This window comes from Salmo salar, chromosome 12 (assembly GCF_965601325.2).
Source record: "Salmo salar chromosome 12, fSalSal1, whole genome shotgun sequence".
In the NCBI taxonomy this organism is placed as follows: domain Eukaryota; kingdom Metazoa; phylum Chordata; class Actinopteri; order Salmoniformes; family Salmonidae; genus Salmo; species Salmo salar.
The window spans coordinates 26,644,677-26,776,039 of NC_138302.1; the positions used below are offsets into that span (position 1 = coordinate 26,644,677).

The following is a 131,363-nucleotide window of genomic DNA, read 5'->3' on the forward strand; positions in this document are numbered from 1 at the left end:
AATTTTCTGTAGAATTGAGGTCAGGGCTTTGTGATGGCCACTCCAATACCTTGACTTTGTTGTCCTTAAGCCATTTTGCCACAACTTTGGAAGTATGCTTGGGGTCATTGTCCATTTGGAAGACCCATTTGCGACCAAGCTTTAACTTCCTTACTGATGTCTTGAGATATTGCTTCAATATATCCCCATAATTTTCCTCCCTCATGATGCCATCTATTTTGTGAAGTGCACCCATCCCTCCTGCAGAAAAGCACCCCCACAACATGATGCTGCCACTGTGGATATAGATACTTTTGTTCCCATTTCCTCCAGCATCTTCACAAGGTCCTTTGCTGTTGTTCTGGGATTGATTTGTACTTTTTGCACCAAAGTACGTTCATCTCTAAGGGACAGAACGCGTCTCCTCCCTGAGCGGTATGATGACTGCGTTGTCCCATGGTGTTTATACTTGCGTACTATTGTTTGTACAGATGAACGTGGTACCTTCAGGAGTTTGGAAATTGCTCCCAAGGATGAACCAGACTTGTGGAGGTCTACAATCTTTTTTCTGAGGTCTTGGCTGATTTATTTTGATTTTCCCATGATGTCAAGCAAAGAGGCACTGAGGTTGAAGGTAGGCCTTGAAATACATCCACAGGTACAGGTGCAGGTTGACTCAAATGATGCCAATTAGCCTATCAGAAACTTCTAAAGCCATGACATACTTTTCTGGACTTTTCCAAGCTGTTTAAAGGAACAGTCAACTTAGTGTATGTAAACTTCTGACACATTGGAATTGTGATACAGTGAATTATTTGTCTGTAAACAATTGTTGGAAAAATGACTTGTGTCATGCACAAAGTAGATGTCCTAACCGACTTGCCAAAACTATAGTTTGTTAACAAGAAATGTGTGGAGTGGTTGAAAAACGAGTTTTAATGACTCCAACCTAAGTGTATGATTTCTACTATCAAACATGAGGCAGGGAGGATGGTCTCAGATTCAGAGGGAGTGGCAGTGGAACTGTACAGACGGGGCGGCTTCACGTTTTTGGACCATGGGCAGTAGGAGATGGTGAAGTTGAACCTGGTAAATAACAAGGCCCAACCAGCTTTCCTTGGGTTGAGGCGCTTGGCAGTGTGGAGGTATTCTAAATTCTTATGGTCCGTCCATACCAAAAATGGATGTTCCGCCCCTTCCAGCCAGTGCCTCCACTCCTCCAGAGCCATCTTAACCACTAGGAGTTCCCAGTTCCCAACGTCATAGTTCCTTTCCACAGGGTTGAGACAATGGGACATGAAGGCACAGGGATGAAGTTTATTGTCGGATCGCTGGGAAAGGACAGCCCCTACTCCCACGTCGGAAGCGTCAACCACAACCACAAACTGACGAGTCGGGCCCTGATGGATGAGGATGGGGGCAGTAGTGAATTGCTGCTTTAGATCCCCAAAAGCCTTGTCCACTGCTGGCGACCATGTGGACGGTACCTAGGGAGAGGTGAGTCCGGAGAGGGGAGCTGCCAGGTTGCTGTAGTCCCGAACGAAACGGCAGTAGAAATGAGCAAACCCCAGAAACCATTGTAGCTGCACCCTGGACGTGGGCTGGGGCCAATCCACCACCGCTCTCACCTTTTCCGGATCCATCTAAACATTCCATTCAGCGATGATGTATCCCAGAAAGGAGATAGTGGAGCGGTGGAATTCACACTTCTTAGCTTTTACAAACAACTGATTTTCCAGGAGGCACTAAAGGGCCTGTCGAACATGGAGAATGTGTTCCTGGGCAGAAGGAGAGAAAACCAGGATGTCGTTGAGGTAGACAAATGCCATTCAACAAGTCCCGGAGCACATCAATGACCAGGACCTGGAACACAACGGGCACGTTGGTGAGCCCAAACAGCATGACCAGGTATTCATAGTCAGTGTCCACTGGCAGTTTTGAAAGCCGTCTTCCACGCGTCTCCTTCACGTATCCGCACCAGGTGATGGGCATTCTGATGGTCCAGTTTTTGAAAAGATGGTAGCCTCCTGGAGAGGTTGGAAAGCCGAGTAGAGGAGTGGTAGAGGGTACCAATTTTTGATCGTAATGCCATTGAGGCCCCGGTAATCAATACATGGATGCAGGGTCTTGTCCTTCTTCCCCACAAAGAAGAATCCTGCGCCAGCAGGAGAGGCAGAAGGACGAACGCTCCCAACGTCCAGAGAGTCCTCGGTGTACTCCTCCATGGCCTTGGTCTCAGGACCAGACAGCAAATATAGCCATCCTCGAGGCAGTGTGGTGCCCGGGAGGAGGTCAATAGCACAATCGTAAGGACGATGTGGGGGTAGGGAGGTAGCACGAGCCTTGCTGAAAACCTCCAGGAGGTCATGGTACTCTGCGGGAATGGCCATACTAAACCCTGGAGGCAGACATTTCCGAGGAAGAGGCAATGTGAATGGCAGAACGGGCACCAACCCAGGATTGAGCCCGTGGTCAAGTCAATATTGGGGTTGTGCTTCTGGAGCCAAGAAAATCCCAAAACAATAGGGATGTGGGGAGACTCACTGAGGTAAAGCTGTATTGACTCACTGTGGTTTCCAGATACCCGCATATTAATGGGAACTGTGCTGTGCATGACTCTTCCAATGGAGCGACCGTCCAGTGCCCTGGCATCCATGGGAACGGAGAGGAGTTGAGTAGGGATACTTAGTTCTGATACCAGGGTAGCGTCCATGAAACTCTCATCTGCCCCAGAGTCAATGAGCACTTGGAGAGACTTAGACTGGTCTCCCCACAGAAAGATCACATAAAAAGGAGTTTGGGTAATGGGAATTAGAGAGTTCCCAGTCAGGCACACCAGTGTTCTTGTACCTATTAAGGATTCAGGTCTCTTCACTGGACAGGTGACTATGTAATGCCCTACAGCACCACAATACAGACAACTATTGGAGCTTAGCCTGCGTGAACGTTCCCTAGGCAATAATCTAGCTCTTCCCAGTTGCATAGGTTCCGGTGTATCTGACTCACCCGTCGTCGATGATGCTCGAGGGAGCTCGGGTGGCCTCGGATCCTCTCGGAAAAAAGCCTTCGGGGACTTCCAGATTCCTTCGGGGGTGAGCGAGCCGCAGCGGATTGACAAGTGTGACCTAGGCCAGTCCTCCTCTCCCTCCTGCGTTCCCGTAGACGTCCATCAATCCTAATGGTGAGGGCAATCAGGGAATCGAGGTCCACCGGTAACTCCCAAGCAGCTAGCTCATCTTTTATCACCTCTGATCATCCGTGAAGGAAGGTATCGAATAGGGACTCTGGATTCCAGGCACTTTCGGCGGCCAACATGCAAAAGTCTACAGTCCACACTACGTGAGTCTTGACGTAGTTCAAGTAGTTTTCGGGCCACCTCTCTCCCGGATACCGGAGAATCTAAAACCTTCCTCACCTCTGCCGTGAAGTCTTCCAGAGCACGACAAATAGCGGATTGTTGCTCCCAAACTTCCCTAGCCCAGGAGAGCGCCCTTCCCGACATCTTCGACCGATCCGAAGGGAACGAAGACGGCTGCAGCTCAAAAATAAGGGAGCACTGAGAAAGAACCCCGGCAGGTTCCAGGATCCCCAGAATATTGCTCCGGAGGAGGTCAGCGGGGTTCTCAGGGAGCCGGGGTAGGCTGTACAAACTCACCACTCACAGGGAAAAGGTTTCTGAGTGGTTGGGGGTTCTCAGAGGTGGTAGTCTGCCTATAAACTAACTCCCTGATTTGCTCCGTAATAGCCTTAAACCCCTGGTCGTGGCGTTCCGTCAGGGAACAAAGCCCTTCCAAAAGGTCTAGCAGTAGCTCCTCATGCCTCCCAATGGTGGCTCCCTGCAGGGAGACAGTGTGGCGGAGCTGGTTCAATTCCGCTGAATCTGTAATGGCCAGTTCGTACTATAAGGGCACAGGGCGAGACCCAGATGCAGACACGGGAGACAGATGGTTCGAGTCTCAGATATTTATTGTAATATAAGGGGCAGGCAAGAGAATGGTCATGGACAGGCAAAAGATCATAACAAGGTCAGAGTGGCAGGCAGACTCGAGGTCAGGGTAGGCAGTATGGTCAGGCAGGCGGGTTCAGAGTCAAGGCAGGCAAGGGTCAAAACTAACAAAAGAGAGATAAGAAAAAGCAGGAGCACGGAAAAACACGCTGGTTGACTTGACAAGACAAGACGAACTGGCAACAGACAAACAGGGGACACCGGAAATAAATACCCAGGGACTAAAGGGGAAAACGGGTGACACCTGGAGGTGGGTGGAGGTAATCACAAAGACAGGTGAAACAGAACTTGAACTTGAACTAAATCAATGGATGATATAAAACATGACTGGTGTTTTATAAAGGTATATTCAGATGGATCTTATGTTTGTTTAACCATAAGCTCCACTCTATCGCAGTACTAGTCTGGCATTTCTCTATGGCTAGTGGAGAGGCAGACAGCCCCAGCTCACCTCCTCCAGGTCGATAAGTAAACGACAAGCAGAGTTTGAGGATTACGAGGGGATAGCGGAGGGGTCAGTAGCTGTGTTCTGGTTCTGATTAGCTCTCCTACCTGATTAAATGACCATTCTGGAGAAAAAAAAGGACAAATAAAATTGGATGAACGGAGGGAGGGAGGGAGGGGGAAAGAAGAGAGAGAGGCCATTTGTTTTCTCAGCTGGGTCTGGTTCTAGTGGACCTGGATCTCAAGCAGCCCTCTGGCCTGGGTTCACACATACACACACACAAGCACACACAGCTTTATGAAAATAGCTTTCGTCGAGGGGGTAGGCCCGAAAGAGTCAAAAGATTGGGTCTGCTCACTCAACCCCTCTCCCCCCTCTCTCTCACTCCTCCTCAACCCCTCTCCCCCCTCTCTCTCACTCCTCCTCAACCCCTCTCCCCCCTCTCTTTCACTCCTCTACTCCTCACTCCCCCTATCCTCCTCTCTCCCCTTCTCCTCCTCTCTCCCTTATTCTCTCTCTCTCCCACCTTCCCTCCTTCCCCTACTTCTCTCTCTCTCTCCCTCTCCCTCTCCTGCAGCCAGTAGGCCCCAGGGCTGGCCTTCTCCTCTCAGTCCTGTCTGGCCCTGTCAGGGTAACCTGATCGCGGCGGCTTCTGACACAATCCAGACCGCCCGTAGCCCCTGCCCAACACTTTCACCGCCAGAGCCAGACAGTTAAACAACCAGATTACTACCACATGTTCCAAGCCCAGCCACAACCCTCCACCCTCCACCCACAGCCTCTGGCCCAGGCCAAAGACCCCCAGAGCAGAACAGAGCATGCAGAGCAGAGCAGTGCCGGGGCAGGGTTACAGAGCAGAGCAGTGCCGGGGCAGGGTTACAGAGCAGAGCAGTGCCGGGGCAGGGTTACAGAGCAGAGTGGTGCCGGGGCAGGGTTACAGAGCAGAGCAGTGCCGGGGCAGGGTTACAGAGCAGAGCAGTGCCGGGGCAGGGTTACAGAGCAGAGTGGTGCCGGGGCAGGGTTACAGAGCAGAGCGGTGCCGGGGCAGGGTTACAGAGCAGAGTGGTGCCGGGGCAGGGTTACAGAGCAGAGCAGTGCCAGGACAGGGTTACAGAGCAGAACGGTGCCAGGACAGGGTTACAGAGCAGAGTGGTGCCAGGACAGGGTTACAGAGCAGAGTGGTGCCCGGGCAGGGTTACAGAGCAGAGTGCTGCCAGGACAGGGTTACAGAGCAGAGCGGTGCCAGGACAGGGTTACAGAGCAGAGCGGTGCCAGGACAGGGTTACAGAGCAGAGTGGTGCCAGGACAGGGTTACAGAGCAGAGTGGTGCCAGGACAGGGTTACAGAGCAGAACGGTGCCAGGACAGGGTTACAGAGCAGAGTGGTGCCTGGGCAGAGTTACAGAGCAGAGTGGTGCCGGGGCAGACTTTGCACTCTGTTTTCCACTTGATTTCTCTCCCTCTCTCTCTCTCTTTCTCTCTTTCCTTCTCTCTCTAAGCTGGCAGAGAAGAAAGGGAGCAGGCAGGGTTACAGAGCGAAATAACCCAGACCTCTCTCTCTCTTCTTTTCTCTCTCTCTCTTCTTCTCTCTCTCCTCAGCTAGAAGAGTGGGAGGGAGTGGGTTACAACACCTTGGCTCATCTGAGTGGGAAAAGGCCAAGGTTAGAGAGATACAGACATATATGGAGCTACATGACCCAGACCGCTCTCTCTCCCTTTGTTTCTCTCTCTCTCAGCTGGGAGAGGAAGGAGCAGGGAAAGGAGGAAGGGAAGGAAGGGGGAGGAGGACGGAGGTTAGGGCAGTGTAGATCAACAGCTGCCATCTAGTGTTTACCTTGGTCACGTTCAGTGGGAAGATTCTGTATTATTGCCAGCACCTGTAATCACTTAACCCATGGTTGATGCTTTATTCTAAGTGTGTTCATTTAGATTTCATGCTGTCTTGGTCATCTTGGTATGATCTTCTGACAATTACCTGTCAGCCTCTGACTCTACACCTGCTGAGTGTCTCCTCCCTCCATGCTTTTACACACACCACACACACACACACACACACACACACACACACACACACACACACACACACACACACACACACACACACACACACACACACACACACACACACACACACACACACACACACACACACACACACCACACACATACATACACACATGGGTCAGTGCATCGGTTTATTCATTACACACACCAACCAAGACAATCCCTGTTGCAATTCCACTACTTAGTGCTCTGTGCTCTAGCATAATGAAACAGCTGGTAACACCACAGCACAGAGCATTACAACACATTGGGCCATTTACGGACAATAAGATGTGTTCCTATCATATATTATACATAATAGGAATATAATGGCCCATAATGAGTCTGGATGGGTGCCTCGTTCCGACAAGGTAATGGGGAGGGAGAGAGAGAGACGGGGGGAGATAGAGAGGAGGGGAAAGAGAGAGAGAAAAGGGGAAGAGAGAGAGAGGGGGAGAAAAGGGGGAAGAGATGGAGAGCGAAAGCGAGGGAGAGAGAGAGAGAACCCACTGACCAGATTATGGTCCTCTAATAGGACTGAAGCCTGGGGCTAAATTGAAATGTAAAACCAGGAGCAAAACCCAAATTCATCCCTTATCTGTGTGGCGGCTAGCTGCCCCTGTGTGCTGAGATTGGGGGCGTGGAGTTTACTGAACTATAATTTGTTTTGTTCCAGAGGCATGCCCAGACGAGCTCCCAATGAGGACTATGGCGACTCGTGTTTAGAATGTGATGCATGAGAATGAACTCAAAGCTCTTCAGACCAACGCTCAATGTATGAGGAAGAAAGGTCTCTCTGAAATGCTTTGAATTCGTATTTAGAATGTGATGAATGACAATGAATCCAAAGCTTTCTCTGAATTACCGTGCAAATTCCATTAGGGACCCTATTTCTAAATCAAAGTCAGTGTCCAATAGATGGCATAAAAATATTGAAAGCCACAACAGAAAAATATGAAAATGTTCCGATCTACTGGCTTGTTAGTCAGTTCCTTCCATGTCCACCTGCTGAGGTTAGACATACTGTAGTGATAGGGACTTTGATGACCACATGTTCTACGGTTGTCACCAACACCGCAATCTAATGTTATGGCTCATGTTATGTGGTCACTAGCACCAGATGCCAGTCCAACACACACACACACACACACACACACACACACACACACAAACAGACCCACATCCACCTGCTCTTATCACGGTTTCCCTGGTGATCACTCCTCTTCCTCCCACTCTCTCCCCGTCTCCTCCTCCTTCTTTAACCCGCTCTCCTCCTATTGCCCACCTCTCCTCCCTGGCCCTGCCTGACCGTTCGTTATCCTAGTCAAGTCCTGCAGCTGAACAAGCTAGCTGTTCTCCATTGGGCCTTTGCTGTGCTCTCCTGCCTCATTTGCATATGCGTCAGTTAATTAGTGTGGGGGCGCAGGTGCGTGGTGATAATTATTATTAAACATGACAGTCACCTGTGACCGCGCTGCCCCCCTCTCTCTCTCCCTCCATTTTTACAGCCAAGATACACTAACGCCATGTGATGTCATATCCTGGCCATTATAAGGATCTTTGAAGCTATCATTGACACTGTTGTTTTCGTCTGACAGTTGCATTTATTTTACAGTATATTATTCTTAACAAGTCTACCACAGAGAGTAACGCCTGGTTAATTAATGCCAAGAGCAGACATCTCAGTCCAGCCTAAAAGGAAGACAGCGGATTAGGGTGAAGTCGCCCCTCTACACTGATCTTGGGTCAGTTCTGTATTTCCCTCCCTAATGGTTCAGGATAGAATTTGGGGAGAGCAAACTGATCCTAGCTCTGTACCTAGGAGCAACTTCCGGTTACAGTAACTGTATGTCTGTCTACCTATCAGGACTGTCAGACGGTCATAATAAGCAGCTTGGTATTGGTATTTATTAAGATCCCCATTAGCTGTTGGGAAAGCAGCAGCTACTCCTCCTGGGGTCCACACAGAACATGAAACATGACATAATACAGAACAAGTACAGGACAGCGCTATACACATTTAGAAATGGCACACGTAGCCTACACGGTCCAGTTGCTCTTGGCTTCACTATCAGATTCCGATCCGCAGGGTCGACCAGAAGCATCTTTCAGCACTGACAACTCCATTAAGGAAGTAGAAGAGAGGAGGGGGTGAGAGTCTGCTGGCTGCAATGTTAGCCCTGACTACTGGTTACTGGCAGTCACCCACACACCACACACACACACTGTACTGGTACCTGGCAGTCACCCACCACAGCAGTGAACCATGCTCCATTGGTTCACTGCCAAACATAGACTTAGGCTGCCCTCTGCTGGTCATAACCTCAAATGAACAGATGTCATTTATCAAGCAATCTCGGGAAACACAGAACTAAAATCTGTCCACGAGGGATTATTGAGATGGTAGCCTTTTATCAAATAAAAGTCAAGTCCTACAGTGTATAAAGGTTTGTTTCATAGGATGCTAAGTAAGGCAATGCAATCTAACAAACTATTACTATTTTCCACATGCTCAACATTTCAGGCCTAATTCCAGTAGCCTACTTAAAACATTGTCACTACACCCATAACAGACCACATGATGTGACAGTGATCCTTCGGTCCAACACATGCAGTAGCCTCCAGCATAAAGAAATAAAGAACACTTGTGTTTACTGCAACCATCACGAGTTAGCAGCATCTGGATATATCAAAACAACTGGATCATATTCATGGGACATTGACCAGTAGCCTACAACAGGTGTTCTCAACCAGGGGTACAGGACCCCTGGCGGTACTTGAGAAGACTCGAGACCATAGGCTTCGTGGTCAAATGCACATGAGGGGGTACCTGAGGGGTATTCTGGGGCAGAGCCTAATTAAATTGGTGGTACAGTAACCGAAAAAGGTTGGGAACCACTGGACTACAGATTACATCTCAACGTCATACGCAAGAAGATGCGCTCATTGCGCCGTTGTTGCCATTGCGTAGCATTAATGGATGGACTGCTTTGCCTTTGGCTTGTTGGCTTGTGTTGTACATCAGCGCAGCGCCACCTCCAGGCGAAGGAAGAGAAGCGCTCGAGAACCAGGGCTGGGCAGGCAGCAGGCTCCCCTCACTGTATGTCACCGCACCGTGCATCAAAAGATTTACTGGATACAAAACGGATGCTGAATACTCCGTACCTGACAAAGGGTGAGTGAGATGCATGTTTTATTCCTCCGCCGTATCTGACCACACCCAGACAATGCATTTGCCCGCGACCTGCCTTAAAGAAAAAAAGGCCCGCAAAATGAAAATTCTAGGTTATTTGTGGCCGAGGGTACAAGGCTATGTCGTCCATAACGGTACAGCCCAGACAGCACATCAAATTGGCGACCTAAACAACACGTGATGGGTTATTTTTGTAAACCTTTCAAATGAACCTGTATGTGTAATTCGGTGTCACGCGTTGCCCTAAATGGCACTCGTAATACCACATATGTAAGCTATCGATTATGATAAAGATATCATATAAGCTTTCAACCGCAAAAGGTTACCGACCAGACTGAAAAACAGCAGCATCAGTTGCCATACATCAATAGAGTGTTTAGTACATCCAAAACAGCCTATGTTAATAAAACAAATAATGATTATTGAACACATGGTAAACGTAATAATAAGGTCGCTAACGCAGGGTTGGTTGTTTTTTATGCTCAGGCAGAGCCATCTACAGTAGCTTCCAGAGAGAAATGATGAGCTGTCATTTATCATATAGCTCTGTAATTGAGAGGAGGGAGAACGAGAGAGAGACGGCAACGAAACCAATGCAAAAACGTCGGGCACAATTGCGAGACCGAGGCCGCATATAGGGTTAACCAATCCAATTCCACAATGGGGAATCAGGACTGTCTGGTCGCATTCACATATGAACCATCTACACTCATTCGGGGCCTAGATATGACAAGGTGCCTGATTAGATTAAATCTCGCTAAATTACTTTTTCACTGATGGGGCATCGTGAGTCAGCATGGCCTACCAGTAGCATACCCCTTCAAGCATTGCCTATGGAGGCCTGTGTCACTGCAAACTGAATGGTAGGCTAGCTAGGCCATATAGTCTTAGTGTGTTTTTATGTAGGCTACTGTAGGCCTATATATATAGCAATTATGACCAAAAAATGAGCACCAGATGGTATGTTTCTTCTGAGCGGAAACGAGATGACTCTGTCAGTGTGTGGGTGTGTCCATCTCTCCCTCTCTCTCTCTCGCTGTCTACCTGCTGGGGTCTCTGTGCCTGTCCTGAGTCATACTCATGTTATACAGTATCTTCATGTCTTTCAGGTTGTCTGTCTGGTCTATCTAAGCCATCTGATCAACTATCCAACAGTTATCGTCGTTGTTTAGATCCTGTATGGTAGCCTGTATCACAGCCTGCTGTAACACAATATATCCATCATCACTGAATGGCCACTCTCAGTTCAGTGACATTGGTTCAGTGAGACTTTGGTTTGGTGACCCGGCAACACTCAGTAATTACATTTGGCCGTTAAGCAGGATGTCAAACTGTCAGTGACGTATTATCTCATTTCTTCTGGAATGGTTGCAATGTAGTCTGTTCTAAGGCCTTATTGTTAGCAACAAGGTCCAGTCATACCAGCAGGTCAGTGTGCTGGGCATTTAGTTTAAAAGAAACCTCTTTGCTGAGTTTAGGTGTGACAAAATTGTTAACTTTATCCCTGTTTGTTTTTAGGTTCTTATCCATTCTCTTCATTCGACTTCGTCGAAAATAGTTAGAATGTTGTGACAATAATACATTATAACAGGCCTACATGTCATTGGTAGAGAGATTTTTATTTACAGACAAAAATCACAAAGCTCTTTACATTGTGAGCAACCATATAAAATGTTTTAATAAAAAAGGTAATGATTGTGTTCCCTCCATTTACAGTTGGCTGTTATGACTGGTTGTTCTAACTAACTGATACTGACCGTGGGCTCTATTCAATCTGTATTGCTGAAGTGTTACAGATTGTGTGATCGAAATTTAAAGGTAATTTCCCATTGAGCCGAGATTTGTAGCGGTTACCGTGAATGCAGTCTCCGCTAACGCGGGGATCATTACCTTTAAATTGAATTCACACTGTACCGTTGAACTTCTGCCATACTAATTGAATGGAGCCCCTTGTCTTCTTACACAGGGTGTCATAGGGGTTAAAGGTGAGCAGGTGTGGCAGTGGGCGTGGCAGAGATGAGTGTCTCTTCCTGGTTCCTGGTGAGTGGCGGGGGCATGAGGCACCGCCTCCCCTGGGAGATGATCTTTGTTGGTCGAGACGACTGTGAACTCATGTTACAGGTAAATCATATTTAGTATTGTAGCGAGTCTAGAACGGAACTCCAACCCAGGTACTTGAGAATGTCAGTCCAACACTGTAGCTGTTATGCCTAAACTGTACTACCACTGCTAATGAACCTGAAGACGTGCGGTAGCTCCCAGAGCTGATCTCTAGGCTTTAGTCTTGTCAAGAGACCTGGGTTCGAATCTAGTGGGTCACACTGCTGCAGGTGACTGTTGGACCGAATGTAATCTATGTAATCTGGATTATAAAGAGATTAGCAGGATTATATTGATTGACTGGATTATTGTGTCTTTAGTCCCGCAGTGTGGACAAACAGCATGCCGTTATCAACTATGAGCCATCCACGGACGAACATAAAGTCAAGGACCTGGGAAGCCTGAATGGGGTAAGTAAGATTTTAATAAATATGATTATGAAATTATTCATGTGCTTCATAAACTGTTCTAAACTGCTAATAATGATATTCCTTTCCTTCCAGACATTTGTGAATGATGTCAGAATACAGGAGCAGGTGTATATCACTTTGAAAATTGACGACAAGTTGAGGTTTGGATATGATATCCTGTCATGGTGCCATTTTGTCTTTGAAGCTTAGACTACAGTAGGTAATTGAAATTTCATCAATACATAATGAATGAGAGCGACAAAAGAAGGACTTCAAGACCAGAGTACGGGTATATAAAACAGTAAAATAATAACTCTTAATATACTGTCTGAAAAATCATCTAACCTTTCAAACGTACTGCTGTGACTAATGCATAATAGATTAGCATATCTGTTTCTTGACTGTACGTCGCTCTGAATAAGAATGTATGCCGTTAAATGACTAAAATGTTAAATATCTGTGCTATCTCCTGTAAAGAGCTAAGCCTGTGCTGTACAATCACCTTTCCTTAACCTGTCTCACATACCAACCTGTTCACTGTGGTGCGAGGAGAGCTCCATGTCCCCGAGGAAGCACTAAAGGTTGGTTGGACAGTAGGCTAAGGAAATAGCTAGTTCTCTTTCTGTGTTTCTTATCATCCTATCTCCTCGCCTTTTTCTCAACCATATTGGAGGAGAGGTTCCAAGGTCCCTCCCCTCTGACTTTCTTCTCTAATCCATTTTGAGAAGGAGGCGAGGAGCGAGGAGGCGAGGAGCGAGGATGCGAGAACTCGAGTAAATATGAATTGAGAAAGAGCCCAATAAAATATGCTCACAAAGTATTGTGAAAGAAAAGCTCTGTGAAATTTCTTTTTCTACTACGTTGGTTGATGCGTGTTTAATGGAGATTATGTTCAGTCAAGAATGGCGGCGGTTTCTGCTGCACGTAGCAAAACCTCACTGCTTTGTTCGAAAGACAAAAACATACTTTATGTGGAACTTGGTGATACATTGTTCAGTTAGGTCTGTCTGAATCCTAACTTGAGTTCTACATGCATAAATTACTCAGACTTTGCGTGAATCATGAACTGATGCCAATTGAGATTTGCACAACAACAAAAAATTCTATGCTCATAACCAAGACCATGACTACTGTATAATTTCACTGATGCAAGGATAGATTGTCCCATGTATGTTAGTGCAAACATAGAAGAGCTCCTTATTAAACCGACCCTTATAATCATACCTCTAACTGTGTGAGCTCATCTTCTCTCTGTGTTGTCCTGTGTCCTCGTCTATCAGCATGAGAAGTTTAATAGTCAGCTCCTACTGCAGACGGTAAAGCCTCCAGAAGCTGTTCCGGTACCATCCAGACCTGCAGTAGAGGTCAAGGCTGCAGCCCAGGGTGGTTCCGAGGGTGGCTCCGACGGGGCGGCGGCAGTGGGTAGTAAACCCCCTGAGACCAGCAGAGAGGGGGCCGGGGATGACAAGCTGACAGGTGAGAGGGTCTGCACTCTGCATGGACCTTGGAGGGTGACACAGGTGACAGGATTAGGTTAAGAGAGATGACAGGATTTTGGCGATGCCATACACCCACACAGTCTGTGCTGTGACAACCGTGTGTCCTGTATTTTTAGTTTCCTATGCTAGGCTGTCACCTAAATGTGATTCTAAAGTGCTCTGACTTGGAGACAACTTTGGAGGTCAAACTGTTCTGCCACAATATGTCTTTTGGGGACTTGTGTGGGTACAAAGTGCTAGTTCGAGTTTGCAGAGGTCATTGTTTGTTTCTCAGGGGACATTGCGGTAGACCAATGGTTCCCAACCTTTTTATAGTCCCGTACCCCTTCAAACATTCAATCTTCAGCTGCGTACCCCCTCTAGCACCAGGGTCAGAAACACTCTCAAATGTTATTTTTTGCCATCATTGTAAGCCTGCCACACACACACTATACGATACATTTATTAAACATAAGAATGAGTGTGAGTTTTTGTCAGAAATGGAAAGTGACAAAGAGCTGTTATAGGACCAGGGTACAAATAATAATATAATAATAATCAATAATTTTGCTCTTTATTTAACCATCTTACATATAAAATCTTATTTGTTCATAGAAAATTGTGAATAATTCACCACAGGTTAATGAGAAGGGTGTACTTTTTTTTATTTTACCTTTATTTAACTAGGCAAGTCAGTTAAGAACAAATTCTTATTTTCAATGACGGCCTAGGAACAGTGGGTTAACTGCCTTGTTCAGGGGCAGAACGACAGATATGTACCTTATCAGCTCGGGGATTCGATCTTGCAACCTTTCGGTTGCTTTAACGCTCTAACCACTAGGCTACGCTGCCGCCCCAGTGGCACTTGAACGGATGCACACGGATGCACATAACTCTACAATGTTGGGTTGTACTGGAGAGAGTCTCAGTCTTAAATCATTTTCCACACACCGTCTGTGCCTGTATTTAGTTTTAATGCTAGTGAGGGCCGAGAATCCATTCTCACATAGGTATGTGGTTGCAAATGTCATCAGTGTCTTAACATTGCGATTTGCCAAGGTAGGATACTCTGAGCGCAGCCCAATCCAGAAATCTGGCATTGGCTTCTGATTTAAATTAAATGTTCACTTGTTGCAATTTTGATGAGGCTCTCTTGTTCAGATATCGGTAAGTGGACTGGAGGCAGGGCATGAAAAGGATAACGAATCCAGTTGTTTGTGTCATCCGTTTCAGGAAAGTATCTGCGTAATTCACTCAGGTGCTTTGCCATATCACATTTGCCATTGTCCGTAAACTTGAGTTCATTTGCACACAAAAAAATCATACAATGATGGAAAGACCTGTGTGTTGTCCTTGCTAATGCAGACAGAGAAGAGCTCCAACTTCTTAATCATGGCCTCACTTTTGTCCCACACATTGATTATAGTTGCGGAGAGTCCCTGTAATCCTAGATTCAGATCATTCAGGCGAGAAAAAAACATCACCCAGACAGGCCAGTCGTGTGAGAAACTCATCATCATGCTAGTGGTCAGACGTGAAAATTGTGGTCAGTAAAGAAAACTTAAGCTCGTCTCTCAATTTAAAAAAAACGTGTCAATACTTTGCCCCTTGATAACAAGCGTACTTCTGTATGTTGTAAAAGCGTTACATGATCGCTGCCCATATCATTGCATAGTGCAGAAAATACACGAGAGTTCAGGGGCCTTATTATAGCAAAGTTAACCATTTTCACTGTAGTGTCCAAAACGTATTTCAAGCTGTCAGGCATTCCCTTGGCAGCAAGAGCCTCTCGATGGATGCTGCAGTGTACCCAAGTGGCGTCGGGAGTAACTGTTTGCACGCTTCGTTACCACTCCACTATGTCTCCCTGTCATGGCTTTTGCGCCATCATTTCAGATACCAACACATCTTGACCACCAAAATTCATTTGATGTCACAAAGCTGTGCAGTACTTAAAAAAATATCCTCTCCTGTTGTCCTGGTTTCCAGTGGTTTGCAGAAGAGGATATTTTCCTTAATTGACCCCCCATAAACGTAACGGACATATACCAGGAGCTGTGCCAAGCCCGCCTCGTCTGTTGACTCATCCAGCTGTAACGCATATAATTCACTGGCATGTATGCGAAGCAGTAATTGTTTCAAAACATCTCGTGCCATGTCAGTGATGCATCGTGAAATAGTGTTGTTTGATGAAGGCATTGTCTGTATAGTTTTTTTGCCTTTTCCCCCAGCATTGTCCCTGCCATATCTGCGGCAGCAGGAATAATTAAGTCCTCCACAATAGTATGGGACTTGCCTGTCCTAGCCACTCGGTAGCTCACCATATAAGATGCTTCTAATCCCTTCTTATTAATGGTATCTGTGGCTTTTATACAAGTCTTACTACTCAAAAGTTGTCTTAATTCTCGCTCAAAAATCTCCTGTAGCTTATTTTTCAAATTGGCATGTTTTGTTTCTAAATCTCTGCGCAAGAGTGAAGGTTTCATCGAGTTGTGAGATAGTACTTTTGCACATATAACACACTGTGGCTGAGGAAAGGCACTACTCCCATTATAAATGAACCGCAAATCAATGTAGTTCTCATCATATTTGCACCTCTTCGATGGTCCACCGTCCCTGTCTGTTGTTCGGTGCTTTCCCGGGTAAGGGGGCAGTAGCTCTTTGGCTGCATCAGATTCACAACTGTCAGTGTCCATGCTAGCTGGGATAACAACAAATGTATAATAACTGATGCTAGCATTGGATGTGCTCGTGGAAGCAGAACAACTTGTGTCGTCGACAGGTGCAGGTGTAGTACTGCTAGTAGTAGCAGTACAACCAGTAGAGCTGGTGTGTGTCTTTATGGACGCGGGCCTAACATTTTTTAACCATTCATCAATTTCCGAGCAAACGGAATGAGCAGCAGCTATGTTTGGCTACATACGGACCGTTAGTGGAATTCCCGCGAGAGAGTAACGTTTAATGTGATTGGATGTTAATTATTTGACTAGGCTACCTGTATTTGACATTGTGTTGTTATTTCGCTGAATGCTATTTTTGGCAGTGAAACGAGGCTACTCAGGTCAAGAAAAAAAAACTCACCCAAATGTATAGCCCTGTAATTTATACAAAATATAAATGGACTGTTTGAAAATGTGAATAATATATATTTTTTATAAAATATATATATATTTTTTTAATGTATATAAATCACATTTTTATTTGGCGTACCCCTGACATCAATGCGCGTGTGAATGGCTGCGGTAGACAAACTAGGAGGTTAAACTTGTTCTGTCACAATAGTCTTTTGGAGAACTGTGAGGAAACACAATATCAGTTCAAAACAAAATCCTTGTCTTTCTTACTGACCTTGTGGATGGTGTCGTATCTTTCCCAGGGGACATTGCAGTACTAAAAAGGGGCACCCCTCTGTACGGCCAGCCTTCCTGGTGGGGGGACGGGGACGCAGACGATGAGAACTCTGGGAAGCAGGATGGGACGACAACTGACAGGAAGCAGGAGAGATCTGAGTCAGGTAGATGCTGTCTAGCCTGGAATACAGACTAAAGTTAGCTGTGTTTCACTTTGTCTGTCTGTCTGTCTGTCTGTCTGTCTGTCTGTCCTGTCTGTCTGTCTGTCTGTCTGTCTGTCTGCCTGTTTATACATCAATAACCCTACCAGATAACATTAGACTTTTGCCTTTCTGGTAGCATATGACAGCAATTGAATCTCAAAGTCTAAGTCATTGTATTACGCCATCTTGATATCTGCTTGAAACGACAGATGGTAAAGACCCCAAGGAGACAACAGCCGAGGTCCAGGAGAATGGCCTGCACACCACAAGCCAGGAGCCCAGTTACTTCGAGATCCCCTCCTATACCAACGAACCCCCCTCCCAAGACACGGAAGGCGCCACCGCCGCTAACCCCGCCTCCGGCCCTGAAGCCGTCCCCCAGGGCCATGCCTCCTTCACCATCGAGTTTGACCTGCAGGCGTCCAATAAGGTGACGGTTAAGGACCGGGTGGTGAAGGTGGCGCCGGAGGTGAGGCCACGGCCCCCAAAGAAGGGCGCGGGAGAGGAGCTGAGCGCCCTGCAAACGGCCATGGTGGCGGCGGAGGTGAAAGTAGCTGATTGGCTGGCCCAGAACGAGATCCCATTGGCCCGTACGGAGTCAGTTGACAGAGTGGTGGAGGACGACGGGGAGAGCGTGAAGAGCGATGTGCCGGTTCAGCTGAAGAGTCTTAAAGGTAAGACCAACCAACCAATCACCATAAGAATAGAATTGAGATTTTTCCATCAGCAAGTCCTCTTGCCATTTCATTACATAGCACTACACAGTTATTAAACTATGAGACAGTTTCCTAAACACAGATTAAGATTAGTCCTTGATTTGAAAGCATGCTCAATGGATAATCTCCATCGAAAGCGCTTCATAGTTTAGGACTATGCTTAATCGGTGTCTGGGAAACCAACCCAATAGGTTCACAGGATTATAACTGCACACACCAAACGTCCAACCCCCTTCTCTCTCGTTTCAGGTAGTAAACACGAGGACGGTACCCAGAGCGACTCAGAGAATGCAGCCGCGCTGGGAGAGCAACGCCGGGCTGCCCTCGAGGACCACTCCAGGGGGCTGTGGGGCGGCCGACTTGAGGGGTCAGGGGTCAAGATACGAGAGGGGCGCGCCAACGTCCCAGAGGGACTCTTTGCCGAGGAAGATAGCCCAGCCCGACGACACAGATCTTCAGCTTCCAAAATGGCACCCATCGGAGGAGAGTTAAGAGAGAGAGAGAGGACCAAGGATTCAGTTCCTTACCACCGCGACCAACACCAACCAATAGGACTTGGGGGAGGGTATCAGAATCGCCATGGAGACGACTATAGCGACCGTGGTACCTATACCATAGAGATAGAGAACGAAGATAACCAAGAGGAGGAGGCCAGGAGAATGATTGACAAGGTGGGGATGGTCAATAGGACTTTAATGAGTTTAAACTGTCATTTGAATCCTGTTTCATCTGAATAACTATTTTACACATTCATGAGTCCCATAATTGGTGTCTTTTTGTCAAGGGCATGGCCTCGTATTTACTGCAAGTGGTACTGTGCAAGTGCACTAAGCCCACATTATGTTGACCTCTTGATTGAATGTTTGGTTGAATGTTTATTGAAGTCCATGTTCTGGTCCAGGTATTTGGTGTGGAGGACTACCAGGCTCTGTCCAGGGTGGGGGGCTATCCTGACATCCAGAGAGAGAGACTGACTACTCAGAGACCAGGCTCAGGAGACAGAGGCAAGCCTGGACGTATCGATCCAGAGGTAACAGCATTTCTGTCTGTCTACACAGAGACTCTCCATTGCAGAGGAGTGAAGGAGTTCAACTCTAAGCCAGACACTACTGTAGATTTGCTATATTTATACTCCAAGATTAAGACAGACTTCACACGTAACGAAAGCTTTCCGTTTGATGCCATTCCTTGTGGAAAGAATATGATTTTTTTATAAAGAAAAGAAACATGCTCTCAAAAGTGTGGTTTTGTTTGAAGTAGTCCTAAGCATTTTACCTGTAAATAATAGATGTGTACATGCCACTGTGACACTCTGACTAGTAGAATGTGTCCTTGTCTTCCCTGCGCTCTAGTCTCTCCCCTTTATGTTGGGGACTGGGTGTTGTTCAATTTCAGTTTCTCCCCTGTTTGTCCTTCAGTCTCTCCCAGAGGAGCTGGTTGTGGGTGGTCCCAGGTGGGTCTCCCAATGGGCTACTCTGGCAGCCAGCCACATCAGGACTGACCCTGAGGGCTCTGGAGCTGAGTCCCATGTCCACTACCACATTGAGGACAGAGGTACTACTGCTGGGTTTAGACTTGTTCTGAAATTGAAGTGCTTTGCTGTTTTTCAGTTGTTTTTAATCTATTAGTCATACCACTTATTTCAGTATAATGTCAAAAATAACTAGAATAAAGAAAAGAGTGTTGGGTATTTATATTGCCAATATATGAGAGTTAGTTAGACACAGTAGATATTATAGTGTAGAAATGATTATGATTTTTTATACCCTGTCTCTCTATAGCTGAGATCAGTGAGTCCAGTCACTCTGCCTCCATGGCCTCCTCCAGCTATACAGAGCGCAAGAGGAGAACCCTGCCCCAGCTCCCCTCCACCGAGGAGGCAACCCCAGGGGGGAGGAGATCCCCTGGTCCAGCTCACCGCCCCTCCGATGTGGGGGAGAAACAGGACACTGAGCTCCAGGAGAAGGAGAACCAGGAGATGGGGAGAGTAGGGAGGACCAAGCCTGGTGGTGGAGGTGGTGGGGGTAGCCAGGCTGGTAGTGTGGGTGGAAGCACCAGAGGAAGTCCGAAAAAAGGCTCTCCAGTGAAGAACCAAGATGCGGGAAGCCGGAGAGAAACTGTGTTGGCGAAACTGCCTCCTCGGCCAGTGAGTAGTGGGGGGAAGAGACTGGAGGAGGCACGAAGGAGGAAGAAGGAGATGGAGGAGAAGGCTAAAGAAAGTGAGAGTGTTGCGAAGCCGCTTCTTAGACAAGAGAGCTTTACGGTGGAGAGACCCAGCACCAACGTCCCCCAGGAGCTCATCCCACGGATTGACACGCAAACTGGGGCACGAATACTGACAAAGGAGGGCAAGGTGGATAGTACCACCCAGCAGAAGGACTCCGAGGCGGTGGCTGCGTTTCTGGAGACAACGGTATCAGACCTGGGTGAACCAATTAGCCAGTCCATCGAGGGGTCTTTGTCGCCCGAGTCGGATGTGGACACCACCAGCACCGTTAGCCAGGCAGCGGGCGTCGGAGGGCGGAAGGTGGACCACCAGAAGAGACGTACCCTAGCGGCCCAGCAGAAAGAGAGGGAGAAGACGGTGCTGTGTTCCTCCACCAAGGGGCCTACCAGAGCCAGAGATACCCAGGATAGGAAACCCAAATCCAGACCGTCTGGAGGACAAGGGACCCGCCAAGCTGGTCGTGCCTGGACCTCCCTGGACCTAACGGATGACGATGTCAACTCCAACTCCCTCCTCTCCGACTCCCAACCCTCCATACAGGAGGTTAGCTCCCACAGTTCCCACGCCAGAACCCAGGCCGGAAGCACCAGAGTGGAGGCTAGCACCAAGGCTAGCCGGGCTAAAAACACACAGGCATCCAGCACCACCACAAACACCCTCAGTAAACCTACCACCACCTTGCCCAAGGTGCGGCCCACCCGGGCCTCGATACTCAGACGTGCCCGTTTGGGGGACTCCTCCGATACCGAACCCGCCGACATGGACCGGATGTCCGTAGCCTCCGAGGCTAGCACCGCTAGCTCCAGGTCCGCGGCTCCTGGACCAGGGATCCGGAGAGGCCTGTCCCGCATTGAGGCCCTGGCCCAGCCCAGGAAGCCCAGGATGGGATCTCCGTCTGCCCAGAGTGACTCAGAGGCCACTGGGGGCCGTAGCCGGGGGATAGGGGCTCGTAGCATTGCTACTGACTACGCCGTCCGACAGGGACTCAGAGGAGTCAGCAACATGGGAGGGATAATACCCAGGGCCAGGGCTAACAGCGCCTCCAAACTACCTGACAAGTCTAAGGGCTACATCACCTCCACGGGTAACATACTGTACTATCTGATACAGAAGTAGTGTTTCTGAGTGACTGTTTTCTAGTAACTTATCCACCGCAATGATTGATTTTGTATCATGTTTGTGCTATAGTCTTTTTGTAGGTTCTCTCATTATTGAGCATCTTTACGTACATTTACATGTAAACTCAGCAAAAAAAATGATGTCCTCTCACTGTCAACTGCGTTTATTTTCAGCAAACTTAGCATGTGTAAATATTTGTGTGAACATAACAAGATTCAACAACTGAGACATAAACTGAACAAGTTCCACAAACATGTGACTAACAGAAATTGAATAATGTGTCCCTGAACAAAGGGGTCAAAATCAAAAGTAACAGTCAGTATTTGGTGTGGCCAACAGCTGCATTAAGTACTGCAGTGCATTAACTCCAGGGTGCTGAAAAAGGGACGTTTCTCTTTTTACTGAGTTTATGAGTAAAATCTCTTCTATGGACAGTTGTGTGTATCCAGTAGTGGTAAAGCCCTCAATCACTACTGCTGCTACTGACAAAACATCTTCTCTTGACTCCAGCTGGTGGCCGGTGGCGCCGGATGCCCATGGACTACGCCTCCACCTCTGAGGACGAGTTCGGCTCCAACCGCCACCCGTCCAAGCACGGCGGTCCCGCCCGGCAGTTTGCGTCGCCGCGGCTGACCCAGCTGGGTGGCTCCGCCCCTGCCACGCCCAGTCCGGGGGGCATAGCGGCTCTGAGGCAGCAGTCAGCAGGCAGAGAACAGGAGGAGTACATGAAGGACTGGACCACTCACAGTGAAGAGATCGCCAGGTATGGAGGAGCAGTCTGTACTGTACATTTAGAAAGATAATGTAGGGTCAATTCTATAGGGGAGCAATCTCACTAGGCCTATACAATATAATAGGGTTAATTCAATAGAGGAGCAAATTACTTTGAGAACCAGTATAACCTCAAATGTATCCATTTTGCAATATTCATTAATTTCTTTTATGCACTATATACACCATAATACACAATATAAGTAAAATCAAGGTTATTTAACTGATTCATTCCCTGTATGTTGACAGGATCAGTCAGGACCTAGCCAAAGACCTGGCCATGCTGGCCAGGGAGATCCATGACGTGGCCGGAGAGATCGACTCAGTCAGCCCAGCCGCTAGTGCTGCCACTGACCCAGGAGCCATGGTACTACACATCCCACGATGCAATAATCACACTTTATGTAGCTGTTGACATCAGTCATGATTTCCCCAAAAGTCTGAGCTACATGTACATATCAGGGCCCATATTCATAAAGCGTCTCAGAGTAGGAGTGCTGATCTAGGAATATGATCAAAATTCTAAAAACTGAGCCTAGATCAGTACTCCTATCAGAAGCTACATAAATACGGGCCCTGAAGCCTGCTCCTTGTGAATATTGTGGATTTACAGTACCAGTCAAAAGTTTGGACACACCTACTCATTCCAGGGCTTTTCTTTATTTGGACTATTTTCTACATTGTAGAATAATAGTGAAGACATCAAAACTATAAAATAACACATATGGAATCATATAATAACCAAAAAATTGTTAAACAAATCAAAATATATTTTAGATTTTAGATTCTTCAAAGTAGCCACCCTTTGTCTTGATGACAGCTTTGCACACGCTTGGCATTCTCTCAACCAGCTTCACCTAGAGTTTCACCTAGAGTTCCACCATATGCTGAGCACTTGTTGGCTGCTTTTCCTTCACTCTGTGGTCCAACTCATCCCAAACCATCTCAACTGGATTGACATCAGGTGATTGTGGAGGCATTGGTAATCTGATGCAGCACTGCATCACTCTCCTTCTTGGTCAAATAGCACTTTTCCAGCCTGGAGGTGTGTTGGGTCATTGTCCTGTTGAAAAACCAATGATAATCCCACTAAGTGCAAACCAGATGGGATGGCATATCGCTGCAGAATGCTGTGGTAGCCATGCTGGTTAAGTGTTCCTTGAATTCTAAATAAATAACAGACAGTGTCACCAGCAAAGCACCCCCACACCTCCTCCTCCATGCTTCACGGTGGGAACTACACACGCGGAGATCATCCGTTAACCTATTCTGCGTCTCACAAAGACACGGCGGTTGGAACCAAAAATCTCAAATTTGGACACAGACCAAAGGACAGATTTCCACCGGTCTAATGTCCATTGCTCGTGTTTCTTGGCCCAAGCAAGTCTCTTATTATTGGTGTCCTTTAGTGGTGGTTTCTTTGTAACAATTCGACCATGAAGGCCAGATTCACACGGTCTCCTCTGAACAGTTGATGTTGAGATGTGTCTGTTACTTGAACTCTGTGATACATTTATTTGGGCTGCAATCTGAGGTGCAGTTAACTCTAATGAACTCATCCTCTGCAGCAGAGGTAACTTTGGGTCTTTATTTCCTGTGGCGGTCCTCATGAGAGCCAGTTTCATCATAGCGCTTGATGGTTTTTGCAACTGCACTTGAAGAAACTTTCAAAGTTCTTGAAATGTTCCACATTGACTGACCTTCATGTCTTAAAATAATGATGGACTGTGGTTTCTCTTTGCTTATTTGAGCTGTTCTTGCCATAATATGGACTTGGTCTTTTGCCAAATAGGGCTATCTTCTGCATACCACCCCTACCATGTCACAACACAACTGATTGGCTCAAACACATTTAGAAGGAAAGAAATTCCACAAATGAACAAGGCACACCTGTTAATTGAAATGCATTCCAGGTTAATACCTCATGAAGCTGGTTGAGAGAATGCCAAGCGTGTGTAATGAACACGATGGGAGACAGAGAGCTCAGTACAGGCAGGGAAAAGGCTAGTAACATCGTCTGGGAGATCAGGCAATAGGTTGATAACAGGAAATCCGATAGGCTAAAGTACAGGCAGGGAATAGGCATCGTTAGTGAGCCAGGAAGAAACTATCATACACAGGATGCTTAAATTACAGGAAAGCCAGAGCTCCGACTAGAAGTGTGTCACAAAACAAACAATACCTCACAATGATGGGGTGCAAAGAACTGAACTAAATAGTGTTTGATAATGACATACAGGTGTGTGAACAGGTGATCATAATTCAGGTGATTGGGATCTGGAGAGTGAGCTGCGTTCAGGGGATCTATGTGTTTGAGAGTGTGAGCTGGAAAGTGGGCTGGAAAATGAGCCGCGTTCAGGGGATCTAGGTGTTTGAAAGTGTGGGCTGGAAAATGAGCCGCGTTCAGGGGATCTATGTGTTTGAGAGTGTGAGCTGGAAAGTGGGCTGGAAAACGAGCCGCGTTCAGGGGATCCAGGTGTTTGAAAGTGTGAGCTGGAAAGTGGGCTGGAAAATGAGCCGCGTTCAGGGGATCTATGTGTTTGAGAGTGTGAACTGGAAAGTGAGCTGGAAAATGAGCCACGTTCAGGGGATCTACATGTTTGAGAGTGTAAGTTGGAAGCAGACGTTACAGAGTGTGCAAAGCTGTTATCAAGGCAAAGAGTGGCTACTTTGAAGAATCTCAAATATCAAATATATTTCTATTTGTTTAACACTTTTTTGGTTACTACATGATTCCATAGGTGTTGTTTCATAGTTTTGATGTCTTCACTATTCATCTACAATGTAGAAAAGAGTCAAAATAAAGAAAAACCTTGGAATGAGTAGATGTGTCCAAACTTTTGACTGGTACTGTATATATCAGAAAATAAATTACATTGTATTGGGTGCTTTGCCCAGTTGGAGGAGCGAGTTTTTGACGATGGCTTGGATCTGGAGAGCGGCCCGTCAACAGAGAGCATTCTGGGTAATAACGTCCGCCCCGTGGAGCTCCGGCCACGCAACTCTAACAGACAGGGTCCCCGCGCCATTCGCCGCCAGACCTGGAACAGAGAGGACGTGAGTTGTTGCCGCTTGGAAGCCAAACTAAAAATAATAATAATTGAAAGTATTTGATTGTACTCTGGTTTAGCCTGGTTTCTAGTCTATTTCAGCTTGTCTTTATCCAATGTGTGTTTATAATGACAATGGCAACATTACCAGTTTGAGATAAAGAAGTTTGAAAAACAGTCGTTAGAGAGAGAGACAAAACACAGCCCATAAACCAAAAGGACTTGATGTCAGGGTGAATTGACCCTATCCCATCAGAAACCTACTGTATTATTGATGAAACAGTGTGTAACCTCAAAAGTTATTAATAAACCAATTAGGCACATTGGAGCAGTCTTGATATAACAATTTGAACTTAAATGCAATGGTTCATTGGATCAGTCTAAAACGTTGCACATACACTGCTACCATCTAGTGGCCAAAATCTAAATTGCGCCTGGGCTGGAATAGTACATTATGGCCTTTCTCTTGAATTTCAAAGATGATGGTACAAAAAAATGGTTGTTTTTTTCTTTGTATTTTCTTTTACCAGATCTAATGTGTTATAATCTCCTGCATTAATTTCACATTTCCACAAACTTCAAAGTGTTTCCTTTCAAATGGTATCAAGAATATGCATATCCTTGCTTCAATGCCTGAGCTACAGGCAGTTAGATTTGGGTATGTCATTTTAGGCGACAATTGAAAAAAGGGGTCCGGTCCTTAATAACACATTTATTACTTTATTAATGATGGATGATGCTGGTTTCTGGGAGATTTGGGCAAAAATAAGCTATTGTATATCTAATATCCTCATGGTTTTGTGACTGCATATAGCCTTGGTATCCCTGCCTGTCCTAGTTATTATGCTATTTTAGGTGTTTACTGAAGCACCTCTTACATAAGACCTCCTCTTTTCCTTGTTGTTTCCCCACAGGCGGTGTTGGACAGTTTACTATTAGCATCTGTGACCCAGCTCTCTGCACGGATACGCCATTCTGTGGACAAAACAGCAGGCAAAATCAGGTAGGCATCACCTTTCATCACGATTCATTCAAAGAAAAGGAATGTGAAATAATGAATTCCCTGATTTTGATGATGAAGTGTTAGGAGTGCTTTATGAGTTGCAAGAAAACCCAAGCAGTGTGATATAATAGGCTAGCGTTTGACTTTGAAGTCATTATATTCTGAATACATGCAGCTACATGCTGTGCTTTGAACTGGATCAAATCCGGATAACGACAAGGAAGAATCAGTAGTGTTGTATAAGATATGATGGCTTGTATCCTATAAAATACTGTATCCTAATTTGCGTATTATGAATGGCACTTCATAAAGGTTAAGATGACAACTTGAAACATCCATCCTCACTTTTGAAACATCAGAAACCACTTCCATGTCCCCCCCTCAACCCATTTCACACTAATTAAATCACTCAACGTGATCATATAACAGATTTTTTTTTTTTCTTACATTTCTTTTTGAAAACTTCTCCAGGATATTATTCAAAGATAAGGACCGGAAATGGGACGAGATTGAGAATAAACTCCAAGCCGAGCATGACTCTCTACTCCTCCAGACTTCCAGCACGGTAAGGTGCCAGACCCGTACTGTCCTGACCTCACACCTTGCCTCTTGCTGTACCACCCAGCTGCTGGGATAAATGACTGCAGAGGGCAGGTGGACCTAGTTTCATGTTCAGGTTTCAAGTTGTATTAGTCGTAGGTACGGGATACAGTATACACCGTCCAACCAAATGTGTACTGGCAGGTTCCTTCTGCACAATGCAACCACAATAAAACTTAATAAAAGATAATAATAGAAACATCAAGTTAATGGTTCCGTAGAATAGAATAAACATGTATAATACAGGAAGCCACAATTTATAGTCCAATATTTACACGTGTTTTGGGGGAATGGGGGTTGGGGGACAAGTGTTTAAATTGCGCAGTATTTAGAAATAATAATAACATTCTGGTAGCGACAGTTGTGATGTGTGTGTAGCATGAATGTATATGTGTCTGTGTAGGTGTGTGAATGTCAGGGAGTGCACGTATGCTAAGGTAAGGAGAATCAGAGCAGGTGGTCAGTCCAGTTCAAGTGTTCAGCAGTCTGATGGCTTGTAGATAGAAACTGTCTCTGAGCCTGTTGGTATCAGAACTCATGCTCCAATAACGTCTGCCCAACGGTAAGAGAGTGAACAGCTCGTGGCTGGGGTGTGTGGGGTCCTTGATGATGCTGCGGGCCTTCCTCAGGCACCGTTTCAAGTAGATGTCCTGGATGGGTGGGAGCACGGTCCCAGTGATGTACTGGGCCATCTTCACCACCCGCTGGAGGGCCTTGCGGTCATAGACGGAGCAATTCCCGTACCAGGCCGTGATGCAACCGGTCAGGACGCTCTCGATGGTGCAAGAGAAGTGCCTGGTAAAAATCGAAACACAAACCAGAGAGTGCTTATTTGGGGTGATGATGCAACAAAGCTTTGGGACGGTAAATAATTGATGACTTCTACCACCATCTGGGTAGCTCGGAGTAGTTTTAAAGGCCATCATTGGCTGATGGTGCTGTTGCATTAATCATGTTTGTTAAGCCTGACAAACACCCAGATGTAGTAGGACGATCTAAACAGAAGGTGGTAAGGGGGTGAGGTAAGGACGTGTTTCTCAAACCTGCCCCCCGGTCTGCACAGTCACATTTGTTTAATTGAGACGTGAGTTGGCATGAATTTCTAAATCAAGATAATAAGTCACTTCCTCTCAATTCTGGAAGTATAAGTTATGATGTTTCTTGATTGTAATAAAGTATTTTGATATCCACTTTAATTGATGAGGTTTGACTCCCCCCCTCCCTCTCTCTTTTCTCTCCCCCTCTCTCTCTCTCTCTCCCTCCCTCCCTCCCTCTGTCTCTCTCCCTCCCTCCCTCCCTCTGTCTCTCTCTCTCCCTCCCTCTGTCTTTCTCTCTATCTCCCTCTGTCTCTCTCTCTCTCTCCCCCTCTCTCTCTCTCTCTCCCTTCCTCTGTCTTTCTCTCTCTCTCCCTCCCTCTCTTGCCTCTCTCTCACTCTCTCACTCCCTATCTTTCTCTCTCTCTGAGAGTATAACATAACATTCGACAACAGTATCAAACATCACATCAGAATCAAGTGCCACTTGGGTGAATGGAGATAATATGTCCGTCCTGGGATTTGAACCGACAACCTTTCAGTCCCACCTCCCTATGTCAGCTATCCCTCCTCACTGTCCTCCCGTATTAAAAAGTGTCTCAGAGTAGGAGTGCTGATCTAGGATCAGGTCCCTCATGTTTATGTCATTTTATTTATCCTATATCAGAACTTCCATTCAAGCTGGAGGAGAGGAGCAGTTTGATTAGTCAAAGGACTTGACTTATAGTCTGTTGTCGTGGGTGGTCCAAAAAATACTGCCTTGCTCAGGAACAAGGTTGTAAATTCAGACTGAACACAGTGGCTGGCCTTAGGCTACCTCTCAGTGATGTGTCTGTTCACTAGAGTCCAAATGGAGGGGATGATTATGCCACGTTTTAATTGCTTCAACTTTTCCCAGTAGAAAGGAGGAAGGTAACAAGGGTCAATCTGATGTTGTTGTTGTATAAGGAAGGTAACAGGTGAGGACGTCGATGTCTTATTGTGAACGGTATCCCTTCTTCAATTCCCTAAACAATTTCTGTGTTTTTTGTTGTTGACCTTTTTGTTTGTTGTGTGGTTGTTTACCAGGAGATCACCACCATCCTCCAGGATCTGAAGAGAGTGGAGAGACAGTTACTAGGTATGAGTCCTGAGACAGTCATACATGATTTGATTTCAGCTGTATATAGTACAAGTCATAGAGATATACAGTTAGCATCTGCATAGAGCATCTATATTCATACGTATTTCATCATATCAATCATCACATTTTTATATAAATAAATCTTCCATTCTCTGATTGGTTGTTTGCTTGCTTGATTGACTGATTGACAGACCTCCTCTTTGACTGACTGATTGACAGACCTTCTCCTCTTTGATTGACTGATTGACAGACCTCTTTGACTGACTGATTGACAGACCTTCTCCTCTTTGACTGACTGATTGACAGACCTCCTCTTTGACTGACTGATTGTCAGACCTTCTCCTCTTTGACTGACTGATTGACAGACCTCCTCTTTGACTGACTGATTGACAGACCTTCTCCTCTTTGATTGACTGATTGACAGACCTCTTTGACTGACTGATTGACAGACCTTCTCCTCTTTGACTGACTGATTGACAGACCTCCTCTTTGACTGACTGATTGTCAGACCTTCTCCTCTTTGACTGACTGATTGACAGACCTCCTCTTTGACTGACTGATTGACAGACCTTCTCCTCTTTGATTGACTGATTGACAGACCTCTTTGACTGACTGATTGACAGACCTTCTCCTCTTTGACTGACTGATTGACAGACCTCCTCTTTGACTGACTGATTGTCAGACCTTCTCCTCTTTGACTGACTGATTGTCAGACCTTCTCCTCTTTGACTGACTGATTGTCAGACCTTCTCCTCTTTGACTGACTGATTGACAGACCACCTCTTTCATTGACTTAGACCTTCTCCTCTTTGACTGACTGATTGACAGACCTTCTCCTCTTTGACTGACTGATTGACAGACCTTTTCCTCTTTGACTGACTGATTGACAGACCACCTCTTTCATTGACTTAGACCTTCTCCTCTTTGACTGACTGATTGACAGACCTTCTCCTCTTTGACTGACTGATTGACAGACCTTCTCCTCTTTGACTGACTGATTGACAGACCACCTCTTTCATTGACTTAGACCTTCTCCTTCTCCTCTTTGCTCCACAGTGATTGATGTTATGGTGGATCCGGACGGCACCCTGGATGCCCTGACCAGCCTGGGACTGACCAGCCCTCTGACCGACCTGCAGAGGGTCAGTCCTGGGGCAGCGGGGCCCTCCGCTGCGGGTCACCCCCCTGGAGAAGGCCCTTCTAGCAACACCCTGTCGACTCCCAGCGGTGGACCCTCCTCGGGGGCTTCAGGCACCTCTACCCAGGTGGCAGAGAGAGACCTGGGACTCCATATGAATAATAATCTGCCCTCTAGTGGTGGAGAACAGAACTGTGTGGTTCATAAATGAGGAGGATGCTGGATCTAGAACACACTACTAAAGTACAACTACCTAAACACGTGCTTGGAGGGGCCCTGATTGAGGCTCACTACTAGGGAGGATGGTAAAAGACTTGGAGAGATGGGATTCCCACTGGGCACAGACGTCAATTCAATGTCTATTCCACATTGGTTCAACGTAATTTCATTGAAATGACGTGGAAACTATGTTGACTCAACTAGTCCACGCCCAGTGGGTTGATATTTCCTTCAATGTCTGGACAAACCTCCTGAACATCAGACCTGACCAAAAGAGAAGTAAATAAACACTTTTTAATCTTTGTCTATGACATACCAATCCATTTGTTCATATGAATTGGAGCCAACAGTGAGCTTGTTCTGTAGCTATAACATGTGTATAGAAAGGTTGTGAAAGGATTATGCACTGTCAATACAATCTATGTACCAGTACATGTCCTACAGTCCGTTATCAATACTACTATATCAATATTCTTGGACACGTTTGAAAAGTATCAAGAGTTATTTTGCGTTATGGTCTGCTAACGGCACCTGTTGCTGGTTGATTGATGACTTTTCAGAAGACTTTTGATATGATTCTGTTTGTGTTCGACAGTGTTGCCGATTGTGTAACACCGTGTAACTTTAAACGCTAAAAACAAATGGTTCTATATAGTGGCAAATAAGGGTTCTTTGGCTTTGGTTCTTTAACCATATTCATAAGGTTCTAAATGGAACGTGTATGGTGATATGAAGAACCTTTTCCATTAAAAAAAGGTTATATATAGAGCCAAAAAGGGTTCCGCTGTGGTTCCAACCCTTTTGGGGGCTATATAGAACCCTTTTTATGGAGAATGGTTCTGTAAAGAACCTTATCAATCTCAAAGGTTTTTTAAATCAGATTTAATAGACATATTATATTGTTACAATTCCATAGGTTTTATTATTGTTGAATCAGGTGTGCTAGCTCTGGAACAGCTGGGGGTTCCTGAGGAGAGAATTACGTAGTCAACTGCTCTCAATTGACACAAGGCCGTAAGTGAGTTTGTCACTGGCTTATTGTATCGCATGTAACAGTATAACCCAACAGATTAGACTAACTGACATTACCCTCTCACTCACGGTTGGACAAAAAGAGCTGTTAGCAAACCACTCCCCAAAATATTCAAATGAGCCGCCGTAACTACATTTTAATTATCGCTAAAAGCAAAGAACCATTGAAGGGCTCAAAGGGTTATTTGGGTCAGTATGGTTCCACATAGAATCATCACCCTTCCCAAAGAACCCTTGAGGAACCCTATTTTCTTAGTGTATAGGCTACTATTTACAAGCGATGAAGTCACTGCTTTGACTGATAAGCTTGCATTTGACTGATGAGCTTGCATTTGACTGATAAGCTTGCATTTGACTGATGAGCTTGCATTTGACTGATGAGCTTGCATTTGACTGTTGCCTGATCGACTGTCTGCTTTGTGGTTCCAACCCTTTTGGGGGCTATATAGAACCCAAATTACAACAAAAACTAAATGGAAACCATGGTTCAACATTGGAGAATAGAATTCAGTGTCTTTCTGAAAATATTTTTCAGAATATCCTGCCATTATGCATAGCATAGCATAGCTCAGCAAATATTGTGAATATGAACATATAGCATACTGTATCTGTTAGCTGACTTGTAGCACTTGCAGCTTGGTGCGCTTGTTCTAATATTACGATTTTTCCACTAAAGAGAGACCAATATTATTCTTTATTTATTCAGATAAAAAGACATAGGGTATGTACAGTGTTATGTATCCATTTAAATGTGTATAATAGGATTATATTATTATAATTCTCCCATCCATGCCTTTCCTTGTGGAGTGATACAGTATGTCTTAAGAATGATGCATCAAAGATAGCTGTACTGTATGTTACTAATAACTAACTACTGTAGGCTAGGTGGTAAAGTAGCTTCCTGAAAAATGTGTTCCCGAAAGTAGTCCCCATATCAAGTGTGTTACGTCACAAAGTGCCCATTGTCAAAACCATGAGAGTGTTGATGAAAGTATAAGATGGAAATAGCTTGGGTTGCCTCATGTCTGGCATGACAATTGCGTAAGGAGTTGGAAAGAGTGCAGAAGCAGACTGGCACGCAGGCTAGGAGATGTAGCTAAGCTAACATTTGTTGATTTGCACATGTTAAAGCTGAGGTGATTCACCACAGAGTGGTGGTGTTAGTAAGGATATCTGTCGATAGTAAGGATACGTAACATCTGTTGACCAAAACAGGTCTGGGTGTACTCCTTGTGGATGCTGGGTTTCATTGGAACTTGTTTTGATTGAGAACTGGTTTTTATTATCCATTATGATTGAGTCCACAGTAGGCTGGTGAGGGGAGGACGGCTCATAATAATGACTGGAATGAAGTGAATGGAATGGTATCAAACACAAGGAAACCATGTGTTTGACATGTCAATACCATTCCATTCCAGCCATTACTATGAGCCCGTCCTCCCCAATTAAAGCACCACCAGCCAGCTGTGATTGAGTCATGGAACTCACACTAGTGTTCTGGTTAACGTACTCGAAGAACAGATCTGAGTAAAAGCCAGCATAGAAAGGGAAAGTCGGTGACCAGGATCATGTTCAGTCAGGAGAAAACCTTTTGAAATGGAGTTAAGCGGGTAGGTAACCACTCATTTTCATTATCCGTTGCGAAACATTTTGCTACAGTGTACCCTACTGAACATGACCAAGTGCTGAGAGAAAACATGAAATGTACCGGGAAATTAAATGGAGCCAGGAAGTAAAATGGACCAGGAAGTAGCTCTATATACCCCATAGAGCAAGATAGAGGACACAACATTGTATCTGTCCCTTCATGGCATCTGAGAGCATACAGCACCATTGAGGCCATCTCCATTTTGAAGTGGTTACTTTTCTTATTCTACTACTATGAGTTGGTAAACAAACTGAAAGGGTGCACACTGCCACCTGGAGTGTGTTATTTGAACAGGTATAAATCCAAGGTTTATGATTTACTGCCACCTGCAGTTATGGAATATTTGTTCACAAGTGTAATTCATTGGCTGATCCCTCCTGATGAGCTGGTTTGAATTATGTGATAATTTCTTAACCCATAAGAAGTCCCACCCAGTTCTACTTAAAAATGGTGAAAGTCCTCAATGGTGCTGCCCATGCTAAAATGGCTTTTAGGCACTAGAGTCCTCTATCTACCTCTATGATATACCCATACTGTATCTGGATGTCCTGCCTCATACCAATGTTTACACATGAATGTAACCTGATCGTAAATGTTGATGTTTCTCAGCCAAAACAGCTTGATTATTAATAAAGAAAATAGCATTTTGTGGCTCATTAGTAAGGTCTTTATTGTCTTTATGTCATTTCAAACCTTTTACATGTTTCTGCTTGTATATTTTGTACGGATAGGTTTTCTAATTGTCATGATTTATTTGTTATCTTTGTAAGATAATGGTTACCTGATTTTTGTTTGTCTACTTTTGACTGATTTTAATAAACTGCATGACTATCATTGACAGTTTTTTTTCATGTGAATTTCATATCCAGATACCCATGCTGTATATATTTCTAAACACATGTTGGGACAATAACTGTAAATTCTATGAAATATTTTAGTCAGTCGGCTGCTACTGTAAAGATTCCCTGGCTGCAGTATGTTAACCCTCCCTGCTTTTCTCCCTCAGCGCCACACTCAACCCTACCCCATTGTCCGACCTCTTTCAGTCACTATTAAAACGCAACATACAGGACACACAGAGCATAGAAATAGAATTATTAGAATGGACCGTCCCATTCAAGTCAAAACCATTTCCATTCTGTAATTCTATTTCTATGGCTCAGAAGGGCCGTCTTCAGTGCTCTGTTAATTACTGTGTCTTAAGATATTCTGCTCCACTTGTTTAATCCCACTGCAGTGTAAAAAGCCGTTCCCCTTTGTCATACTGGGCTACTGATGCTGCTGCTGCACAGCATGTGCTTTTGGAGCTCTAATTCTACTGGGAGAATCTTGGGTTTTCAGAATTAAGTTGAGGCTTGTTACTGAACTGTGGTTTTGAATGTCTTGGGGTTTTACATGGAAATGAAAGATTAAGTGTGCGCTGGCCTCGTTGTCCTTTTGTCTGGGTAGGATATTATTCTGTACTGTTTCAAGTTTCAAGTTTTAATGTCACGTGCACAAGTGCAGTGAAATGTCTTTCTTGCAAGCTCCAAATCCAACAATGCAGTAATCGATGTCAATGTAGCACTAAAAATAACATAAGATAGAACAAAAACACACAAGACATATAAATAAGAAGAACACAAGAAAGTAAGAAGCTATATACAGGGTCAGTTCCAGTACCATATTTACAATGTGCAGGGATACTGGAGCGATAGAGGTAGATATGTATAAATCAGTATAAATGTGTGTGTATGTTATGAGTGTGTAGACTCAGTATAAATGTGTGTGTATGTTATGAGTGTGTAGAGTCAGTATAAATGTGTGTGTATGTTATGAGTGTGTAGAGTCAGTATAAATGTGTGTGTATGTTATGAGTGTGTAGAGTCAGTATAAATGTGTGTGTATGTTATGAGTGTGTAGGGTCAGTATAAATGTGTGTGTATGTTATCAGTGTGTAGAGTCAGTATAAATGTGTGTGTATGTTATGAGTGTGTAGAGTCAGTATAAATGTGTGTGTATGTTATGAGTGTGTAGAGTCAGTATAAATGTGTGTGTATGTTATGAGTGTGTAGGGTCAGTATAAATGTGTGTGTATGTTATGGGTGTGTAGGGTCAGTATAAATGTGTGTGTATGTTATGAGTGTGTAGGGTCAGTATAAATGTGTGTGAATGTTATGGGTAAGGGTCAGTATAAATGTGTGTGAATGTTATGGGTTAGGGTCAGTATAAATGTGTGTGAATGTTATGGGTTAGGGTCAGTATAAATGTGTGTGTATGTTATGAGTGTGTAGAGTCAGTATAAATGTGTGTGAATGTTATGAGTGTGTAGGGTCAGTATAAATGTGTGTGAATGTTATGGGTTAGGGTTAGGGTTGGAGTGTCAGCGTGCATAGAGAGACTGGACTAGTTTTTGATTCGTTTTGACAAATGTGATGACTTGGGGACCTAGGCAGTACCTCAATACTTCTACATAGCTGACGGATATTGGTTTATATAAAGTATAACGTTCAAATTGGTTTTCTATGATATTACTGGCCCTTTATGCTGCATTCTGTTTGTTACTGATACACACTTCTCACAGTAGAATACTGTATCAAAGTCTTTGGTTCATCTTACATAACATGGATATCAAAAAGTTCAGCTGTCAGTGACGATGACTTGGCACTTTGTATCCTCACATTGACTTGGCTAAGACGTACGACACCAAACAAGCTTGTGTGTGCAATAGGGCGTTTATATTTACATAGTCTATACTTTCCATCAATGAACTATTATTGCTTGTGGTCGACTGATGAAGGTTTGAGGAGGACAAAAAAAAGAAACAAAAGTACTGTGTCAGCAAATCTGCCTGTGCAGACCTGGCTGTAGGGGATACGGAGGAATTAGTATGCTGTTCACTAAACACTGGAGGAAAAGTAAGGGCATAAATATTGCAATTTGCATCCTGGAGTGGAGAGATGGAGGCTTGTGAGTAAGTACATTTTGACAGGCTTTATAGGAACTACTGCCATAGGAGAATTCACCTATTAAGAATCAGGTTAGCTGTGCAGTATTGATGCAATGATGGCTGCATAATTTAAGTAATGAAACTAGAACAATCACTGCAAAATCCATTCCGGTGGCGGGAAGGTTCTCTAGCCGTGACATAAATCGTTCAAGGGCCACTGAACACTTTCCTTTCGCTTTGCTTCAGTATTTACACAACCTCCATTCATTCAAGACTTACAGTATATGGCTATATCGGCACTGTGAAACGATATAATGACCTAAAAGGCGTACTGTATATACCAATGAAATGCCGTTGGAGGCAGAGGCAATATCACAGCAGTCTATATGTAGTCGAGGCAGTGTCAAATCAATACTTTATTCTAACCCACTAGTGTCCCACTCTGGTGCAGTACAATACAGTGATATACTCTGACATGTGCAGTAGGTTAGGCTACAGACACCACTGGACTAACAGAGATAAACATACTATAGCTTTATCATCTGATAAATAGATTTCCTCACTGATGTAAGAACCTCTGTTTTAATTTGAATGGAGTGCCCACACACACACCACACACACACACACACACACACACACACACACACACACACACACACACACACACACACACACACACACACACACACACACACACACACACACGCACGCACGCACGCACACACACACACGCTCAGCCTCACTCACTCAATGCCTTTAAGTGGGTCTGGCACTCTCCCACTTCACTCTGCTGCAGCACTCCCTGTTGAGCCCCACCTCCCACGAGGAACCAGCCCACCCACTGCCCATACGCACGCCAGACAGTTAGACAGCCAGTCAGAGAAGAGAACCTCAGTGGGTTTGAAGAGCTATAGACAGTCACCCACTTACAGATCCACGGTGGTTTAGAAGGGCTTGGCTCACTCATTGACTAGCTATAGACTGACAGTGATATAGTCTAGAGGAGGGAAGAGGCCAGAAGAGAAAAAGAGGACCTTTTAAGTGATTGTTTGTGTGTGTGTGTGTGTGTGTGTGTGTGTGTGTGTGTGTGTGTGTGTGTGTGTGTGTGTGTGTGTGTGTGTGTGTGTGTGTGTGTGTGTGTGTGTGTGTGTGTGTGTGTGTGTGTGTGTGTGTGTGCATCATGGCATCAGGAGGCCATGGGATGAGGGGTAGAGGGGAACCCCTCCACGCACCCCACCTCTCTGACATCTACGCCAACAGTGCTATCCAGCAACAGGACTATTCTGCAACCATCTGGCTCCGCAGCAAAGAGAAGCTGGAACATGTGAGTACCCTGAATGCACACTTAAACACACCTTATACACACTGGGGGAAGTTGTTGGGGAGATTCCAGAAGAATGTCGTACAGTAGTATAAGTAGGGGATAAGAGGCTGAAGACAGGTTTGGCTGGGGTACTGGCTGAGAATGATTTGAGGGACAGTTGACTTCGATCTCTTGTCTAACCCAAGGATTCAATCCACTCAACTTGGATGAAATGTAATTGATTTGGGACAGGCTATCCACAGGGAATACATTCACATTAATGTAAGCTGATTGAAATATTCATGCAGGAACCAGTTTGCCAAGTACCATGACTATCAAAGAAATGGGGCCTAGGTTAGCTGTCCTCAAGTCAAAATGTGACACTATACAAAATTGTAATCTTTATTTATAAATGCCATGCAATGGAGCATTATAACAGCCTTCCCTCTCCAACCTAAACTCAAGTGTTCCACTACAGCATATACTGTATCGCGTGTGGGAGGATGGCAGGATCTCTAGAATAGGACATCCACCATCAATATTCAAAATATTAGCATTTCGCTACACTCGCATTAACATCTGCTAACCATGTGTATGTGACCAATACGATTTGATTTGAGGATAAGGAGGAAGCTACTGTAAAAAATAAAATAAATAAGATTCAATAAAGTTGTTGGTGAGTTTGATGGGTCTATAGAAAAGCATTAAGAACTACTTGAGAGAGGATAGGATTAGGGATTAGAATATGAAATGGTATAACAGAGAGAAAGACTCTAAGCTACCATCGCCCATTCTCAGCCCATTCATTTGGCATGCCTGGAGCTAGCCACGGGAGGATTGCAGCCGAGGAAATGTGCTTCGCAGCCTCCAATGAGAATTGATTACTTCCACTGTCCGCCTCACACACACTCAATGCCTGCTTTAAATAGTGCCGATCAAGCTCCAAACTTTTTTAACTTCTTCTCTCTTCTAATTTTAAATGCCTGCTGCCAAAACTCAAACTAACTTAAGTGTTGGGTTTCTGCTTGGGTTTCTATTTCTACATTAGTGTTTAAGTTAAGGGAGTCATGTGTTTTCACCTTACGTTAGGGTTACACAGACTTAGGCTAAACTCCTCTGCCATAGGCTAGAGACTTCCTCTCCCTCTAAGTGTGCCCTCTTGGAGGCAGTGAGCTTTTTAGCTGAAATTGAGTGTAAATATTTAATGGTTGGGTGTGGTACGGGACTGGGAGATCTGCCTGCTTTAAGTATACTGAGTATAGCAGACACCTGCCTTGACATCTCATGTCTGAAGGGAAGCGAGAGATGTGCCACAATAGTAACTGTTATGTACTTGACCTGGGTTCAAATAATGTATAAACTTTTTTTTATAATTTCAGTGTTTGCTTGAGCCTGCTTGCAGTGCCAGATGGGAAGGATTTACATTTTTAGGACTATTTTATTAGTTCAATTTAAGCTAGGCAAGCTCAACCAGACACAGGTCAAGTATTTGAAATGATTTGAAATAGTATTTGAACCCAGTTCTGGTGAGTAGAGACCTGCCCTGAAATCTCATGTCGGAACAGGGAGACATGCTACTCTAGTACTGTTATGTACAGTCTGTCCTCAGAAGCCCTGAGGTCTGTCTGCTACACTACACACTCTATTGTTCCTTTATGCAGCCCAGACCCAACTCAACCCCACACACTAATCCATTGGGCTGGTGTATGGATCACGCAGTGCTGCATTACAATAAATTGATTATTGGGAAAGCCGAGCAGCTACAGCGTAAGATAGAGTCTCCAGCTATAGACAGAGACTTTGTGGACCAGCAGCTTCTACAGATGTAGGATCTACATTTGAGCCAGTTTGCTACAGCAGGAAAATAATCCTCCAGCAACAGGAAATGTGAATTATTATGTTGATGTTTTGTAGGGGTTGATACATTTTTCTTTAGGGGATGTCTGACATTTTAAAGTGTAAATTACAAACTTTAGAAGCCTTTTTAAACCTTGAATACATTACAAGTTAGCCTTTTTTGCTGCCCCGTAAAATTCTCAACAACAAAAGAGTGATCAAATTAAGATCCTGCATCTGTAATTCATCTATATTTTCAACCCACTTTAACTTCCTGCCAGTATTAAAACTTTTGGTCATTCTTCACCGTCAGCTCACTCCAGCTCCACTGTCTGCTCTCTAACTCTCTCTCTCACTCTCTCTCTCACGCTCTCTCTCACTCTCTCTCTCTCTCACTCTCTCTCTCTCTCTCTTTCTCTCTCTCTCTCTCGTGGGCACGGCGCCAGTCTCCCATGGCACTGGTGCCCGACGGCCCACTCAGCACATCACAGACATTGACCCTCACCATGAAACCATGCTGACATGCGGACAGACAAACACCTATTTCCTGTTCCTGTTTTGGAACGTGTGAATGAGTCATGGTATTATGTGTGAAGGTGAAAAACTGTGTACCTGTGTCACCTCTATCACGAGTACCTGGATCATCTTCACGACGGTGCCTGTACAAGTGAGTAAAGAGAATATATTATAGCATTCTGATGACACATGAGGGGCAGAATAGAGATGTAGGAAATTCAATTGTATTCCCTGTTGTCAAAAATGCACATTCCATCAATGACCTGTGATCCCTCCATCCTCATTCAAAACTGACCATATAGTACAAGACCCCTACAGACGTAGGATCTTCATTTGATCACTCTTTTGTGGCTGCCAATTTTTAGGACTATTGTATAAGTTCCATTTAGCTAGGCAAGCTCAATCAGACACAGGTCAAGTATTTGAAATACTTAAACTCAAGTGTTCCACTACAGCATATACTGTATCGCGTGTGGGAGGATGGCAGGATCTCTAGAATAGGACATCCACCATCAATATTCAATATATTACCATTAGACTGTAAGCTAGCATCGTCCATTCTCAGCACATTCATTTGGCATGCCTGGAGCTAGCCACCGGAGGATTGCAGCCGAGGAAATGTGCTTCGCAGCCTCCAATGAGAATTGATTACTTTCACTGTCCAGCTCACACACACTCAATGCCTGCTTTAAATAGTGTTGCTCGAGCTCCAAACTTTGTTTTAACTTCTCTCTTTTAAGCAAAAAAAAAGTGAAATGCCAAACTTAAGGGTTTATTTTCTTGCTGTAGCAAACTGGCTCAAATTAAGATCCTACATCTGTATCTTCCCCTCCACAGAGAAATCACACTCCCACACACTGTAACCACTGTAACAAAACAGACATGTCTCTCTGTGGTTGAGTGGAGCTCCACTGTATACAGTATGAGACCTCTGCAATAGTAGCATCTTGTACAGCTGAGGTAGTCTTAATCAGTCTCTAGTGTGGGTGCGCTGGGCCATAGACAGCGCATAGAAGATAATGAAGTCCCTATTGGAGAATTACAGTCTGAACAGGCTGCTCTGAGCCAGTGCAATGAATCAGCACTGGAATTGGATTGAAAAGGTTTGGCACGGGCCCTCAGATTCTCAAAATGTTCTACAGCTGCACCACTGAGAGCATCTTGACTGGCTGCAGCAACGCTTGGTAGAGCAACTGCACGGTATCTGACAGAGGGTTGTGCGTACGGCCCAGTACTTCACTGGGGCCGAACTCCCTACCATCCAGGACCTCTATACCAGGCGGTGTCAGAGGAAGGTCCTAAAAATTGTCAAACACTGCAGCCACCCAAGTCATAGACTCTCTCGTCTACTGCACCACAACGAGTAACAAAGCGCCAAGTCTGTGACCAAAAAATATCTGAACAGCTTCAACCCTCAAGCCATAAGGCTGCTGAACAGCTAGTCAACTGGCTACCCGGACTATTTACATTGATCCCCTTTACTATTTATTTCCTAATTGTTTTGCACTGACTCCCTTGACTGGCTATATGCACACTCACTAGACTCTACCAACACACTCACATATACTACACTGACACTCACTCTCACACTCATTCACTCATTCACACACTCACTCACTCACTCACTCACTCACTCACTCACTCACTCACTCACTCACTCACTCACTCACTCACTCACTCACTCACTCACTCACTCACTCACTCACTCACTCACTCACTCACTCACTCACTCACTCACTCACACACACACACACACACACACACACACACACACACACACACACACACACACACTAACACATAGACACACAACACACGCTGCTGGTACTCTGTTTACAGTTTTTCTCAATTGCTAAAACACTAAAACCCATTGGCTGAACAAAGTTCTCAGTTGCCTGGACTCATTTAGCTAATTATGCAGTCTGTTGTCAATACCTTAAACCATTTCACATGGTAAAACACAATTTGCAGATCTCACTTAGACTTTTCAGCAAAACTCTAAACACATTCTCATTCTCAAAACACATTCTGCACTCTAATGCACATGTCATCCATACTGGTAAACACAAGTGGCAACAATCAAATACAAATAGAGAACACATGTCATTGATTGAACACAACCACTCAAAATTGATATAACCTGTTTCAAATGATGCGACACAACCAATATAAGCCAATTCAGAGAGCAAACAGGTTGTTGAAGGTGGGAAGGAGAAAGTCTGAGAATGGATAGAAGAAACAATGTGAGAGGACGAGGACAAGTGCGTATGCGAGGTGGGCGACGAGGAGGAAGAGGAGGAGGGCAAGAAACAGGAAGAGGAGGACGAAGAGGAAGAGGAAGACAAAGAGTGGAAATATCTGATGAAATTCGGGCAACAGTTATAGACCATGTTCTTGTCCATGGACTGACAATGAGGGAAGCAGGACTTAGAGTGCAACCCAATTTCAGCCGATTTTCTGTGTCCACCATAGTAAGGACACTCAGAGAAGAGAACAGGGACAGTATACTACTGTAGTTTTGTAATTGCAAATTTACTGTACTACACTATATGCAGCTGTTTCAATAGACATTTGTAAAGTTAATCACTGTATGTATTGTACTGCATGAATATGTTTTGTAACTGCACAACTAATTTTTGTAGAATTGCAAGGCTGCTACATGCAGGTGGAAGGACAGCTATATTCACTCGGGAGCAAGAGGCCATTATAGTTGGCATGGTCCTTCAAGATAATGCAATACGACTCAGAGGAATCCAGGAACGAGTGATACAAGACAACACACACTTCCAGGGAATCGACAGTGTGAGCATTTCCACAATTGACCGTGTCCTCCATCGTAACAGGATGCGAATGAAACAAGTATACAGAGTACCTTTTGAGCGCAACTCACCAAGGGTGAAAGAACTGTGAGCTCAGTATGTGCAAGTAAGTGTACATTCAGAAACATTTACTGTAATCCAGATTGTCTACAGTACTAACACATACTATGTGAATGACATTACTCTTCAGTACATACAATGTATGTGAATCAGAAGTGCATACAGTAGGCCTAATTGTACTCTACAGTATAGCACTGTCTCTGTACGACTTACAAAATCCTACATACAGTATATTGTATTTCTACACAGACAATATTTGACTTGGAATCCTTGGACAGACCCCATGAGATAATCTTTGTCGATGAAGCAGGCTTCAATCTAACAAAGAGGAGAAGGAGAGGCCGAAACATGATTGGACAGCGGGCCATTGTTGAAGTCCCTGGTCAACGAGGTGGCAATGTCACAATCTGTGCTGCTATCAGCAACCATGGTGTTCTACATCACCATGTTACACTCGGGCCATATAACACCCAGCACCTTCTAAGATTTATTGCCAATCTAAGAGATATTTTATTTGAGCAGCAGGTTCAAGAGCAGCAGGGTCAAGAGCTAAATGAGAATCCCATTCCCACCTATGTGATAGTGTGGATCAATGTCAGTTTCCATCGAGCTGCTCAGGTAAGGGAATGGTTTAACATCAATGGGCAGTTTATGAACTTGTACCTCCCTCCATACTCGCCTTTCCTGAATCCGATTGAGGAGTTTTTCTCCTCTTGGAGATGGAAAGTGTATGATAGACAACCCTACACCAGAGTAAATCTGCTGCAAGCCATGGATTTAGCCTGTGGTGATATAGGTGAGGAATCATGTCAGGGCTGGATACGGCACACAAGAGGCTTCTTCCCCCGTTGCCTCAGGAGGGACAATATTGCTTGTGATGTCGACGAAGTGCTCTGGCCTGACCCAGCCCAAAGACAAGAAGAAGCACATTGATCACATGTTTACTCCTTTGATTTTTGTCCCTTTTAGTATTGTATACTGTAGTACAGTGCATTGTAGGCTGTATACTGTACAATGGACAAATTGTATGGACCTGAACATTGTGCTTTCCATTTATTAACAGTACTGACTGCTCAATAGATTTTGACTGGTTGCAGGTTCATATGAACAAAGAACAAGAATTACAGTATCACAGAGACAAAGGACAAGTTTGTGAGATGCAGGGTACAGTACTGTAAAAATAGGGGTACAAGGAGGAGGAAGAATAAAAAACAAAATTGCAAAGAGCAAAGCAGAGTAGTAATTTCTGATCAATTTTGAGCTACTATGATAGAACATGTTTTCGTTCATCAAAAGACAATGAAGGAAAAATATGAATATTTTTTTGTATTAAAAATGTACTTCTCCCTGAGAACTGTATGTTTTGAACAATGTGTTTTCTATTTTTCGGTGTATTGTTAACTGACTGCTTGAGAGTGTATACCATTTTGATCACTTTGTTTATGATTTGAGAGCAGTGTTTGATTTTGAACACAGGTAAAACTGTTTTGAGGCGAATGTTTCATTTTGCGAGAGGAGTCAGAGGTTATGTAAATAGTGCTTGAAAATGAGGTTTTGTGTTTAATGTTTTCAGGAAATGAAGCAAGGTTTCAGAAATTGTGTTTTAGCAATTGAGAAAAACTGTAATATGTTTCCTGATGTTACCTCAATCACCTCCACTACCTCGTACCACTGTACATAGACTTGGTACCGGTACTCCTTGTATATAGCCTCGTTATTGTTTTTATTGGGCTACTATTTCCTTTCTTATTTAGCAAATATTTGTCTTGCTTTTTAACTCCGCACTGTTGGGAATGGGCTCGTAAATTAGCATTTTACCGCAAAGTCTACACCAGTGTCCAATGCCATTCGAGTTGCAATGTGATAGCTCAGTGGAGGGGCCATCTCCAGGGTTTCAACAGGAGTTTTCCTGACTATATGACCTGAGTGTTTTTGATCAAATAAAAAAAAAACGTTGAGAAACCCACTGACCTAAATATGGTTTGAGAAAACACACAGACATGTTAAAGTGTGACCTCCCGCCAATAACACTATGGTGGGGGTTTCTGGGCATCGACTGTATCTAGAAACGTGTGTGTGTGTTCCAGCGTGTGCACCCACCTTTGGCAACATTCTTCCTTTCGGGACACGACTCAACCCTTCCTGTCTACACCGTCCTGCTCTCTCTCGCTGCATCCTTCTCTCTCTCTTTCTCTCTCTCTCGCTCTCTCTTTCTCCTCCAGTCAGAGGGTGACACCCAGAGGGCACCTCTCTCTCTGTCATAGAGCCCAGTGGGGTTCCTCATCACATTATCCCTCCAGCATGCTCTAGTAGAGTATGAGCAACCAACACATATCCTGTAACTTCCATTATACACACTTCATTGACAGTAGAGTAGAAGCAACATTTCCTCACATTGTATTGAAACATGAGTCAAGCGCTGTTCTCATATTCTATGTCGTTGACGATGTAGCCTGGATTCCAGGCCTCCTCTTGTACCTTCCTTTAACTGAGACTATTGAGGATGCAGCTGTTTATACTGCAGGCTGGGTTAGTGTATATGAACATCCTTAAAGTGGGTGGTATAGAGTATCAGTCTGACAAGCTTCTCCACTTTATGGATGAGATCTCAGATGCTTAGCAGAGATAGATGGGTCAAGTTGGGGAGATGAGAAAGAAGGATTCCTCAGACTCCCAAGGTTGTTTGAGGTAAATTGACTTGAACTAAACTTTTCCACTCCCCACCAGCTCTCTCTCTCTCTCTCCCTATGGGCTCCAACCCCCTATGCCGAGTTAGATTCAGCAGTAGCCTCCTGCAGTAGGTAACATATGCTCTTCAGTCTTCGCTAGTGTTAAACCATGCCAAGTTTCCCTGTGAATAAAAAAAGAGACATTAGAGGTGAAGAGAAAGATGAACGTGGTTTAGTTTCATGCATGCTTGATTCTCCCTCACTTCCTCACTGCGGTTTTGAATGCGCATTTGTGCACTGCAGAGTGCAAGAGTGTTTTATCTTCCTCTGTAGACTGTAGACTAGAGCAGAAAGGGGACTGGGCTGGTGGAGAGATGTTGTGGATGTTGATGGCCTTAAGCGCAGTGATTGAATTTCAATTATTATGACACAGGAAATTGAAATGTAGGGCGTAGAAAACAAACATACTATTATGACATCATTTGAAGATTTATAATTGGCTTGATGCATAGTATTATAAGATATGCTATGTGTGTGTGTGTGTGTGTGTGTGTGTGTGTGTGTGTGTGTGTGTGTGTGTGTGTGTGTGTGTGTGTGTGTGTGCGTGTGTGTGTGTGTGTGTGTGTGTGTGTGTGTGTGTGTGTGTGTGTGTGTGTGCGTGTGTGCTCTTAGTACACTGCGTGTGTGTCCTTAGTACACTGTATGTATAATGTATTTGTGTACACTGTATACCTATATCCATCACATGATTATGTTGGGTGGATGGAGGTGCAGTTGAATCAATACCATAAACATTCTGTTAGTTCTGCAGCTACTTTAGTGTCTGCCCTATACTCAGTGGGTATGTTTCTTTAGTTTCTGCCCTATACCCAGTGGGTATGTTTCTTTAGTTTCTGCCCTATACCCAGTGGGTATGTTTCTTTAGTTTCTGCCCTATACCCAGTGGGTATGTTTCTTTAGTTTCTACCCTATACCCAGTGGGTATGTTTCTTTAGTTTCTGCCCTATACCCAGTGGCTATGTTTCTTTAGTTTCTGCCCTATACTCAGTGGGTATGTTTCTTTAGTTTCTGCCCTATACTCAGTGGGTATGTTTCTTTAGTTTCTGCCCTATACCCAGTGGCTATGTTTCTTTAGTTTCTGCCCTATACCCAGTGGCTATGTTTCTTTAGTTTCTGCCCTATACCCAGTGGGTATGTTTCTTTAGTTTCTGCCCTATACCCAGTGGGTATGTTTCTTTAGTTTCTGCCCTATACCCAGTGGCTATGTTTCTTTAGTTTCTGCCCTATACCCAGTGGCTATGTTTCTTTAGTTTCTGCCCTATACCCAGTGGGTATGTTTCTTTAGTTTCTGCCCTATACCCAGTGGGTATGTTTCTTTAGTTTCTGCCCTATACCCAGTGGGTATGTTTCTTTAGTTTCTGCCCTATACCCAGTGGCTATGTTTCTTTAGTTTCTGCCCTATACCCAGTGGGTATGTTTCTTTAGTTTCTGCCCTATACCCAGTGGCTATGTTTCTTTAGTTTCTGCCCTATACCCAGTGGGTATGTTTCTTTAGTTTCTGCCCTATACCCAGTGGGTATGTTTGGGGATTTCATTCTAGTCCCTAGCAAGGTCCATTTGTTTTCTGCCGGTTGAGTTTTGCTTCACAGGGCAGGTAGGAAGGAAGGAAGGAAGGAAGGAAGGAAGGAAGGAAGGAAGGAAGGAAGGAAGGAAGGAAGGAAGGAAGGAAGGAAGGAAGGAAGGAAGGAAGGAAGGAAGGAAGGAAGGAAGGAAGGGAGAGGAGCGGGTTGGAAGGAAGAAGAGGGGAGGGAGGGAGGGAGGGAGGGAGGGAGGGAGGGAGGGAGGGAGGGAGGGAGGGAGGGAGGGAGGGAGGGAGGGAGGGAGGGAGGGAGGGAGGGAGGGAGGGAGGGAGGGAGGGAGGGAGGGAGGGAGGGAGGGAGGGAGGGAGGGATGAGGCTCAGCTTGGAGAGCGCTTTCACATTGGATGTTTGGACTGAAGGGGTGGGCATAGTCCTGTTCCTACTCTACCTCTCCCTCTGCCTCTGTCAGTGTGGAGGGGAGTAGAGAGAGCACACACACACATCCAAACACATACATCCCAACACACACACATCCCAACACACACACTTTCACACTATCACCGTGGACAGAGTATAAGAGCACACAAAGGAAGAGCCAGAGAGGAAGTGGAGAGACCATGTCAGGGCATACCAGGACAGACCTCGGACTACACCACGCATCACATACACCGTCGGGACCAGAGCAACAGCATTATGAGGACAAGGGGACACTGTGAGGACAGGGTCATGGTTATGGTTTACGAGGACACGGTCATGGTTTACTAGGTCACTGAGACTGGAGAATGTCTAATGTGATTAACCGTTAGTTGACCGTTAGTTGACCAGGTGTGTGAAGTTTAAAGGACTCATGGCAGCACCAACTACACAGCCACAGGAGCCTATGAAGGTGAGTTCGAGATTTACCAATGATGTATTCATTCATCATCTGCCTTTTTTATTCTTTAGAATGATTTGTGTATGTTCTTATTCAATATATTATACAGAAGTGGGTGTTAATGTCCTTACAGAACATTCTGGCTCATTTCGGTTGCGTAACTTTTCTCGCTGAGATTTTAATACTTGATCATAATGAGATTTGATTGGTTGATTATAATATCCAGAAGAGTAGGCTTTAGTTGTAATTAGTTGCATACAGATACAATTGGTCAAAGAGATTAGTGTTTTTTAAATTATATAATTAAATAACATTTTGCTGTGGAATTAAAAATGATACCAGAAAATGTCTTTCTGGGTTAATGCCGGGATAGTTTCTGTGAAATCTTTTCATTTATCTGACAGGTCTGGCTTGTATTAATTGCGGATGAATTTCCCGATGGGTATTAACACCAGCGAAACGTGGCGAGGTCCTTGACTCGGCTAAATTAATTGAAGGGAAGAGCGGTTCCCTCGTTCCCTTGGCGCGACAGACGAGTAGAAAGTGCATCCGGGCTGTTTCTCCTTCTTTCCGCATGAGCGCTTGAGACAGACAGGGCGGAGAGTAGATGATGGCCCGGGTTTGAAATTGACTTGACAATATTTTTCTATGTGGACTGGCCATTCTCAACATGTTATATCTGAGGAGTGACACTGTTTGTTTCACTAGCTGTCAAAAGTGTTATTGTTTTTTTCTGACTTTGACAAGTTTTTGTTTTGCTTCACTGGCAAAAGTTTCATAGGTTGGGAATGATGGTACATTTCTGACTGCTTGAAGTTTTAAAAAGCTGCTGGAAAAAGGGAGAAATTTGCACTACTCCTTCACCCAAAAGGCACTAAACAAGCTGACAAGGGGCCAGAAAGGGATGGTGATGAAAATACTAAATCTAGCTGTCAGAAGTTTTATTGGTTGTAATGGTGGCAATTTCTTGACTGCATAGAATCTTAAAAAGCTACAGTTGTGGAAGAAGGGTTCAGGGCAAAGCTCCCTCACCCAAAGACAGTAGACAAGCTGGCAGGGGCCAAGGCAGGATGTTGATTAAAATACACAAATGAGAGAAAAAAGAGAGAAAGAGAATACATAATGTGATGCTAACAGCCACACACAGCGCAACACTGATACAGGCGTCGTCAACAGTGGTGCCAAAGGGCCAAACAACCGAGAGAATGAGATTGCAGGAGTGTCTAGCTAAGCAAAACAGAACTGCCGGCCGCACTTTTAAATGAAGAATAAAATGGGGACTTCTTGAGGATACCTGTCAGAAGAGAGATCTGTATTCTGACCATTGACCACATTGCTTGGCCCTCAATTAAAGCTACATACATCAAACCCACTAGGAGAAGGAAGAAGAAAAATGTTATCTTTACTATCCCTCAAGGGGATGTGTCTTCAAGACACAATACTGTTGTATAAAATAGATACTTACACTCAGGGGCGCAACTTTCACTGGGGCATGTCCCCCCCAACATTGTGAATTTGCATTTTTGCCCTCCCAGTTTTATCATTGGAATGTGATACAAAATGAGGCAACGGCGTGCTTTAGGACCATGCGGATGCCTCCGAGTGATCGCGTAGGCTGTTTAGAGTGTTTATCTGACTGGGTAAAAAAAATGATATACTAAAAAAATTATAATAATGATGTCCCCCCATTTCTGAAACCGAAGTTGCGCCCCTTATACTATTAAACATGTAATTTACATCTACTACACATAGTGTTACAATACATACATTGCACTAAGTAAGGATTGTAAACAGACAAAAAAAAGACCCCAAAAAGTAGTACACGGTCTCAATACAGCAAAGTAGCCGGTTTAAGGTTTAACAAAATCCTTTCAGCTCTGATGCGCCTGAACAAAGCAGGCGGGCATAGGGCAGCTGTAGAAAAGCCCTACACAACTAAGCCCCTGTTCTTTTACTTCAATAGAACAGTGTTTTCCTTCTTTCTTTCCTTTAAACATAGTTTTACTGTGAATCAAATTTGCCTTCAGTTTGGTTTGGAAGTGTAAGGTTCTGTATTTATTTTCTTAGTCAACCTTGTGTTCTGTTTTGTTGTATTCTTGAACGTAGCCCTGTTTCTTTGTGTTCTTGAACGTAGCCCTGTTTCTTTGTGTTCTGGAACGTAGCCCTGTCTTTCATTTTTGTTCATTGATTTCACCTGTGTTCGTTTCTCACCTGGTCTCATCAGCTCCTTATTTAGTTCAGTTCATTCTGTTTGTGCCTTTGTGAGGTATTGTTTGTTTTGACTCTACTAAGCCTATTCCTAGCTCATTTGTGAGAACCAGTTATAGCCTTCAGTCCTAGTTTTGTTTCTCCTGCCTGTTTGCCTACCTGTGTATGACCATTGCCTGCCTTTGGCCACGATTCCTGCCTTCTACGACGGTGAAATAAACACCTGCTGCGCTCTGGGTGTGAATCTACACCTTTTTCTCCCTGCGTATGCATTACAGGAAGACTGTTCCACTTCACTTGTCCCCTCAGCGTCTTCTTAGCATAAAGTAGGATTTGAGAGAAATTGGCCGTGTGTGTGTGTTGGTCCCCAGGGAAAATGAATCCATGGCCCATACGCATATTTCATCAATGACGTGATCCCTCCATCCTCATTCAAAACTGACCATATAGTACAAGACCCCTACAGACGTAGGATCTTAATTTGATCACTCTTTCTGGCTGAGAATTTTTAGGACAATTGTATTAGTTCAATTTAGCTAGGCAAGCTCAATCATACATAGGTTAAGTATTTGAAATGATTTCAACTCATAAGGAACCAATTTGCCAAGTGTCGTGACTATCAAAGAGATGGGGCTTAGTTCAGCTGCCCTCAAGTCAAAATGTGACACTATATGAAATTGTAATACTTTGTTTTCAAATGCCATGGCAATGGAACATTATAACAGCCTTCCCTCTCCAACCTAAACTCAAGTGTTCCACTACAGCATATACTGTATCGTGTGTGGGAGGATGGCAGGATCTCTAGAATAGGACATCCACCATCAATATTCAATATATTACCATTAGACTGTAAGCTAGCATCGTCCATTCTCAGCACATTCATTTGGTATGCCTGGAGCTAGCCACCGGAGGATTGCAGCCGAGGAAATGTGCTTCGCAGCCTCCAATGAGAATTGATTACTTCCACTGTCCAGCTCACACACACTCAATGCCTTCTTTAAATATGGACCATACCTTCCTTTGTCACATCTGATGTCTGCACTACACAGTCCAATGACGTTCTATTTGGGTTATTGATTCGCAAAATCCTGACTGCTGATCAATTGTATTGATGATTGACATACAAATCTAATGGAGGATGATTTTCTTGTTGTGTAACACCTGAGACCTGATGGACTTGTCAATAGTTAATCTAGTCAGTTTTGCTTCTTGGCTGAGATTCCATTAGTCCTGATCAGGAAAAGAAGAGATTGAGGTGCATTTAATAAATCCATTGAGGTTCCTTTCAAAAACGGTTCGTTGTCAGTTTTGCTCCCTTGGCTGCATTACTATTAGTCATAATCTGGGATGTAAACAAATTACAAGGGGACAGATTGAGATTTAGGTTGCGGTGCATTCAATATCTCCATTGAGGTTCCTTTTAATTACACTCAGGAAACGTTACAACTGATTACTGGGTTGATGTGGATCATGTTCTTTAGGGCATACGTTTTAAATTATTTTATTTTAAGTATTTGTGGTACCTATTGGATCACTCCAGGGTCGTATTCATTCGGGCACACCATATCTAAGTATTTTGCAACAGAAAACAAACATTACCCTTTCTCAGGCTGTCCGTCTATGTTTCAGTCTGTTTGCTGCCTAATGAACACAACCCTGATTTGATGTGTTTCTCTTTGTCTTTCAGTCCCAACAGAAGTCCACTTTAGTCATCCATATTTCATTCCATTTTCTTCGGTTTGGTGTCTAATGAACACAATCATGATGTGTGTTCCTCCCTGTCTTCCAGTCTCAGCAGAAGTGCATAGCCATCTTTGCTCTGCTGTGCTGCTTCGCTGTGCTGGTGGCTCTCACCTTCTCCGCTGTAGACGTCTGGGGGGAGGACGAGGACGGACTCACAGAAGAGAACTGTAACAGACACTGTCGGTAAGAGGTACAGGAACTATAATCAAGGAACCCAGAACCAAATACTTGCGCTAGCTAAATGAAAGTCATTACAAAGGTCCAAAACAGTCTGCAGGGCTACCTATCCGAAACAAGTAAAGCTACATGCCTACAACATTGTCATAATTGACAGGAGTCAAAATCTTCCAAGGCCCTAAGATGCTATCATAAACATAGGCCATAGATGTCTGCATCATCGATTTCAGAGATCTGAAATGATGTATATGATTTTTATGATTAAAACTGTATGCTTTCTCATCAGCATTGTCCTTGTGGAGAACATTCCGGAGGACCTCCCCCTTTCCGTAGATGGTACAACCCACGTGCCCCTCTCCACAGGCCTCAACAGCCTATTGGACCAGGCCAAGCACTCAGTGGAGGTGGTATCTCCGGTCTGGAACCTCAACTCATGGGACCAAGAGACATGGCCCAACTCTGGCAAACAGGTATCATGTAACAAGAATGCCACTTCTACTTCTTCATCTTCTTCTACTTCTTCTTCTTCATCATCATATATCGCAAACTATAAAACTATGGACCGTTCTACAAATGTTCTACTTTGGCAAAGTGCTATTCCGTTATATCAGCAGTGCGCCCAGCAGCAGAAATTGATACTAAGCCACACATAACCTGCAACAGTCTTTGGATAAGGACATTCACAGAGCAAAGGGAACAATAACAGTCATACTGTACATATCCTTTTATGTCTCAGGGCCAGCTTCTGTTCCAGAGACTGCTCAACCTCAAGACTCGGGAGGTTAAATTGAAGATTGCCAGCAGTCTCACAGACTCTGCTGAACTGCAGAAACTAACAGAGCATGGTAAGTGACACTTCATTCATATCACTCCACATAATATACAAAAACAGCAATGTATTATTCATTGATGGCCTATAGTACTGTGTGTGCCCAATTATGCATACAGATGTAAGATCTTAATTGAATAACTATTTTGTTCTTGAGAATTTTCCTGCTCAGCAGAAATGCAAACTTGTAGTGTATTTGAGTTTTTAAAAGGCTTCTAAAATGGATCATTTCCACATTGAAAATTCAGACTTGATTTGCCCTAATAAAAAATATATCAACCCCAACAAAAATATCCATTAATTATAACCCACATAATAATTCAAATTTCCTCTTGCTACAGGATTATTTTCCTGCTGTAGCAAATTTACTCAAATTTAGACCCTACATCTGTAGGCTACAGTGTCTCATAGTTATCTTAAGGAAAGCAGATACAGCACTTTATGTAACATTTTGTCATACGCGTGGTATACTGTCTGATATACCAACGCTGTCAGCCAATCAGCATTTAGGGCTCGAACCACCCAGTTTATACAACATTTTATATAACATCCATCACAGTATGAGCTCCACTCTCACTCCTTGAGCTCTCCGGCAAACTTGAGTCCACAAGGTCAAACAACATGAATGTGCAAATGGATCCAACTTAACTGCTTCCTTGTCAAATTGGGCTGCCTCCTGCCTCCAAGGCTGCCTGTACGTCTTTCTGTCAGCCACAGGCCACATTGGCAGGCTTCCCTTTCTTCTCGAATGTGTCCGTGATTTAAGGAGCCAATAGAAACAGGGCCTAAATGTTTGTCTGGAGGTTGTGTCCTTCTGCAAGGCACTTTACTGCTCCCTTCTAAACTGCTCCTGGGGTTCTACACTGAGGCCGTCCCTGTGCTTCCAGTCCCTTGGAGTTGGGCTGGTTAAGCAAAAAGACCCATATCTGTTCTCTCCAAGAAAATGGACAATAAAGTATTCTTCTTCCCTGACTTCATTTTCCCCCTGCAGGTGCCGATGTTCGCTTTGTGAATATGTCAGCTCTGACCGGAGGCGGACTGCACTCCAATTTCTGGGTTGTTGATAGGAAGCATGTGTTCATTGGCAGTGCCAGCATGGACTGGAGATCACTGTCCAAGGTACCAGTTCTAGACTAGGGTTTCCCAAAATCGGTCCTGGGTCCCCCCTGGGTGCATGTTTTGTTTTTTGCCCTAGCACTACACAGCTGATTCAAATAACCAACTCATCATCACCCTTTGATTATTTGAATCAGCTGTGTGGTGTTAGGGCAAATACCAAAAGGTACACCCAGGGAGGGCCCCAGGACCGAGTTTAGGAAACCCTGATCTAGTCCATTAGTGATTAGAGAAGTGATTACCTGCACTTTCATGCCCTAATGCCAGCTGGTGGTAGAACTCCCATTGAATATAATTAACATATTGGCCAATGAGGTGTCAACACACACACACACACACACACACACACACACACACACACACACACACACACACACACACACACACACACACACACACACACACACACACACACACACACACACACTGCAAGACAACAGAAATCTACACACTCTAGCAGAAATGTCAGCAGAGAACAGAAATATCTCAAGGTACTGTAATGCAATAATGAGCTGTCAGCAGTCTTTGTCAGCTGAAATAAACAGGTATAAGGTCCACAAACACAATACACTGAAACAAACAATGTTTTCATCAGACAAGTATTCATTTATAGTGCATATAGCTAGTCTGTTTGAGGAGTCTCTCAGCCGTCCAGTCAACACACTCATTCTCTCTTTAATAAGCAGACAGTTAACCACGTTGCCTCCTCCTCCCTCCGTCTCTTCCCTGCATCTCTCCACAGAGGAAGGAGTTGGGGGTGATGGTTTATAACTGCAGCTGTCTGGCTATAGACCTCCATAGGGTCTTCTCCTTTTACTGGCAGCTCCAGTACAGAGACTACATCCCTTCTATCTGGTCCAAGAGAGTCACGGCCCTCTACGGCAAGGACAGCCCTGTAACGCTGTACCTCAATGATACAGAGGTTACCGCTTATGTATCGGTGAGGATTCGTTGTTATGTACTATGTATTACATAGAGCAGATCAGTGGAGGCTGGTGGAGGGAGGAATCGTTGTTATGTACTATGTATTACATAGAGCAGATCAGTGGAGGCTGGTGGAGGGAGGAATCGGAGGACGGGCTGCGTTCCATTTCTTCCATCCCAGGCATTACAATGAGCCTGTCCTCCGATGTATACTGACACCAGCCACCACTGGTCTACAAACCATAACATTGTCTTGCTATAGGAGTTTTGGAGTTATGTTTCTACACTCTTGTTGAAATGGAGTAGAATAATCATAACAAACCCTAACCCTAACTAACCCTAACTAACCCTAACTTACACTAACGCTAACCCTAACTAACCCTAACCAACCCTAACCAATCCCAATTTACCCTAACCATAACTAATCCTAATTTACCCTAACCCTAACCAACCCTAACTATCCCTAACCCTAACTAACCTTAAATAACCCTAACTAACCCTAACCCTAACTAACCCTAACTAGCCCTAACCCTAGCTAACCCTAACTAACCCTACCCCTAAGCAGTTTTACCAGACATCTTATTACTTGACCATGGAGCTGATATTTACAAAATGTTCTTGTACCCTAGAATGTTCTGAACAGCTTTACAAAACATTATGACACCCATAACAGATTGCTTTATCAATTATTAATCCGACGCCCATCCGGGTGATTAATCATGTAAATGCTACGCAGAGAAACAAATAAAACGTCTCCGTTCGACGCGTCAGCGTCTAATTTGACAGTAATGAATCTCTCCATCCCCCTAGGGATGATATGTTGATCAGCTACAGAGAACACATTCATCATCATAACAGGAAGTAATGATGGTATGGCGTCCTACTGTGATGCTGCTGTTGGAAAATCTTGCCCTCCTCCTCTGCCTCCGCTCCCCTCAGTTCACTTCTGACAATGACGCATGTTGGAGTTATGTCCATCCTCGTTTCGCCCCCGCTACTTCCTCCCCCCCCAACATCTCAGACTTTATTAAATATTGAGACTGCTTAAAATTGGAAAATAACCTTTGTTTTGAAAGTGTGAAATAGAAGGCAGTAATAAAGTGAAGCTATGAAACGCTGAAGCTCTACTTATTGAAATAGTTGACCGTCTTTAATATAACCTGCAATCAAAACAAGTCAGATTCAATCATTTGAATGTGTGTTCTCATCTTAATTATGATTCCTTTCTTGGTTCCTTCCTTCCCTCCTCAGACCTCTCCTGACCTCTTCTGTCCTAAGGATCGGGCCAAGGACATAGATGTCATACAGCATGTGATGCAGGATGCCAAGTTGTTCATCTACATCTCTGTCACAGACTACCTTCCACTACTCATCAAAACGTCTGGAGGGTCTTTAGTTTCAAGGTGATGCTTCCCAATATCCGATAACGAGCCTATTCATCTTTTCACAATGTGCTCATTATAGTCGGACCAATGACATAATATATGTCATACAAGCTGTAGCTATACTTTCAGTAATCTGCAATCTGAGTGCAACCATAGTTTGCATCCGTGCCTTGATTTATGAATTTGAGAGCCCAAACCCTCAGCTTTTTAGCAAACCAAGTGGCAGGGGTGCCATTGGCTGAAACACAAATGAAGGATTGTGGCTAAAATTGTTAGCTAAAAGTGTTCTTGTCAGACCCTGTGGTACTCTGCTGTGCATCTCATTTCCTGTAACTTTGTGACCCTTCCATCGACACAGATACTGGTCTCCTATCGATGAGATGATACGTGAGGCTGTGGTCCTGAGAGGGGTCAAAGTTCGTATGCTCATTAGTTTCTGGAAGCAGACCCACCCGCTCACCTTTAACTTCATTATGTCCCTCAAGTCACTGTGCATGGAGCTGGCCAACTGCTCCCTCGAAGTGGTGAGTGAATGAAAAGAAAGACTGTGAAATGCATATTAAAGAGATGTACTGTATATTACACTCCAAAATACCATGTACTGTAGCTGGTTTTACACAATCAGTGGTGTGGGCGATTTCATCTCGACATTAGACTACTTTTGAGGTCTAAAAACATTGATCTTGGACTGTAATATTTATTTCAGAATATAGTGGCTGAGGAATTCAGATCTATGACGGCTCATTGAGTTTTAAAGCAACTTGAAGCCGTGCAGTGCCCTAGCATTGCCTCTATTGCGGTGGATATCAATTTGGTTTTATGACTTTAATCTTCTATTCCTGCAGAAGTTTTTTAGCCGGAGGGAGCAGATGGCTAATAGTCAACCAGGAATCAACCACAATAAGTACATGGTGACCGACAGTGCTGTGTACATAGGTCAGTGATCCAGATGTCACTGGGAATCTACTGTATCATTGATTATACAATTATTTATATGGAGAAGACATACAATATGTATTATCCTTTACTCTTAACCCCCCCCCCCCCCCACACACACACACACACACACACACACACACACACACACACACACACACACACACACACACATTTTGGAGAGGAGCAAAGAGTCTGCTACAATTCAGCACTCCCTAGAGCTAGTTTGGAATGCAGTACCTTGCTCAGGGCACAATGGTATGATATCTGATATCTGATATCTGATGTACGCTGCCTCTATTTCCTAAGGTAATCACGACTGGGTGGGGAGTGAGTTTGCCTATAACGCTGGGACCGGACTCGTCATCAAACCAACACACACTCTCAAGGAGAGGGGCGCCACAATCCTAGAGCAGGTGAAGGCTGTATTCGAGAGAGACTGGCATTCGCGCTACGCTAAAACCCTACAGGCCAGTAATAGGACTCCGGAGGGTAGCAAATACAGGAACCTCCACAACAACCAGAGGTCAAGAGTCTGACGGATAACAAGGAGGGCAAAGAGACCTGGAATGAGTCTAACGACCCCTATTAATAAGCTATCAGCACAACTTTCCCTTTAACTTGTCATGAAACAAAGGTGTATTCACTAGGAACTAAACGGACGCAAACAGGCCGAAAGGGGGTGGGACCGAGTTAAAATTGTACAATATGAAAATCTCGTTTTGCTGCGGTTTGCTGTGGTGTGTACTAATGAAGACACCCCATGTTTGATGACAGCCAAATATGGATTATGCTGAAGATGCACAAATCTGGTTATGTGGACCATTATATGCATTATTATACGCATGAGCGGCATGGAGGTTGAACATAAAAGACTATTCTAATGGTGTCATTTTTTCAGGACCTCTACATTTACACACACTGAAGTATATATGCATTTTGTATTGTTTGATTATGCATTCAGTTTGACAAGAATACCTCAGCAGTTTAACCTTTTATAATAATCTATATAACCACAAAAAAAATCATAGTAAACATAAAATGCTTTGCCTTAATTATATTTCACATGCTTACATGGAGACGACCTCTGTAGACTTATTGTCATATAAACAAATTACAATATAACTGGTAGGATGTTACCTGTGTGCAATTGCATGGCATGCCTTTTGGGGGAACTGCCAAAATGCCCCCCCCCCCCCCCCCCCCCCCCCCCCCCACACACACACACACACACACACGCTCAAGGACGAGAGGATAATTTGACCTAGAACAGAAGAATATCCTTATACAAAAGCCAGTAGGCCTATGTAAGTAGGAATGATTCATTAAAATACATGGAATGTCGACTATATTTATGATATATTTATGATACATTTTCGCCTTGTTGATCTATAATATAATGCGAACTTATTTTATACTTGAGTGTAATAAAAACGATACCTCATCCTTATTTCCTCTGTTCTGAAACAATTCCAACCGGAAGTAGCAGAAAAACAAAGGATATAATGGCCACCACTTCGGCCTAGTAACGAGGAAAAGTGTAGGAAAATGAGTCATGGGGCTTACTTTTCCCATCAGGGCTGTTATAGAACGAAGGGAGGATATTATTGATTTAAAAAGGCAATATTTACTTTGGCATTTTTACATAAATAGGTTATGAGGCTATGAGAAAATGTTGCAAATTGCCTACTATTTACACATTTTGCCATGAGGCTGAGAGAGAATTTAGCAGTTTTAAAGATAATTTCCTGCAATTCTACAGATTTTGCTATCATACGCTATCTGGGGGTCGGGGCCCAGGGCACGTGCCTTGCGTTCGGGGCCGGACACCACATGAAGCAACGTCAGGAGTGTGGTAGTACTTATTTTGAACACATGATGGTGCTATAGTATTATATTGGATATGAAATGGCTCTGGGTGGTCACTATGTAAATTGATTTCAATGAGAGATGAGAATTACTTTTTCATGTTCAGTTAGTTATATGTTCACCGCAAAGTTTGATATCAACCTTTTAAGTAAGTTTTATTATAGACTATTCATGTTGAAATTACAGCCTAGGCTTACTCGTGTTGTAAATTGCTATAAACATATAATTGGGCCTATCGTTTGATAGTTTTTTGGGGGGGGATTTGGATTGCAGTTTATGTATCCCCTCAATTTGCGCTATACCATGTTTTGCTCTTTTTCTGTCCAAATTGTATTTTGTTATTAGGGAATAGCCTTTATGTAGCCTATGGTGGTGATATGGAATGGGAAACTTGCTTTCCATTCCTGCTTCTTCTAGTGAAGTGTTGCGTGGCTTCAGCATTATCCCTGTGTTTGTGATGAAAAAGGACCTGCCCCCTCCCAGCGATGAGGAGAGGAGGGATAGAGAGGGTGGGGTGGGTGGGTACCGTTGTCATGGCAACAGATCACGGTCAAAGATATTTTTGATAGCTCTATTGGCACTTTTTGCTCCTGCGGATTAGCACTAACTCGGGATTATTTGATATGGGTGGTGGCATCAGGGATGTGCGATGGTTTGACTGTGGTTAGTGTGTTATCAGTCTCGTTTTGTCATGACAAAGATACGGACCGGTGCAAAGATACAATGTATTCAGAGTGAGAGATCATTGTAACTTTTTTGCACTTAGCGTAGGTAGCTAATTTCCCGGCACTGCGTCACTCGTAGGTTGAGTGACGGAACGTCAAATTGTAGCTAGTGGATTCTGATACGCGCGTGCATGTGTTTTTGTACGGGAAAGAGAGTGAGGAGTGGGGAGAAAGAGGGACGTAACGTTAGGTGTGTGCCACCTGACTGCCTGCAGATGCCTTTGCAGCACCAGGGAATGGACCTTCCAAGGGATGTACATTTGCGGGGGAAATGCCAATGGAATTTTTTTTGAACAATGCGTGTCCACGGCTACATATCGACATATTTTCAAAACAAATGATGTAGCATGTTAGTTTGTGTACTAGCGACAAAAGTGCGCACAGGACTATAATGCAGTCTCACTGCGGCTGCAGCAGGGAGCTACTTGAATTCTCAAATAGTTTTACTAAAGCGACGGGATCCCTGCCGACCACAAGAAATGCTGCAGGCTTTTCCACAATGACAGTGGCTGTGTCCTGCGTTTCATTCACATCTAGGGATAGGACGAATGTTTGAATAAAGAGTGTTCTGTGTTTATCAAGCAAACGATCTCTCTTTTAACGTCTACAGAAGTCATCATCAAATCCAAAATGTTTTGCTGATAAAGGATCGATCAGTCATCAAGGACATCGATCAAGATGGAAAGCGAGGTTTTTCTCCCCCATCTAGAGCAATTTATGCTCAGCCCGCTTGTCATTTGGGTAAGTACCCTTCTACATGTTAATGATGTAGCTATGATAAATGTCCTTGGCGTTGATTTTCCTATTAATAAACAAATAATAATGTTTTTATTTTTGGTTTTGTTTAGGTGAAGACATTTGGTCAAAACGATGGGAACATGACATTGGATTATTCCGAGTTACTGGATGGGGTAGTTTTGAACAAGATCATGATTCAAATGTAAGTTCTGTCTGTTTTTGTTTTGTTTAGTTGCACATTTTGCCCTATGCACTGCAGCCAATAAGGAAGTTGGCTCTATGCCGGCCTGGTGTAGCCGAATCCAAGTTAATGAGCAGCACTGTCCAGATAAAACAGTTAGTGTAGCTGGAATTTGACACATTTTGACCCAGTAGCCCATGTCAATGATTGGCTCATCAACCGCTTCTGCTCATCTGACAGCAAGGTACAATGTTGCTCATAATGTTGCTGTGATCATCCATGCTAATAACGAGAGAAGTTACATAATTATAGGCTATTTAACTTGGTTGTATTTTGACTATAATCTGAGTGCCAGTCTCTCTGCTATCATGCTAACTCCTTGTCAGTCCTTGTCATGTTTGGTGTGACAATGACATCAGTGGAGATAGGAAGAGCACAAACAGATCTGGGACCAGGCTATTTTGACTCCATTTTGACTCCATTTGGGCATGCTATAATTAGAGTGAGTTCTGCTGCCAACTTCATGCAAAAAAAATGTATGTACAAAGTGATATAACACTTAACCTGTTTGTACTCCAGTCCTCTCAGAATTTAGCCGCATTTTGGGAATGCTATTTTTAGAGCTCTGAGTTGTGCTGGGTTGGTTAGGGTCATTCTGCCTGACATTTTGTGTTTTCAGAATGAAGTTGTGTTCTTGTTTGTTTCTGCGTGTAGGCTAGTGGATACAGCTGTTACTAGTACAGCACAGAGCTGCTGAAGTTCTTGTTGACTGCACAACAGTGTGTGCTTTGTCACTCACTCGCTCTGAAGGAGCTCTTTGTCGTCTATCTGTCTCAGTCAAGAATATGTACTGTAACGTTTCTAATTGGTTTCCAGAAAAGGTCGAGCCTGAGTCCCAGATCACTCTGTGCAGTCTTTCCAGCTCCATTGCTGATGTGACAATGGCAGCGACGAAGTTGACAAGACATTACAAAACAGATCTGGGACACAATAGTTTTTTGTGTTAAGTCCATAGCCATCAAAGTCTTAAAGGAAATCTTCAAGAGCTTATTGAGTAGCTTATTGTTGGGGTACCTTATGGCTGGGAGAATTATCATCATCACCCACCTAATCATCACAAACTGATGACCCCTCTGATAGACAGTCATTAGTGTGGCTGGGGGTTTGTTAGACCCAGGCTGTCCAATGAAAAGGCACTATAACCCCATAGAACAACTTGTATTATGGGTAGACATAGCCTAGTTCTGAACCTGAGGTACCTGACTTTTTGGGTGTATAATATCAATATCTAGGACTAATGTAAGTTATGTTTGAAGGGACCCAAATAACTAGAGGTTTAAAAAAAAATATATATATATATATCCTGTCTTCTGGGGATAAGAGCGTCTGTCACAGTCTGGCTAAAAAAACAATACACCCCCCCCCCCCCCCCCCCCCCACACACACACACACACACACACACACACATTCACACACACACACACACACACAATGCTGGGGCCCGCCGGTGGGTTAGGTTTAGGATAATCCCTTGGATTGCATGGAGACCCTCTGGATTAGGGGCTTGTTGATAGTGTTTAGTTTTATGTGGAGAGCGAGACAGATGGCAGGGAGGGAGACAGTAGTGGCTCAGAGACCTACAGGAGACTGTGGGGTCATCCTCATTAGGGCTCACAGTAGTGAAACATTTTGCAATGGGAATCGAACATTTGTGTTTCTTATTGGACCAGTTCAGGTAGTCCCTCCCTGTTTTGAAATGTTTGCTTCCGTTTGCTGCCTAATGAATACAACCATGGACAGATACCAGGGTACATCCTATCTGTTACAGGAGGCTGAGGCCAAATAGGTTTAGGTCACTGTGCCAGTCAGATTGCCAGTCGATAGGGAAATTGAAATGGCTGGGAAGGGAGTGGATGAGTGAAGGGAGGACTCTTTTAGGTTCTTGAGTGGAGTGTTGCTAGCCTGGTCCCAGATCTGTTTGTGCTGGCTTCCCAACTCGCACGTGTCAAGGACCATAGGAGTTAGAAAGACAGAGCAAACAGATCTGGGACCATTTTAGAGTGGAGCAGGCTGATACTGTGTCTAGAGAGCAGCTACCATTTGGCTGTGAATTCATCATGCCATGAGCCTGACAGAGGGAATGAAGTAATGGGGCAGAAAAAGAGGGGAAAACAGAGAGAGAGACAGAGAGCTAGAAGCAGGTTTGATGGGAGTTAAAGCCAAGTTTAGCCAGATGTACTATATCTTTATAGCACCTGGCTTACCACATAACTCACCACCTCTTTGGCTGTAGAAATAGCATTTTTATGTAATGTCATTTCATTTCCTTCAGAAATCACAGAAGTAACACTTTACCATCTTTGTGGCTGTAGCTGAAATACTTTGTTGTAATTAAGTTGCTATAACGTTATTATAACGTTTTCATTCTCCTCAGAAATCCCAAAGCGACTCTTCAGAGCGTCAACAAGGTGAACAACGACCCCAGTCAGAGGATTCTGAACCTGACCGTTCTCATCCGTCAAATCAAAACCTATTACCTAGTGAGTTACAGTAATGGATGTTCTCTCTTAGCGAAGTTTCCACCATTAAACTTTCCTCCCTTTTATACTGTATGGAACATTTGAGGTTGAAAGATTGGCAAGTCAAACCACATTCATTCTAGGGAAGGGACACGCACACACGCACACACACACACACACACACACACACACACACACACACACACACACACACACACACACACACACACACACACACACACACACACACACACACACACACACACACACCACACACACACACACACAGTCTAAAGAAATGCATGATGCGAAGGGTTTATACCCTCTAAGTGATTAGAGCAGCTCTCTACACATCTGGCCCACGGCCTGATCTGGTCGGCCACCAGGCCACCCACCAGACTGTCAGCCAGGCTCTTCTTAAGACGACTGCCCTAAATATCACCACATCCACCATGTAAACATCTGTGCAATCAGTGTGTGTCGCTAGGCAGGCTACAGCAGTGCCTGTGCCAGACCTACAAGGCTTTGGAATGACCCATATGGGTGGGATCACGACAGAGAACGAGAGAGTCCCTCTCAGTCACGACTGTCTAATGCTGCGGTTTGGATGAAAGCAATTGTAGTAATTAAAAACAGAGCAATTATACAGACATAAGATCAGTAGGGATTGGGAAATAGAGAATTAAGGTTTTCTTCCGGTGGGTTAGAAAATATAGTACAGTGTGAATGTGTGATAGCCGAGACATACGTTTATATTGTTACATTTCCACTATGGAGATCATTTTGAAACAGAATGTATTTAGCTAGTTTGTTTGTATGAAACACAATTATACTAGTATCTGTATTTATTTACAGGCATGCATTTGTACAAACCCTCCTCATACAGCACACATAGCTGTATCATTACAGTATATCCTCTAGAAAAATACATGAAGACTGATAGTCTTTTGAAATGATATTGTCGTAGTTTATATATAAAGGGTCTGTGGTGTGTTTACCACGGTTTAGTACCAGTTCAATCTCATCATCGCAGCAATCTACTTTCCCAAGGGTTTGATTTGGATTCCAGAGGGACAGTTCAATCACTTCTAATTCTTGCTAAGCAAAAAAACAGGAAAGAAACACCAAGAACATTCAAGATATCTTTAAGAATTCCCCTCAGAATGCCCTATGGGCCCTGGTCAAAAAGGAGTGGATTGCAATTTGGGAGGTATGCTAAGATGGCAAATGAAGACGGCAGCTCTCATCTCTCTCTCTGCAGTAATGTAGGCTAAAATGCTTGATCAAGAGAGGAAATGGAATTTGTTTCCCAGACACGATCATTTCAGGTCAGATTCAAATTCTATCATATTTAGACATAATTATTTTGGGATGGAATTGGCCTAGTTTGTGTTAGTCTTAGATTTGTGCATTTTCTGACAGGGTTTTTAAAGATATATTTTTTTGTCATATTCAGCTGCAACGTTGCAGCTGTAATCTCTATGTCAAATTTATCCAAGTCTTATTTTGTGTGTAGTGCACCAATCACTGGTTGAAGAGATGATTTTCTCTCAACTCTGCTATAAACCGCAATCCAAAAAATTGACTTCACTTCATAATCAGATTTTAGCTTGAGGGGGAAAGCAAAGTGACCCCAGAGCCCAGTCCCTTGAACATTCCTCACTGGAAATGGGTCGCGGTCACTGGAAAAATTGACTGGTTGGTTGGATGGCAGTGGTTGACTTTACTGCATCACAGCTGCATGGCTAACCAGACTGGAACTCTCTTACTAAGGACTTTACTGTTTTCTGGACTAAAGAGGGGCCCTGGTTTTCTCAATGGGAAATGAAACATTGCACTACACATTCACACCACATTAGCCTAGCTAGCCACTGTAGCGACCAACAAACAGACATGGGTTCGAATAGTATTTAGTGTCTTTCCAATACTTTCACTGTGCTTGATTGAGCTTACCCTGGCACAATGGAACCAATGGAATAGTCCCTAAAGTGCAAACCCCGCCCACCTGGCACTCGACGCAGGCTAAATAAAATGTGCTAAATATTTGAAAGAAAATACATTTTATTTGAACTCAGTTCTGGTCAACAATTCCCCAGACTGGAAAGTGCCTTGGTACCACTGGCATTGTAGGCTGAAAGGGTTATGCATAAAGAAGCACCAAAGAAACTGCCCATTTCTTACAGCCATTCTGGTCCCTCTCCATCTGTTGGCACCAAGTGTACATATTTAAATGCCTGACTATACATACACAACCTTACTCATTCAGATAGCATTGGCCAGATCCCAACAGTGCTTTTTGTCCTCCTGTCTCATGCTTTCATTGTCCTTTTCTGTACCAACCCTCCCTTTTTCATCCCCCCTTTTCTCTCTTTCCTAGGAGACTCTGAGGCAGCTGATCATGATGCCCTTACCCAACGTGTTGGTGCTTGGCAAGACTCCTCACTGTGGTATGTTTGCCCACCATGCCCACACCGTTTTACATTCTGTTGAGAAACCCAAAGAGAGAGCAGTAACCCTTTAAATTCTACTGGGGGCCCAGTGAATTCTATGTGAAGTACAGTACTACTTTAGTTCCACAGATGTAGAATCTTCATTTGATCACCCTGTTGTTGCCGAAAATGTCAAACTTTTATTATATTCAATGTTTAAAAAGGCTTTTAAAGTTGGTAATATCCACTTTAAAATGTCAGACTTGATTTGCCCTAACAACATTTTTATCAACCCCTACAAAAATGTTCATAAATTATAATCCACACAATAATTCACATTTCCTGTTGCTGCAGGATTCTTTTCCTTCTATGAGAAAGTGGTCAAATGAAGATCCTACCTGTAGACTTGGTTTGCCAGTCACTCACGTCTGTTGAGAGACTAGAAATACCAACTGTATCTGTGCTGCATAGTTAAGTACAGTTTGTAAAGATGATTGACACCATCTTAGAGTTTGCAGTATCATCCTTCCATTTGTTGTCCATGACATACCATGACATAATATAATTATTCATGTGAGTGAACTGAACTCAAACCAGACCAGTTAATTTGCAATGCTGCCCCATAAGTTGACCTCAAAACTCCTATAAGACAGACTTTGAGGGCCTTCGCTGTCTGTCTTCAGAAGATGTGTAATTCAATAGCGCACTAGTCTGATAGACGTGCTAGCCTTTGTGACAGTCTCTGGCCAGATGAGTGACCCAAATTCACACAGCAGCCTGCCTCAAGTTAGACCACATCTGAATCTCCTTTAATCATTGACTTTAATCTGAATTTAATGTGGGGGTTGTATTTTGGGGGGTTTTCTCCTCAGAGCAAAGTCTGGAGGAAATGAAGAAATTACTTCTTCTCTTATTGGGCTGTGCTGTCCAGGTAGGAGGAGTTGGAGGGGTGTGTGTAGTTGTGTGTCACTGTGTGTGTGTGTGTGGGGGGTGTCTGCTTGCTTTTGTGTGTCTGAAATTCAAATGGAAAAATATTGTTTTAGCTAGCTCGTAATTGAGGATTTGAGGGGGACCCCTGTTTCACCTCACCAACAGGATGTCCGTCCCCCAGGCTAGGCTACACACACTCATTAAGACCCTAATCTACTATAATCACTCTGTGTTTTCAGTGTGAGAAGAAAGAGGAGTACGTCGAACGCATCCAGACCCTCGACTTTGACACGAAAGCAGCAATAGCTGCTCATATCCAAGAGGTACAGTATCTCGTTCCATGTTGCGCTTGTCCCTGGTCTGTGCATGACAATGACAGCAGTAGAGTCGGCAAGACAGATCTGGGACTCAGGCTAGCTTGTTCCACATTCAGTAACATGCATATTTCTCTTATGTTGAAGTAGTAGTTATTGAGGACATGACAAGGGCAGGCTAGCCATTCGCAAACAGTTTAAAGCGACATGCACCAAACTGTGTTGTGATTAAATAATTATCATTTTAAAAAAGCATTACAAACATTAATTTGACAATATTCCGTTAAAGGTCCTATATGACCACCGGGCTGTTAGTAATAAACAGCAACATAATAAATCCATTTAGCATGTGTGAATACATTTTACATGTGGTTGGTCCCGGGAATCAAACCCACTACCCTGGCATTACAAGCACCACACTCTACCAATTGAGCTAAAAAGGACTACGTGGTTAGCTTTATACCACATTTATCCCACATTTATTTATTAAGGAGAACAATAATACCTTTCATAGTATTTAGTTCATATGAGAAATTACATAATTATTTCCCTCAGGTAATAGATGTTCACATGGAACTTAAGGTCATAGGTCATTTTGTAATTTTTATTAGGATCCACATTAGCTAACGCCGTAACGCTAGCTAATCCTCGCTGGGCCTCCAACACCAACTAGCAAGATATTACAAACAACCACAATCAAGACTTCACAAACATTCAACAAGTAGACAATACAGATAATTATAATGCCTGACAGGAAACACATTTAACATTCAGTTGATGCTTTCTATTTCCTGTCCATTCATATGGTCTATCGCATAAGATGTTCTTTTATTTTTTTTCTTAAGGTGGATTTACTTTTTGCCCGAGAAATTTGGATTTGTAAAGAATTTCATTCAGCTATGGCTCCATATAAAACTGTACATTTAAGGCGATTTGTCCTTGGCTTGGGTTGTTTTAGCTGCCCTTAATTTGCCCATCTGGTTTGGTGGTTATGCGTGTTGCTAGTATATAATAACTGGACTGAAAAATTCAGTGTGTTTTAAAAAAATATAACATTCCTAAAGAAAATCAGAAGACTGGATAGTAATTTGTTTTGAACGTGAAGCCATGAGAGATTCTGATGCATTTGGATAATATTCATACGGATAGAGCAAACCAGGCAGCCCTGTTTTGAGCCATTTGGAGCTTTTTAGATCTTTCTGTGCTACAGATGACCATATAACTGGACAGTACTCTAAGTGTGATAGGACCAGGGATTGACCATATAACTGGACAATACTCTAAGTGTGATAGGACCAGGGATTGACCATATAACTGGACAGTACTCTAAGTGTGATAGGACCAGGGATTGACCATATAACTGGACAGTACTCTAAGTGTGATAGGACCAGGGATTGACCATATAACTGGACAGTACTCTAAGTGTGATAGGCCCAAGGATCGACCATATAACTGGACAGTACTCTAAGTGTGATAGGACCAGGGATCGATCATATAACTGGACAGTACTCTAAGTGTGATAGGCCCAGGGAATGAATCACCTGATTCAGTGTGCTAGATGTTACGTACTCTGAACAGGTCACAAGCAATGCAAACTAAATGAAAAGGCTTTCGGATTCCCCAGGAACGAATACCAAAGGAACATTCTAGCACGTGCTGTCTTGTCTGCGTGACAACGATGCACAGTGTTCTGTCACTGTTACACAGCACGATCATCAAGCGCTTAGCCAATCTAGTCACAGAGGCACTCCTACTTGGTTGCCAATAACATGGTCCAAACATTGTCATTTGAAACATGTGCTGGGTGTTTCGCAACATTAGAGGATGTGTCTAATAACACACATAGATATTGCTAAAATACCTGCACAATATTACACTATACTTGACTACACACATTAACATGTTTTTAGAGTAATTTATTATGAAGTGGTACCTATGTACAGTATCATTCCACGTACTGCTTTGAGATACATATATGTGGAGAATGGAGTGAATGGAATGGTGTCAAACCATGTGTTTGATTTATTTGATAAAATTCCACTCATTCTGCTGCAGCCTTTACCACGAGCCCGTCCTCACCAACCTTCGGTGCTGTAAATCATTGTGACTGCAACTCTCTGTTCCTCCCTGTGATTGGTCAGGTTACCCACAGTCAGGACAGTGTACTGGACCTCCATTGGCTGGAGGCCAGCGAGCTCTGCGCTGAGGACCTGGAGACCCTGTTCAGACGCCTGGTGGACCAGAGAGACACACAGCTGGATGTAGGGGGTTATAAATGGGTTATGGAGAGGTTATGAAGGGTTATGAATGTGTTACGTTATCCTTATGTAGGCCTGGTGGACCAGAGAGACACACAACTGGAGGTAGGGGGTTATAAATGGGTTATGGAGAGGTTATGAAGGGTTATGAATGTGTTACGTTATCCTTATGTAGGCCTAGTGGGCCAGAGAGACACACAGCTGGAGGTAGGGGGTTATAAATGGGTTATGGAGAGGTTATGAAGGGTTATGAATGTGTTACGTTATCCTTATGTAGGCCTAGTGGGCCAGAGAGACACACAGCTGGAGGTAGGGGCCACTGTTGACATACTGCACAGTGTTTATAGGTTTGACCTTGCTGAGTCATACAAGATATTGCTGTGCCATAAAATATTATGTAATTTGATGATAATGTATTCCAATGGAATATCTTTGAGCATTGTCTTACTAGGCTTTTATAGCAGTAGTTAGTGATTGACTTTTTATATTGATCTGTGGTGAAATGGAGGAACTTGAAATGGAGGAACTTGAAATGGAGGAATTTGAAAGGGAGGAAGTTGAACTTGAAATGACAGGTGAAGCTAGGGAGTGTCATTTCCTGTCTTATTTTCATCTTTCCTCCCCCTGTTCTTTTCTCCTCCCCACCCCAGACTATTTTAGAGCTAATGCAGGAGAGAGAGTCCACCCCGTCACCCTCTCCGCCCAGCGCCCAGTCCCCCAGTGACTGTCCCAGCATGCAACAACAGGCGGCATCCCACCAGCACCTGTCTGTAGAGCTGGCCGACTCCAAGGCCAAGGTCAGACGGCTGCGCCAGGAGCTGTGAGTAGTCAGATAAGGACACTCCCAGTCCCAACCCTCCCACTCAGTGGTCATAAAGTAACCTGGGCATGACAATGACAGCAATGGGGTTGGCAAGACGGCATAAACAGATTTCGAATGCAGGCTAAGCATAAATGTATTTGAAAGGCACAATCTGTCATTTTAACAGTAGTGCAGTACTGCTTCAGGACTTTCTGAGTCATCTTCCACCCAACTGCTCATTTTGTTTAGAGGACACGTATGTCATTTCTCTAACCCAGCGTTAGAGCATATACTGTATGTAAGCCTTCTTTAAAGAACTCAAAAGCACCCTAGGGCATCTTCATTTCCTGTTTTATATTCTATACAACATTTGAAATAGCGTGAATAAGACCAACTAGTTCCAGTATCATTTTTTTTTTTCAAGAATTAATTGAAAGCAAATTCTATAAGTGCTTTTTTTTCTCAGGTTGTCTCCACATATGTTTGGAGGTTAAACAATTGAGCTGTGAGACAAGGCAAACGGTCAACAGTGAAGAGAGAGAGTGAGAGAGAGAGAGAAAGAGAGTGAGTGGAGAGAGAGAGAGAGAGAGAGAGAGAGAGAGAGAGAGAGAGAAAAAAGAGAGAGCGAGAAAGAGAGTGAGCGAGCGAGTGAGTGAGTGAAAAAGAAGAGAGAGAGAGAGAGAGAGAGAGAGAGAAAGTCATCCTGAACGGATACAGGAGAAGGTGTCTGGGGATATCTTGGCCCAGATTCTCTCCCTGGCCTGCCTTGGCATGAACCTCCAGGGCATTGCATTGCCATTGTCCCACTTTGGCCCTCTTCCTCCCTGCCACCGCCCAGACCTGATTCAGCCCTCCATCTCTCCTCCTCTTCTCTCTTTTATCGCTTTCATTGTCTAACTGGGATATGCTGACTCTAGCCCCCGGGCGTACAGTACAGCAGTACAGTATCCTCATAATGCAACCCAACACTATCTGTTCTGTCCCTAGAAATGTAATAGCTTTAGGTTGTAGTGCACTCTTGATGTCAACAAAGTGATAGGTTTGTGAGAAAACATGTACGAGAGATTCTTAAAAAGAGTCATGCATGGGATGCCGTAGTACTGGCCAGTGTGGTGCTACTTCCCAGAGAAACTGGGGGTGGAGGAAGCGATGGCCTGGGTGCTGCAGTGTGTGGTGGAATGTGGCCAAGCAAGCAGGAGCCAGGCATCCCATATCTGCACTCTTAGAAAAAAAAGGGTCCCAAAAGGGTTCTACATGGAACCCAAAAGGGCTCTACCTGGAACCAAAAGGGGTTCTTCAAAGGGTTCTCTTATATAATATTCAGTTGAACATGTAAAATGTCTTCTCCGAGAGCTGTATATAATGGCTGTATGACTTGACCTACTGTATCTGTCTGAGTGGATGGGGGGGTAGAAGTCAGGACTGTGCGTGTGCCGTGAATGCATTTGTTGCGGCAACATTAAGAAAAGCTCTGCATACTTACACCATCCCTCTCCATCTCTTTCTCTCTCTCCCTCCCCCCATCCCTCCATCCCGCTCAGAGAGGAGAAGAGTGAGCAGGTACTGGACTGCAGACAGGAGCTGGAGAACATGGAGGCTGAGTTCAAGAGGATTCAACAGGAGGTAGAGAGAAGTGACGCACGCACAAACACACACGCACGCACACACACACACACACACACACACACACACACACACACACACACACACACACACACACACACACCACACACACACACACACACACACACACACACACACACACACACATGGACCTCCTCTCTAACCCTCAGTAACATGACACACAGTATCCTTACTTCTATCAGAGATTATTCAGATGAATGTACACTATGCTTTAGTGTAGATAAAGCCTTTGTGCTTAGCTAGTGACAGTGGCTAAACCTCAACACTGGTTTCTACAACAGTACGAAAGGTGCATCTTGGTCTCCTGAGTTCCCTAAATCTGTTTTCCTGCCTAAAACATGGTTTTATATCAACTGGGTAACATGGTCAGGGAAACCTCTCATACATTCAATGAAATTCAAAGACTTTAATCTTCAAAAGATAAATACAGTGTAGATAGTTTTGTTTAAACTGTAGATTTATTATAAGACAGGAGCTACTTCCCAGCATTTTTCTCTCCCCACTTGAGAGAACTTTTGTCGTATATTTACCTCACGACGGTGTCCCATGTATGCTAAAACCCTTTCCCGTGTCGGTGTCCGTATCAGAACTCTGTGTTGCTAGCGGAGGCCCGTTCAGCCCGTACGTACCGTGACGAGCTGGATGCCCTGAGAGAGAGGGCCATCAGGGCTGACAAGCTGGAGAGCGAGGTGGGACGGTACCGCGAGAAACTACACAACATGGAGTTCTACAAGGCCAAAGTGGAGGTACGGTACCGTACGGAGAAACACGTTCAATACTCAGAATATAGCATGATAAACAGCCACGTTGAAAACAAAATGCTTTTTTACCTTAAAATGTGAATTTTGTCCACTGTTAGATTTATATCAGAACGTTTCAGAATGCAAAGCACCGCAGCTACTAATATTTCAAATCAATTGTGAAGGTTTTTACAAATTACTGTTATCGCACTTTGCAAAAACTTAGCTAGATCTCAAACAATACTTCATGTATTTCATCATTTAACAATTGGTATAAATCTGTTGTTATCATGTACCTGACAGGAGTTTCTTTGTTTGTAACAGCGTTGATTTGTGTCTTGTCTTGTAGGAGCTGAAGGAGGATAACTCCGTGTTGCTGGAGACTAAGGCTGTACTGCAGCAGCAGCTGGAAGGGTGGAGGGCCCGCTCTGATAAACTACACCAGCTAGAGAAACACAGTCTGCTGCTCAACGCCAGGGTCCACGTCATGGAACAGGTAGATTACATGTATGTAAACGGTGGTCAATATGAACATTGGGGGGAAACAGGTTAAAGGTTAAGGGAAGGATAGGAAAGGGACTGGTCTTAGTGCAGGGGAGGATGTGTGTTGGAAGATACATGCGATGGAACAGGTTGATGGACAAAGAGGATCATACATGCTTGGGTTATGTTGTGGACGTGTGTGTGCCATGGTCAAAAGGTCATACTTTCAACGAAGATCAGATAGAGAAATAGGAAGTTGAATATCTTTAGAATAACAACGTCATCTCACCCCCGTCCTCTCTCTCGGCCCTTCCCAGGAGAAGGAGGTGGACAGGAGGCGCATGGAGGAGCTGCAGGAGGAGAACCTGGCCCTGGAGCTGGCCCAGAGGAGGAGCATGGAGGAGTCACAGCACCTGGGATGGGAGCTGGAGCAGCTCTCCAGGACCCCCGACAACCCACAGGGTAAGGCTGACAAGTCTACTCTACCCACTTAATCTGCCCTGTGGGAGCAGTGGTACTTATGGGAAGAGAAGTGACTTGTGAAATATCATTCTAACGTTATGGACTATTCTATATGTTACAAAAAGGATAACTTCAATAAGATCATTCATTCAGTCATTATCTCACCTGTCTGTTCATAGTGGAGGTTATGTAACAGCTAGTTCATATTCCTGTCATCCTTTCGGTCTGATGGTTGTGTTCAGGTCCGAAGTCTCTGGGTGAGGAGGTGGTTGATGGGACCAGGAGTCGTCTGCTGAGGCTGGAGAGAGAGAACCAAAGCCTGCTCAGGACCATAGAGGAACTGAGAGCTGCTGACCTCAGCCTGGGACCGCAGCACAACCATAACCGTGAGCACACGCGGAGGGACGGCCAGCGACCCGCAAACACGGTAACTAGCCAGGGACCACGACACAAACATGAACACAATAGCCACACACAGCTGCTCAGGGAGCACACGTCCAACCATCAACCCACACATATGGATTCCCGGCGACTCGTTTGAACTGTAGCAGTGAACGGTGCTATTTCCATGTGAAAATGTTGGTTGTGTTTCCTTGTTTATTAGGCTGAGGTGGTTAGAGAGTACCTTGGCAGTTTAGACAACACCTCCTGGGAGCAGTCTGAATTGGTCATCAAAGAGGATTGTGACATTGACATAGACACATCACATCACAGGGACCCAAAGTGCAACGGCGTGTCGGTTGACCTCGAGGGAGAGATTGACCGACTGGAGAGAGAGAGCGAGACCCTCAAGGAGAAGATGGACCTTCAGAAGCAAGAGAAAGGCCAACTCGAAGACAGAGAGTCTTGCGATCTGAGTGACCGCATGGCTGACCTGGAAGCAGTAGCTAAAGACAACACCCGCAATCTCCTTCAACCAGGCGCTTCAGTGTCTCTGACACGTGATACCTCACCCTGCTCGAAGAACAAGAGTCCACGTCGGGAGAACAGTAGCACAGGGCTGCAGACGAGGGCTTCCTCTTCATCCACTAAGCACACAGAGCGTCTGGAAGCTAAGTGTAGAGCCCTGGACACAGAGAACCAGCGGCTTCAGGCTGCCCTGGACAACACAGGTTGGTCTTCTGTGAGAATGTTGTGGCACTGCTGTCTCTTTGTAGCGTTTGGCTCTGTTGCGTTAGATACAGGGGCATTGAATGGGCAATGTGATGTGCTTTCTTTGTTCAGGGATCCATACGCTTGTTGATTTTTTGTGCTCTGTATGCCTGCTAACCTAATAATTGATGATTGGTGATTAATGAAGTAGCCTATATTCATTCATAATTATTATTATTTATTTTTTATCCACCCACGCCCCCGACCTATCCATCCATCCATCCAACCACCTATCCATCCAACCTTCCGTCCGTCCATCCATCCACCCCACCCCTCCATCCATGCATCCACTCACCCAAAGGCCGGAAGCTCCAGCGGCTGGAGGCTGAGGTCCATGAGCTGGAGGCTGAGAACCAGATCCTGCAGGCTGGGCTGGAGGAGCTGAGGATCTCCTCGCGGCGCATGGAGCAGCTGGAGCAGGAGAAGCAGACCCTGGAGCAGGAGGCTTCAGGCCTGGAGAGAGACAAGAGGAGGCTGGAGAAGGAGAACCGCAGGCTGAGGCAACAGGCAGAGATCCAGGTCTCTACCCTGGACGGGAGCAACCTGAGGGTGGCTAGTCTGGAGAGAGAGAACAGGTATGACGCTAATGGTCACCATGGTATGATCGTGGTGCTGGCAACGTCAGGGTTGTGGGTTCGATTCCCGCTGGGATCACTTGTATAAAAAGGTATGCACTCGTATACAAATGTATCTACTCATATACAATACAATATACAAAAATGTATGCCCTCACTGTACTGTAAGTTGCTTTGGATAAAGCATCTGCTAAATGGTTTATATTTCTATTATATTATAACAGGGGCATGGGGAAGGAGGTGGAGAGACTGAAGGAGGTGGAGGAGCGGGTCAAGGGGCTGGAGAGGGATAACAGAGAGCTGGCCAAGCAGGGAGCGATCAACCAGAGGGCCCTGGTCACCCTGAGAGAGGTGAAGCTACTCAGATCAGCATTAGCTTCTTATGTGTGATATTCATGTATTTCAGTGTGCCTGACATGACAGATTTGTAAGTTTCCTTATGGAAAAATAAAGTTAAGCGAGCTTGAAGTCGTGGAGATTTAGATCACATGTCATGAATATATATCAATTGTTTTTTATTTAACAGCTCTATGATAAATAGGTCATTGGTCACAAGAGCTTTACATGGCTGCAAGAGAAGTCACTGAACTGAAATATGTGATGATACAAAAAGCGGATATTTCTGACCGTCGTTCCTCTGTAGGAGTTGGTGAGTGACAAGCTGAAGACCCAGCAGAGGGAGAATGAGCTGGAGAGGCTGGCCCACGAGCTGGAGATGAGAGTCCGCAACCAGGACACGTCACCACCGAGTGACGAGGAAACTCCAGACAACAGGTAAAACACTGGACACAGCGAGTTTCATGCAACTGATTTAGTCTACCCCCCATAAACCAGGTTAGGTGATAGTTACACAAATCTTCAATTAAGTTTGTGAATGACTGTGTTATACACATAACAATAGATTGGTGAGTTACTTTTCAAGGAAATCAATTGCTATCAGTGACAAAATACAGAAAAATATGTCTACTTTTCCCTCCCCCATATATTGTTCTAAATCCCCCTTTATTTTATTTCCTTCTCCCCAGTAGGTTCAAGATGTTGGAGTCTGAGCTGGAGTCGTCTCTGAAGAGGTCCCTGCAGATCAAAGAAGACAAGATGGCTGCCGTTGAGGCTCGGCTGCAGGAGTCCTCCACCCTCAACCAGCAGCTACGTCAAGAGCTCAAGACTGTGAGTCTGGCTTAAAGTTCCTCAGTTTCAAAGGGAAACTATACCTTTTCTACCTTCATTCACTTTTACATTGGAATTCTTTGTCAAAGCATATTGAAGTCTGAAGTTGAAAAATGGCCTCGCTCAGTAGCAGTTACAGGTCGACCGATTATGATTTTTCGATACCGATACCGATTCTTGGGGCCCAAAAAAAAGCTGATACCGATTCATTGGCCAATTTAAAAAAAATGTTTTTATTTATTTGTAATAATGACAATTACAGCAATACTGAATGAACACTTTTATTTTAGCTTAGTATAATACATCAATATGTCACGACTTCCGCCGAAGTCGATGCCTCTCCTTGTTCGGGCGGCGTTCAGCGGTCGGAGTTGCCGGTCTTCTAGCCATCATCGATCTACTTTTCATTTTCCATTTGTTTTGTCTTGTCTTCCCACACACCTGGTTTCAATTCCATCATTACATGTTGTGTATTTAACCCTCTGTTCCCCCCATGTCCTTGTCCGGAATTGTTTATTGTAAGTGCTTGTGCATGGTATGCTGGTGTGTGACGGGTTTTGTTACCCATTGATTGTTTGTTCTATTTTACGGTGTTTTTTATTATTAAACTGCTCCGTTGGAACACAGTTTTTGCTCTCCTGCGCCTAACTTCTCTGCCGCCAGTACGCACCCTTTACACAATATAATCAATTTAGCCTCGAATAAATAATGAAACATGTTCAATTTGGTTTAAATAATGCAAAAACAAAGTGTTGGAGAAGAAAGTAAAAGTGCAATATGTGCCATGTAAAAAAGCTAACGTTTAAGTTCCTTGCTCAGAACATGAGAACATGAGAAAGCTGGTGGTTCCTTTTAACATTAGTCTTCAAGAAGTTTTAGGTTGTAGTTATTATAGGAGTTATAGGACTATTTCTCTCTATACCATTTGTATTTCATATACCTTTGACTATTGGATGTTATTATAGGCACTTTAGTATTGCCAGTGTAACTATATAGCTTCCGTCCCTCTCCTCGCCCATACCTGGACTCGAACCAGGAACACATCAACAACAGCCACCCTCGAAGCATCGTTACCCATCGCTCCACAAAAGCCGCGGCCCTTGCAGAGCAAGGGGAACAACTACTTCAAGGTCTCAGAGCGAGTGACGTCACCGATTGAAACACTATTAGCGCGCACCCCGCTAACTAGTTAGCCATTTCACATCGGTTACACCAGCCTAATCTCGGGAGTTGATAGGCTTGAAGTCATAAACAGCTCAATGCTTGAAGCACAGCGAAGAGCTGCTGGGAAACGCACGAAAGTGCTGTTTGAATGAATGCTTACGAGCGTGCTGCTGCCTACCACCGCTCATTCAGACTGCTCTATCAAATATCAAATCATAGACTTAATTCTAACATAATAACACACAGAAATACGAGCCTTAGGTCATTAATATGGTCAAATCCGGAAAATGTAATTTTTAAAACAAAATGTTTATTCTTTCAGTGAAATACGGAACCGTTCCGTATTTTATCTAACGGGTGGCATCCCAAAGTCTAAATATTGCTGTTACATTGCACAACCTTCAATGTTATGTCATAATTATGTACAATTCTGGCAAATTAATTATGGTCTTTGTTAGGAATAAATGGTCTTCACACAGTTCGCAACGAGCCAGGCGGCCCAAACTGCTGCATATACCCTGACTGCTTGCACGGAACGCAAGAGTAGTGACACAATTTCTCTAGTTAAAATAAATTCATGTTAGCAGGCAATATTAACTAAATATGCAGGTTTACAAATATATACTTGTGTATTGATTTTAAAGAAAGGCATTGATGTTTATGGTTAGGTACACATTGGTGCAACGGCAGTGCTTTTTTTGCGAATGCGCTTGTTAAATCACCCGTTTGGCGAAGTAGGCTGTGATTCGATGAGAAATTAACAGGCACCGCATCAATTATATGCAACACAGGACAAGCTAGATAAACTAGTAATATCATCAACCATGTGTAGTTAACTAGTGATTATGTTAAGATTGATTGTTTTTTAAAGATAAGTTTAATGTTAGCTAGCAACTTACATTGGCTTCTTGCTGCACTCGTGTAACAGGTAGTCAGGCTCCTCGTGGAGTGCAATGTAATCGGCCACAATCGGTGTTAAAAAAATGGTGATTACCGATTGTTATGAAAACTTGAAATCGGCCCTAATTAATTGGCCATTCCGATGAATCGGTCGACCTCTAGTAGCAATATCTGACCTTTGATCTTGACCCCCTACAGGTGCGTCTGAACTACGAAGCCCTGCTGCAGAGGGAGGAGGAGGAGCATGCGGCCCGTAGCCCCACCCCTCAGAGGGAGAGTGACAGGGCGGTAAGCGAATGGCAGTGGGAGAGCCAGGAGGCCACCAGGGAGCTGCTGAGGGTCAAGGACCGCCTCATCGAGGTGGAGAGGAATGTGAGTGGAGAACTTTGTGTCATCATGTTGTGACTAAGCACTAAATTTGACGCTCTTATTTCAATTTTTATATTTTCTGAAATGCATCTTTGTTTAAAGTCCTCCAAATAATGACTATGGGATGATAGAAATCAAACCTACTTTACATTTTAGTCATTTAGCAGATGCTTCATTATTTCATTACAGTACATTGCCACGTTATTACAAATGTTGTCCATCTCAACCAGACTCTATTACTACGGATCAACACTAGCTTCACATTTTTTCTATGTATTATTGACTTGTCCCTCCTTTCCTCCCCTACTGCAGAATGCCACACTGCAGGCAGAGCGTCAGGCACTGCAGGCCCAGCTCAGACAGCTGGAGACCCAGTCAGACAGCCTGCAGGCTCAGATCCTAGCCCTGCAGAGACAGACCGCCTCCCTGCAGGAGAACAACACGGCTCTCCAGACACACAACGCTAACCTGCAGGTGAGAGGAGCAACATTCCTGATATACTAATATACTCCTAGTATACTGATAAGATACTCATAATACAGAAATACCCACACACTGATAAGTGCTTCCAAAATATGAACTTTTATTTTGAAGTGAGTACTTTTATTTTGAAGTGAAATCTGTGTGCAGATATCCATTCTGCATTGGATTCATCTTGTTTTTATACCTAGGACAGACCCCACTCAAGTTGCCTCATATAATGCCATTCTAATGGAACCTGATACTGTAAGGCTGGTGTTACATGAAGCCGTTTGAATGCAACTTTAGGTGATTTATTAAATGTGAACCACTTCCTATAGAGTCCTTTCATACATGGTATGAATAGTATTTAATATTATACAGTATAAACTCATACCTTTGAATTACAACCTTTTCACACATAGTAATCATCTCCACTCCTATCCAACCACAGGTGGAGAAGTCCACTCTGAACTCCCAGAGTGCATCACTCCTGGCCCAGAATGCTCAGCTCCAATGCCAACAATCCAGCACTGAGAGTGATAAGGAGGTGGCCATGCGTGAGCGCGAGGAGCTGCGCGGCGTGTACGACCAGCTCCTGAGGGACCACGAGAGGCTGGCGGCGCTGCACGAGAGACAAGCCATGGACTACGAGGCCCTGATGGGAAAACACGGCTGTCTGAAGAACGTCCACCGCACCCTGGAGCTGGAGCATAGAACGCTGGAGGACAGGTAGAGGAGGGGGACCAGAGACCATTCTGATTCTAAGTCATGGTTCATGGTATACAATTTGAATGCTTGATTAATTGTTGCCTAAATTCCACCTCTCAACATAAAAGTAAACATTTTTTGTGTAGCTATGTTATGTTCTCGTGCAACAATGAGGAAATCTGTTGTGCCACCAAGTCAAATGGATCTTGAAAAATCATGTGGATTTTAGAACTATAGTATATAGGTTCTACCCATTCATATTTTATCAAAGACACTCATCAATGGCTGTGACACTCATTTCCCATCCATGCAACAACAACAAAAACAGAAACCGAGGGGAAAGCTCTCTAAATAACCACGATGGTGTGTTGCTGTAGGTACAAAACCCTGCTGCAGCAGAAGGCCAAACTAGAAGGTCTGGAGAAGGCTCTGAGAGAGGAGCAGGACAAGATGTCTGTGGAGAAAGAGCAGCACAGGACCACCGCCTCAGAGTGTCGACAGCTCCGGGATGAGAAGGACTGGTGAGGGGCGCACATAGCATAACACACACACACACACACACACACACACAGCATCTCCTAAAGATGACCAAGACTCCCTCTACACACAGCATAGCGCACTACACACATACGCTCACAATGAAGATAGTTACAGGCTGATAGCTTTTACATAGAATTCAGTGAAATTGCTTGTATAACTTGCTGGCATTCAGGGAACTTTGCTTGTCTAACTGTTGTTCTTATCAATATGTTTTCGCTTCACTTTGTCAGAGTGTTTCTTCTGTGTATATTTCTATGTGCCCCCAGGCTGAACCAGACGTACCGTCAGCTGTTGAAGGATCAGGAGGAGCTCCAGGCGGACCATAAGAACATGAAGACCCTGCTGAACAGCACCAAGCTGGAGCAGACCAAGCTAGAGTCCGACTTCAACAAGCTCAGAGAGCAATACCAACAGCTAGACATCACCAACACCAAGCTCACCAACCAGTGTGAGGTATGAAGGATATATTTAGAAATAAGGCTCGAGGGGGTGTGGTAAATGACCAATATACCATGGTTAAGGGCTGTTCTTAAGCACGACGCGAAGCGGAGTGCCTGGATACAGCCCTTATCCGTGATATATTGACCATATACCACAAACCCCCGAGGTGCCTTATTCCTATTATAAACTGGTTACAAACATAATTAGACTAGTAAATATAAAAGTTTTGTCATATCCGTGGTCTGATATACCACGGCTGTCAGCCAATTAAAATTCAGGGCTCGAACCACCCAGTTTCTAATAATACGTTCACCATCCAGGTTCATTTTTGTTCTAATTAAAAATATATTTACCTAAAAGCATCCATCAATCAAAACTTGATCAAAATTCCAATATTCTGTACAGTTGTAATGAAGGTGTTGTTGATCGTATTGTAATGAAACAGTCAGGGAGTGCGGCTCGAACCCTCCACCTTCTGACCCGAAGCCCAGCCCGCCATCGACTGTGCCACAGAAGCATGCTCGTGTGGCAAAGTCGATTCTCCACCCTTATTAACCCAGGGTCGTTACAGCATTGCTGGCAAAGTAATTGGATTTTGTATTCCCCAAGCACTGTACAAAGACACTATGTGAGGATATACGCATCTGCATTTGCTCTCAAAGCAGTTTGGTGCCAGATTGATGTGTTGTAGTAATTATATCATTAAAGAAGTAATTAACATATAATATGTGCGATTGTGTCTAGCTGCTGAGTCAGTTGAAGGGGAACCTGGAGGAGGAGAACCGTCACCTGCTGGACCAGATCCAGACCCTGATGCTGCAGAACCGCACCCTGCTAGAACAGACCATGGAGAGCAAGGACCTGTTCCACGTAGAACAGAGACAGCACATGTAAGGGACCCATCTATCTGGCTGAATGCCAAGTCGTAGAGCTTTAACCCCTTGCAATCCAACTTGCAGTTAATGGACTGAATTGAAGTTAATTGAACCAAGTAAAATAGATTTTCCACCAGCAGCAGACACCGTACAGTATATCTACAGTATATAAGAGCATATTTTGTACAATAGTAGATACAGCCACAGTATAGTTCTTCTCATAATGATGGACTTATGGAATGTATTCACATTATGCTAAAACAATGGGCTTCACATAGGACACAAGGCATTCCAGAGCAGCACAAAACAAAGGCATTGATTTAGCTATAGAGCACCGTTGCACCAAAAACACAGTGCATCCCATCATATTTAGAGCACCAAAACCACTGGGAATCTGAGTTTGACAGAGCATGGATTATTGATGTAGTCTGCCATCTGTAGTGCCAGTTTAGAAAAAAAGTTGACTGACCTAAAAAAAAATCCTCTCTCTGCTAGTGTCAACATTGACCTATATGGAATAAATCTCCCCCATTTTGAGTTTATCTTCTGGACATATGGGGCATACTAAGCTATGTGTAATATATATGAAAGTATGGAAATATAACATTCACATTCTTTTCACCTGGGTCGTATTCATTGCTGCATGCAACGGAAAACGCTTTGCAACGGAAAACGGAAATGAGAGTTCCTTATTGGACGGGTACATGTTGTCCCTCACTGTTTCAGTCCATTTTCTTCCGTTTGGTGCCTAATAAATACAACCTTGGAGTTTGATGGTGTTTAAAGGTGCCGGGTGCGACAGTGTGGCAGTTGAGACAGTTCAGTCAGAGTTTATTCTAAGACGTAAACACAACGGCCATCTTTACAGCAGCGACACCTGTTGATGTTACCTCTCTGTGTGAAACACGGTGTTTTTCTCTCTCCTCTCTCTCAGAGACAAGCTGAATGAGCTGAGGAGACAGAAGGAGAAGTTGGAGGAGAAGATCATGGATCAGTACAAGTTCTATGACCCCTCACCCCCACGGAGGTACAGTGCCGTTTGGAGAGGAAATCAATTCACTTTGACAGTGACAAGATTCATTAGTTTGGATACAGTATTAGTTAGTTTTACCTGTTTATTTCTAAGACAATTTTTCCATCAGGGACAATAAAGTTTATCCTATTCTATATCGATTTTAACATATCTATTATATTTCCCGAGGCGTGGGAACTGGATCGCCCTGAAGATGAGGAAGCTGATGAAGCCAAGGAGCCGCGAGCGTTGTGGCCCCGCCTCCTCCTCTGACCACCATCGCTCCCTCACCCCCACACGCTCCGGGTCCTTCGAGGCCCTCCCGCCCACCTCCCCCTCTGCTTCTGGTTGCCAGGACAATGGCTCCTTCGTGGGTTCGGACGGCTCGGGTGGGTCCACCACCTCCCCCCGGAGGAGCAGCAGTGAGTATGACCTCCTTATCCCCTCCCATTGGTCCCGTCTGAGAGCCCTGATAGGCCAGGCAGAAACGGGCTGTCCAATCACGCTCCGCCATCACCGCAGGCCCACCCGCCCTGCTACGAGCTATAGGCCAAGAAGAGAGAGCGACAGCTAGGCCCCTTCTCCCGCCACGGCCGACCCCGCAGCCACGGCCATCAGGGATAGAACAGAAAGATATGGGTGGAGCCAGTTACTGCAGGGAACCTCCCCCAGCCACCACCGATTGGACAGGGAGACAGAAGTCACTCAATTGCTACATCTTTATTTGACGGCCCTACAAGACAGACTCCTCCTATTTGTATCAAGATAGACCCGCCTCCCAGGCTCTTTACACAGAGATCTATGAGAAGGAATAAAAATGATCTGTTGGAAGCTCATCTGTTGCTGTGCCATTGTATAGGAGTCTCCTGGGTAAGGAATCATCATACACACTTGACTTCTGAAGTGGTAAGATGTAGGGCTGCTCTGTCTATATCTACCCTCTATACCAGGATAACTCAACTCTTACCCTACGAGGTCCGGAGCCTGCTGGTTTTCTGTTCTACATAATAATTAATTGCACACACCTGGTGTCCCAGGTCTAAATCAGTCCCTGATTAGAGGGGAACAATAAACAAATGCAGTGGAACTGGCTTGGAGGTCCAGAGTGGAGTTTGAGGGCTGTGTTATGTACATGGGTTTCTATGACAGACAGTGCATGCAGAAACAGTTGTTACTTAGTGTTGCACTATGGATATGTCTGCATGTTTCTTTATGTGGATCCTTCCCTCAATAAGGCCAAACTCGTGTTTTGTCTATTTCTGTCTTTCCCCATGTCTGTTTTGTGTGTGTTAACGTGTTCTCTCCGTTCCCCTCCCTTCATCCTTCCCTGTTTCTCCCTCCCCTGTCCCTTGTTGTCCCACACTGTAAAGTGTCCACTCTGAAAATCTTTCCACTTATGAGGAACAGACTGAAGGATAAGGACAAAGTCAAGTCCCTCTTTCGTCGTTCCATGTGTAAGAAACATGATGGGTCGATGTCTCGTGACTACCTCATCTTGGCTGCAACCTGCCTATTTTCTCATCATTAGCAAACTATTAGCCTGGGTCCCAGATCTGTTTGTGCTGTCTTGCCAACTTCTTAGGATTGACAATTCCATACGAAGTCGGCAAGACAGCACAAACAGATCTGGGACCCAGGCTAGTGAACTATGGTTTACCTTATTCTTTAGTCTACCATTGTCTAAATGAATGCAGCAGAAATCCTCCTGGACAATACTCTTGGAATTCCGTGTAGAGCTCTGCCAAGTGTGCAGCTTGGCACCCTTCCTATTATTGAGTTCAGCCATAATATTGCTATATATTGCAATTTTGATACCCATACCCACTCTTTCTCGCTGTTAGCATAAGCATCCGCCACCATAGATATTTTTACTCTTCAGTTCTCCATGCAGTTCTGTAGAGTTACACAAGAGGTCAGGGGAATACTGCATTGCAGAACACTGGTACTGCATAATGTTTTAGTTTCTCAGGACCACATTGCTGGAAGGCAGGAAGACTCTGACGGAGGTTGTGAGGCTAAAACCGTAGTTATTGATAAACGTCATACTTTTCAAGTGAAGTGTGTAGAATCTTCTCTCCTTTGAATGAAAGACAGGAAGGGAAAGAAAATATAGGACTTCCCCATTACCAGAGGCAACTCAAGTCATCTCTCTCCACCTCCACCCCCAGCCCTGAATGACCTGGACAAACTGAATGACTTGGTGTACCCCTCAACCCTGTCTGAGGACCCTGAGCAGCTAGAGGAGTCAGAGATCAAGAATGACAGATTCAGGAAGGAGTCTATGACCTCATCCATGAGCGACTCCATCTTGTCCATCATCAACCATCAACACCAGCCAACCACCACTCCTTTGTTTTATCCCACCACCACTGCTGCTGCTGCTGCCACTGATAGCAATGAGCTATGTTTGACAGGTAGAGTCATTCCACCATCCATATTACGTCCTTCCATTTGACATCTTCATCAGCTATCTGCTATGAACACCTTTTGCTGTAGTTTTAAGAATCATGCTACAAGGGTACTTTTGCTAAGGGGTTTGAGCTACCATGTCTCTATAGGGATGTGTTGCTTCATACATCTGCAATTCAGTTTGCTTGAATGAACACTACCACTTCCCATTTGCTTCTCTTGCTTTTAACCTGACCAGTTTGACCGCAACACTGCCTCACTCCTGGATACCCATACAGTGTTGTCTCATTTTCTGTCCCCTGCCATTTTGTGTTGCACAGACAAGGATTATAATGACAGTGCTGTGGCGACTGAATTTGACGACGGTGATGAACTACAAAACCATGGTAAACAACATGCCGCTAACTCATTATTTGAGGGTTCCCAAATGGCACCCTATTCAATACACAGTGCACTACTTTTGACCAGAGCCGTATGAAGAGAATAGGGTGCCATTTGGGATGCAGAACATGTATATAGATGTATAAGGAGTTAAAATGAAGAATAAATCAATATCTGTTAACATGGCCTTTTTTCAAGTTAATCTCTTATTTTGCTCAAAGTAGGCATTAGTCTGAACAGCTTGATAATACTGCCCTCTATAGGCAGAAATAATGATACATGCATTTACTAGCTTGTATTGTCGCCTATGCTATGTTTATTTTACATAAAAAGTATTTTAATACATTGTGAAAATGCATACATTTTCCAGACATTTGTAATCAAGAGTGTAGCCTGCTGTTGGGGTAACCTAAAGAGACGTTCTCTCCATCCGCGGTTCCCCCAGGTCTGAATGGCGTGCCGAGCCGTGCCCAGAGCCAGAGCAGTGGAGAGTTCAGCCTCAGCCTAGACAACGAACCCTGGTCCAACGGCAGTAGCCCGGTCCAGCCGCCTCCGTCATCCCGCCGCTCCTCTTCCTCCTGCCTCCCGCCTAGCGATACCTCCACCCCCCGACACACACGGCAGAACCTCTCGCCGACCACACACACACAGCAGCGATCCACTTCCTCAACACACACCAGCAGCAACAAACACAGAGAGAGTGTAGGCGTGAAGAACTCCTCACCTATTGCCATAGCAAATACGCAGGGTTCAGTTCCCTGTAGGGGGAGGGAGGTGGGTAGCACCCAGGACCCCTGGCCCAGAAGGAGTGTCCTCAGGAGGTGCACCAGCAGCAGCAGAGCCCCCCAGCGCCCTTCCGATGGGAATGTCCCCAAAACAGCTCAGGGGCAGGTTGCCGTACTATCTCGATCTGGATTAGGTCTGAACAAAGCTCCAGAGACCACCACCACCCGAGCCTCAGCCATGTCCCCGATCACGGTGCTCTACGTCCAGGGTAAATCTTCCTCGGTGTCTGGGTGTCTCAACTGTTTCTCCACCCCGTTGGGGAAGGAGGCGCGTCTAAGAGAGCCATGGTCTCCTACCTCTCTACCCCGGGCCAGCAGCGTCATCTCAACAGCCGAGGGTTCCTCGCGACGATCCAGTGTCAACAGTGACTCTAGGGTGATGGCGAAAGTAGATCCCTTACCTATCATGGAATCTGATGGGAGCCCGAATCAGGAGACGGACACTATTAATCAGAATCAGAACAAGCAGAACAATCCAGAAGAACTAGAATCTGATAATCAACCACCCCCAAGCAAACCCCCCAGAGACCCAGCGATAGCCACCGATCGGCCCAAATCCACCTGCCAGGAATCCCTCTTCGGTGGCACCCCGTTCAACCTAGACTCTGTCTTCTCAGACACTATCTTTAGCGAGTTGGTAGTCACCACCACTACTAGTAACAACAGCAATAATAACGATAAGAACCAGACTTTCCTCTGTCTGAACCCAGAACTGGAGCGTAACGTCAGTTTCCCGCCCCTGAGGCAGGAGTCCACTAACGGCACGGCACCGGGACGCATGGACAATGTACAGAGCCAAAATGGAGGACATGAGGACTGTGAGAGTGATACTGTGGAAATTGATTGCTGAATCAGCTGATTGCTGATGACATAGTTGCATGTATACAGTCCTGTATTGAGTTCTGCAATAGAAACAGGTAGTTGTGAATGTCAGTACCAACATAGTACCAACATTGTTTAAAAAAGAAGCAAACATCATAATTATTTCCTATTGTGTTAATGCAATAACTGTTCTTCTCCCTATAGGTGCTTTTGAAGTAGTGATGTTTTGGTTTTAGGCACTTTTCACAATGCAGTCCTAGTCATTATAACATTGTGTTATACAGTATTATAAGATGTCTGTTTTTGGGCTGAGATTATAGACTGTATGTAATGATAAGATGCACTGAAAACATACGAAGACAGATTCACATACTAAACTTATACTGGGGCAACTTGTAGCCTAGTGGTTAGAGCGTTGGACTAGTAACCGAAAGGTTGCAAGATCAAATCCACGAGCTGACAAGGTAAAAAAAAATCTGTTGTTCTCCCCCTGAACAAAGCAGTTAACTCACTGTTCCTAGGCCGTCGTTGAAAATAACAATTTGTTCTTAACTGACTTGCCTAGTTAAATAAAGGTTAAAAAAAACACTTGTTTCTCTAATGTACATATTTGTATATTTAGTCCAAATGAAGATGTAAATAGAATGTACTTTTAGGGAATAAGTTGTTGTTTCCAAAAAAGCACATTGTCAATCTTCCCTTGTTGTTTGACAAAAGTTTTCAGTATTATGCGGCCTATGTTTTTATTAGTATTTATAAGGCTGTGTTGATATTTTTGTTTTATTTGTGTTTATACGCCGTGTCAATCTACAAATGCTTAAACTCCCTATTCATGTGTACTTTTTGTTGTCCCATACAGTAGATCTAGTTATACACATAACCCTTCAACCAACAAACCATAGCTCACTGTCCAGAGTGTTGATATCACATACAGACTAGTAGACAACATGTACATTACATTACCATGTTAGTTTATTACCACGCTGGACATTACAGTGAACTTATAATAACAAACACAATCAGTAATCATCTGATTAGGAAAAACGCACCAATATGGTTCTTCGGCTATGTGTCATGTCATGTGTCGTGTCATGTGTCAAATGGGGACTGTGTTTTTGTTTGGTTTGTTCTGTTTGTTTATTTGTTTGCTTTTCATTGCCTCTGCTTCATTTTCTCTGCTTCATTGCCTCTGCTTCATTTTCTCTGCTTCATTTTCTCTGCTTCATTGTCTCGGCAAAAATCAAATACTGAGATTGTCCTCAGTGAAGATGAAACCTTGTAAATGTAAATGTGTGCAGGGACTTCAGGAGCCACAGTTGAATAAAGCCCTTTTCACTCCTTTAATATATTACGTTGAGTCTGTTTTGATTTCTTATTCTAGGAGTTATGAGTGAGAATGCATGTAATTCTCAAGAAAATGCGCAAACAAAGATATAAACGCAACATGCAACAATTTGAATGATTTTACTGAGGTGCAGGTCACATAAGGAAATCAGACAATTGAAATAAATTCATTAGGTCCTAATCCATGGATTTCACATGACTGGGCAGGGGTGCAGCCATGGGTGGGCCTTGGATGGCATAGGCCCACCCACCTGGCAGCCAGACCCACCCACTGGGGAGCTAGGCCCAGCCAATCAGAATGAGTTTTTCCCTACAAACAGGCTTTATTACAGACAGAAATACTCCTCAGCCCCTGGTGTGGTCTGCCAAATTCGCTAAAGCGACATTGGAAACAGCTTGTGGTAAAGAAATGAACAGTGAATTCTCTAGCAACGGTTCTGGTGGACATTCCTGCAGTCAGCATGCCAATTGCACACTCCCTCAAAACTTCTGACATCTGTGGCATTGTGTTGTGTGACAAAACTGCTCATTTTAAAGTGGCCTCTTATTTTCCCCAGTACAAGATGCACCTGTGTAATGATCATAATGTTTAATCAGCTTCTTGATATGCCACACCTGTCAGGTGGATGGATAGTCTGGGCAAAGGAGAAATGCTCACTAATAGGGATGTAAACACAACATTTGAGAGAAATAACCTTTTTCAGGGATTTTATTTCAGCTCATGAATTATGGAACCAACACTTTACATGTTGCGTTAATATTTTTGTTCAGTGTAGTTACATTGTAACAGAATGTCAGCAAAAGTTCAGTTTTTCCACAATGTTACATGTTTCTGAAGGTCACAGTGCAGTGACTCATTGACAAGTACTGAACTTGAACTGCTAAACCACTGCATTTGTTGTTGAATTCTGCGATATTTGATGATAAATCTAGATGTGTAACATGAGTGACCCTCATTAGAGACGTATTGTGGTTTTAATGAAGATACAAAACACATTCAAATAAAATTCTTCAAAATTTATTGAAGATAGAAATGGATGGGGTGGGGGCTTAGGGATCAGGGTTGGGGTCAATTCATTTTCAATTCAGTCAATTCAGTAAGTAAACTGAAATTCCAATAGCAATTCAAATTTACCTCATTGCCTCCTATGAGAAACAATTGGAATTGGAATTTCAATTTACTTCCTGAATTGACTCAATTGATCTGGAATTCATCCCAACCCTGGTAGGGTTTGGTGTGGGGGAGAGGGGCAGGGGTGTAGGTGGCGTTGAGGAGAAACAGAAGCATCATTCTGGATGCTTTCAGCAGTGAGTGAGTGTCCTCAGTGGGTGACTTCAACATTGAGGTGGTCAACCAAGTGAATGTGCTCCTTCTTGGAAGCCACTTTAGCCTGAAAAACAGACAAGTAGACAATACAGAAAAATATTTTAAAGACAACCATTAACACTGGATATTAGTATAACAATAGTTCATAAATCATAATATATTACAGTACAAAAGACAATATAAGTATTACTGACTGGCTTCCTGTTCTTTCTTGTAAACAATCTCTGTAGAGCTGAGATGAATCCACCCCTTGTTTTCTTCTGATTGGCAACAGCAGTGGATGAAACAATGTGGCCATCAGCGATAGAGGTAGACATTTTCTCAGCAGAGTGCTCCAGGCTGGTAGCAATAGCATCAACTTCATGGACCGAAGCATTGCAACTCTCAGTTGAAAACATAGAAATAGTGATGACTAGTCTACTTCTCTTGGTTGAGACATCAGCCACTTGGACCTCAGGTTGGTTGGAGTCTCTCAGTGTGGAATCATCACGATCCTTCACTCTAGCGTCACTGCTGGACAGAACCTGAGACACTAGACCTGCAGCAGACTGGATCAGGTCTATCTCCACGATGGCAACACTGGTGGACAGAACCTGAGACACTAGGCCTGCAGCAGACTGGATCAAGTCATTCTCCACGATGGCAACACTGGTGGACAGAACCTGAGACACTAGGCCTGCAGCAGACTGGATCAGGTTGTCTTCCTCGATGGAAACACTGGTGGACAGAACCTGAGGAGTCTGCACGAGTGTCAGTGGCTCCCACTCATCCAGGAAGAAGCTCTCGACAGAGGGGAAGCTTCTTCCTTTCAGAGCTGGGGGAATGTAGGGGGTGTACCCAACAGTCCAGAGCAGAGAGCTGTCGATGGCATTTGCGTAGTGGTACTTGTCACCAAGTTCCTCTGCAAAGCTCAGACGGATGTTCTGACTCTTTGACTCTGGACCGCCTCGGGTGTTGAGTTTGGTTACCGTTGAGATCCACCCTGAAAGAAACACCAACACAGGGTTAACAAAACTGATTTCAGCATTACAAGCAAGGGATATTCTTCATGCATCCCAATAACATCTCATTTCTGCTGAAGTGCGCACTCATTCACCACTTCCCACAAATCTAAAAACATTGGCTAGTAGGGGCTAGGTAGAGTTTTAGCCATATTTAATATACCAGTCATTTCCTTTCAAATCAGTAAAAGGAGCTGAACAAGTGCACATTTTGGGTGGAAGGAGAGATAAATGGAGACATAAATTATTTTCATTGGCCAAAATAAAACCATTGTCAGCTGGAAAACTTCATTTCGCATGGTTACATTGTTTGGTAACTAACAACAAACTCCTAAAGCCTATTTTCTATGTTGTTTTTATTTCCTTTCCAGTAGGAATTACACCTTCAATTAACATTTTTATTTAAAGACGGAAATGTATGTTATTGTTCTTACCTGAATTGACTTCGTTGTCCTTAATGGAACAACGTCTGTCTTCAGGGAAGATGAATGAAAAGCTCGCCATAATAATGTTGTCTCTCTCGTTGTTTGTCGATCAAGAACTGAAGATTTTTGAGAGTTCTGAACATATCTCTTGGGTTCTGGAGTTCCATGTGAAGCGTCGGTATTGTGACCCTCTCGGTCGCATAGAGATGGAATACGTCATTACACATTGTTTCGAATCGGAATGGAATTCTAATTCGCTTTACCATAAGCTCTAGCCGTGAAACAAAATGTAAACAAGTTTAACTTCTTATTTTTAATTGATTATAAAATATCGAGTAAGCTAGTGTCATAACACCATAACAACGTTTATGCATTACTGCAAAGAGACCGTGCGTAAAAGCGCGGGACGTGCGCACTGTCACAGAAATGAGTGCCCTCAGCCCTGCACTTTTCCTCACCTGGGCAGTGTAGGCGTACCCGCGCCTGTAGTCATTTTGCCCTATCTCTCCAGTTCACTGCCTTGTACACAAACTTGCACACATTCACTTTTTTTTCTATACCATATTCGACTTTTGAGTGAAATATAGCCCTCAGAAAAGGATGCTACGAATAGAGAACTTAAAGAACTGTACAGGCAGTCTTCTATTACAGTGAAGGACTCTGGCTGTAGGCATTATATGTTGGTTAGACAAACAGAAGGACAATTTGATATATTCTTGAGTCCTACTGTCTGTTATTTATCAAACAAAATTGACAATAGCTCAGAAAATAATAGTATTTTAGACAGAGGATCAATACTTTTTGCCAATGCAATGGTATATGACTGAGGCTCCACACACATGTGTAGTATAGTATAGTATTTGTTCAGGTAACATTGTACTGTGATATATATGAACATTACAGAGGCTGTAGTATGGAGCCAGTCGTTTTTCCCGAGTTGTCCACTTACTGCTGATGATGTAACAGAGCATCAATATGATGTGGCCAGCACAACATTTCAGATATCAAGTTTTAATACCATGACTCAAAGGAAAGTACAATAATGACCATCTCACTATTTCATAACCCACATTTAAATAAAATCTAATTTTATTGTTCACATACACATATTTAGCAGATGTTATTGCAGGTGTAGCGAAATGCTTGTGTTCCTAGCTCCAACGGTGCAGTAATTTAAATGAGATGGTAGGCCTACTTAGCCGTAGTTAGCTACACATGAAATATCAAATGATCATTCATGAAATAGGGTAGGAACTTCTACAGGGATTCCTAATATAGGCATCTCCTCAAATTCAACAGCTGATAAAAGCATTATCATAGTGCTCCTAACTTTGCTTGCTGGATGATTCTGCAACTTCAGGCATTTTGTCCCTGCAAGCATTCAGAAATTAAAACCTAATGAAACACCATTTTACCAGTAATATAATTGTCTTTATTTGTTTAGAAACCATATGTCAAGGTTGTGTACGGGAGGTGAAGTCAGGTGCAGGAGAGCAGAGTGTAGTGAACAGGCGCACTTTAATTCCGTTCCAAAAATGACAGCACATAAAAACAATAACGTGCCAAAAACACGGAACATAGCAAAAGTAAAGCGCCTGACAATAATCCACATAACAAACAAACAATTACACACAAAGACAATGGAGGGGAACAGAGGACTAAATACATGCAGTAATTATGGAATGAAAACCAGGTGTGTAATGGAACAAGACAAAACCAATGGAATATGAGAAATGGAGCGGCGATGGCTAGAAAGCCGGTAACGTCGATCGCCGAGGAGGAGCCGACTTCGGTGGAAGTCGTGACACCATATCTGATAATGGCTGCGATCATACTATTCAGGAATTTATATATTTTTGTAATTTTTCTCAAACAGCTATTTCCATCATGTCATTAAACATCCATTTTAGTTGAAAATGAAATGTTATACAATGAATTTATAACACATTTATTACACATTTGTACATTATTAACTTGTATTGAATATTATTTTAAGTGATTTCTTTAGGTTTTCCTAATATTAATAATTCATCACAACGCCTGAATGTATAACCTTTCCTTTTTGACAGCTAAAAACATTTATTTATCATGAAAAATAAGATATTTCCACCCAACCTTTTTGTGAGATTATGATAACAACCATATGACTTCCCTATCTAAAACAAATGACATCTATGTCAAAAAAACGCATCATTTTTTTATTTATTGCAAACAACAACCATTGTTAAACATTTATTTAATATAAGAGAAAAGTAAGATTCCAAAAGTAGCCGATGGGCAGAGCTCAAGGAAGTAGGCTAGTCTTTTTCTGAGATGGCCATAGATAGCAGAGGGTTCATGGCGCATAGAAAAGCTCAGTGAGCAAAGTGAAACTGTATAATTTGTGCTATATCCAACACAGGTGTGGAGGGTCACCTGCTTGTGAGAATCACCAAAGTGAACTGCCTGGATTTCACTGGTGTATTTACACAGGTAGTTCTCTGCCAAGTCAATCTGCACGATGATCTCCTCTTTCCGCAGATTCTCTTTTAATTCTCTCAGTTTGGAGTATTGGTGTCGACTGTTGTACACCTGTTTCCCCAACTTCTCTTTCAATCCTTTGAAGAAGTCCTCCAGTAGAATCTGCAGTGCCACACTCCCTTCTCCATGTTTCCCTAATTGTTGTTTTTCTTCTTCTCTCTCTTCAGCTTTGTTTTCCCAACCAAGCCACCATGTCTGCTCAACAGCATCAAAGTCAGATGTTTAACTTCTTGGTGACAGGGGGCAGTATTCAGAAATTCAGATGAATAACGTGTCCAAATTAAACTGCCTGCTACTCGGGCCCAGAAGGTAGGATATGCATATTATTAGTAGATTTGGATAGAAATCACTCTGAAGTTTCTAAAACTATTTGAATGATGTCTGTGAGTATAACAGAACTCATATGGCAGGCAAAAACCTGAGAAAAAATACAACCAGGAAGTGGTTTGTAGTTTTTCAAGTGATTGCCTATCCAAACTACAGTGTCTGTGGGGTCATTTTGCACTTCCTAAGGCTTCCACTAGATGTCAACAGTCTTTAAAACCTTGTTTCATGCTTCTACTGTTACTGGGGAGAGAATAAGAGCTGTGGACTGCCTGAGACCAATGAGTTGTTTACTGCGCGGTCACACAGGCGCACCGTTCCTTCTTTTTCCTTTGTAATGAATACACCATTGTCTGGTTGGAATATTATCGAATATTTATGATAAAAAGACACTAAGGATTGATTGTAAACATCGTTTGACATGTTTCTACGAACGGTAATGGAACTTTTTGACTTTTCGTCTCGGGTTTTGCGCTCGCGCATTATGCCTTTTGAATAGTGATCTGAACGCGTGAACAAAACGGAGGTATTTGGACATAAATATGGAGTTTATCGAACAAAACGAACATTTCTTGTGGAAGTGGGAGTCCTGGGAGTGCATTCCGACGAAGATCAACAAAGGTAAGTGAAGATTTATAATACTATTTCTGAGTTTTGTTGACTCCAGAACTTGGCTTGTAACTGTATAGCTTGCTTTGATGGCTGAGCTCTGTACTCAGAATATTGAACAATGCGCTTTCGCCGTAAAGCTATTTTGAAATCTGACAGCGGTTGCATTAAGGAGAAGTGTATCTATAATTCTTTCAATAACTGGTGTAAATTTTATCAACGTTTATGATGAGTATTTTTGTAAATTGATGTGTTCATTCACCGGAAGTTTTGGGAGGCAAAACATTTTCTGAACATCACGTGCCAATGTAAAATGGGGTTTTTGGATATAAATATGAACTTTATCGAACAAAACATACATGTATTGTGTAACATTGAGTCCTGGGAGTGTCATCTGATGAAGATCGTCAAAGGTTAGTGATTAATTTTAGCTGTATTTCTGGTTTTTGTGACGCCTCTCCTTGCTTGGAAAATGTCTGTGTGGTTTTTCTTGTCTCGGCGCTGTCCTAACATAATCTAATGTTATGCTTTCGCCGTAAAGCCTTTTTGAAATCGGACAATGTGGTTGGATTAACGAGAAGTGTATCTTTAAAATAAGATACAACTATTATATGTTTGAGAAATTTGAATTATGAGATTTGTTGTTTTGAATTTGGCACCCTGCTATTTCACTGGCTGTTGAATAGTGTTTCCCACGGGTGGACGTCCCACATGTCCCAGAGAGGTTTTAAGGTCTTTGGCTTGGCAAAGGGAGCACTCTGTGTACATGCACTCTTTCTTCAGGTTCTCACAGCACAAAGACTCAATACGTTTCTCAATGTTGCTGCAGCTGATCACTTTGTGATACTGTAGTTTGTCCGCCATGAACTGGAGGTTGGCGTGGGTTTTGCAGAGACATGTGTCCCTATCTTGGACTGTTGGCTTGACAACCCAAAAAATGACATATTTTGCAGAATTCATAGTAGGACATTTTAATCTCTGAATATTCCCTCCTAAATGTCTGAAAAGAAGTGCATCTGCTATTTTTTTTCTTGTTCTTCGTTAGTGTGTCCTTTTTACCCTGTTGTCGTTCTGCTGTTGTCATCATGTTGATAGAACCTAGTGATTTTCTCTTCTGTGGCTGTCCTAATTCTGTTCCACTGCTTTTTCTTGGAGTATTGAAGACTTGTTGGCCTGTTTCCATTTGCCCTCATTGCTTTTGCTGAAAATCAAAATTCTCTGTTTGAGGCTTTGACCAGGCCATACTTTCTCAGGATGTTGCCTCTGAGCATTTTTGAAGCCACTTGTTTGTCCTTGGCACTGCACATTTTTTTATACTTTGGCTTTAACTCTGCAATGATGGCATTTTGAAACAATAAAATCCTTCTCAAGTTCTTCGGAGTTCCTGCCATTAGCTGTTTGTCTTTGTCCTTGTCTTTGTGGAATCTCGTCTCTCCATTTTATTTATCAGCTGATCATACATTTTTTGGTATTTCTCAGCTTTCCTTAAAAGCTTTATCAAGTTTGACATTTGTCATACAAAGATCTTTGTATGTTTTTGAGCAACCTTTTCCAACCTTTTTCCTTGCAGCAAGTATTCGACTTCTCATTCCTGTTGCAGACAATGAGGAAGGGGTATCAGGGAGAGATACTGGGAGAGATACTGGAAGAAAAAAGAGAAGGGAGAAGTGAAATCACTCTCTGAGCTTACAAAGCGACAACAAAGTTGTAAGGGGGGCCAACATACCTGCAGGTAAGTTAGGGGCAGGTATGTTGGCCCCATTTTCATTTGGTGACTGAGGTGGTGTGTTGCCTGATAGGCAGGTCTCCATTGTAACTGTTCTCTTTAAAGTCTGTCTTCTATTCTATTAGTTGCATTTTTTTTTCAGATGTTACTGGTATCGTATAGGATCATTTTTTAACTTTGTTTCTATGCCTGTGACCTCTCTGCTGTTTTATGTTGCATCTTCTAAAAACAAAGAAAAATAACATTTTTCTTTTAAAGGCTAACTACTTAAGTTCTCAACGTGCTCACCTTGGAGGATCTTCTAGATTAAACTAATTTAAAACATTATTAAATAAGCCTAAAGTTTTAAAAATAATTACAATTAATAACATAATGGACGTTTAGTCATTTCCACCACAGTTAAGTTTGTGAAGGAAATGACTGTGATGGAAATGATCTACAGTTATTGGAGAAAAATGACAGGCTGCTTAGCATGCTTTGGCTAGTATTACAGCTAGCATATAGTTTACACTAAATACATCAAATATATTTTAAAAAACATCTAAATTCTACCACGAATTAAAGAAATTATAGCTTGTTTGGAAATTACTGACAATAAAAAATATTCTCTACACAAGCAATATTTACCTCGATTTTTCTTTAACTTCTGGACATCACATCTAGCACAACTGTCTGCTGCAGCCATGTGCTTCAGTGCCCCAATACGTTTCCATGGTAACTAAATTAACATTCTCTTGAAAAAACATTATTAATGAGTAATTTGCCCTCAGTGGTGGACATTTTTGTGTAAAAAACAATATAAAGGGCATATTCACAATAAATATTGATATATATTTCATTTAATTGACTCTTTCTCGAGTAGATAACCTTATATAATGTGTAATTATTGTTTTCTAATTGAAAAACGTAGTAGAAGCTCAAAAATCTGCCTCAGGGACAAGGGCAAAACAGTGAAATTGAGGTATAAAATGCATATGAAAAGAAGCTAAAATACTTGACAGAGAGGTGTTAAAAAATCTGGAGTGATTGTAGTGTGAACTTAACATAATACTTATGTTTTATATATATATATATATATATATAGATATATATATATATATATATATATATATATATATATATATATTTTTTTTTTTTTTTAAATCCACAAAATGTACCAAGAGGACATAGAAGTGCCCGTAGTTGGAGAATCACCCTGCTACTCTATCCTATGGAACTGCAATCTCAGGAAAAGTGCACATTTGTGCAGCATTTTAAATCGTTGCAGTTATTACACCAGGCCGGGTGACGTGCTAATCACGTGACAAAACGCGGAAATCGATTGATATTGTTCCAGTCCGGAGGCGATATTGTTCAGAGCTCTGTTGTGACTAACTTGCACAGCCAACTAGTTCAACTGGAGTGGTGGAAACAATTGCATCTTTTAGCGCGGAGAGTGTATCCAGGAGTTGCCAAAATGCTCAATGCACCTGCCGCCGAGAGAAATAAGGAACCCATCCTTGCGGTGCTCCGTGAGAGTGTGGATACGGCGAAACCGTTGAATGCACTGGAGATATCGTCTGGTACGGGGCAACATGTCACCCACTTCGCACAGGGTTTACGAAATATTACCTGGCAGCCGTCAGAATTTGACAGACAATCTTTAGCCAGGTGAGTTGAAATAGTGTTTTAGCTTGCAAATTAATATATAATGTGGTAGACATAACGGTTCAGTGAGTCCAGATCTGAATTGTTTTTCCCAAATCCAAAGCTGCCCGTTATTCAAAATAGGTTACTATGAATTCATGTTGATAATAATAGTAGGCCTAACTCTTTCTTTAGGCCTATATCAGCAGCCGTTCTTTTTTTGTTGATGCTTACAATGAGAATGATCTATTTTGTCCCCGCCACCAGTATAGACGCATACAGAGCGCATCACAACCTGCCGAACGTGAAGCCTGCCATCCACCTCGACGCCTCTCTACCCTGTGAAAACTGGGGTGGGATCCAGCCTGAGTCCTTGGACCTGGTACTCAACATCAACATGATCCATATCTCCCCAATGGCCTGCACTGAGGTGAATACTGTTTAGGCCTTCATATTGTCTATAGAGATGCTCTTAGAAATACAGTTAATGGTCCACTAACTGATGATACATGATACTTTTATTGCATACTACTCATTATTACACTACTCATTATCGTGTGATGTTATGTTTTTACTCACAGGGTTTGTTCAAAGGAGCGGGAACCATCCTGAAACCACAAGGAGTACTGCTGACATACGGGGTATATTATAATGCTGTTACAAGCACATTGTTGACTATATCCTCAACCTGATGTTGGCAGTAAATAAGCATGTAGAAGAAAGGATGTTGGAAGCAATATTTGTGTATTTCCCATATTTAGAACTGGGACTCCCTAAAAATATGCAACTTTGATATACCTTTTCATTGCAGGTTAGGAGAACTTACGCAGCAGGTTACGAAAACTTAGGAGAATTAGGTTAAGGTTAGGGAAAGGATTAGGGAAAATGCTCTCCTAAACTGCAACTAAAAGTCACTTGTATCGAAGTGGCATGTTTTTAGGGAGTCCAGTTTAGAACTCACTGAAATTGCCCTCATGAACTTGTCTTACGTCTTCTAATATTGTCTCTCTAGCCCTATGCGTTAAATGGACAGATCACTCCACAAAGCAACATCGATTTTGACCTCAGTCTAAGGTCGAGGTAAGTGAGAACTACAATAATGCCGGAATCTGAATATATCTGCTGTTTGACCACACATTATCGAAGCAAATAACTCAAACTGTTGATGTCTTATAGAAATCCCGAGTGGGGCCTAAGGGACGTCACCCTGCTCAGGTCTGTGGCAGAGAGGAGTGGCTTGTTCCTGGAGAAAATGGTAAGAAGCGATACTCCAAATATCAGTCATTTAGGATTTTCATAATGATGTGAATGAAACCCAATGATCTGCATAAGTAACCCAAACATGTTAAATTAACTGTGTCAGACAAAATGTATTCTAATAGCAAAATATGCAACATTAAAACATACATTACCCATTTCTTACCTCAAAATGCGTGAAATACTTTGTGATGCCGGCTTATAACCACTTTCTCTTGTCGTTGTAACGTTAGGTTGACATGCCAGCTAACAACAAGTGCCTTCTGTTCCGGAAGGAGAGTCTGGTGTGAAGTCTACTGCCGGCTCTGGGGTTCCATTCCATCACCACAAATGCACCATCACGCTCCTGTCTGTACAGGGTATAACATGACCAGTAATGGATATTTAACAATTGGTTGAAAATTAACCTGAACTGATACCTTATTTGAATCAATGCCAAATCCAATAATTCCCTCACCTTCCAACTCCTATCTACACAAGTAATTTCCGCATAGGTGATTTGTTTGGTAACTTCAAAATGTATGGTGCTCGCCTTTATTGATTAAAATGAATAGGATTGTTGTAGGAAGGTGCTTTTGCATGACACCCACATCAGAAAAGTGTAGAAAAAAGTCTTACATTTTTCAATCAACTTGGAGTATTTACTATTAAGAAGTAAGCATTGAAGTTATGGGATTTAAAAAAAGAGGAGAAACATTACACCACTTCAGAATTATCACTAGAAAACAGTACGGCACGTTACAGTGAATACAAATGATCTTACACATGAAACATTACATTTGAATAAACCTATTTCAATAATGGTATTTACAAATCTCGATTTGATTGTGTTATGTACAACATTGGTATTGTTAGAAAAGTCAGTGCTTGATTTTTTTGGCAATGAAAAGTATCAGAAAGAAATGCACTGTAATTTGATACAGTACTCATGGCACAAACTCCACCAAAGAGTTTCTCACAACCTGTACGGTGCATTCCATTTTAGAAAATGTCATTGTAGAGGTATGCCATTGTATATTAGTCTTGCTCTGACAACCCAAGTTGAGGTGATCAGTCCTAGGGCTCTATTCAATCTGTCTCGCTGAAGCGTTACAGATCGCGTGATAGAAATGTAAAGGTAATTTCCTATTGAGCTGACATTTGCAGTGTTTACCGTAAATGCAGTATCCTCTAATGCGGGAGAATTGCCTTTAAATATAAATCGCACTGTAACGCTGAACTTCTGAGATACGAATTGAATAGAGCCCCTAGTCCCGGAACCTCTGCAGCATCTCACAGGTCCTCTTCTCCAAGACTTCATGAATCCTCTTAAGCCTCTTATCGGAGATGGGTCTGACGTAGCTGTTGGGTTGTATTACGGCCATGCCGTCCTGTACATCCCCCATGACCAATAGGGGGCCCTCCTCCATGGTGATGTTGGGGCAGGGGCAGCTCCAGTCCATCTTAGCCAGGGTCACCTCTAGGTGGCGGGTGTTAAAGAATGCCAAGCCCATCTTCTCGTCGCGGAGGATCTTCTCTAGACTGAACCGGGCGATCCCAGAATCGAGGTCCTCGATCAGTTCCGTCAATCGTCCGACAATGGCGAAATCGCTCCGGCACAGGCTCGGGACGATTTTACCTTTGACCCGGCATGTTTTGCACGCTCGTCGTTTGGACTGCGGACAGTTTGCCTCGCACTCCTTCTTGGATTGGAAGCGATTGCCATTGCCCTGGCAACCGCCATAAGCAAAGGCCTGGCATTGTTTCAAGAGGGAGTTCCAGGCCCAGTGGGCCTCCCAGCTCTTGCAGGGGCCCTGGACCGCAGGTAAGGAACAGATCCCCATCCCCTCCCTCTGACAGGATGCCTGGCACTCCTCGTAGGTCTCGAAGCGGTTACGGCTGTCATCGCAGCCCCCGTTGGAGAAGGCCAGGCAGGTACCTTGCTCAGCGTCGTAGTACCAGTCAACGTGGCGCTCGGTGGAGCACTCCCGCCGGTCCACCTCCGCCAGGCAATCGGCAGGCGAAAACGGGGGCCCCATGGGCATGCCCGCCATCTCGTGGTCCTCTGAGAAGATGTCGTCCTCGGTCCGACGGATGACAGAGAGAGGGTAGTCAGCGCGGAGGACCCCGGCTGCATTTCGGGCGACACAAGTGTAGATGCCTGTGTCCCACACCTGGGCATTGTAGACGACTAGCTGGCCGATGTTGGTGATGACCACGTTGCCGTACATCCGGTCGGGCCGCATTACCAGGCTCTCGTGGCGATCGCTCTGCTTCTCCCAGGTCACGACGGGCCGCGGGACACCCATTACATCGCAGTGGAAGCTCACCGTGCCGCCTATGTAGACCGACTGGTGGCTGGGGTTGGAGAAGAGCGTTGGGGGAATGGGGTCTTCCAGGAAGGACGTCAGCGTTGGATTGGCTGTTGTGTCCTCGGGGAGTGGACTTGTTTGAGGCCCAGATAGATGAAACCGGCAGGTCACCACAGTTAGCATCACACCCTGTGTACACGCCTCAGCGTCCATGTAACACTTGTTGAAGTAGGTGAGTCCGTTGGAGGCACAGGTGAAGCTGGGATCCTTCTCACAGTGGTCCTGGCACTTGCAGATGGGCTGGCCCTCCCAGATGTCGCAGGTGGCCCCCTGTTGGCTGCAGATGAAGCCCTGGCAGGTGGCGATGGAGCCCTGGCCACCGGAGCCCTTCTCTCCTCCGCCCTGGCCATCCGGATGAGCAGGGGTGCCATCAGAGAAACGGGTGGCCACACAGCTGAAGAGTCCACACACATTGGTGCAACATTTCTCAATGCCAGCACAGTCCTGGGGAATAACAACAGGCATTTACTGAGGAAAAATACATAGTATATTTCAATACAAAAAACACCAAGTGGTAGGCCTAATAAAATAAATAGAACATGTAATGAACATGTAGTCATACAGTGTAACAAATTTCCTTACAATTGTTTAAGTTTGTCATAAACAAATGACAAACAAAGGATTGTGGAATTAAATATTGAATACATATAAATGCCTCACCTCGTCAACTTCACATTCCCGTTCGCAAGTGCTTTGTGCGTCAACCCAAAGGTTAGCATTCAGCTTGTTGGGACAAACTCCTGGATGTTCCACTTTGGAACCAGCTAGACTTGCACTCCACGTCTGTTGTGGGAATACGCAGAGGCAAACCAAAAACACAAGAGAGGACCAACCAACGCGTCCTGATAAGAGTCCTTTTGGGTATATAAGTGCTTTTGGCTGGTTTGTGTCCACGTTCTTTCCACCTCCAACCCCTCGACGGCTGAGGGAAGATATATTCATTTTAAAAAGGAACGTTTCATGAAAGTCATCCATCAACAACAAGTTCCATAACTTCCGTGCAGCCCCTCAGAAAAATACGTCCATTCTGTTCAAATGCAGCCATCCAGTTTGTGCGTAACCAATCTGGGTACAAGTGCCAATTTGTCGCTCGCCACGCAAGAGAAACGGTTCTCAAATTTCAGATGAATAAACCATTGTTCAAAAAGATCTCCCTCTGCGCTGTACATTGATTCAACAAGTAGCCTCGAATAAGAGGACAAAAATAACATCCGTGAATCCACTTTGGTTTGATAAAATCGCAAAACCGTTAGACTAAAACAAAAAACTGCAACAACAAAAAAAATCAGGCTAGATCTACGCTGACTTCCAAGGCGTGCGGAGTCAACTCACTACACAGATAGAGAGACGCAATATCGGTTTTGGTGTGACTAGAGGTAGGAAGGGCAGCGCCTCTGACCGCCCCCATGGTTGTCCAGTGTCTGAAACTTTTATGAAGCAGCACCATGCGCTAAGCAACTGGACAAACATTGTAAAGACATCAAAGGAATCTTGACAGGGCGGTGTTGTCAAGCTGTCCCAACAACAGTACGCACGGGGCCAAACATTCCGGTAAGAAATCCATCAATGTTTCATGCGTCCACACCAAAAACTCTACAAGTGTTTCTCATAATGCTCATATAAATGGGCCATGATTGAGAAGTTTCCTAGCAGGAGGTACTTTTTGTTTGCTAGTGAACCCATGCACTGGCTTTATCTTGGCCAGGTCGCAGTTGTAAATGAGAACTTGTTCTCAACTGGCCTACCTGGTTAAATAAAGGTGAAATAAAATAAATGCACACTGAGAAATAAATTGACATAAGTGTCTAATTCCGTTTTTTACGCAATCCACTTTTACTCAATAAATAGGCTATGGTGTAATTTGATCCAGTTTATCATCTAGAACATATAAAATGTTGATATTAAATAAGTCATGATGAACATAGACAACTTTTTAAATGTGGGATTAGTAAGACTAGATAGGCTATCTGAATGAGAAAGAATCAAACATTTTGAGGAGGCGCGCACAGCAGAACTGGCAAGAAATATGATAGTAATACAAATACACTGATGGTGCATGCATAAAAACATGTTTACGTTTGGTTGGGTTCAAGTCGAAGTCTATACGCGTCGGTCAGTTTACTCCCATCATTCACACAAAGCTCAGAGATGCCACGGTCAGGTGGCAAGACGTAAAGCCAGGGGCGAAAATCTGATATCAACTTTGGAGGGGACAATTACATGAAATTTTCTCAAGAGCAATTCCTGAGGGGGACACCAAAAGTAGTGCTGTAACACATAGCCTACATTGTAATATGGTAAATGTATATTGAGGAACCAAAGAAATAAGGTGTTTGCCGTACTCCTAACTACCGGTACCCAAAACTACACAACTAATCACAACAGCAATACCATTGCCTTTAACTTTAACAAATCTTAGTTCAGTCACAAAAAGGGAGAACCTTTCATAATGTTGCCAAACAAAGACTCAACAAACTTACCTGAGACTCCCTGTCTCTGCCAGTCTGTCCCTGCATATCTGTCCCCAACTCTGCTGGCTGTGTGCCATCTGTTGCCTGCTCTGCCTAATGACATCATTGTGAAACATTTCCATTAGAATTTCATTTCTTTCTTATGAACATTTTATCAACTAGTCTTTGAGATATTAGGCTACTAGGGTTCTTACTATGCGTTTTGGTGTATTGAAAAATACTCTGATGTCCGTCTTATTTTTCTGCCATTTTTCTACCTGACTGGCTGGCTGGCTACACACACACCACACACACACACACACAGTGTGTAGGTTATTTACAGTAGGAGATGGGCTTCTATCATCTTCTATCATTCTATTTGGGCTTCGATCTAAAAGGTAGCTAGCAAATGGGAAACGGATGAAAATGACAAGAGTTGACAGCTGTATGAGTTCACCATTTACACAACATATGCTGCAACCTTTTGTAATTTTAATAGTTTGTTTCATATTGGCTGGCTTCCAACAATAGCTGAATTTGCAAAGCTAGCGAGCACCAATTCAGTTTCAGTGGTGTTTGCTATAATCTTTGCTACCCGGGTTAAATAAAGGTGAAATAAAATAAATAAATAAAAGTTCCCTTGCGACAATTTAGCTTTTGCAACGAAACCATTAAATATATTTAAGACAATGGTAGAAGAGAGTGTAGTTCTGTTCAGTTTGGACTTCAGTTTATCGCTAACCTTATCACAGGGACTTTGAAGCACTAACTTACATAATCTGCATGCTGATCTTGGAATAAATTGACGATAGCAAAGATTCCATCTTTGACGACGCCACATAAATAGAATAGGTACTAGCTAGCTTAATAGTTAATATTTGCGCGCTAGCTCTGCATATTCAGCTAGTGTGTGTGCGCGATTGACTAGATTAACCTCACGTCAGTTACGTTCATTGAGTGCCTTTCAGACAGTAGATACGACCCCTCTGTTACCTTGCCAACTAAGGAACTGGCAGTGGATCAAACCATTGTGAGGCAAAGGGTGGGGGGGGGGGGGGGGTCGCAATCTTTTGAAACTTAAAAACGCGCTATTAAGTGTCTATAATCAGCACAATTGCTTTCATTGCGTATTATTAATATTATTTAAATTACATAGTTATGTTTCAGTGATATATTGGGGGGGACAAATCATATTTTTCCCAGGATAGGGGGGTTGTGTCCCCACAGGGATTTCCGCCCCTGCGTAAAGCGACACATTTTCAATGGTGTGTGACTCATCTTTGTCTCGACACGGCTCAAAGGGCTATGAGAAGCAAACTCCCCTCGCTTTCATTGAACGTGACCCTTCAACCTTCGCGTGACTTTTGACCGCCGGCATTCAGAGCCGCTGCGGAGAGGCCGCGAGCCAATAACCCCGGGGCGACTAATCAATTCAGAACTCCCACCGTTTTACTTCACTTGAGCTTGATAAGACAGCCAAGGGGTCGGAGAGGACAAAGACAAAAAAAAAATCCCACCGCTCGCACACTGACAATGCCAAAGCTTTGAATAGCCAATAATATCACCACAAAACAAACTAGCAATAAAACCAGATAAAAAAAACACATTACGGCACAACGGGGACTGTGAAGAGTGACAGCTATTTTTTAAATATATTTTGTATTGTAATTTGCACTGTATTATGTAGGTAAGTGGCCTTGCACTGAGCCATTGCTTGTGCGAGCCAGAACGGCCCACAGGGCAGGAGCCAGAACGGCTCACAGGGCAGGAGCCAGAACGGCTCACAGGGCAGGAGCCAGAACGGCTCACAGGGCAGGAGCCAGAACGGTTCACAGGGCAGGAGCCAGAACGGCTCACTGGGCAGGAGCCAGAACGGCTCATAGGGCAGGATCCAGAACCAGGAGCCAGAACGGCTCATTGGGCAGGAGCCAGAACCAGGAGCCAGAAAGGCTCATTGGGCAGGAGCCAGAACGGCTCATAGGGCAGGGGCCAGAACGGCTCATAGGGCAGGGGCCAGAACGGCTCATAGGGCAGGGGCCATCAGTTTTCTGAAGCGTGAGGCAGAAACAGGTGACATGGTATTACATATATTATTTGTTGTGTTTTGTTTCCTGTTTGGTCCCCAGGAAGAGTAGGGTAAGTACTAAATATGCACATGAGCAAAACTTAACTAATCAAAAATATACAATACAGTTATTCAGTAATAAATCATTTTGAATAAAAAAACTTTGATTTGGGGAAAACCATTGCTTTCCACGGCAACTATGCAGCCACATTTATTTGCAAAACCGTTCATCATCCTTACAATCAACTCAGCAGCTTATACCACATACAGGTAGTGCTTATAATACCCTGAATAATGATTCTTTTCCTTGATCTTTTATTTAATAAAAAGGGTGTAGAAACAGAGAAAAATTGCATGCATTGGTTTTCATCTCTCTTGCAGTGAGCATAGGGAATGCCTCAGTGTAAATACATTCTAAGAATTTTGTCCTTTACAAAAATATAAGACGCCAACAAAAAACAGAATATTATTTATAAACAAATGGGTATAAATAAAATTGTGAATATGAACTCTTTTTTATATTAAGCCTGTATGGAATTTGCTTTACGTGGATAAATGTAAGTTTACTGGAGTCCAAAGTTAGTAAGTCACAAGTTAACATAACCACTTATCAAAGTGATTCAGATGAAAGATATTTTAGCCCTTTGCGGCATTCCCCAAAAATCCTACTGATACTTCAAGATAAATCATGATACCGGTAAAAAGCCAGGCACATATTGGTTACTCACAGGGTCACTCAGGGCAAAGGGCCATGAATGAGCAAACAGACTTGGATCAACACACGATTTCACCATTGGCTCTCTGATCAGCATTAAAGGTAGACTCAGCTAAATGACATTGCCACAAGCAGCACGGCAGATAGGGAGATGATCAAGATGCAAGACTTCACTCTCACACAGTATCTGTGTTCACTTCACACTGTTCACAGCCTGGTAGCCACGGGACAATAACAGCATAGAAGTAGAGCCTCACGCTTAGTTGTTATGGAAGGCCCCCCCCCATGCAGTTTACTTTCTGCATCTACATCATATTGCTGAGTATACCTTTAAAATGCAAACAGTGAGGGAGAGCAGTCTGATATTGCACCCATTATTCTGAAATGAAACCAGTGTAATCTACAATGACCCTTTGCTATAACAGCTTGACCCCATTTGCTTTTAATCAATCATATGAGCACAGACCAGACTGGTGTTATACATTCTGGTGCCAAACAGGACAAGGACCCAAGTCAACAGACAGAGCAACACACACCCAACAGAAGACCGACAGATGGATGGGCGGCAGGTAGCCTAGTGGTTAGAGCGTTGGACTAGTAACCGAAAGGTTGCAAGATCAAATCCACGAGCTGACAAAGTAAAATGTGTCGTTCTGCCCCTGAACAAGGCAGTTAACCCACTGTTCCTAGGCCGTCACTGAAAATAAGAATTTGTTCTTAACTGACTTGCCTAGTTAAATAAAGGTCAAATGAAAACATTAAAACAGACACACACACACAAGAAAACTTTGTCAGAGTGCAGAGAGTAAAAAAAAAGAAAGTTAGCTGCAGTTTCAATATTTTAAGTGTTCTATTTGTTGGCAAATCCGTGTGAGATTTGGAAATAATAATCACTCAATGTGTTTCTGAGCCATATCAAACCAGGGTCAGTAGGCAGCAAATTAAAATAAAAAAGACAAACAAAACGTTTTCCATCGCATGCCCTAATGAACACGACCCAGACATAGGTCTATAAGTATTGAAGAGGAGGGACAAAGTCAACGGACAGGCATAATAACACAAACTCCCAAAACATTCAAGACGAATCACGTAAGAGGTCAATGCAAAAAAGCCGACCGATTACCACGCATGTACAATAAGTCTTTACTTAAATATACCCCGTGAATCTGTTCAGAGTCCTCATACTCTCTTGTAGTGTCGACAGTAAGGTGAGTGATGACGTCACAGCTTGAAGTCCAAGAGGCTGTATGGAGAGAAATAGTTATGTTGTCTTTTTGTAGGCACTAACTCCGCCATGGTTCGATGGACTGGGGAAAATGACTGTCGTTTTTAGATAAACACTGAAAATAAGGTCTGTGGTAAACACAGGCTTAGGAGATCTTATACGTTTTGTTCTATGAGATAATCTTCATCAGCTAACGTCACTTTGTGATTTTTGATGCATTTATGTAATAAAAAAAGCACATAAAGGCTTCATAATGAATAAAGGTCATGTTAACTGGCTGCTATTATCTCATAGAACAAAGTGTACTGTATAACATCTCCAAAGCCTGTGTTAACCTCAGACCTTATTTTCAGTGTTTATCCCAAAACCCTATTCTTTCCCCATAGAAAAGGCTGAAAAAACCAGAGGTAACTCACTTCCGGGTTTTAGGACTACAAGCTGGAGCGCTCTACAAGCTGGAGCGCTCTGCTGGTCACAATGGCTGGTAGCTGTGGGTTTAACGGCGACCCACAAGATGGCGCTAGGGGGCTAAGAAAGAGTGAAAGCCATATTGGACTCACTCACAGCTCTTACGGTTCCTGTTGTGCGTTTATGCATGTCCAAATTGGGGCCCCTGAGCGCCCCATACAGCGATAGCATTAGGCCCAATGGGAGGCCTCACAAGTTCCTCCCTCGCCCCTCACTAGGTAATGTTACAGTTACTTTTGCTGCTACTACTCTTGGGGGGGCTCGGAGGCGGTTTAAAGGACTTGGAACGTTTGAGACTGTTTCCCTTGCTGCTGCTGCTGTTGTTGACGCCGCTCACGCCGCCGCCCGCCACATTGGTGGCCACGGAGTAGGAGCGTCCATGCATCATGACAGCATTCATTCCGTTGGCCATGGAGAAGGACTTGAGGTGGGACTTGATGGCCACGGGGAGAGGCAGCTTGTCGATGAGGTGGACGGGGGTGCATGAGACGATGGCCCGGCAACACAGGTCCTGGAGGCTGAACACTGGTGGGGAAGGGGGATGGACAGGGAAGGACATAGTCATGTTCTTTACATGCTATAACGGTATAGCATAGGACATGAGAACAATCTAGTTGTGTTGCTGGTTTATTTTGCAGGCGGGACAGCTGCTGTTGCGTCAATGACGAGGAGAGCCCAGTGCGCTTCCTCCCATCAAATGAGAACACAGCAAGCAAGAGACAACCACCTTTCATTATTCCAAATAAACTCAGCAAAATAAGAAACGTCCTCTCACTATCAACTGCGTTTATTTTCAGCAAACTTAACATGTGTAAATATTTGTATGAACATAACAAGATTCAACAGACACAAACTGAACAAGTTCCACAGACGTGACTAACAGAAATGGAATAATGTGTCCCTGAACAAAGGGGGGGGGGTCAAAATCAAAAGTAACAGTCAGTATCTGGTGTGGCCACCAGCTGCATTAAGTACTGCAGTGCATCTCCTCCTCATGGACTGCACCAGATTTGCCAGTTCTTGCTGTGAGATGTTACCCCACTCTTCCATTAAGGCACTTGCAAGTTCCTGGACATTTCTGGGGGGGAATGGCCCTTGCCCTCACACTCCGATCCAACAGGTCCCAGACGTGCTTAATGGGATTGAGATCCGGGCTCTTCGCTGGCCATGGCAGAACACTGACATTCCTGTCTTGCAAGGATTCACGCACAGAACGAGCAGTATGGCTGGTGGCATTGTCATGCAGGAGGGATGAGCCTGCAGGAAGGGTACCACATGAGGGAGGAGGATGTTTTCCCTGTAACGCACAACGTTACAACAAGCTCAGTCCGATGATGCGGTGACACACCTCCCCAGACCATGACGGACCCTCCACCTCCAAATCGATCCCGCTCCAGAGTACAGGCCTCGGTGTAACGGTCATTCCTTCGACGATAAACGCGAATCTGACCATCACCCCTGGTGAGACATAACCACGACTCGTCAGTGAAGAGCACTTCTTGCCAGTCCTGTCTGGTCCAGTGACGGTGGGTTTGTGTCCATAGGCGACATTGTTGCCGGTGATGTCTGGTGAGGACCTGCCTTACAACAGGCCTACAAGCCCTACGGACAGTCTGAGCACTGATGGAGGGATTGTGCGTTCCTGGTGTAACTCGGGCAGTTGTTGTTGCCATCCTGTACCTGTTCCGCAGGTGTGATGGTCGGATGTACCGATCCTGTGCAGGTGTTGTTACATGTGGTCTGCCACTGTGAGGACAATCAGCTGTCCGTCCTGTCTCCCTGTAGCGCTGTCTTAGGCATCTCACAGTACAGACATTGCAATTTATTGCCCTGGCCACATCTGTAGTCCTCATGCCACCTTGCAGCATACCTAAGGCATGTTCACGCAGATGAGCAGGGACCCTGGGCATCTTTCTTTTGCTGTTTTTCCAGAGTCATTAGAAAGGCCTCTTTAGTGTCCTAAGTTTTCATAACTGTGACCTTAATTGCCTACCGCCTGTAAGCTGTTAGTGTCTTAATGTCCGTTCCACAGGTGCATGTCCATTAATTGTTTATGGTTCATTGAACAAGCATGGAAAACAGTGTTTAAACCCTTTACAATGAAGATCTGTGAAGTTATTTGGATTTTTACAAATGATCTTTTAAAGACAGGGTCCTGAAAAAGGGACGTTTCTTTTTTTGCTGAGTTTAGATATATTCCATATATCAATCAAATCAAAGAATTGAAGGGTAGCAACATAAAATAACAAACAAGCCCAAGTTTCCTCACAACAATAACCTTTGACCTTCCCATTGTTTTACTGCACCCTAAGGCTTCCCAACCCAAGACCCTACAGTGGCTGTAACTTTAGTCTTCCCTGGTCTCCTCACCTCGGTTTGGTCTCCAGAACTTCTCCATGCCGTGCCTCATCAGCACGATGCGCGACAGCTCCGTGAACGACTCGACGACGTTGAAGTTGCACAGAGGGCTGACCTCAAAGAAGGTCATGCCATTCTTCTCGGCGTAGGCGCGGGCCTGCTCCGTGGGCACCTGCCTCTTAAAGGCCAGGTGGAGCCGGTTGCCTACTAGGATGCGGGGCACCCCCGGGGCATGCTGGGGGAAAGGAGAGAAAGTTAAGGTTAGGATAAGAAAGCAATAGGAGGATGATATTGAGAGTAGTGGTTGTTTTGTTAACAACTCCTATCTTGTTTATGATTCCTTTAATCAAATCACACACAAACCCTGTTTGAACAGGAAACACACCGGCCTTCTCAAAGCAGGAAAGGAAACAGGAAGAGCAGAATCACCTTTATTCTGTAAATACATTTGCATGTCCAGGAATTTCTCTTTGTGAAATGGTGCTGCTACAGAGTCAGACAGACAATAGACAGAAAATACTAAATATAAAGACACAGAATCCACACACAGCAAGTACACTGAAGCTAAAAACTACATACTATACAATTAACAGTTTAAACTACATTAGAACAAAACAAAACATTAGGAACACCTGCTCTTTCCAAGACACAGACTGACCAGGTGGACCCAGGTGAAAGCTATGATCCCTTATTGATGTCAGTTGTTAAATCCACTGTTTCCTTTCTATATACGTTCTGCACAAAAACCTGTCCCTGATATTCACACCTCTGCTCAAAACACATTGAATTTAACTTCACACTTTTTACTGTATAATAGAAAAAGCTACTGCAGAACATAGCTGATTTGCTCATATCCAAAGGCCTACCTGTGGTTGGGCAGGCGGAATGTAGTAAGGAATAGAAATGCATAATGATCTGCATTTTCATTGTGGCAGTAAGGGGATAACACACTAGGCCTATATGAAACCATCTTTAGACTACTCTTCACTCGCACACACCAAAAGTTAGGCACCAAACAGAATTTAAGGAACAGAAAAAAACAGAAGAAAAAAAATAGATTTTTGATTCCGATTTAGCTTAGAATACATTTATTAGGCATATGCATCCTACCTTTGAAGCATCTCTTAGAGAAGGCTATCTATCCCTTTTTCCGGTGCCATCCAAATGTGTGCACAGACAAGGTAACATGATGTTAGCTAGCCAGCCAGGTAGCATGGCTAAACAAGGTTGTTTGTTATCAAACCAAAAACTTGCGGCCGCGAGTAGTTTAAAACGGCCGGCGACAATGGTTGAAAATATTGTCTAAAAATGTGCACCAATTCACGGGAGAAGGTAGCTCCGGTAACATGGGGCATAACTTTGAGTGGCTTTCAGTGTTGTAAAGGCACAAGCATGTCACTTTGCTCTGTTTTTCCTCTCTCGCAGTGGCACTCAAGAGGCTGCGTGACAGAGATGCCTAGTCAGACTGGCCCTGCTTGTACTTACTGGAGAAATGAAACCATACCGCTCCAATAACTAAACAAATGTAACAAAAAACCTCATCACTGTCTGCACACCCCAGCTCGCCATCACGGCTTAATAACATTTATAAACTGATGGAGAACGGATGGAGAGGAGCAGTTGAGGTAGGCTAATGGCTGGTTAGGGGATGTGGCTGGCTGCTCACAGCTGTCGCACGTGACATTGGGTGAAGGACTCATTCTGATATGACGTCACACTCTTAACTCTTTAATATTTTATTTGTAGGACGGGTAGGGAAGCATTCTGTGCTCAGTCATTCATTTCTAAATGAGAAACGCACACAGGGAGAAGATATTTTCAGCCAGTCTTCCATTTTTGTTGCGGATCTACACGATTCACGTGGAGAACCTATTTTGAAATGAAAACGGCGGAAATCTCCAAAAAGTGTTGAGTTTGCATCCTTGTGGATTTTTTTGTTTGTTTGTATTTAACCTTTATTTAACTAGGCAAGTCAGTTAACCTGTTCGGGCTAGGGGGCAGTATTTGCACGGCCGGATAAAAAAATGTACCCGATTTAAACTGGTTACTACTCTTGCCCAGAAACGAGAATATGCATATAATTAGTAGATTTGGATAGAAAACACTCTAAAGTTTCTAAAACTGTTTGAATGGTGTCTGTGAGTATAACAGAACTCATATGGCAGGCCAAAACCTGAGAAGATTCCATACAGGAAGTGCCCTGTCTGACAATTTGTTCTCTTTCTGTGGCATCTCTATCAAAAACACAGCATCTCTGCTGTAATGTGACATTTTCTAAGGCTTCCATTAGCTCTCAGAAGGCGCCAGAAAGTGGAATGACGTCTCTGCAGTCTCTGGGCGAAAAACAGCAGGAGTTTTTGTGAGTGGTCAGGCAGGGAACAATGACACTGGAGATGCGCGTCCACGAGACGACTCCATGTTTTTCTTTCAGTCTTTGAATGAATACAACGTCGCCCGGTTGGAATATTATCGCTATTTGACGAGAAAAATAGCATAAAAATTGATTTTAAACAGCGTTTGACATGCTTCGAAGTACGGTAATGGAATATTTAGAATTTTTTTGTCACAAAATGGCTTGCGCGTCACCCTTCGGATACTGACCTGAACACACTAACAAAACGGAGCTATTTCAATATAACTATGGATTATTTGGAACCAAAACAACATTTGTTGTTGAAGTAGAAGTCCTGGGAGTGCATTCTGACGAAGAACAGCAAAGGTAATCCAATTTTTCTTATAGTAAATCTGAGTTTGGTGAGGGCCAAACTTGGTGGGTGTCAAATTAGCTAGCCGTCATGGCCGGGCTATCTACTCAGAATATTGCAAAATGTGCTTTCGCCGAAAAGCTATTTTAAAATCTGACACCGCGATTGCATAAAGGAGTTCTGTATCTATAATTCTTAAAATAATTGTTATGTATTTTGTGAACGTTAATCGTGAGTAATTTAGTAAATTCACCGGAAGTTTTCGGTGGATATGCTAGTTCTGAACATCACATGCTAATGTAAAAAGCTGGTTTTTGATATAAATATGAACTTGATTGAACAAAACATGCATGTATTGTATAACATAATGTCCTAGAAGTGTCATCTGATGAAGATCATCGAAAGGTTAGTGCTGCATTTAGCTGTGGTTTTGGTTTTTGTGACATATATGCTTGCTTTGAAAATGGCTGTGTGATTATTTTTGGCAGGGTACTCTGACATAATGTAATGTTTTGCTTTCGCTGTAAAGCCTTTTTGAAAATCGGACAATGTGGTTACATTAAGAACTTTGAATTATGACATTTTGTGGTTTTAAATTTGGAGCTCTGATTTGTCACTGGCTGTTGAATAGTGTGGGACGATTTCATCCCACGTACCCTAGAGAGGTTAAGAACAAATTCTTATTTACAATGACGGCCTAGGAACAGTGGGTTAACTGCCTTATCAGGGGCAGAACGACAGATTTCTACCATGTCAGCTCAGGGATTCGAACTGGCAACCTTTCAGTTACTGGCCTAACGCTCTAACCACTAGGCTACCTGCCGGGAAGATAAATGGTGTACCAGTGGCCAGTTGGTTAAGGCCACAGTACAGAGGAAAAAGCTATTCAGGTTGTGGGAGGTTTTGGTCGTGACTGACCTAAACCGTTTGCCAGAGGGGAGTCTTTTGATAACAACAGCAGATCCTCAGACTACAGCCTGCCTGCCTGGCAATAGCTCTACATGGCTAGTGATTCTACTATCTACAAACCGGTATGGGGGATTTCATTTGAGCTATTACTGCAGCATGATGAGGCAGATATGCTGTTTAGAATGAAGACTTGAGTCACATCGTCAGATGTGCAGTGTTAAACAATCAGTCAGCAAACTAACTTACCTCATCGATCTCCCGGATCCAGCGGTCAATGCCATCAAACGACCAGCCATTGGTGATATCATAAACTAGCAGGATTCCCTGTGGGTTGGGGGGACATGAACAAGCAATACATCTTTAAATCAGTAAACAGTCCACTTGTCCCTGATTACACAGATGATATAGCCTAGAACCTGAAGCATTTTGAATTAAGGGGTCTAACTCACTTGTGCCCCACGTGAATATGACCTGAAGATTGTGCAGAATCGACCCTGTCCAGACGTATCCCTGTTGAACAAAGAATGACCCTGTTAGATTCCATTTAACTTTCTGTCAATGAGTTTTCTACAAGTATTAGATAAGTATTTTCTACATGTACCACAATTCTAACTTGACTCTTCTCCCATCCAACAGGATTGTGGTAGTCTTGTAGTCAATCCCTGAGAAAACAAACATGATTATAGCAGACAGCCAGCCCAACCTTAACCTCAAACCACAAGGGATTGATTTTTCATCAACGAGGTTGATAGCCTACGATGGAGAGTATAATGGCAAATGGCCAGTTTGATTCCAGAGTAAAACAAAACACTGACTAGTATGTTTATACTTCATATAATGTATACACTTGATATATTCTAACTAGTTATATACACTCACCACTGCTGTAGGGATAGGGAGACTCTGCTGATCCGTCCTGCAGACTGTCTAGGATCTCTCCTTTCCCCACGTCACTGTCTCCAACCAGCAAGAACTTCAGGAGGTAGTCGTAACTCTTGACAGGGCTGCCCTGTGTAGCCATCATCCCAAGCATTGGTATCAAGTTAAGACCGAGTTTAGAGATCCACGACTGCGGGTGGGAGAATTTATGTGTGGAATGCCTTGTCAAACATTAAGGGCGAACGACGTTGTTTACTAGCTAACGATACTGTAGCTAACGTTAGCCACTGAGAAATTAAGGTTACTAGCTAGCTGTGTCGCGCACCACTAGCTACAAAAAATACAATGAGCGTTGAGCACGAATTATCTCCAATTCCATCATGTTTTCTTTGAAAATCCATTACCTAGCTAGTTAGCTATCTAGTAGAATGAAGACTTGAGTCACGTCGTCAGACGTGCAGTGTTACATTTTTCTGTGAAAGAAAAATACCCCGTGCTAACGTTAGCTACCTAAACTAATTTAGGAAAACAACGTTAAATAATCTGGGCCATTCTGCCTCCAAAACCAAATGTCCTCTACAAGGTAAAACATTGTTTTTGAAATGTTAATTCAAAACGAAAATGGTACTTCATTTAAGAGTCCATAAATAAGAATTAGTTTCCTTCGAGTACGCGTCAGTAGCTAAGTAATGCAAATAACGTCAACCTAGATTTTGCTTTTGCCAGCATCAACATCCGGTTTGCCGGGTCCTCTTCTTCTTCGATGAAGTTTAATAGCGGTTGGCATCCAACATATGTTGCATTACCGCCACCTACTAGACTGGAGTTCAACTCCCTTATAAACTCAGCAAAAAAAGAAACGTCCTCTCACCGTCAACTGTGTTTATTTTCAGCAAACTTAATAAATCTTTGTATGAACATAACAAGATTCAACAACTGAGACATAAACCGAACAAGTTCCACATACATGTGACTAACTTTAATGGAATAATGTGTCCCTGAACAAAGGGGGGTCATAATCAAAAGTAACAGTCAGTATCTGGTGTGGCCACCAGCTTCATCAAGTACTGCAGTGCATCTCCTCGTCATGGACTGCACCAGATTTCCCAGTTCTTGCTGTGAGATGTTACCAAGGCACCTGCAAGTTCCCAGACATTTCTGGGGGGGAATGGCCCTAGCCCTCACCCTCCGATCCAAGAGGTCCCAGACATGCTCAATGGGATTGAGATCCGGGCTCTTCGCTGGCCATGGCAGAACACTGACATTCCTGTCTTGCAGGAAATCACGCACAGAACGAGCAGTATGGCTGGTGGCGTTGTCATGCTGGAGGGTCATGTCAGGATGAGCCTGCAGGAAGGATACCACATGAGGGAAGAGGATGTCTTCCCTGTAAAGCACAGCGTTGAGATTGCCTGCAATGACAACAAGCTCAGTCCGATGATGCTGTGACACACCTCCCCAGACCATGACGGACCCTCCACCTCCAAATTGATCCCGCTCCAGAGTACAGGCCTCGGTGTAACGGTCATTCCTTCGACAATAAACGCGAATCCGACCATCACCCCTGGTGAGACAAAACCGCGACTCGTCAGTGAAGAGCACTTTTTGCCAGTCCTGTCTGGTCCAGCGATGGTGGGTTTGTGCCCATTGGCGACTTTGTTTCCGGTGATGTCTGGTGAGGACCTGCCTTACAACAGGCCTACAAGCCCTCAGTCCAGCCTCTTTCAGCATATTTCGGACAGTCTGAGCACTGATGGAGGGATTGTGCGTTCCTGGTGTAACTCGGGCAGTTGTTGTTGCCATCCTGTACCTGTCCCTCAGGTGTGATGTTCGGATGTACTGATCCTGTACAGGTGTTGTTACACGTGGTCTGCCACTGCGAGGATGATCAGCTGTCCGTCCTGTCTCCCTGTAGCGCTGTCTTAGGCGTCTCACAGTACGGACATTGCAATTTATTGCCCTGGCCACATCTGCAGTCCTCATGCCTCCTTGCAGCATGCCTAAGGCACGTTCACGCAGATGAGCAGGGACCCTGGGCATCTTTCTTTTGGTGTTTTTCGGAGTCAGTAGAAAGGCCTCTTTAGTGTCCTAAGTTTTCATAACTGTGACCTTAACTGCCTACCATCTGTGAGCTTTTAGTGTCTTAACGACCGTTCCACAGGTGCATGTTTATTAATTGTTTATGGTTAATTGAACAAGCATGGGAAACAGTGTTAAAACCCTTTACAATGAAGATCTGTGGAGTTATTTGGATTTTTACGAATTATCTTTGAAAGACAGGGTCCTGAAAAAGGGAAGTTTCTTTTTTTGCTGTGTTTACAATTCATTTTCATTTAACTAGGCAAGTTCAACAAACAAATTCTTATTTACAATGACGGCCAAGGAACAGTGGGTTAACTGCCTTGTTCACGGGCAGAATAACAGATTTTTACCTTGTCAGCTCGGGGATTCAATCAAGCAACCTTTTGGTTATTGGCCCAACGCTCTAACCACTAGGCTACCTGCCGCCTCATCTAACACTACACTCACAAAAAATAACAAATATAACACCACCCTACTCCACTATTTAAATATATTTAGTCCTACCTCAGGCCAACAACCTGAAAGGATGGGACACCACCACTTAACACACCCTGTAACTCTTCGGATGTCAAGTCTTGCACACCCAAATACTTCTTTGTAGCTGCCACAACAAACTCAATTTTCTGCGACTTACGTTCCATCCCTGCAGAACAGTTGATAAACATTGCTATAAATGATAAAGATCCAATCTTACTGAAACATATCACTTGTTGGCCTGTCCCTCTGTTCTGGTACAGATCTACTACTCACACCACTCCTCTCAGGATCCCTCCCCCTTGACCCATCTTCCTCTACTTTCTTCACTGCCTCAGCATATGACAACTTTTGCATTACTCTAACCCTGGAAACCTCAACCTGCCTCGCATGGGACATTTCTGATCCCCAGCCCCATGGGCACCCCTACAATTAACACATACAGTTGAAGTCAGAAGTTTACATACACATTCGCCAAATACATTTAAATTCAGTTTCTCACAATTCCTGACCTTTAATCCTAGTAACAAATTCCCTTTCTTAGGTCTGTTAGAATCACCACTTTATTTTAAGAATGTGAAATGTCAGAATAATAGTAGAGAGAATGATTTATTTCCAATTTTATTTCCTTCATCACATTCCTAGTGGGTCAGAAGTTTACATACACTCAATTAGTATTTGGTAGCATTGACTTTAAATTGTTTAAATTGGGTCAAATGTTTTTGGTAACCTTCCACAAGCTGCCCACAATAAGTTGGGTGAATTCTGGACCATTCCTCCTGACAGAGCTGGTGGAACTGAGTCAGGTTTGTAGGCCTCCTTGCTCGCACACACTTTTTCAGTTCTGCCCACAAATTTTCTATAGGACTGAGGTCAGTGCTTTGTGATGGCCACTCCAATTCCTTGACTATGTTGTCCTTAAGCCATTTTTCCACAACATTGGAAGTATGCTTGGGGTCATTGTCCATTTGGAAGACCCATTTGTGACCAAGCTTTAACTTCCTGACTCATGTCTTGAGATGTTGCTTCAATATATCCACATAATTTTCCTACCTCATAATGCCATCTATTTTGTGAAGTGCACCAGTCCCTCCTGCATCAAAGCACCCCCACAACATGATGCTGCGAACCCTGTGCTTCACGGTTGGGATGGTGTTCTTTGGCTTGCAAGCATCCCCCTTTTTCCTCCAAACATAACGATGGTCATTATGACCAAACAGTTGTAATTTTGTTTCATCAGACCAGAGGACATTTCTCCAAAAAGTACGATCTTTGTCCCCATGTGCAGTTGCAAACCGTAGTTTGGCTTTTTTATGGTGGATTTGGAGCAGTGGCTTCTTCCTTGCTGAGCGACCTTTCAGGTTATAGGACTTGATTTAATGTGTATATAGATACTTTTGTACCTGTTTCCTCCAGCATCTTCACAAGGTCCTTTGCTGTTGTTCTGGGATTGAGTTGCACTTTTCGCATGGTTTTTATATTTGCGTACTATTGTTTGTACAGATGAACGTGGTACCTTTAGGCGTTTGGAAATTGCTCCCAAGGATGAACCAGACTTGTGGAGGTCTACAATTTTTTTCTGAGATCTTGGCTGATTTCCTTTGATTTTCCCATGATGTCAAGCAAAGAGGCACTGAGTTTGAAGGTAGGCCTTGAAATACATCCACAGGTACACCTCCAATTGACTCAAATGATGACAATTAGCCTATCAGAAGCTTCTAAAGCCATGACATCATTTTCTGGAATTTTCCAAGCTGTTTAAAGGCACAGTCAACTTAGTATATGTAAACTCTGAGACACTGGAATTGTGATACAGTGAGTTGTGAAATAATCTGTCTGTAAACAATTGTTGGAAAAATTACTTATGTCATGCACAAAGTAGATGTCCTAACCGACTTGCCAAAACTATAGTTTGTTAAGAAGAAATTTGTGGAGTGGTTGAAAAACAAGTTTTAATGACTCCAACCTAAGTGTATGTAAACTTCTGACTTCAAGTGTACCACTACTTTCCCCAATGCTACACATTCCTTTGTCTCATGCCCTTCTGGTCACTTCTCACACATAGGAACCTACACACTGCTGCCACATGCCCATATGCTTGACACCTGTAACAACGTAATGTATTCGGCACAAAAGCTCATACAGGATAACTTATATATCCTTACATCCAGTTTGCCGGTTCTCTTCTTCTTCTTCTTTTTCTTCTTTTTCTTCTTCTTCTCTGCTATAGTGGCGTTCACAGCAATTTGATTTGCATTAAGCTACCTACTTTGCGGGTGGATAATAAGGATCTCAAAAAGGAAACAAAGTGGGGTGAAAAATCATACAAACTATCAACATTTTTTTAAACTAAACAAAATCACCCTGCTTTTCTATCCTATTCAACTATTGCTGTACATATACTATTATATCCCAGGGATTCTAACAAAAATATACTACATATTCTACTCATATACTGTCCATAATATTTATACATCCCATCATATATTTATTGCTAGTCCTAATATTTATATATATCTTAATTCCATTCTTTAACTCTTTAGATTTGTGTGTATTGTTGTGTATTTGTATTGTAAGACATTACTGCACTGTTGGAGCTAGGAACACAATAATTTCGCTACACCCACAATCGCAGCTGCTAAATATGTGTATGCGAAGACCTAAGATTAAGAATTGTTGACTTGCATAAAGCTGGAAAGGGTTAGCCTTGATGTTCATCAGTACGCTGTAAGACAAATAGTCTATAAATGGAGAAAGTTCAGCACTGTTGCTACTCTCCCTAGGAATGGCCATCCTGCAAAGATGACTGCAAGAGCACAGTGCAGAATGCTCAATGAGGTAAAGAAGAATCGTAGAGTGTCAGCTAAAGACTTAAAGAAATCTCTGGAACATACTAATATCAGTCTAAAACTTTGTGCATACACTGCTGCCATCTGTGGCCAAAATCTAAATTGCACCTGAACTGGAATAATACATTATGGCCTTTCTCTTGCATTTCAAAGATGATGGTACAAAAAATACAAAAGAATGGTTGGTTTTTTCTTTGTATTATCTTTTACCAGACCTATTGTGTTATATTGTCCTACATTCCTTTCACATTTCCACAAACTTCAAAGTGTTTCCTTTGCCTGAGCTACAGGCAGTTAGATTTGGGTATGTCATTTTAGGTGAAAATTGAAAAAAAGGGGTGGATCCTTTTAAGATACTGTTTGAAGAGGTAGGGATTCAGATGTTTTCGGAAGATGTGTCGGGACTCAGCTGTCCTAGCTTCAGTTGGTTCCCACTTAATACCAACATTTCTCCAAGAGTCCACCATCATTTTAAAGCCCTAGTTATTTTGTTGCTTTGTTATTTTGTTGCTTTGACAAATTAATTTCTGAAGATTATTATTAATTTAATGTGATTAACATGCGTCTGTCCCTCATTTTAAGGTCAACTCTGAACTGAGCACTTGTTTTAACGTAGTGAAACTAATTATTTTTAAATATTTATTTCAGAAGAAACAATTAACATATAATAGTCAAACTATAGTATAAAAGCAGGTGGGCTGGTTCTACTCCTTTGGCCCATTTTGTGGTGGAAAAGTCAATGGGTCAAACATAATGTCAACCCTGTCACCCATAGATAGACAGGCTAGAAAGGTTTCAACAATAAAACCTTTTATTGTGAATCTTACTTTCAATTGCCCCTCCCTGTTGAACATAATAGACTTCCATTCCCTGTCACAAGGCGATTTATGGCTGCTTTAAAATGAAATTCTGATCATATAACTTTTGAAAAACTGGGCCCTGGTGACTGCTGATTGGTTGATTCTGCTACTGATTAAAGTCAGCACCAGGTGTTGCAATTACTTGCGTGCTGTAGCTAGTATATAAAACACACAAGCAAATGGTGGTTCTCTCATACACCTTGTTACTGTTCTGGATCAGTTGAGAGTGAGATTTGGTGGTGGATGGCAAAAGGTGGGTGGGCTGAAATTGGTGCTTTTGTTCCTGAGTTACTCCTCTGCTTATGGTTTGTCAGGTGAGGGCTTCCCTTTAGCTGTTGATGACGGGAATGACACTGAAGTCCAGTGGGATGAGACAGAGCGGTTGAGGTTTGATGATGAATCTGAACCCAAGGTCAGATCTCGTTCCCAAATCATGGCCACTCCCATGTTGGAGCATTCTCGTAAGCCAGACTATCTGAAGCTACCAGAATACATCCCTATTCGTGCTTCTGAGGACCAAGCATATGTCTTCAAGCCTGAAGGGAAGTTCAGGCCGCTGCCCCTCTCAGTCAAGCACATCCTGCTGCCCACCGCATCTCCACCCACCACTCCTCCAGTTCACTCTAAGAAGGTTGAGGTCCTGTGCCACCTCGACAGGATTTATGTGAGAATCAGAAAGGACGCCTTCACCAACCCCAACGCCTGCAAGTACCTCAAACTCCACAACTGTATAGTCAACAAATCCACAGCGGAACACTTCTACATGCTCTACAACATCAAAAGCTGTGGCTTCCATAGAAAGGTTGGCTACCCATGCCATCAGAAATACAATCCCCTGTCACTCAGACATCGAATGTATGCCATGAGTGATCCAGTCAAATTGCAATGGTCTGAAGGGATTGTATTTCCATGGCTGTAATGATTATGTTCAGATGTATTGGTGGTTTTTAGAGTGGTTTCTCCTATTCCAGTGTACCGCTGACTATATTTCCTACTCCAACGTGCTGAAGTACGAGCCAGAGGCCATAGGCGGTATTGTGAGGGAGTTGTCATTCTCTGTTCACATCGAATGCCGCTACAATCGGTGAACTACCACTTCATCATGATTTCACATTTGGTGGCTACGTTCCAATGTCCACACTAGCATATCATATACATGGCTCCATACCAGATAGTATGCTACGCTGGATATTATTTGGGTGTCTGACTGCACTAATGGCCATTTTCTGCAGGATCCACCACTCTTACAAGTTTGGCTTTCATCCTCGTTTGACGGGGAAAGTCTTCAAGGCCCTTAAATCCAAGGTTGGAGTCACCCTCACATCTTATGATGGTGAGTTGACTTGACAGATGTGTCACCTAAATCAGAATGCACTTGCAGTGTTGTTCTGTTAAAGAATCTTAACCTTACTCTTTCTCTCCAGAATCATGGAACAAGCTCACTGGAAATAAAACCTATATCCTTGGAGAACCAATGTACTTTGAGGCCAAAGTTCCCACTATTTCTTTGCATCGGCGAGTGTATATTAACAACTGTTACGTGACTGCTAGCCCCAACTCCACTCTCAAATACACTGTGGTCGACAACTATGGGTAAAACTTATTGGTTATAGAACTACAATTTATCTTGGCCTGGTTTTGTCTTATTCCTGGTAGTTAATTTCTTGCTTGTTAATTGGCTAGATTCCACAACTGGGCAGTTTACACAGGCAGCCTAACTCTATTTTGTCCACTAATTGGTTGAAAGACCAATCACATCAAGTCTTTTTCAGAACTTATCTGATTGGTCAAATCGAAGTTTGCCGTGGGAGTACAGAGCTTAGCATGTCTCCCGAAGGCTAAAGAAATGTAGGTTTGGGAAAATGTATTTTCAGGAGTTGGGTAATTGGTTGAGGGGAAAGAGGTTGTAAAGACAGATGGTGGCAGAGGCTGGGTTTGAATTTGACTCTAGCAATAACAGGGAAAGGGATATGTCGAGGAAGACTGTCAAGTTGAAAGTGGGACAGACGCTAGTTCGCGTTATGGAGGTGAAATTGAAGGGGTAAAGGTTTCTGAGGAGCATGAGCCTTGCGTTGATGGACATGGTTATGATAAAGATGACTCTTGGTCCAGTGGGACTGAGATTTTCGAAGAGGATGGAACCAGGTCTTTTGGTTGATCCATGGGTGGAAAAGAGGGTGTGCTTTTGAGTTGGTGAAGTGGACTTGTTTGTTTCTTTAGATCAGAGGGAGCAGGTGCTCTGTGTGACGCAACTAGTATGGTCTTGCTTTGCGCTTGGGATAGTCTTGCTTTGCGCACCATTGAAGGGAGTGATTTCTGGGGTAGTGTTAAGTGTAGAGGTGGCGCAATGGAAGTTGACGATTCCTGTGGGAAGTTTGGAGCGACGCAGAAACGGTGAGTCTGTCAGTCCTGAGTTGAGTCAGTCTTTACCTGACAAGATCATGTTAGGATGTATCAGTTATCCTGTTGGAGCTTTTGTGGCGAATCCACTGCTCTTTCAGCTGCAACATTTATGGTCATGTTGCAGTGTGTAGGAGGAAGATTCCAAGATGTGGACGTGTGCAGAAGGGCATGGGACACAGGGGTTGTGTAGTTTCTTTGGATAAAGTGGTCAACTGTAGGGTGCACATGTTGCTGGGGATCAGAAGTGTTCGGTGGCTAGTCAGAGTAGTGCAGGTGTCGCATGCTGAGGGAGTGAAGTAGAGAATAGGTGAGGGGTGAGCAATTCTGAGGATTCCTGTGAATGGGATGTCTGACAACACAGAGGGATAGGCCAATGAGTGACATATATGCTTCAGTAAGGTGGCGGAGACACGCACAGCGTGTGTAGCATGGTAGTGTCCTGTCCTCTCAGCCTGTTGGCCTGGGGCAGGATCAGATGAGGTTAAAGTAGTGTGTAGGGTAATATTCAGTCTACTTTTGGTTCCCATTTTGTATCAGTGTAATGGACCTGTAATGCAATATATTGGATGCCAACTGCTGTTAAACATCAACCAAGAGATCAGAACTTTCTGCCTGTGTAAACAGCCCTAGTGTCTTTTGTAACTCAGTCCCTGGTTTACAAGGTGGGAATAAGAACCAATGGGTGGACCTTGTCCCAAATTGGAGGGATTAGTGTTAAGTACACGATCTTCTCTTCACTAGATGCATGGTGGATGGCAAGAATACTGTCCAGTCAAAGTTCCTGTCACACACCACCAACAATGCTTTGAGGTTCACTGTCGGCGCTTTCGTCTTCCAGGGCCTGGACAATCAGGTCTGACTCATGTGTGCATCTCCTAACAACTAATGGTTTGCTTCTTTAATAGTTTAGGCCTACAGTAATGCACCTTAAAGAGAACGTACATTTATTTCCTTCCAGAAACTCCACTTGCACTGTGAAATAACTACGGAGAATGTCACTCCAACTCCAAGTTCCAAGTCCTGCAACTATGACACAAAGACTAAAAAGTAGGTTCACCTGAGTGATTGACTTGAGTTCTGAGGGACTCCTTGCTATGAGGGTTAACTAATACTTGTTGTGATTGTCCTAGGTGGGTGGAACTGTGTGGTGATGCTGCGGTTTGCTCATGCTGTGTCGGTTCTTGTCCTTCTCCTTCTCTACAACCCTCCGGTGAGCATATAGGCCTGGTTCATGACCAGTCAAGTGTTGTCTCATTGTCATCAACCCTTTCATCTGAGTGCATTAGAAGGGAATGGGAAGCCATTTTGAGGACTTAACGCGGGCATGCATTCATACCACCATTTCATATTTTACATTATGGTTTGTTTGACTAATCTCTGTGGAAAACGCAATACTGATCTGATAACGCTCTCATAGCTCACGCACAAACTGTGACCAGTCATTTTATGACGATGGCCCATGACGAACATGCTAAAAATAAAACATGGCTCATGGAAACCTTCAAGGATGGGGCTACTAAAGGTACTCAGTCCCTCTGCTTAATTCTTAAGAATGTTTAATTCTTATGTTAATGTATGAGCACAACATTCTGCAAATAATAGCTTTTTTCCCTTGTGGTTTTAGGTGCTGTTGGGAGGGTTTGATGAGCAGTGGACAACTCTTTTGCTAAAATAAACTTTTTAAAAACTGAACTTTAAACAATCATGTGTATTGAGTTCATTCAAAATGGCTGCAGAGGTGCAGGCAGAACTGGGTTAAAATATTATTAAAGTTGATTACTTTCAGACATACATATTTGGTGACGTTTTATTTGAAGAAGTTGAATATTGGAATGTGTTTGGAAATGCACTTGGAAATTATTGGTATGTATTTTAAAATCACAAAATGTATAAATCCAACATGTAAATTTCATGAGCTGAAATGAAATAACCCAAATGTTCCATACGTACAAAGCTTATTAGTTCAATTGTTCACATTTGTTGAAATCCATGTTTGAGCATTTCTCCTTTGCCAAGATACTCCATCACCCTGGCAGGTGTGGAAAATCAAGAAGCTGATGAAATGGCATGATCATTACACAGGTGGACCTTGTGATGGGAACAAAAGGCCACCCTTAAAGACACCAGATGTCTAAATTGAGGGAGTGTGCAACTGGCATGGTGACTGCAGAAATGTCCAGAGCTTTTGCCAGAATATTGTTAATTTCACTACCATAAACTGCCGCACATTTTAGAGGACTGGGCATTGTCTGACCGGCCTCACAACTGCAGACCATGAGTAACTATACCAGCCCGGTGGGGGGGGGGGGGGGTGTTGAACTTCTCTGCATTTGAGAATGTCGTAGATTTGGCATCTCTTTACAGTTAATTGTCCAGTATCAGCCTTTAATTGTTCAACTCTCTATACAAGTTGAAGTTTTGTACAGACCATTGCATTCCTTTGGCAAATACTCCTGTATCAGCATGGAAGAGTTCCTGAGCATCTCTTGCAAGTGCTTTACAGTCTTGGTGTAGCTGCCATTTTGTACCCCAAGAGGGCGGAAGAGGTGTACAGGCTCTGCATCCCTAAATACAGCAGGGAGTCCAATCTCACTTGGAACCAGAGGCTTTCCAATAAAGCTGTGAAGCAACTTCCTGCCCTGAAGGCTATTTTCTAGGAAGCTCAATGCATCACGTAACCTGCTAGCCAAGTGTTCAGGGTACCAGTCAGAAGGCTCTTTACTCAAAAGCAAGTGAATTAACACTGTTTTGAAGTGATGATCTGTAAGGATACTTCTGCCTGTGAGGCCCGTTTGCTTTTTGTGAAGGAACGCTACAATTCCAAGGCAGTGAATGTGGCAGGAGTTTTCAGGCAAGTGATTGGTCAGATACTTCAGGTAGTGGTCCTCGTAAGTGGTCAATGAGAGGCTCCAGTATGTGTCCAATGAGGTGTTCTTAGTTGGGGTGGAAGGAGAAATGGTGAAATAAGCTTCAGTGTCTTTGAGTTTCACCACGGGAGCCATATCGAAGGTTATCACCTTCCCTGATCTGAATCGAACCATCAGAGCTCCTGGGGCGTCCATATTGCGAAATGTCAGCTCAAATTCGTATTTGTGCGATATCTGTCCCCAAGCTTTTCTAATCGTGGTCTGGAACCATTTGGTAACCTGGGTTTTGGCCAGGTAAGGGGTGTGTTTTGAGCAAAGAGCGCTATCCAATACATCAGTGACTTTCACAACTTTGACTTTCTCATTTTCACAACACAGCAGGCATAGCATATCATCTCCTATGGCAGCTGTGTGACATGGGCAGCCATTTTGGTTCACACCACCATCCACCATTTTGACTCTACCACAGCCCACCATTTCAGGTGGCATTTCAATAGCCTGGTTATACCAGAGTTGAAACTGTATGGCTCTAACGGGGCAATGGGGACTATGTCACACACAAGGGAACTGATCCTGCCCTCCACCACAAAGTCTTCAATCACCATGCCAACCTCCACATCACTCATGCTCCTCATGGCTTCTAATAGGTCATTAGCAAAACCCTCCACAAACTCAGTCACCCTCCAGCTCTCATTGGGTGAGACTTTGACACATTTGTCGTAAAAACGGTTGAGTGTATCACAGTCTGGTAGCGGAACTTCAGCCGAGAGGTTTTTCACGACAGAGATGTCTTCCATATCCTCCTGAATTATCTCTCCTGGATGGGGCTTCTTCTGTGAACGTCTTCTGAAGGTATTTAATGGAGAAATGAACAAAAGAGATGAGGGAGTATGCGTTCCATAGGTACCAGGTGTAGTCGCTCTCTGAGTCTATGATATTAGTGACATGCTCCTGCTGCTGGTCATCCTTTGATGATTCGCTGAGAATCGGTGACTCCTCCTGGTTTGTGTTATATTGTTCTGTGAGATGTTGCTGGTCGTCTGACTTTCTGAGGTTAGGTGGAACTTTTACTTCCTGATGTGTGTTAGACGGCTGGTCTGTGAGATGCTCTTGCTGGTTCCCCTCTGATGATGTACTGAAGATGGGTGGCACCTCCTGTTCTGCTTCCTGGTCTGTTTTCGATTGCTGTTGGTCAACCTGAGACTCTTCCTGATGCTCTGGTGATGTCTGTTGGTCACTATGGCAACTACCAGTCTGGACCTCTTGTGGCCACTGTTGATTGACATTCGCCATGTCCTTGTCCAAGTGGTACAGCTTCTTGTCATTGTGAGATGCCTCTGTGTCCAAAGCAGGCTGCTCTTGGTCGTTTCCTTGTGAAAGGGTTAATGATAGGCTGAGGTCAATGGTAGACTGTTCCTTGTCCTCTGGTGAGAGGTTTTGCTCTGTCTTAGGTACATCTTGGTGTACTTGTGAAAGCTCATGGTCAATGTGAGATCCCTCCTCTTTCTCTTCATCTTTCTCCTCTTTGTTCTCTTGAGAATGTTTCTGTTCGATAAGAGTCTCTTCCAAGCCCTTTTGATAATGGTTATGGTCGATTTGATAGACCTGTTGTAAGGGTTTTTGGTCGATGGGCCCTTCCTCTTGGGTTACCAGTGGTGACACTTCCTGTTCCAGCTTTGCCCTCTCCCTCAGCAGCCAATCTTCACGCTCCTGCATACCCATTATGTGATCATCCTGCTCCTGTCCTGTTCTGTCCTCTCTGGGGATGGGATACAGTAGACTAACTGCCAGCACAAACACCCGGAGAATGGTATCTTGCATCCTTAACGTTGTCTCTGTGGAGTAGAATAAGACATATGAAAAAATGTCTGTTTCTATTCTATGGTATCCATGTTGAGATATATATATATATATATATATATATTTTCCCATCCTTCTCATTCAAAACGCACGTGAAGTCCAATGTGAGATTTAACGTACAGTATGATAAATTACACCAAACTTTCAATGGGTGCATCAGTGGGCACAATGAAATCAAAGGTGCAGGTAGTTTCTGTAAAATTCTGATTTAGCAGAAATCCATAACGATGTATCATATCAGTTGAAAAACGACAATGGTAAGCATGAAGAACAGTGAGTGGATGAGAGACCGAGATGGGGACTTCCTTGTTGGCTCGAAAGCATCTAACTTTCAATAAATTCATTCAGTATGCACACAACAGCATTATTTCTCAATCAAAATAAAAGTTGCAATAATAACACTTACCTGACTGGAATAAGTAGTCTAGTTGTACATTTAGTTGTACTCGGCAATGGTCGTTATGGATGTACCGTTGAGGAGGAAACGAAAAAGAGATCCTTGCACAGCAACACTGCTATCTCTTCCGATTTTAGATGCAGTTGTAGGTTGACTTATTTCCTGAGTGAGTACCCTGCCCATGTGCTGTGGCTGTGCGACACTTTCCTCTGCAATACACAGAGCAAACCGGACAGCGCACTTCCTCTACTGTTCAGATAAGAATCAGGGTCATCAGACACAACACAGCAGGGCCAAATATAGAGGTACTGTACATACAGTCGCTTGTGAAAGGATTCACATTTTCAAAGTGAATTACAGAACATTTTCCAAATAATTATAAAAAAAATTTAAATACCCCAAGCACTGTTGGCAGCTATTACAGCTGTGAATTGTTTTGAATAAGATTCTACTAACTTTAAACAACTCCTAGGGCAGCGTTTCCCAAACTAGGGGTGCACGTTTTGGGTTTTGCCCTAGCGCTACACAGCTGCTTCAAATAATCAAAGCTTGAAGATAAGTTGATTATTTGAATAAGCTGTATAATGCTAAGACAAAATCCTTGGGGTCCCCAGGACCGACTTTGGGAAAAGCTGTCTTAGGGCAACATTTATCCATTGTTTTTTTCATAATTGCTCAAGCTCAGTAAATTCAGTTGTAATTCATTGATGGACAGTAATATTCATACCTTGTCTCTGAAATGAAAGTCAGGACTGAGGCTGGAACACTCAACACCTCTTGGAAAAGCTATTCTGGTGTGTCTTTTGCATAGAACATTGTGTAATTGCCCCTCTGAAAAATACAACTCTATCCCAGGGTTTTAAGAAGACTGAGGGGTGTATTCATCTAACTTTTTACCTGGGTTTTGCTCCTTTCATATTTCTTTTGATCCTGACAAACTCCCCAGCCCCTGCTGGTGGCAAGCATACACATAACATGATGCTGCCACCACAAACATTTTAAATACAATGGCACACAGAGGCAGATCTGACTCGTTATCTCAATGTCAATGACGACAGCATGCTTTTATATGCTAGTGGCAACATTATTTTTATATACATATATTATCCGTTAACGGTAAAGTATTTGAATATGCACAAAAGGGAGAAAACAAACTAAATAAATACATTTTCTTTTAAATGGAGTATTCCCTCCCAAAATTTGGAAAATGTTCTTTTACTTTGGAAATGTGGAGTAGATTGTGTACATTGTTAGGAAAAAAATCCTATGTAGTATAATTTTTAAAACGTTTTTTTGGCAGAAAAATCTGGAGACTTTGACTTGGCATTCACTGTCAGGTAGTATGGTTCAATTTGACAAAGGTGTGACAATGAGCCTCCATTGCTTATTATGCATGCTTCTACCTTGCTAATTGAATGATTGATCCTGTAATTGGCGCTGGAGAGGATGGCTGCCGTTTCATGGGCTCTTAACCAACCATGCTATTTTGTATGTTTTGTCTCGCATTTTTCGTAACTTATTTTGTACATAATTTTGCTGCTACCGTCTCTTATGACCGAAAAGAGCTTCTGGAAATCAGAACAGCGATTGCTCACCTTGAACTGGGTGAAGAATTTCTCTTTAATGAGTCGGATGAGAGGGATTTACTCCAGACACAGAAACAGGCCCTCCTCCCCGTCATTCGCACGAGGAAGAGACTGCAAAGATATTGCGGAAAGAGATAGGTGCCTTGTGAGGATCCGCTGACGAGTGGCTAATCTGCCCTTGCCATCTGTAGTACTGGAAAATAAATTGGACGAGCTAAAAGCAGGTATATCCTACCAACGGAATATTAATAACTGTGATATCTTATGTTTCACCGAGTCGTGGCTGAACGACGACATGAATAGAAGAGTATCTCATGATAAGCTGTAGACCACACTATCTACCTAGAGAGTTTTCATCTGTATTTTTGATAGCTGTCTATATACCACTACAGACCGATGCTGGCACTATGACCGCACTCAATGAGCTGTATACTACCATAAGCAAACAGGAAAACGTTCATCCAGAGGTGGCGCTCCTAGGGGCCGTGGACTTTAATGCAGGGAAACAAATCCGTTTTACCTCAATTCTATCAACATGATAAACGTGCAACCAGAGGGAAAAGAACTCTAGACCACCTTTACTTCACACACAGAGACACGTACAAAGCTCTCCCTCGCCCCCCATTTGGCAAATCTGACCATAATTCTAAATTAAAGCAGGAAGCACAAGTGACTTGGTCAATAAAAAAGTGGTCACATGAAGCAGATGCTAAGCTACAGGACTGTTTTGTTAGCACAGACTGGAATATGTTCTGGGATTCTTCCGATGGCATTGAGGAGTACACCACATCAGTCACTGGCTTCATCAATAAGTGCATCGATGACTTCGTCCCCACAGTGACTGTACGTACATACCCAAACCAGAACCGATGGATTACAGGCAACAGTCACACTGAACTAAAGGGTAGAGCAGCGCCTTTCAAGGAGCGGGACTCTAACCTGGAAGTTTAGAAGACATCCCGCTATGTCCTCCGACGAACCATCAAACAGGCAAAGCATCAATACAGGACTAAGATCGAATCATTCTACACCGGCTCTGACGCTCATCGAATGTG

General features: G+C 43.6%; 8 protein-coding genes, 1 long non-coding RNA gene and 1 pseudogene across 15 annotated transcripts; 5 read left to right on the top strand and 5 right to left on the bottom strand.

Annotated features, from left to right (window-relative positions):
- Positions 1-9,514: 9,514 nt before the first annotated feature.
- LOC106564608 (centrosomal protein of 170 kDa) lies at positions 9,515-33,726 on the top strand. The gene is made up of 19 exons (XM_014130758.3): positions 9,515-9,647; positions 11,632-11,786; positions 12,086-12,175; positions 12,269-12,347; positions 12,698-12,756; positions 13,456-13,651; positions 17,030-17,167; positions 17,416-17,880; positions 18,172-18,593; positions 18,824-18,952; positions 19,341-19,476; positions 19,704-21,233; positions 21,779-22,031; positions 22,289-22,406; positions 24,938-25,096; positions 26,004-26,092; positions 26,564-26,657; positions 28,795-28,846; positions 29,906-33,726. Exons 2-19 carry the CDS (start codon positions 11,682-11,684, stop codon positions 30,196-30,198), a joined length of 4,407 nt encoding a protein of 1,468 aa, XP_013986233.3. The 5' UTR covers positions 9,515-9,647; positions 11,632-11,681; the 3' UTR covers positions 30,199-33,726.
- Positions 33,727-53,443: 19,717 nt separating this feature from the next.
- Positions 53,444-57,679, top strand: LOC106564607 (inactive phospholipase D5-like). The gene is made up of 6 exons (XM_014130755.3): positions 53,444-53,548; positions 54,288-54,485; positions 55,721-55,872; positions 56,213-56,378; positions 56,700-56,790; positions 57,100-57,679. The coding sequence occupies exons 1-6, from the start codon at positions 53,444-53,446 to the stop codon at positions 57,327-57,329; spliced, it is 942 nt and encodes a 313-aa protein (XP_013986230.3). The 3' UTR covers positions 57,330-57,679.
- Positions 57,680-59,222: 1,543 nt separating this feature from the next.
- Positions 59,223-87,994, top strand: LOC106564606 (girdin). Of its 6 annotated transcripts, none has more exons than XM_045691159.2 (29): positions 59,223-60,125; positions 60,233-60,324; positions 62,738-62,843; positions 65,200-65,269; positions 66,124-66,182; positions 66,421-66,504; positions 68,637-68,756; positions 69,404-69,573; positions 71,097-71,178; positions 71,787-71,945; positions 72,289-72,435; positions 72,740-72,884; positions 73,127-73,311; positions 73,489-73,996; positions 74,338-74,611; positions 74,836-74,962; positions 75,255-75,385; positions 75,637-75,778; positions 78,041-78,214; positions 78,524-78,685; positions 79,125-79,402; positions 79,759-79,902; positions 80,188-80,374; positions 81,107-81,252; positions 82,172-82,264; positions 82,439-82,671; positions 84,418-84,663; positions 84,979-85,044; positions 85,485-87,994. In XM_045691159.2, the coding sequence occupies exons 1-29, from the start codon at positions 60,063-60,065 to the stop codon at positions 86,672-86,674; spliced, it is 5,583 nt and encodes a 1,860-aa protein (XP_045547115.2). In that variant the 5' UTR covers positions 59,223-60,062; the 3' UTR covers positions 86,675-87,994. The 6 variants fall into 6 exon arrangements, with proteins under 6 accessions (XP_045547115.2, XP_045547116.2, XP_045547118.2 ...); XM_045691160.2 differs by having other exon boundaries at positions 75,640-75,778; XM_045691162.2 differs by lacking the exon at positions 84,418-84,663.
- A 1,036-nt stretch (positions 87,995-89,030) lies between these two features.
- Positions 89,031-91,319, bottom strand: LOC106564623 (uncharacterized). The gene is made up of 3 exons (XM_014130789.3): positions 90,753-91,319; positions 89,512-90,299; positions 89,031-89,381 (listed from the first exon to the last, which is right to left on the bottom strand). Exons 1-3 carry the CDS (start codon positions 90,820-90,822, stop codon positions 89,313-89,315), a joined length of 927 nt encoding a protein of 308 aa, XP_013986264.2. The 5' UTR covers positions 90,823-91,319; the 3' UTR covers positions 89,031-89,312.
- Positions 91,320-92,244: 925 nt separating this feature from the next.
- Positions 92,245-96,895, bottom strand: LOC145859431 (uncharacterized). The gene is made up of 2 exons (XR_014379670.1): positions 96,550-96,895; positions 92,245-95,838 (listed from the first exon to the last, which is right to left on the bottom strand). It is a non-coding gene; the product is annotated as an uncharacterized LOC145859431 (long non-coding RNA).
- A 331-nt stretch (positions 96,896-97,226) lies between these two features.
- LOC106564619 (methyltransferase-like 26) lies at positions 97,227-99,611 on the top strand. Its single transcript, XM_014130785.3, has 6 exons — positions 97,227-97,572; positions 97,816-97,978; positions 98,130-98,189; positions 98,561-98,628; positions 98,725-98,803; positions 99,039-99,611. Exons 1-6 carry the CDS (start codon positions 97,379-97,381, stop codon positions 99,093-99,095), a joined length of 621 nt encoding a protein of 206 aa, XP_013986260.1. The 5' UTR covers positions 97,227-97,378; the 3' UTR covers positions 99,096-99,611.
- A 350-nt stretch (positions 99,612-99,961) lies between these two features.
- On the bottom strand, positions 99,962-102,269 carry LOC106564618 (WAP, Kazal, immunoglobulin, Kunitz and NTR domain-containing protein). Its single transcript, XM_014130784.3, has 2 exons — positions 101,817-102,269; positions 99,962-101,600 (listed from the first exon to the last, which is right to left on the bottom strand). The coding sequence occupies exons 1-2, from the start codon at positions 102,129-102,131 to the stop codon at positions 100,053-100,055; spliced, it is 1,863 nt and encodes a 620-aa protein (XP_013986259.1). The 5' UTR covers positions 102,132-102,269; the 3' UTR covers positions 99,962-100,052.
- A 3,564-nt stretch (positions 102,270-105,833) lies between these two features.
- Positions 105,834-115,668, bottom strand: LOC106564622 (ras-related protein Rab-40C). The gene is made up of 6 exons (XM_082958796.1): positions 114,931-115,668; positions 114,653-114,713; positions 114,501-114,561; positions 114,298-114,375; positions 110,450-110,672; positions 105,834-108,604 (listed from the first exon to the last, which is right to left on the bottom strand). The coding sequence occupies exons 1-6, from the start codon at positions 115,082-115,084 to the stop codon at positions 108,294-108,296; spliced, it is 888 nt and encodes a 295-aa protein (XP_082814922.1). The 5' UTR covers positions 115,085-115,668; the 3' UTR covers positions 105,834-108,293.
- Positions 115,669-121,464: 5,796 nt separating this feature from the next.
- Positions 121,465-125,257, top strand: LOC106564617 (zona pellucida sperm-binding protein 3). Its single transcript, XM_014130783.3, has 9 exons — positions 121,465-121,997; positions 122,167-122,279; positions 122,428-122,528; positions 122,620-122,788; positions 124,340-124,451; positions 124,557-124,645; positions 124,729-124,808; positions 125,016-125,120; positions 125,223-125,257. Exons 1-9 carry the CDS (start codon positions 121,629-121,631, stop codon positions 125,240-125,242), a joined length of 1,158 nt encoding a protein of 385 aa, XP_013986258.3. The 5' UTR covers positions 121,465-121,628; the 3' UTR covers positions 125,243-125,257.
- On the bottom strand, positions 125,167-128,880 carry LOC106564621 (inositol 1,4,5-trisphosphate receptor-interacting protein-like; annotated as a pseudogene). Its single transcript, XR_014379668.1, has 2 exons — positions 128,732-128,880; positions 125,167-128,300 (listed from the first exon to the last, which is right to left on the bottom strand). The product of XR_014379668.1 is annotated as an inositol 1,4,5-trisphosphate receptor-interacting protein-like (transcript).
- Positions 128,881-131,363: the final 2,483 nt, after the last annotated feature.

What these genes read in the sequence shown, in the direction of transcription:
- LOC106564608 (XM_014130758.3), top strand. Translation starts at nt 11,682, where the DNA reads ATGAGTGTCTCTTCCTGGTTCCTGGTGAGTGGCGGGGGCATGAGGCAC. An exon ending in GCAGGAGAGATCTGAGTCAG is followed by an intron (nt 17,168 to 17,415) that starts GTAGATGCTGTC and finishes TTGAAACGACAG; the next exon opens with ATGGTAAAGACCCCAAGGAG. An exon ending in AAAACAGCAGGCAAAATCAG is followed by an intron (nt 26,093 to 26,563) that starts GTAGGCATCACC and finishes AAACTTCTCCAG; the next exon opens with GATATTATTCAAAGATAAGG.
- LOC106564607 (XM_014130755.3), top strand. Translation starts at nt 53,444, where the DNA reads ATGTCAGCTCTGACCGGAGGCGGACTGCACTCCAATTTCTGGGTTGTT. An exon ending in CCAACTGCTCCCTCGAAGTG is followed by an intron (nt 56,379 to 56,699) that starts GTGAGTGAATGA and finishes CTATTCCTGCAG; the next exon opens with AAGTTTTTTAGCCGGAGGGA. An exon ending in CGACAGTGCTGTGTACATAG is followed by an intron (nt 56,791 to 57,099) that starts GTCAGTGATCCA and finishes CTATTTCCTAAG; the next exon opens with GTAATCACGACTGGGTGGGG.
- LOC106564606 (XM_045691159.2), top strand. Translation starts at nt 60,063, where the DNA reads ATGGAAAGCGAGGTTTTTCTCCCCCATCTAGAGCAATTTATGCTCAGC. An exon ending in TCATCGAGGTGGAGAGGAAT is followed by an intron (nt 78,215 to 78,523) that starts GTGAGTGGAGAA and finishes CCCCTACTGCAG; the next exon opens with AATGCCACACTGCAGGCAGA. An exon ending in GTAGAACAGAGACAGCACAT is followed by an intron (nt 81,253 to 82,171) that starts GTAAGGGACCCA and finishes CCTCTCTCTCAG; the next exon opens with AGACAAGCTGAATGAGCTGA.
- LOC106564623 (XM_014130789.3), bottom strand. Translation starts at nt 90,822, where the DNA reads ATGGCGAGCTTTTCATTCATCTTCCCTGAAGACAGACGTTGTTCCATT. An exon ending in GGACAACGAAGTCAATTCAG is followed by an intron (nt 90,300 to 90,752) that starts GTAAGAACAATA and finishes TGTTTCTTTCAG; the next exon opens with GGTGGATCTCAACGGTAACC. An exon ending in CAAGAAAGAACAGGAAGCCA is followed by an intron (nt 89,382 to 89,511) that starts GTCAGTAATACT and finishes TCTGTTTTTCAG; the next exon opens with GCTAAAGTGGCTTCCAAGAA.
- LOC106564619 (XM_014130785.3), top strand. Translation starts at nt 97,379, where the DNA reads ATGCTCAATGCACCTGCCGCCGAGAGAAATAAGGAACCCATCCTTGCG. An exon ending in GACAGACAATCTTTAGCCAG is followed by an intron (nt 97,573 to 97,815) that starts GTGAGTTGAAAT and finishes CCCCGCCACCAG; the next exon opens with TATAGACGCATACAGAGCGC. An exon ending in GCTTGTTCCTGGAGAAAATG is followed by an intron (nt 98,804 to 99,038) that starts GTAAGAAGCGAT and finishes TTGTAACGTTAG; the next exon opens with GTTGACATGCCAGCTAACAA.
- LOC106564618 (XM_014130784.3), bottom strand. Translation starts at nt 102,131, where the DNA reads ATGGATGACTTTCATGAAACGTTCCTTTTTAAAATGAATATATCTTCC. An exon ending in GGGAATGTGAAGTTGACGAG is followed by an intron (nt 101,601 to 101,816) that starts GTGAGGCATTTA and finishes GTTATTCCCCAG; the next exon opens with GACTGTGCTGGCATTGAGAA.
- LOC106564622 (XM_082958796.1), bottom strand. Translation starts at nt 115,084, where the DNA reads ATGCTTGGGATGATGGCTACACAGGGCAGCCCTGTCAAGAGTTACGAC. An exon ending in CATATTCACGTGGGGCACAA is followed by an intron (nt 114,376 to 114,500) that starts GTGAGTTAGACC and finishes CCCAACCCACAG; the next exon opens with GGAATCCTGCTAGTTTATGA. An exon ending in GGATCCGGGAGATCGATGAG is followed by an intron (nt 110,673 to 114,297) that starts GTAAGTTAGTTT and finishes CCTTTCCCCCAG; the next exon opens with CATGCCCCGGGGGTGCCCCG.
- LOC106564617 (XM_014130783.3), top strand. Translation starts at nt 121,629, where the DNA reads ATGGCCACTCCCATGTTGGAGCATTCTCGTAAGCCAGACTATCTGAAG. An exon ending in GCTGTGGCTTCCATAGAAAG is followed by an intron (nt 121,998 to 122,166) that starts GTTGGCTACCCA and finishes CTCCTATTCCAG; the next exon opens with TGTACCGCTGACTATATTTC. An exon ending in TCCTTCTCTACAACCCTCCG is followed by an intron (nt 124,809 to 125,015) that starts GTGAGCATATAG and finishes ACGCTCTCATAG; the next exon opens with CTCACGCACAAACTGTGACC.